Source organism: Perca fluviatilis, chromosome 23, assembly GCF_010015445.1.
Source record: "Perca fluviatilis chromosome 23, GENO_Pfluv_1.0, whole genome shotgun sequence".
Taxonomy (NCBI): Eukaryota; Metazoa; Chordata; class Actinopteri; order Perciformes; family Percidae; genus Perca; species Perca fluviatilis.
Genome location: NC_053134.1, coordinates 7,396,378 through 7,507,456, shown reverse-complemented (window position 1 = coordinate 7,507,456; position 111,079 = coordinate 7,396,378). Strand labels below are relative to the sequence as shown.

Genomic DNA, 111,079 nt, shown 5'->3' with positions numbered 1-111,079 from the left:
AGCTAAGCATCTTTTTGTTTCCTTTGTTAGGAGCAGCATGGATGATTGGCAGAGATAAGGCAAACATGGCCCATTGGATGCTATAGGTGGCTTGAAGAGCTACACCACCTGTCTGTTAAGTCATGAAGTATAACAAGCCTGCAGTCATGTTTTACAGGTAACAATGCTTATTCAGCTTGTTTAGGGGGCAGTCATAATACAAGATGTGTGATTTATTTTTAGATTGATTTATAATATAAATGTTTTGTTTTTCTTCTGAACTTTTAAAATAATGTGTGTGGCAACAGGTGTCATGTTTGTTAAGTTTTAGCATTTTCCCTATTTGTTTGCATGTTGTCTCTTCTGTATCAAGTGATCGTAAGCCTTCTTAGGTTTGTAAAACTTCTTCGGTTATTTAATTATTGCAGGACTTAGTGATAAATCATGTGTTAATCAAACATAATTTAAAAGAACACCATCACTGTCTTGAAAACATAGGCCAAGCTAAAACTACCACTAATCTGCAGAAAAAAACCCAATTGAAGCTCCTAGGAGTACAGAAGACAAATCTCTGTCTGTGCTAATCTCCTCCAACTATCACACCTACCACTAAATTGATCCACAGGTGCCACATGAGGGCAGTGTAGGTTTGGTAATGTTGAGAGAACACCACCAGTTCAGCACACAGAGCAACACATGTAAGACCCAGTTGTTCACAACTTCAGAAAACATTTTCAAGCAGTATTAAACTTCTGAGTGAGCCAAACTTTCTTTTCCAAATAAACATATTACGTACTGTTAGGTGGAATCTTTTATCTAAAGTAATACACTGAATGTGCAGTTTTATCAGATTCTGTTACTAAACTTGTCAGTTTCTGACCCATTTTTCTCCCTACCTTGCCATCTACGTATCACTCTCTGGCATCTGTGCTGTCTGACTGACAAGTGACAAATGCAGGTTGCTTTCTCTCTGTTTTTTCCCGTTTTATAGTGGGTGGCAACCAGCGTCAAGGTGCATTACCGCCACCTACACTGAGGTTGCTGATCTGTTGGTAGCTTTTAAAGGTCCAATGTGTGGGAATTTCTCCCATCTAGTGTTGAGATCATATATCGCAATCAACTCTCTCGCGCCACGAAGTTCAAAGTACGTATTACAGCTACCGTAGACTTCACGCTTTTTTCTGATGACGCCGGTCTCTTGCTCTTTTCAATATCCTTTTTCTTGGCGAAGAAAAAGACTCCTGTTCCTGAAATTTGGATTTTGAATACATGTGGTCCTCCATGTTTCCTTCTTCAAACATGCTGGGGCCGGGAAACGACGATACCCATTAGCAGCATTAGCAGCACCTGTGAGTTTATCATGTGACAGCGAAAAGGCGGAGCAGTATGTCCTGTATGTCCCTTACCGGCTAACGTATTTCAAGATGGCGCATGAATATGGAGCGTCTACCCCCAGTTCATGCAAACGCAAATGTAAAATTTCAAGCCAATAGGAATACTTGGAATTGATGGTGGTGGAAAATATTTAGAAGTTTGTGAATGGGCAACACAGATTTTGAGAATGAACAACTAAAAACGTTACACACTGGACCTTTTAGGAAACCCGGTGACAGAAAAAAAAAGGAAACCCCATGAAAGTTCTTACATCACCTTATTTTAAATGATATTCTCTACAGCTGCGAAGAAAGCATCTTTTAGTTCATGTTTGAATTATGAAGACCGAGAAAAGTGTAAAAATATATACATTGTTGAAGATGTGCTAAGTTAAGCGTCCCCTGATGACCTAAAAGACTGTAGGCCATACCCCTCTGTCTTCCTGTCTACCTCTTCACAATCAACTCACTGTAAAGGCAAAATTACCATAACAATAATGTTAAAATTATGTAAAAACACTTGTTTTTGTTGCTCCAGTTTAAAAACAAAAATGGGTGAACATGATAAAATCAATATGGTATTTCAGGTTATGTTAATAGACATTTAAGAAATCATGTTGGAATTTAACGATATGTTTTTTTAACATCTGGAATCATTGTGAAGGCAGTCTGTCATGCTGGGATATCTTTTATTTATTATGTGTTAAAGTTGTTTAGAGGAAAATGCTCAGTTCCATTCTTGAGTCGACAGTTAAAGCTGCAGTAATCAATATTTTTATATTAACAATGAGTCAAGCGACTATATGTAAATGTAAAAGCAGTCGCTTGTAGTGATAAACCCACAGAGTAGCGCTGAAACGTTTCCTCGAGTATCTCGAATAATTCTATAACTAAACATCCTCGATGCAAACTTCTTTTCCTCGAAGCTTTGTTTAATCAATGTAACGTTGTACCGCTCACTGTGTTTCCGCACGGATGATTATTGCTAGCACACAACGGGCTGACGCTTTTGTGAACACAAGACTGACAGCGCGGATTATAAATGAAGGAAGAGAGCGAAAATAGTGAGGGGCTAAAAAAAAAACTATAGAATGTTTGGGATCATCATCATCAAGCTGCAAAAACCCCCTGAAAACTGTGCAGTGTGTCTATTGTAAAATCGAACTAGCCTACACGATAGCAGGGCATCAATGCTACATCATCTCAGTAGAAAACATCCAGCATGCTACTCTGCAAATAGCAATGTTGTACAAACAAGCTAAAATAAAAGCTGTCGGTTTGTTGTCTAACTGTTTATTAGTTTGGTAAGAATCCTGAAACTCACAGACAAATTCTTGTAAACTTTTCCAGTCCACACTCCGTACTTCGGTCCGTACAGGGACTTGAACCGCGACCCTCCGGTTCTCAACTCAACTCCCTACGGACTGAGCTACTGCCACCCATAATATGGATATGAATTATGTCATCAGACCATGCCGGTGATGTTTGTATTTGTCATTCTTTCTCCTCACTCAGTATTAGCCTTCAGAAAATGTGTCCCCCTGAATAGTATAGTTGAATAGCCCTGATGTAAGCTTTGTACAGTCACATTTACCTGGCCTTAGTGAACAGCTCTTTTGCATATTCAGTGTAAAGAGCCAGAGGCATAAAGGGAATGGCCAACAGAATAAGGGGCTTGGTGGCCCGTGCGACCAGTGCTTAAAAGTATTAGCATCTATCCCTGTTATTGTATGCAATTTAGGCAATCAAAATGTTGCTTTTTCTAAAAAGGAAATCTCTCTTTTGTATTTTTAGTATTGCTGTTTTCTATGAAGAAAAAGTATTTATTATCCGATTACTCAATTAATCGATGGAATAATTGGTAGAATACTCTATTACTAAAATAATCGATAGCTGCAGCTCTACGACAGATAAATTACATATCAACTTTATAAGGTTATATGTCAAAGTTGTGTTGTGTTATATGTAATATACAGCAATCATACATTAAGTTTAATCTAGCCTATAGCCTAATTTAAAAGCACATAAACACACTGTAGCAGCCACTTTGTTTTTGTAGAGACCTCATAATGGGCCACTGTTTGTGTCGTCTGCTTGTCTCCAGCGGTCAGTAATTTGGGGTGTGATGTCACATAATACTCCCAAGGTTCCTCAGTGTCCTCTTCACATTGTACAGTGGATGGAGAGCTCCCCACTGCGTCATTTACTGTCTTAAATGGTGATGGAGACAATTGCTCATTTATCACAAGAAGTGGTGCAGTGTGCGTCTACAATGGCCTTCTCCATAGGGCCTCAGTCTTATTCACACACTGAAGATCCATTCTCACACTAATGATTAGCCAGATGCGAGTCAGTTTTTTTGCCCAATGGGTTAAGAAGACTGCAAGGAATGAGCTCTTCTACATGCTGCAGCTGTCCTCACTTGAATAAAAAATTGTTTTGTCATGATTATGCAACTCCAGCTTTTTTCATAATTATTGTTGTGAAAAAAGTGCAGTTGGATGAGGACAACCAACTTCAGCACAGAGCATTGCTGTGCAGAAGGAGTAGCAGGGGTGCTTAGAGATGATAATCTGTTATAGAGTTGTGAGGTTCCTAATTGTGCTTTCATGAGATGCTGTTGATTAATGGACTAGTTGACAGACATCCTGTGAATGTTGTCCACATATGCACTGTCCACAGGGGTGCTGAAGAATCCACTCCAGCCTTCCAGCAGCATTGTGGAGACTCTTTTCGGAGGGTAAGAGAGCAAGAGAGGAAGGGGAGGGGGGGGGGAGGAAGAAAAGGAGTGGGAGCAGAGAAAAGAGAATTAAACTTTGAGGCAGTGCTGTTGTAAAGGGGAGTGAATGAGAGCGGGGGCCGTGCAGCCAGCCACATGGGCTGTTCTCACTTGTGATAATGGAGGCCTTTCTGTGGTTCTTAACCCCCTTGTCGCATGCTGGGAACAGGCAGCCGTCCGTCCACCGCTCAAAACAGACACGCTCACAAGATGGATAATTGAATTTTACACCCAGGAAAGTCACCCCCTTCCCTTGCTGGGTCTCCTGCTACACGTGGCCCTGACAGGAACTCTCCCAGGATCAACATCTCATCTAGGGAAAGAGTCTGAGTTAGGCCCAGTGGTAGTTTTAGAAGAAAGAGGAAAATGGTGCTATGATGTCAAGGAGACACCTGTTTTTAGTCGGCCGGTCCACCACTTTGGTCCAAACTAAAACATCTTAACTGTGGATGGCTTGCTATGACATCTTGCACAAACATTCATGGTCCCGAGAGGATGAATCCTAATGACTTTGGTGATCCCCTCACTTTTTCTCTTGCTACACCATTAGTTTGTGGTTTTGAGGGAAATGTCTCAACCACGGATGGAGGGGACTGTCATGAAATTTGGTGCCAACACTCCAGTCTCTCTCCGGTTGGTGATCCCCTAACTTTTAATCTAGCCCCACCATCAGCGTCAATTTTTCATTGTCCCTTCGCACTGTGCTTGCAGAACTAATGACATTGTCATCAGCTTCAGCTGTACTTTACTGTACCTGCTAAACATCAGCATGTTATTCATTATGAGCATGTTTTCATCTCTCACATTAGCATTTAGCATCTCTGTACAGTCTCACAGAGCTGCTAGCATGGCTGTAGATTCTTACCTGATGGAAACGCACTGAATTAACAAAAACGTTTGGGACTTCCTCGTGATATTGACTTGCAGCTTCTGTTGCATTTCACTTGGGTTAAAACTTCAGAATCCCCCCTCATGATTTGCTTCTCTTCATTGGCGTCTTCAGCATTGTGAAGGGTGTAGATTTAATAAGAAAAATCAATAAGGGATACAAGCTGATGTGTCCCTGCACTGATAGAGTGTTTCTGAACATTTAAAGCTATAAAAGTTGGGTTTATCAATGGCTCTGATTTGATATACAATAATTTCATGCTGTAAAGGCTTTTATTGGGCATGACAGCTGTTTTATCACCTTTGCATCACATAACAGAGAGGTATAGTGTTGCCTGCAGATGGACACTGTTTTGTAGTGCCGTCTTGTTTCCTACACGTGGTAAAGATGGAGATTAGATTAAGTGTGTTTTAAGGGGGAGAGAGTTGAGGTCCCTAACTGAGGGGGATGACATGTTAAGGTTGTGATGGTTAGAGGATGTATTGTTGATGTGAGGAGAGAGTGATCCAGACCCTCCCTCCTTGCCCTAAGGCTGATCCCGTCGGCAGGGGGACCTGGTTCACCGCCCTCACCAGCTCTCTGACCAAACACAAAAGGCGTTTCCTCCCTGCAGCCGTGGTCACTTTCACCTGTCAGTCAGACTTTCTCTGTGTCACCCACGGTATGTGCAGGGCGGCTCCAGGTGAGCGTTGGCTAACGGCTTCTTTTTTTTCCCATTTAACACAATGTATTTTATTTTTAAACAACATATAGAGTATTAGGTATATTTGTAAACGTGTACCATGTTAAGTGAAAATAAATAATAAAATAATATTTTTTAGACGTGCCCCTTTAGGATGCCCCTTTGCTGCCAGAGCTACTGCTGCCCTAAAAAGAAGAAAAATAAAGACCGACATTTTATTTTAACCTGAATCTGTAACAACAGTTAACTCTGGTCTGCTCTGTGAAGTTACGTTAGGGAGGAAACTAGCTGATGTTAGCCATGTTATTTGCCTCGGTAGCACCCTGAAGTATTTATATCACTATTGTTAGACACTCTCTCTCTAATAGCTGGTTGCAAACGCTTAATTAAAGACAGCGTTACGTTACCTTGAATTTGGCCGGGGCCGTCTGTGCCTTTTAGGTACCCGAAAAATTCCCATATAGCCAACTTGTTTATTTTAGATGGGGAAAAGTTCAGGGGGTTCACCTCCTTCAACCATCATGCACAGACACTGAGGTCGTGATACTCGCAGAGGCATTCCTGACCTGCACTTTCCATCCGTGACGACTAATAAAAAACAGCAAGCAGAAAATGTTAGTGGTTTTGACTCTTTAATACTGTGGTATACCTCTTAACCAGTAACCGGCCGATGCGTGTGAGTGTGGTTTAGTGGTGTTCCAAACTTCAGTCTCAGTCATCAGGTGTATTTCATCTCCTACGTGTTTGCCTTTTAAGCTGTCCTAAGATCTGTGTTTACTCAGCCGTCACTGGCAGAACGTACAGTGGACTGTAGGTGGAGGAACACGGAGACTTAATGAGAACTCTTTGATTGACCGACATTCATGCTGCATACACAATACACAATACCTGACAATACCAGCATGACAGCACCAACACCAAACACTCTGTCACTCTGCAGCAGCTAATCACATTCAAGTTTAACAAGTAATTCCTGTGTGTGGTTTTTGTCAGGTTTTGTCCTGCTGGAGCTGCTACCCCCACGACCCGATACCGGATAAGCGGACGAAGATGGATGGATGGATGGATGGATGGATGGTTTTTGTCAGTGCCACACTTATTTTAACACATGAATTTCACAAAAAACAGTAATCCATTTCCATTACAGAAATTATTGGTCATTGATTGATAGTATATATCAATACTAACTATCTTAATATTTGGAAAATCATGTTCACAATGTTCACTTTTGCCTTAAAGGGTAACTACTGTTTTTTTCAACCTATTTTCCTATGTTATTGTGTCTAAGTGACTGATGAGAACAACAATCTTTGACATTGGTCCAGTATTAAGTGAGATCGCTGCAGTCGGCAGCAGCGAAACAAGCTACAATGTAAGTTAATAGGGCAATTGTCCAGCTTGTATTTACCTTCACAAAAGTGCTCGTTTTGCCACTGACAGGCTCAGATTAATATTCTAAGTGTCTGACAACATTATGGAAAGGATTTCTTCAGAGATAGACCTCTTTGAGACCTTTCTGTTTAACCAGAAACAGCTCCGATGTCGCTAGCGCTAAACCCACCAGACTCCATTTAAAAAAGCAATACTTTTAGCGTGTATAGAGACAACATATTTTCACATGTAAATCGGTAAACTGTGTGTTTATTTCAACCAAAACTAGAGTTGTGATGGTTGAAAAGTGGAAAGACGACCCAAAACGTCTTCATAGCCCACTTCTTTCAAACCCCACACCTCCAGTGTGTAGTTTTCAACTCCCTACTGAGCCATACTCTTTAAATGGCTCACAGACTTCAACAGTATCAACTACTTCCTAATAAATAGTTCCTTTTAAGAAGGCATTTAAATGAGTTCTTGCACTTTACTGTCAGTTTTTATTTGGATTCCAACAATTATATGATACATTTTTTCTTCAACACCAAAAACTTCAACAAGTGGCCTCTGTGGGAGGAAACGTTACCAAAAATTCATGTTGGGAGACTGACTGTAACACTCTCTCAACCAGCAGAGGACGCCATTCGCCCGGCAACCTCCCTCCCATTAGCCCCCCCTTCTCCACCTCCAGTCAACCTCCTCTCTGTCCCCAGCGACGGCCCCTCCCATCAAAGCCATAACATCTCCTAATCCCCCCCACCCCTTGTTGCCCAGGAGACGGCTCAGACGAGCAGGTGATGCATTGACAGGGAGCAGATGGTTCCCTGTGGAGGTAAGCATGGCTGAACAATGCTTCCATATTCATATAAAGTCTCGCTTACTCTCTGTGTCTCCCTCCTTCAACTGCGAGTACACACATAACTTCAAAGTTGAATGATTCATGCTTTCACTGACACACACAGATATTTGTTCAGTCTTGCTGATTGAAACCGACCACATTCTGATGGGTCTGTCAATACAGCGAAGGTTGTGCAGACTGAGAGAGGTGTTAATGTTGTGACAGGTTATTAAATAAATAGAAGCTCCTGCATTCAGAATAAGCTAGTTTACAGTACCTCAGAGGGCAGATAAGTAAAATAAAGACAAACAATATGGGTGCCTTGCCTCGGCCTCCCTGTGCTTGTCTTCTGCAGGTGTTTTGGGGCTTTTTGCCGCAGTAACTCACTCCTCTAAAGAAGCTCCTTCTTTAGCCCCTGTCTCCCCTGGAGATAAAGTACAGACACCCCACTCTCCCTGTCTCTTTCTTTCAGCTAACTCCTGAATAATCCAGCAACAATACAAGGCTCTGAGGCGGTGTGCAGCGATTCGCCGGAGGCCTGACTTGTTTTGGGGGGCAGCGGGGGTGGGGGAATGGCATTATGGAGATCAGCTAATGCATGTAAAACACTGCATCCATTTTTTTTATTGGAACAAGTGGTAAAGAAAAAGTCTGGCACAATAGAGGCTTCGGAGCGCTACGCTTAAACCCACCACACCTGGAGCACACAACATGGGGTGATAGTGGCAGCCCACCTCCCCCTCCTGCCTCACCCATCATCACCAGCACCACAGCACCTATCAATACAAGCTGTAAGGAGTTTAGTTGGGCTTCAGGAGGAGGGGGCTGTCTGTATTCACTGCCTGACTATGATAAAGACGCACAGTGAGGAGCCATTCAAGAGCCCTGTGCCCATAATGGAGTCACTAATAGGTGCCTATTCAGCAAGAAAAGTGTTTTCTGGAGGAGAAAAAAAGTTTTGGGGAAGCAACAATCACTTTGTATGCTGCCTTGTGTATGTACAATTTATTCAGCGCTCCACCCCTCCACCCTTTCCAACTCTTTTTGCTGTCTTTTTTTCTTTCTATAAAGAGCGTCACCACTGAATAGACGACATGCATAGTTTGGAGTCTTCCTTTCATCCTTACTTGAAAATAAATTGAATGGTCTGTTCTCGAGTGTGTCCAGTCCAGCGGCAGGAATACACTCTTTTTCACCTCCCTCTCGCCATAAAACTATTGGCCATATTAACAGGTGGCCAACTTTTACTTAAAGTATCTTTGTGACTGGATTATTTTGATCTTTGTCAGTATTCATCATTAACATTAAAGTATTGATGGTTGACGCTGGTCAGAGTTAATAAGCAAGCCTTACGCTTACCTTAAAACACGGTACTGTACATGGAGGTAAAATTACTGCATGAAAATAAAGTACACAAAGTAAAAAGCAGCTAATCAAAATGTACTCATTGTTAAATTTTCCATGTTACCATTTGTAGTTTAGTTTGTCCACCGCAATAACAATTCAGTTTGTTTTTTAAGCAATATTTGGGTCTGCAAAGTGTGAAATAAGATGAAGCAAACAGTACTTGAGACATGTAAAAAGCAAACTGCGTATTGAGTAAAGTGCACGTATAGAACTCACATTCACCCATATCACTGTAGGATGCTATATTTAATGATCAAAACATCAACAAAAAGTTTAATGGTCTGCTTAACCTAAACTTTTTTGTCACAAAACATGGAAAAGAAGATGATGGAAAAAAAGTCAGTATGTATAGCTCCCAGATTTCCAAAAATCAGTCCCTAAATATTTCACACCTCATGTAAGTTTCCGAATAACATTTACCATCTACACCTTTTGATCAATTGACACTAAAATCATTTAGAAGAATATCTAGCTTGACCAAGGACTTGTCACGTGGAAGTTAAATTGCTGTATCTTCAGACTGTCTGACAGTCATTACATCCGCCAAGGAGGTTTCTGTATGTTTTTGGTTCGGTTTATTGTCCGTTTGTCAGCAGGGTTACGAAAACCACTGGCCTCTGAATCATGGGGCAGATACACAAATAACTTTTCACTTTAATTAACATTGCGAGATAGGGCATTGCCTTGGCGGAGGTCTGGCTCTCCCAGTGTCTAGTTATAAAATGTACTAAAAGCCCATGAATATTTGGTTTCAAATCTTATATTATTCTCTCTATCTTTTTAAATAAGCAACAATCAAGGTTGAAGTCCAGGGGAAAATAAATCTTAATGTATTTTTTATTAAGAGTTGACCTCTCGAAAATGTCATTAATCCGGACTGCGTAGGTGTGGTTTGATCAGATTTGATTGACAGTGCTGGCAACTTAAGCCTTCAACCAGTGATTTTGATCTAAATGATGCTGAATCCTGAATAATGGTAGTAACTGTCCTAACTTTGGCAGAACATTGTGTTTTTTAGGACCTAGTTGCTCACAGTAAGAAGCTGATTAAGAAAATAGGTGTTTGTTGTAAAATAGGGATTTTAATACACAGATGCAAAAATCTGATACTTTGAGTCGGGATGATATAATGAAATGTGATGTACATGATCTTGCTTCCAATAAATAGAAAGATAGATTTAAAATACATTATATCTCCGTCTGCTGTTTAGGCCTGAAAGGTGCCATCTCTTTGCTTCAAGCTAATATTTGCTGCAGCCCCCCCCGTCCCAAAGGCACCAGGGGAGCAGACCTCGTGGGTGTGCTGACTAATCTTGAAATGCTGGAACCATATTGAAAAGAGGGGGAATGAACTGAGAAATACTGGGACCATATTGTGCTGCGTGTCAAAGAGCTTAGCTGACAGATTGATGAGATGAGGAAATAACGGAGCAGACCGGGGGGTGACAGGAGGGAGTCGAGGGGTGGTGGTGGGGGTGGGGGTGATCCCAGCATGGCATGGCAACCAGGGTTTGGAGTCAGAGCAGGACTCCCCGCAGGCTTGCCGGGCAGAGCTGGCGCAGGTCAACGCTCTTTGATTCTGGGTCTCGCAGTCGACAAAGGGCAGCACGCAGTGGGCTGGGCCACTTTCCTTAGAACAGCATGAAAGCCCTTGTAATTGTGTTTTTATGTGTTTTGTGAGAGGCTTTGTCAGCTTTTTTGTGCTGATGTATGTGTTTATTTGTGTGTGTGTGTACGTTTTTTTCGACTATTTTTTAGTCTAATTGAGAGAAAAGATTAAAAAAGAATTAGGTTTTCATCTTTAAAGCACAATACTTTTGTTTAGTGTTAACAGGGACATATACTGTAAATCAATTCAACTGTTTTCCCTCAGCCAGATTGTGTTCAGTTACCAAAAAAGTGGTGCTCAAATGATTTTTTTTAAAGTCTAACAGAGAGATACAGACAATTAAAGCAGGTATAATAAATTACTGCAATTCTAGCATTTTAAAACTGATTGTTTTGGTTTTCCAGTCTGCAACTTTACTGTTTTGATTCACTCTCGCTGCTCTCATAGTGTCATTTTCAGATGCAGTAGGAAGCTGTTTTCAGCGGAAAAAGCTCTAGGCCTAATTACCCATTGTACACTACCTGCTCAGCAACAGACAGACACAGTTAGAGACTAACTGGTCAAAATAGTGGAGAATTTAGCAGCTAAAGAGATATTTCGCTCAGAAGTTGGTAGAGACAAAAACGGAGTTTAAAGAAAGAGAATATTGAACTTGCATTCATCAAGTGGACACACACACACACACACACACACACACATCTCCAAATTAATTCTGATGTTTTTCTGTATCTGCTGTTTGAATAAGCAACTGTCTGCCAACAAGTTTTGTATTTACAGCTTGTTTCTGCTGCCCACCTGGTGACCAGAAAGTAAGACATCCCACGTTTAAATTTCAATCTTATGAGCTTTTATTTATTAAATTTTTATCTCCACAGGGAAAATGCACATTGATCAACATCATTGTAAATGTTCCAGAGTTAGCCAAGTGGCTAATTGTCTTTCAGTAAGATGATAACTGAATTTAAGAGAAAACAGGTGCAGATTACAAGATTAAGAATATAGTAAGTTGAGCAGCCCACATAATAGAAATATATAACACTACCAGTTTGTATTGTATTGATTATTGAATGCAACAAAAACGATTAAAATATCTTTAAAATATACACAAGCTTAAAACAGGGATGTACTGACTAACTTAGCGTTCTCCTCATAGAAAAAAAAACCCCATTCACATCCGTGCCACAAAAAACTACTGCGATGTCCAACCTTACTTCCCCTCACACAATGCATTTTCTGGCTGTGTCTTAGCAACTGGCATTGTGGCATCTGGATTACCCAAAAAGCACTGCAGAACCCCTGTAGGGCCGAACAGAGGGAGACCTCAGAGAGAGCGTGCTTTAGGAAGGGAGATGTAAAGGAGAGGTTGATCTCAGATGGTCCCAAGAAGCTTTAGTACAAGTCACAAGTTGTATTATTATGGTTAGAGTATTTTCATGTTTCTTTTTTATTTGTCAGTTTTAGAAAAAATTAACAAAGCAGATTTGTCTTTTTTCAGCTTCTGCAGGGAACAAATGTCTTTCAAAACTAGAACAAGTTTAAAAGACTTATTGTAGCTGAAGTGGGTTGTGAGGGGTGGCTGCTGGTGTCTCCGCTGTAAGTGTTTGGTCTGGTCACCATGGAAAACACTGACTACACCCAGCTTGTCCACGACCCTTGTTAATATTACACCAAGAGCACATTTACTTTTACTCGGTTTGTCCTGCACTAAAAATCTTGTGATGAAGAGCCTCAAACTTAAGTCACACTCTAGATAATAAGCTTTGATCGGAGATACAGATAGAGGGCTTTTTAGAACATGCACACCCACAGAAGCACATACACACTCCACTGAGCTCTGATTTGTGGAATTGATAGGGTCCATTGTTTCCACAGAGCTTGCCACTATATGCCCTGTAATGTAATTAAGGCCAGGAGATTTATGCTGCTGTATAGCAGCCCAGAACCTGATCCATGTTGTGTCTGGAGTTGGGCTGAAAAGCCCTCTCTCTGTCCAGCTGCTCCTGATTTCTGTTCTGGCCTCTGTCACTGTTTGGGGCTCCAGTGCTGTTCACTTCTTAATTGAAAGCTTTGGTTTATTGTGTGCCTCGTTTGTGTGTTGCATGTAGAGGGAACACACATTTGTAGCAAACTCAGAAGGGAATATTGTCTTATGTGCTTTTTTGCTTGCCAAGGAAACGATATGCATGAGAGAGTTGCACCAGTTTATCAGGATGGTAATTATTAACAGCCATAAGCTATTCAAATAGAGTGCATTTTTTAGCCTCCCACAGAGAGTCATTGCTCAGTTCCTCTATTCTTCAATCAGGCTGCTACAAAGTGTGAAGGTATATTATTTGGACTGTTGTTCTGCCGAAATAGCAGTGTTTTCTTGTTACTTCAGGACTTCAGTGATGAAATGTTAAATATTTTACCAAGACAACGAGTAAACTGAAAGACTAGAGCATGTCTGCTGTCGAGAGAAGAGGAGCTCAAGAGCCACACTGGAAAAACAGACTTTCCAGAAATCAGGATTTCAAGCTTCCCTGGAGGCTTCTGGCTCGGCCCAGGCATCACGTCAGCATGAGCACCTGGCTGCCTGATGGCTCCTGCTCTGCACACCACGCTGACAGGGTGAGTCCATCCATGCCCACCCAGCTTTTCCCCCAAATGAAAGACACGTCAAACGCTGCTGAATGAGCCCCATGTTGAGAACATGAGAGAGAAGATCCATAAGACCCGGAGCATCTGTCCACCTCTCTGACACTAATGAATGTTAAGTAGGTTAGCTGCTGGTGTGCCACTGTCCCACAGGTCATTGTGACCGGTAGTGGCAGCGGGGCTGTGCTTTTGTCAGGGTGCGCCAACCCCCTGTGAGACATCTAAAATGGCTGGACTGCTTACTCCTGCACACAATCCCAGCACCAATAGTTGCCATATTGATCCCCCCTGCTTGCAGATTAAAGCATAAAAGGAGCTCTGTCCTGCCAGCGGGGGTCCCCACTGACTCCCAAAGCTCATTTCAGGGTCACAGAGTCCTTGCAGCCCCCTGACCCGAACCCCAACATGAACACACACAAACACCGGTGTGAGGCAGGATAGAAACCTTTCCAGGGATGAACCCCATTAAACAGGATTGGTCGGATGCTCACATTCACGGCTCATTATAACTGACCCCGGGCATTCTCTCTCTCAATCTGGGTGCTCTCCTCTTCTGTCTCTGCTTCGAACCTGGCCAAAGCCATGCTGAGGTGGTCACGCTCGCCTTTTGTTTGCCATTGATAGCTTGGCCGTTTGTTTGATTGTTTTCTGAACTGGATCTCCTCGTCAGTTGTGTTGCACTGCATTGTCGAGTTCCTGTGGTGTGCTTTTTAAAGTTTTTGTCTCGGATTTAGAAAGTGTGTAGCTCTTTTGTCTCAAAGTAAGTTTTAAGGTTTATCGACAAATCCGGCAGCTGATTTATGTGTTGTGATCTCAAGCGCCGCTACCATTACTACAGTGGCAGAGTTGAACTGAACACAATTACACTGAGAGTGAAAGCAGAGATGTTTGGGTTATCATGGTTGGCAGTCTGTGTAAATGTGGAAGTATAGTATGAAATTGGTTATGGCAGTATTTGGGGGAAACAACTTTAACATAGTGCTTCTGTCTGACCTCCACAGTCTGGATGTGAAAGAGCTGTGTGGAGTAACTAATTAAACTCAGCAGGAATTACTTGTTAGCTTATGATTTCTATCATAAAATGTGAGAAAGTAAAGAAACATGTTATAAGTGAAAACTTAACAGTTCAAGAACTGTCTTGGTTCACTCTAACCGGTATCATAGTGTTAATTTACACTGTGTGAACAGTTAGCCACTAGTCAGCCACTAGCTGATGAACATAGTGGAGCATTCAGCAGCAAAGAGACAGATATTTCCCCCAGGAGTTGGTAGAGACCAAAAATAGAGCTAAAAGAGAGTGAATAAAGACTTAACATTCCCCAAGTGGGCAGACAAAAGATTTATGATGATGTCACTCTGCAACTGCTGGATAAATAAGCAGTTGTTTGCAAACAAGTTCATCATATCAACTTAAAAGGTGACGATGTTGTGGTCTGTTTCTGCTAATCAGTATTGGCTATTGCAGGTTTAAGAAATTTGATGTCATGGGGTAGAGGCTTGTGGATTTTGGTCTACATTTTTTTTCAAAGTTCATAAAAGCACAAAACTAGTAACTTAAAACTGGACTTCACTTTGAAAAGTAAATATTATAACCTTTTTTTAATGGAATTTAGTGACTCTATTTCAACATTTAGGCGCTTTAAAGCAAAATCCTTGACATAAATGACAGTTATACGCAAGTTTACATGTAAGTAATGGCAGCTTGTTTATTTCCGCATACATGTGTGTTAGTGTGTTCTTGGTGCTGACCTCACCAGGATGCAGCTCTGATTTGTGGCCCTCTGTTCAATGCTTACTCCCTTAATTAAACGTTGATTAAATGCCTATTAATGAGCCCTGACTCACAGACAGGGTGTAATCAGGTGAAACAGAATTAATAAACATCTAGTGTAGTGCTCAGGAGAGAAGGAAGGGCTCCCCTGAGAAAGACAGACAGATGGCGCCAGGAATCACCAGAGAGAGCAGAAAGCAGAGTGGGAGAGGGGATAAAGCAAAGACCAGTCACCACTTTGGTGATTAGCTCTAAATTGGTAATTTGATCTAGCCCGTTCCACTTACTCATTATTGATAAGACCGACCATGTTTGATCACATTTCCCCCTGCTGGCTCAGACCTGCACCACAGCACTTCCTGTCTTCTTGAGTCCTGCCAGCCCACGCCGCTTTAGCATTCAATGGATCTGACAGGAAGTACCTTGAGGTGGAGTTTGTGTGGAAAAGGGGGAGATACAAGCAGTAGACACATGCACACTGGAAATCCCATCTGCTAGGAATCTCCCTAATCTCATCATCTTAATTAAACAAGGAAAAGAGGGACAGCGATCACTTTAGACAAACCCTATATGGGATTATGTGTTTGTATTTGTGGTGATGGGTCAAACGATGACATCAAAGGCAGAAAGAGGCCATTGAGTAATGCATTTCAGTTTGACTTAATAAAACACAAGCTTTGGTTGTGGCATAGTTTGACAAATGCATGCTATTTTGATTGCACGTAATTCTATTCTTTATTGTCATCAAATTTGTATATTAATCATACCGTAGTTGTTGAGATTATGTTCCATTTAGTAGCTGTGCTGGAACTTTTGATTGTATAACATGATCGTCATCAGCAGATTATGTTTGCCAGTTGTCATGGAATTGCAGATGTTAATTTTTTTTTTAAAACAATGCAGTAGAGCTGCAGCCATTATTTGACTCATCTACTAACTGATTAGTTGATCAACAGAAAAATAATCACCAACTATTTTGATAATCAATTAATTGTTAAAGTAGTTCATGCAAAATGGCAGAACATGATGTCTTATTTTGTATTTTTTTTTACTATTTTATGCAACGTAGGAAAGCTTTTTTGCACACCTCTTTTGTTGGGCATGTGCGTAGGATGTGACCAAAGGTAGCAGATCAGGAACTTAGAAAGAGTCCCGCACTTTTGCTTGTGTAATGGTCAGTGTGCGGGACTCTTTCTAAGCTCTTTTTACTATTTTATGACATTTTATAAATCAAATCATTAATCGATTAAACCAGAAAATAATCAGTAATCAGTAATGAAAAATAATCAGTTGCAGCCTTACAATGTAGCTTATGTTAGCACAGCTTTAATGTATGGATAAATCCAAAGTGGTTTAGTAAACAGTCTTAATAGTGAAAACATAATACTTTAAATAGAAATAAATAATTAAAAAGAAACATTGATTAAGCATTTTCTTTTACTCACACAAACATGTAAAATTCATAAATTTTCTTATTCATTAGAATTTTGGCCTCTTTCCTTTGCCTATTTTCTGTTTCAGTTCACATTATTGTCACAGGCCGACCCAACCCCCAGCCACTTCATCTTTCACTGTCTCAAAATGTACTTGATTTCACATTCAGTGTATAATTAGTAACAACAAGGTCATTGGGCAGCAAGCACCCATGATTCATTGGGAAATTGGTTGTTGTTCATTATTCGGCTGCAATTAAGGCTTCTATTAAGGATGGAGAGATTGCGAGGTATTTCTGGCATAATGTGCATAATCACATGTGATGTGCTTTGTTAAATACAACAGGTACGGTCTAAAGACAGACATGACGCTGCCCTCTAGCCTCTCAGGGTGCCACTGAATGGGTTTGAGAGTCTGGCACAAGCTGGCAGAGAGCTCCACAACAGTGCACTCCAAAGGAAAGGGAAACACACATGTATACACACATCAAGCTCCATTGTCCTCCTACCCTGCAAACCCCTCCTGCCCCCTGTCACCCACTCTGGTCTGGGGTTACAGCCCATGAATGAATGGTGAGTCCTGGGAGGATCTGCTCTCTTGCTCCCTGGAGTGGACCTACTCTCGAGCTGACTCGGTGCTTCTGCGAGCTGCCAGGAGCTGCAAAGAGAGATGGATGAGCCACACTGCTGCGTGATGTGTCGCCAGTGATTAATGAGTTAACACAGTGCCCCCTGATCCAATGGTCAAACTGATAGACCCTTCACATAAAACCACCATACTGTCATGAGGCAGCTACATGTTAAAGAAAAGAAGAGAGGTGAAAAAGATGAGGAACAGACATATTGTAAACTGAGCAGATGTTGGAGAGTGGTTGCGTGGGAGAGCAGACTCCATCATTGAGTCTTCTGCTATAGTAGCTCAAACCACCGGAAGAGTTTCAAAGCAGCTCAACAAGCAAGACAGAGGGGTTATTAATGCACTGGTGGGGGGTTTAAATGTCTCTGGAGAGCCCTCTCAATGTACCGCTTTATATTTGTTTTGCCAGGCTTCAGTCATTGTTCTCATCCCAGGGGCCCACGGAGCAGGAGATTATACTGAAAGCAGTTCATTTCTGAACTCTTTTGATTAATCAGTCAATCAATCTTAATCTGATCAATGTTTTTTTTGTTTTTTTTATATGTACCTGTGTGCCATCTTTCTGTTATCAATACGTTTTTTATTTATTTGTCTAATTTCTCTCTTCTTTCCTTGCAGAGTCCCATTTATGTGTCTTTTGTCAGCAAAGCCATCTTGTGGGATAGAGGACTCTGCCACTACACTGTGAGTGCCCAAATACTATTAGAACTTATTAGCAAGTAGGCCTTTTTAGTGTTCCAAGCTGGATTCAGCAAATCCTAGTAACTGCACCAACTTATTGTTCACTTATCCTGATGAATGTCACCTTTTCATGTGTAGATGTGCGTTCATCAAGTTGTGAGACTTGATCATTTGCATAAATGACACCTGTTCTTCCCTGTTTGTGAACAAGTTTTATTCTCAAAAATGTTAAAAGAAGTTTAAAAGAAACACTTCAAAATGCAGAGCTTGAAGTTGTGCTGCTGGAAATCAGCAGATTAAAACTTAACAAATTTAACAGTGTCAGTAATGGAGAAAAAATGAGAATATATTACTACTGTTGTCAATAGTCACAGAGCTGTACTGTGACAGAAATAAAGAGGGAATGGTTTGACATGACATTAGAAACCAAGTAGTTCTGCACAACTAAATGGGAGAAATGAATGAGCAAAGGCGGATGTTTTCCTGGACAGCGACCTGCATAAAGACCCTGAGGCTCAAGCCAGAATACTCATGCACGTTAAAAAGTTAGGAAAATAACCCCTTAGTTTACTGGCATGCCATTGTGTACATCATGCTGATATGGTGAACAGAACATTGCTTTTTACATTAGGTTTTATATTATATGACTTTTTTCTTTAGATGATGTCAGTAACAAGTCTAAAGGTTAGTTTTTAAAGCATAATTCACAAGACAAGTGTTTTACTTTACATGACTTGTAAAGATATTCAATTTACAACAGTAAAACAGAAAGAAACCAGCAAAAGTTTGGCTTTTTTTTTCTTTTGATAAATGACACAAACGATTAATACGTTATTACATTTATATTCACTGATGGGATGCTGAAACTTTTAAAGTTCAAATTCTGTAAAGCTTTTCAAAAATTAAACCAAATCCCAATATTCTTGCCTTTCCTCGAACATGTAAAAAGAAACACACACCCCTCTTCTTCTTTCTCTCCTCAACACTCAAAAGTCCCCACCTCTCTCCCCTTTGCTGAAAAGAGTCTGGGAGTGGATGTGTCACAATTAACAGTGGGGTTGCCATGGCAACATCTGAGTTGTGTGGGCTTGCTTCCTGTCTTGGCCTCTGGTTAAACAAACAAGTAAGGTTGGCAGACAAAGACGCTTGCTGGTCCTTACAGCCTCATTTACGTCCTCAACTGCCTTCAGCACTTCTGCATTCAGTAAGTTCATCAGGCCTGGCATCACCCTCTGCCATCCTCCACCTCTCCTGCTGCTATATCTAATAAATTACGAGGGCATTGTGATGGTAAAACGGCTCCCGTCATACAGCGACACAGCGTTTACAGCAAGCGTGTCCCTGTCTAAACAGACGGACAGTCGACAAGAGGCTGTTGACCCAGCAGCCTGCTTTATAAAGGCGTCAAAGCTCCTCTACTGTCACCCGGGACACGAGCTGCAATGGGACAGTCCAGGACAGAATGCACAGGTGCCCAAACAAGGCAACAGAGCGGCAGAGCTCCAATTTAAAACTTAACATATATGTTTTTTGCACAAGGAGTTCAGCCAGGGTTTTACAGCTTCAGTTAAGTCGTGAAAACCCTTGATGATATACAGCCGACATGGCATTAACCAGACTTCCTAACACAGGTTGACAATGCAACACCACCAGTATGGTCCTTTTTAAAAGAGTATTGCACTACGTCTGTAACATTGACAGACTCATGATGGACAGTTTTTTAAAAAGAAAATTCAAAATCGATACAACAGAACCAGAGATACCAGAGATTTTTTATGCATTTCTTCTCAAAACCTAGTGCCTACATTACACACAATGCAATCATGATGATCGACAATTTAGTCTGCGCTTCAGGTGTGTTATTCTAGATCTAGAACAAGCTCACTCGTACTGCCAACCTCAAGCAGAGGTCTGGCAAACTCACTTCTTTCTAACTCCACACCCACAAATTTAAAAGTAAAAAACCTTCAGACCCAGCTGATGCTAACTCAAGTGACATCACTTGCATAGCTGGCTCCCACTGATGCCACAATACGCTTATGCAATATCACATATGCAGTAGTACTCCCCAACACCTGTAAACAGACTTTGATGTGTAAAATCTGTGCAGTTCCCCTTTAAGTAAAATGTCTAAATACTTCTTTCACCACTGTATGTAATGTTGTATTGGAGTCCTGTCATCCTGTGCTGTGTTGTTTCAGGATGTGGAGGTTTCAGGGGAAGAGTTGCCAGGCCCTCTGGGGCTGCGTGGGCCTGCAAAGGGGGGGTCATTGTCTAACCATCGAAAGTAGAAAGTTGCTCTGAATGCTAAGCTGTATCTGAGCCTGGCTTCTGACACGAGCTCATAATCAGATTTACTCCCCTGAATCCGCTGGACTCCACAATGCGCCCCACTGTCGTCGTCCCCCGCTTTGCCTCTTGCCGGCCCCATCGCCAGCATCCCGACCCTTCATCCACCCTCCCTCATCCCCCGCAGCAAAGCTAATTACACCCCACAGAAACACAAATCTCCATGATTTAAAAAGTCACTCTTTTTCAGGGGTTTAACCTTGTTAGGGCCAAAGCCTGGCTTTCTTGTGCATCAGCTCTGTGAAGAATTCTCTGTTCCTGCAGACACTGGGACATAGACACACTTCTGTCTTTGCTCGTAGTCGTCCGCCTGTCAGAGGGTTCACTCGGAGGCAGTGTAATTAAGCGTGTGTGTGTGTGTGTGTGTGTGTGTGTGTGTGTGTGTGTGTTTAGAGGTGAGGGGGGGGTGAAGGAGCACACGCAAGTCTGTCCTCTGTAGGCCATCTGGGACTCTGACTAACTAATAGACTTCCTACATTCATCGAGCAGTGCTACTTGTACATCTCAATCAGGGAGCTGTTGACCACAAACAGGCCCGTAATGACATTAGCCAGTTCTGGCTGTGTGAGGACAGCGTGTGGGTTGACTGACGCCAGGAGGTCAGCCTGTTTCCTGGGGGCCTACATGGGCCCCTAAGGAGCCCACACAAGTGTTATGGGTGTGTACATAAACTACACTATTTCCTACTGTCTGTGATGGATGCTTTCCGTTACAGTAACGTTTGTCCATTTTCCAGTACTGAGCAGTGCTGCAAAGTTACTGTATATTTTCATTTGAATGGTAATGAACTATTTGTACTCGAGTGTCTGTTCATATTAGATTGAAGCTGAAGTGTCAACAAACAATTACAACTTTGAACATTTGATTAATCTTTAGTATTCGGTAGTCATTGTCTTGAGAGAGGTGGAAATAATAATAACTTCAAATTGACTAATAAAGAGTAAAGACAGGAATGCAATAAATTCAGTGGTATTTGAATTTTAAGTTTTTAGTCGTAATTCAATTTCACATTTAGGTACTCAGTTGCTTAAAAGATATGCTGTAGTTATTTTTGGCCAGGTTGGTATTTCTATTACTTTGAGTTTGTAAAGCATGAACGTCAAGAAAATTGGACATCATCACTGTTAAGTTTCTTTGATCATTTAAAGAAGCGCACAGGCTAAATAGAACTAATATGATTGAACGTAATATCACTGTTTTATGATAATTCTGGTTAATTACAACTGGGGTCTTATTTTTATAGTATTGGCCATCATTTCTATCAGGAGCAATATCGCTCAGAGCAAGAGATTCGAGAAGTCCGACAACAGTTTTTTGGAGTTTGCCATGTCATATAGTTGTACAACTTTAAATCTCAAAGATCCAAGTTGTAATAATCTTGACTTATCCTTTATAAAAAGAATGTATTTCTGGTATGAATGCATTTTATGATATAAGATATGACTTGCTATATGGTGTGCAAAATAATCAATTATATTGAATTATCGCGCATGCAGTGCTACTTATTGATCCAGATGTGTAAAGATAAGCAATTTTTAAACATAGAGGCAATTCAAAGTGCTTGACAAAAAGCAAGAAAGGAATTAAAATGGCACAAAGCATGAAAAGGATAAATTAAATTACAATAAAATTAGATTTAAAGAATAAAATAAAACACAAAAAGATACAAACAATAATGGACCAGAAATATGGTTAGAGTGCAGTAACACTGGAATGCAATCACTAATTTTGAGAAATGTGTGAAAATGTCAAGTGTAAACTGCTCTTTAGGGGTGGAGTCTCACGGAAAACTCATCAGTGTGACCATGTGTAATAAGAAACAGGACACACAGCTTTGTATGATTGTGTATGATTGTGTTTGCGTGTGTGGATGAATTATAAGAGCTTTTGCGTGGGTTGTAATGACACAGACGTTAAACATTCGTGCCCGGACCTGTTCTGCAGAAGGTCATGAGTTTGATAACACCAGCTGAGTTTAGCCTCACAAAGGCCTCCTCAGCCTTTTGATGGGCCTGAGTGACAGGTAATGAGGAGGCCGTAGGGGAGGAAGAGGAGCGAGGAGGAGGAAGGGTCCCCATCAGCGGCTCTTGTTCTGCTGTTTTTACCTCACTTCTCCCTCTTTACATCACAAGAATGCAAATCTTTAAAGCCTCCAGATCTGAGAAAAGGGAATCAGGGGATATGGTGCAGGGATTTAAAAGCTGATCCTCCCTGTGTGAGTCACAGACAGTGACCCCACCTTCCTCCCCCCTTTCTCTGTCTGAAGGTCTTCTGGTTCATCGTTGTATTCAGGACAGCTGTATCTGTGCATTTTATGGTTGTTTGTATTGTGTTAAATGGGTGAGGAGCTGAACTTTGTTTTAAGATGAAGCCTAAATCCAATTCAAATAAAGCCCTGCGTCTGTAGGTCTATTTATTACAACTGTTTGCTCTCTAAAGGCCAGAGAGGGACTAAATGAGTGAGTCACTGGCATTGAGGCTATACGCTGGGAAGGCTTTCCCTGTTTGGCGTGCTGCCGGCAGCCATCCGTCCCTCTACATTTCCAATATTGACCGTCCTGTCTGCTTTTATCTCTTGTGTCCCGACCCTGTACTCTAAAGAGTTTTATCACGCTTGATAATAGATACTTTTCTGCTTACTTTCTTTTAAGGAGAAAGGAGGTTGTGGGTGTAAGAATAGAAAACTGGAGTTACTTTGTGTGCTGAGGAAGAGAGGTGTGATCTGTTTTAACAACACAAGGGGGCAGTGGTGGTACCATGCATCATTTGAATTCTTTGTAAACAGCACAGGCTTTCTCATTCAGGCTTTTATTTTGAAGTAGCATGGGACACCAATGTTTTTCAGAGTGAATATGTTTGGTATATTGATTGACATATAGGAGATGTTTTCATAGATCAAAACCTGATCAGAGCAAATCAATTACCACTGAGTGTTAAACGGTTTAATGGGAGACAACAAGAGTGTGCATTGTAAAAACAACACTTAACAGTCATTTAAAGGGAAATATTTATTGAATTGCTTCTTATATTAATCATACTAAAATGCAATGAAATTGCTTGTTTGTTTATTAAAGAGCATTCGATGGGGGAACATATTAGTTTTTTTAATCTGCCAGGTAAAATTAGAGGCAAATTAAATCCAATATGGATTAAAATGTTGTAATTATATTATAATGTATTATAATATAAATATATAATATTATTTCTTTTATTTTATTCCATACATTTAATTTAATTTAAAAGGATTAAGGGCATTTGATATGAAAACTAATTGAAAAAAAGTGTATCTGTCGAACTTCAACAACAGAGTTTCTCTCTTTATCTACTCTCCCAGGCCCATGATCGTCCAAATCATCGTCCCTTATTGTGTCCACGGTTCTTGTCTCACATGAAAGTTCGTCCTGAGGACCTCAGACCTCCTTGTTTCCTGAGCTCCAAGTCCAGGCCACAGCCTCCATCTCAGGGGAAGACACCGAAAACGTACACTCTCACTGCCCCAAAGACACAAACGTCAGAGGGTGAGGCTTATCAACAAAACACCTGGGGCTTTCACACCATCACAGCCTCAACAGGAGGAGGGCACTGGTTCCGTTGACTCCACAGCTCTGCTCATTAACAATTTTTCTCGCCTTTTCTTCCTCTCCTGGAGCAGTGGAGGTAGAGGCCACCAAGCTCGTCGTTAGCTCTTAATCTCTCTGTGGTTGTGTTTGGTTAAGTGCAAATCTCCTCTCTGGCAAGGAAGTGCCCACAGCGCCGCCCTCCTGGTGGTCTTCTGGTGGGAGTGAAAGGCCCGGGGCCGGCAGACCTGCCGCTCCTTTCAGAGCCGGCCTCTGATGTGAAGGCATTTTTCCCAGCACACACCTCAGCTCCACAGCATGGCACTGCTTTCACCATGCTGGGGTGTGTGTGTATAGCGGAGGAGGGGGGCATTTCTCAGCACCGGGGTCTAATACTAATTATTCTACCATATGGTGGTCGGCTCCCTCACAATCGTCCTTAACCTTGCTGCCTGAAGAAACGTGCTGTGCCCTAGGCCGTGGCTTTGCACTCTGACACGTCATTCATATGCACATCAGCACACACACACACACACACACACACACACACACACACACACACACACTGTGTGTAACAGATGGGAATGGCAGGGCATTGTAAGAGGAGGCAGTGCAGAAATGTGCTCTCCAATGCGCTCTCTTTATCCCCCTGTGCTGACTCCTCTCGGTGGCAGACCCCCCCCAGGAAACAAGACCAGATTGTCTGACACCCTCCACCTCCCCATCTCACACACACACACACACACACACACACACACACACACACACACACACACACACACACACACACACACACACATACATACCCTCTCAGTGTTCAACAAAAAAATAAGAGGAGAGAGAAAGGAAGGGGTGTGAAAAGGCAAAGGGGGAAGAATGGAGGAGGCGAAAGGGAAATGGGTGGCGCTGGATGGAGTTCAGAATCTCAGAGATGAAAGGAAATGTTCAGAAGAAGAGGAGTTGGAGAAGGGGAGATAATGAGTGTTGTAGAAAAAGAGAAGTAAGTATAAAACAGTGCGACAAGTGCTTTAGAAATGGGTTGGGCTGTGCATCTGTAGTGCCTAAACAATCAAGTAATAGTTTAATTTATTAAACAAAACCGCTAATTCCAGCATCTCAAATGCAAAACAATCCTTTTAGTTGGTTTTATATCTTTGTGAACTGAATATCATAATATAATATGGGTTTTAACTGCTGCTTGGACAAAACAGGACATTACATATGTCTCCTTGAGCACTGGAGAATTGTGATGGCTATTTTTCAGTATTTTCTGACATTTTATAGACTAAATAATTAATCAATGAACTGGAAATTAATTAAGAGTTTCATCAATAAAGAAATAATGCTGCAGCTCTGAGTGAATATTAGGAATCCAATGATGGCGAGTTTTTCCAGCTCTATTAATCTCAGTGATATTAATTGGAGGTGTGATGGGGCTGATTCATTGGCATATGGTATTTTTACCACCCAACTGGTGCAAAAAGTAGTCCAAATGATCACAACCTTCCCCCAAAATGTTTTACCCTCCAATGCAAATAAAAAAGAACTCAGCCCAATGTCACAGATATTTCTAAAGCACTTCTTGCCAAAAAATATGTTTTAAGACACCTGTAACTGACGTGATATTCTGTATACAAGCTCCCCTGCCCTTAGGTCTGATTACTGTTGTGGATATTGAGTTTGGAAACGGGCAGCTGCTCCAGCCAGGCGATTTCTCGCTGCCTTTGTTAGCAGGCCGACCCGCCCAGCAGGGAAACAAACGTTTCTGAGCAAAGTGGGAACGAGAATGTCACGAGCAGACTTTGGCAGTTTAAAAAAAATTACCTACAGCATGTTGACCATTTAAAAACAGTTTTTGTTTTATAAGGCTCTCGGTCTAACACCAAAGTCAGTTCTTGAACTAAATTCAAACCAATATTTAAAGTCCGTTTCAGAGAAGCACTCAATTAATGAAAAACTAAATATCTTTAAGGTAGTGTTTTGTTTTTGTCTTTCTTTAAGGTTACTTCTATCTCAATCCAGACAGAAGAAGAAATGGTTTGCAGATCGCAGGAAGGCACTCTGCTGCTGTTGTTCCCTGTATTCCACTCCCTGCTGCTCCACCATCATCCACCATTAATCCAACACCTCCCTACCAAAACACCCCTCAGCCTGACTGTGAGAGACAACAAAGCAAGCCGAGCACTGTGCCAGCATCTCTCTCCTACCCTAATCTTGCTCCAGGGGAAAAAGATGAAGGTCAGGAGAGAGAGAGAGTAAAACAACCTGCTGTGGTATCCATCACAAAGTCGGACTGGAAGATGCATCTTGGGCCTGCTGGACCAGAACGCTCACCGCCACCAGACTCCACGATCTCACACGGGTCTCTTTCAGATTTAAGTCGCCCACCGTCCAGTCTGTTCAGCCGCAGCACTGACCTCGCCAGTGGCAGGAGCAGTGTCCTGTCTGGGGGTAAAACTTCTACTGTGACAGTTGAATTAGCATTAGCTGTAGCCTCCTTTGTGTGTACTTTTACAACTAATTATTGTGTTAAATGAAGCTAGCTTCTAATTTTTCTCTGTGGTTTTGCAGCAGAAATGAGGGACTCTGACCCAGAAGGCATCAGTAGTTTCTCGCCGCTCCAGCCTTGTCCAGTGATGAAGTCACCTTTTGCTTCTTACCCTCCAGCTGGATCCAACCCTCGCCAATCATCCACGAATGCTACGATCACCCCTCCACTCTACGAACCGCTATTTGGCCAAACCAAACCCCTCTCACCTCGTCCAAAGTCAATTGTCCTTCCTAAGTCAGATAAACCGTTGAGCAGGCGTGAAAGCACAAAAACAACAGAGAATCTCCACCAAGATGGATCTATAGATCCTGATCTCCACCCATCATTGGACTCTGATCATGGCCTCACTACCCTGGCTTTCCCCTCCGCTACTTGGTCTTCCTGCCCGAGTCCACAGATGACCACTCCTAGCTCAGGGTCAGGACCAAAGCTGACCCCTTCTCCATCAGTGACTCGGCTTGAGTCTCATCGCTGGCCTGTCCTGCCTCCTATCTCACCTGTCAGAGGTGAGAAATGAACTCTGACGGCCACATGTGGCTCGTTCACAGCCTCCTTCCTGCCCGGCGCTATGCTCCTGCTCATTTTTTTAGGGGCCTGATTGTCCTGAACATGGCTGGACATCCAGCCTTAGACAAAGAGACTGGGCCAGACAGAGAATTCAAAGCCTGCTTCCATAGTGAGACGTTGTGATGCTCCTGCCCTTATCAACACATTGTGAAAGCATTGCTGTCAGCCTGTTTTTCCCACCTCCCACCCCATAATAAATAACGCAGAAAGCTATTTTCCCCCCTCTAAATCAGCAATAGAAAGGAGGGCTTTTGATGAAAAGCTGGTACCGTTTGATTCCCTTTTCAAAGGCATGAGGCCCCAACAATAGAAGTCGGGGTGACTACCTTGTGTGCTGTGTATCTCAGCCTCAGCTCCCCCGTGCCTTCGCTATTCTCTTGGGTCTGAGAGGGAGATGTGTAACCGATGGTCATAAATCCACACTGACCACCGCTCGCTGACGGCAGAACACTGAGTAAGGCCGCCACAATAGAATACCTCCGCAGCTTTCCTACAGACGCTAATTTACCGTTCCCAATGGGAATAAAGGACGGGGCCACTGACATCTGACTCCTCCTGGAACTTTATGAAAGAAAGCAAACAATGTGGAAATTGTGTAGGGATTTTCTCTTTTCTATCAGAGACATTACTGTTCTCTGTGTGGTGCTGTACTGCAGGGGGGCCCATGCTGTATCGGAGCACGCTGTTCTCTTCATGGCAGACACAGAGCGAGTCTCACTGGTTCATTTATTTTACTGCAGATGGAGACAATTCAAGCTCACTGCGGCAGCACGTAAAGCTTAAAGGATAATTCTGGTTTATTACAAATTTGTTCTATTTCCATAGTTTTGGCCATCATTTCTAATTGTATGAAATTGTTTTCACCAAAGTAATTTGGGAATGCAGACATTGCTTCAGTGGCGTCCGATTGGGAAAGTAACACAACAACCATTCTACAGGTTGTAAACAAGCCAACAGTTTAGCCAGAGCATCTAAATCACTTTCTTTGGAGGTTAAACCAAAAGTGAGAACACCTGAAGTGTTGGTAGTAATCCTGCATTGCACAGAAATGTGTTCACCACTACAATAAGTACAGGAAGACCAAATTGATCTACAGTTGGTCTATAGGCGCTGACACATCAACGCGATTATCGGCTGTCGGACAGTCTGGCAAGGTCAGTGACTCTAGTCTGTTCGATGTGTTCCGTGCAGTCGTCAGTTGGAGGAGCCGTCGGCCTTCATTTGGGCCAATTTGACTTGTTGAATTCGGAAATGACCCGGAAATGAGTGGGATGAGCGTGACGAACGACTCTCAAAATCTGACGAAAATCTTTTAAACTGACCTTTGTCGATCTGAAATGAAGACAGATTCAGCAACTGCATGTTTTCAGTAAAATATGAGATTGTATTCCGAACGAGCCGCCATTATGGTCGGTTTTGAAATTCGGGAGAAGCCAGACCCACGTGACGCGTTCGTCCAATCAGCTGCCGGTTTTCATTTTTTGGGCGACAATACAGATTAGTGTCGCCTGCTGTTATGGAGACGTATTATGTCTCGCACACGCGCAGAACGTACGCTCAAGTCGCCGTCGCTTTGGTGTGTTCCGAGGCACTTTTGACCAACTCGGGGAGGCAGTCAGTCCGGCTGCCTTTTCTGCCGACAGTCGGCCGTCAGGTTGGTGTGTCAGAGCCTTTACAACTGTGATGCTCAGCTTGCCTCCAGTTTCTCTTCCAAATAAGTTTGGCTAACTGAGGGGTTAATTTAAGGCCAAGTTCAGACACACAACAGCATTGCAAACTAAATCAGAGGTCATTTTTGCACAGAATGAGTACTGTGGATTTTGTCCCCGATCACTTACACGTTGAAGTCATAAAATGATAAGATTTCTTTGCTGCCACCTTTTAAAAGAAAAGGAAACAATTGCCAGAATTTCGAAAATAGAGCCCTCCTCCTGCAGCTGTCCACTTTCTGACCTTAGAAGGCTTAACTATTAGTAATATTTTCTTTCCATCTCTGAAATGCTTCGCCGATATTCATTGTTTTATTGCATTTATTGTCAGACTCTTTTAGAGTCTATTTTTTTAGAAGTCCGTCTTCCTTTTTTGGGTTGCTCTGCAGTGTGGAGTTGTTGCCAGTGCTGGAATAGCAACTTTTTCAAGGATTTTCCACCATTGAATCAGGCTCTCGGATCACTTGTATTACAATATACTGAAAGGGTATTATGGAATTTTTGCCCAATGACGCCAAACCAAAAATAAATCTGCAGAAACAATCTTTCAAGAAGTTTTGATATTTGTGTTAAAAGAAGTAAAATGAGTCGTAGTAGTAGACTCATCTACTACTACTGAGGCTGTTTCTGCAGCAGCAAATCAGGTAATATTTTAACAGTGTGGTATACATATTGCATATGGCTGATGGGAGTCTCCTCATCTCACTCAGTCCTTTTTTCCCCCCAGCATGTTTTTTTCAGATCCCCTACAATCCATAGTGTGACCCCGGGCTGACCTGTTTTGAGCAACATCTCCACAGTGTAACTGTCCTTGACAATGAAACGGGGTAATGTCCTGGCCTGGCCTGGCCTCTCCACTCGGGGCCTTTTAGCCTGGCACTGTGACCAGGAAAAGAGGGCCACAGGCACACAGAGAAGGCCTTGTCTGCCTCTCATATCAAACTCACTGACCTCCCACAGTCACCTTTAACCTCCCCGAAAAACTCACCCTGACTCAGTACAGCCCCTCGTCTGCTGAGAATGACAGCTGAGTTGACAGCAGCAATATGCTTTGAAGTGTCAAGTCAAGTCCCTCCATTGTCTCTGTGAGTAGGGCGCCGAGCCGCTCAAGTGCACAATAGTGCAGTGGTGTGTGCGTGTCGTTGTTCACATTCTTGACAGTGTGAGGGTTGCTTCATGTGTACATTTAAACTTGTCCATGTGGGCAGACACGAAGGAGCTGAGTTTGCCTTTTCCTTTAAGAGCCTCTGTATATATTATCCTTTTGTCCAGGCCAAGCTGTTCTGCATTTCTAATGTGAGAAAAGCCTTGACAAGCCTCTTTCAGAACGATGACAAAAAACACCTCCCGGTACAACAGTTTCTCTCGCTAATCCTCTGATTTCTAAACCTAGGCAGAGACTGAAACTGTTTTTGTTTTGATGGTTTGAGAGGAGATAAGTAATTAGTGATTAGCTTGACAGTTTTTACCATTCATTTGAGTGAGGTCTTTGGTAATTAGAGCTTTTTTTGCCCTGTGTTTATTGAAGGAGAGATGAGACTACTTTTGCCCAGAGGTCTGACTGTAACACTGTGCTCAGACCTTAAAGTGATGGTTCGGAGTAATTTCACCCTAGGGTCTTTTGCACCATGACCTCGAGCCAAACACCCCCCCAGAAGCTTTTTTCACCTGGGTCGAACATTGGGAGAGTTAGCGTAGCGTTATCAGCTGAATAGCTTAGCGCAGGGGCTAATGGATCCAGTGATGTATCTCGTAAATGACCCCACTAATAATGCCCGAAATGATACCAAACTTCCACACTAGTACAAATAGGTTATGTACTCATAAAATGATGGATTGGAAAGTTTGTAAGTACACCAGAAGTTTATGAACACTTGCCTGCTCTCTTCTGCTCTCTTCTTGCTGCAACAAAAATATTTATTAATTTAATGATTAAATAAGGTAATGTCTCCAAACTTACCTCAGTTATAACTTGTCTCCTGCTAGTTATACTACAGCACTTACTTAAAAAAAAAAAGTTAAATAATAATAATAAATATTTTTGTTGCATCTCTTTTCGGTGTTGTAATTTGTAGACGGCCCTAAGCACTCGGCTTACTGCAGGTAGCAGCAGCAACAGAGAGCAGAAGAGAGAAGGCAAGTGTTCATAAACTTCTGGTGTACTTACTTACATGTACCATCACTTTAATACCTCGCTAGAGGGGCTTCACTCATGGAGGTCCTGGGCTTGTGTTGGGAGCTGTCCACTTGTGAGAGTGTAAAACCTGGAAGGGACAGCCTTTAACTAAACCCACAACAACATCCAGCCGAGATTTATAGTCTGATAGCTGCACCAGAAAAATGTCCTACAGGAGCTTTCGCTGTTGCTGCTTTTAGCTGTTGGCTGGTATTGTTTACTAATTTACACTTTATCAGTTATCAATCCCACAAACTTAATACATTGATAAATTGCAATTTTATGCATTATTTAAAAAATATATATAGTGATGAAATTATGAGATTATTGTGTTTTTGCTTTAAGCGTACTGCAAAAGAAATTATTCCATTAGCAAGTCGAATTTTATGTAATCCATAGAATCTGCTAGTATCGCACACAGAAATCTGCCAATGGGATAAGCAAAACAATTATTGTTGCATGTAGTTTTCTCTATATAGTCTTTCATTTTGGGAAAACATTTTTCGCTTTCCGCCTACTAAGATGGGAGGATTGATACCACTGATATCTGAGAGTGATATCAATCTTCTGATCTTCTCTCAACTTTCAGGAAGAAAGCCAAGTGCATTTCCCCAAACTATTCTTTTAAAACATGTTTGGAATGTTACTAAAATATAATGTTCATCCTTGTTTATTGTCAGATCTAGATTAAAAATAGATTGAATATTTTGCTAACTTAAAAAAAAAAGAAAAAAAAAGATCACTTACCTTGAAACAAGTAAATCAGTTTATCTTGGGTAAGAAAATAAAAGATTGAATCATTCTAAATGAAGATAATATGACTTTCCTGAATTGCCCCTGTTGCAGTATGCTCATTTAGTTCTCCCGGTGGTTTTATTATTATTCATACACCTCTTTGCTTTTTCCTATTATTTCCTAATGAAACAATACAATGTGCCCACATGTATCATTAAAGTTACATCTAATCCTCATTATCGTTGTGTTTATCATCATAATACAATACACCCACTCTGTGCTGTCTGCAGGACGCTGTGGCTCAGCAGCATCACGCTACTCAGAGCTCAGCTGCAGTCGTTCTCATGTGTTTGATGAACTGGAGGCCATCGCTCCTCGGTCCGTGTCTTGTACGTCTCTGGACCAGCCATCAGACTCATCCGGTCGCCCTTCACCTAACACAGGTACACACACAAATGCGCACAATTTGTCCAGTACTTTGGTTTATAACCAAATACCTGAAAAACGAATGACTCATCAGCTCCACCTGGGCTTTGTTAGTAGTGTAGTTGATTCCTGATTAAGTATCAAGCTTCAAGTTTAGTTTATTCATAGAGCACATTTAGTGTGTTCTACAGTGATAATAAAAGACATGGTAAAGACTATGCGGTGGGGGGAAAAACGTTTTTTATGATCAATTCTTTTCGGAGTCACATTTTAAAGGACCGCCTTGATGTGAGAATGGCTGTGATTGGTGTGTGTCTGATAGGAATGATAATTCAATCAGCGGGCGTATGACTTCCGTGTCTGCATGAACGCTAAGCTTAATTTATGTACTTCTTTACAAATGAAATAAATGTCAGACTGACTGACATGTGCATTCTTTTCAGAAAATAATTAGGTTTTAGAAATGTCTCATGACATATTGTCTCTGGAAGTGTATCATTCAACTTTTGTTTAAGAAGGAAAAGAAAATCGCAATACTCTCAAAACTTCTGGAATCGCAATAAATGAAAAAAGCAACACAAATGGAATCGGTACCCATGTATTGGGAAAGAATCGAATCGGGACAAAAGCATATCGTCCCAGCCCTAGTAAAGAGGTAAGTGACAAACATAGATACAGTCAGAACAAGTCAGCTAAATAAACAAACAGGAGGGCAAAATTCAAGTGGAAACAAGGTAGATTTTGAGTTGAGTTTTAAATGAGCATAGGGAAAGGGCTGATTTAAGAGAGAGTGGGAGATTGTTCCTGAGTTTAAGGACTGTGACCGCAAAGGCGGGATCCCCTCTATGCTTGTAGTTTGATTTTATGATGACTAGGAGGTCAGTTCAGAAGAATGGAGGACTCTACTGTAGCGGTGGAGTGGGGGCTGAGGAGGTTGTATATGTAGCGGGGAGCCAGGCCACTGGGAGTTTTTAACTTTAATTAGCAAATGTTAGCATTCTAACTAGCGATCAACCGATACTGGTTTTTCATGGCTGATACGGATTATTAGTATTTAATGAAACCGATGCATTTACAGTGAAAATGGAAATCTTTAAGTGAAAATTAAGAACTTGGGACTTGTTTAGATGCTTTAAGCAATTATTTAATAAATTAGAAACGTTCAACATAATACACAATAAAAGATAGTGTTGTGGGCGCGACATTAAGTGAGACTGAGTGGTGAGTTAAAGCGAAGCACAAGGACAGACACAGCTATGGCTGAGCCAAAGTAGTGCACTTTTTAATTAATTAACTTTATCGGTTATCAGGCAAATAAAACGCTGAAACAGATAATCTGCAGACTGCCAAAAAACGGGCCGATAATTGGTCTATCCCTAATTCTAACACGCTACACTATGATGCTGTTCATGGTAAACATTATACCTGCCAAACATCAACATGTTGGCATTGTCATTGAGAGCATGCTCATATTATAGCATTTAGCTCAAAGCATCTCACAGAGCTGCTAGCGTGACTGTAGACTCTTGTTTTCCATAATTTTATCAAGTGTTTTGTCTGTAAAATTTTGAAAATGAATCCATTTGAAAGAGCCCAAGAGGTAACATCTTAAAATTACTTGTTTTGTCGGCCACACAGTCCCAAAGTGAAAGGTATTACGTACATTTACAATGATATAAACCATAGAAAACCAGCAAATTAATTCATTCATTGATCAGGAATTCTTGCCTGATGAATGACTTACACGATTAATTGATTATCAAACCTGATTTTCAGACTGATTTTCATTATTAGATTAACATTATTAATGTGCTATTAATTTTGTTTAAATACATATTACATATTTGAGCACTGTACTTAATGTTTTTTTATGTTGTTTCCATCTTTTTGTGGCTCCCAGTAATGTCTTAATTAGACATGCTGTCCTTCCTCCGTGACTTCTACCTTATTACAGACGGTGATGGGCTTATCTGAGCGCTCAATGTGTCAGGTCTTTGTGTCAGCCCATGTTGGCCAACAAAAGCAGAGAAAATGTGTGTGTGCATGCCTGTGATAGATACCCTGTGTGTGTGTGTGTGTGTGTGTGTGTGTGTGTGTGTGTGTGTGTGTGTGTGTGTGTGTGTGTGTGTGTGTGTGTGTGTGTGCGTGCGCGTGTCTGTCCTGGAGGTGGTTCAGTGAGCTGCTGAGAGAGACATTAGCCAATGAAGACTTCCTCCACCTCCCTCATAGCCCGCTAATCCCCGACAAGGTGTTTAACCTGCTTGCTTGACCCCAAACCTTCATCTGACCCTGAAGACCTTTGCCCCGAGGATATGGAAGGATCAGGTCGACCGCTGCCATAGCAACCACAGCGTGATAAAATCAACTCGGGGCTGAAGCCGAAAGCTCTGCCAAATGTGAGCTAATGCTCCAGACTGATTTTTATCAGACTGTCAAGAAGCACAATTTACATTTGTATAGAATGTGACTGATTTAAAGCTCCACTGAGCAGGATTTTTAATGAAAGATACAGATATGTTATCAGGCTCAATCACAAAGTGGCAGAACTAAGAAGAATATTTTATCTTGTATGTTGGGGACCCAGGCCCTGTTTTCGCTTGCAAAAGGTGAAAGTATAAGCGGCTGAAGGGCACAAAGAGCAATAATAAATAACAGAGACATACTAAAAAAGACATACAGATACATAGGCAAGACATTTATGCATGCAAGAAGCTTCCATTTGTCTCTCAGCAAATTTGTTTAATTGCTCAGTTGAGCAAACAGATCTAAGGAAAATATATCCAAACATACATTTATTGTCTAAAAAAGGAGACCTAAGTGACTGAAAGAGATCCCAGGTCATATAGGCCCCATCCAAAATGACCCAAAATGTGAGAGAATACTGGCAGCAACATGATGCTTCACCAGTTATGATCGAGACAAGCAGCAGTGGATTATATTCTACCGTGCACATCTCAGTTGATGACCCTCGTGATCAGAGTTGAAAGTGAGTGTACTCAGACCGCTCTGTTGTGGAAAGTTTTGGGCAGAAGAGCCAGTTTGACACAAATGCTGAGTCGCTGAAATGTTCAGCATTCAAAGATGTGAAATATTTGCATTTGACTTTTGATATTTTGGTTATAAGGACATGAGACTTGACTTGAATTGCACAGCTCTGGTGCACATGAGCATCCTGTTAAAAGTTTACTGTATAAATTCCGGTTATTTAACTCAGAAGTTTTAAAATAGTTGCCTTTCTCTCAAACTTCATCTTGCCAAAGTATAAAGCATTTGAATTAGAAGTGTGTGTTCCGTTCTTCTGACTCTAAGTGGGTGGTAACCAGTGTGTCCAACACCTTAATCACAAGATTAATCATTTATCTGCCACTGTGTTTGCTGAGTGTCTTTCAATCTTGTAGCTACTTTTGGCTAATGATGGACTAATACCCAGCCTAACTGAAAGTGTGTCCCACCACATTATGTTACACCCAGAGTTATCCCAGGGATTTCCTCTCAACGACTCGTTAATTTATTAGCAACAGTTCCTTTTTTCTACCCCGAGGGGTTACTTTACCTAGCGTCAGCACACCTACAGACACGTGTGACTTCCTAACTGAAAACACTTTACAGGAGTTTGTGTGTGGGAGGGAGAGTGGACACGTTGCGTAACAATTTAGACAATCGGAAAACCTTTTGTCTGTGGAAGCTTTTATAATGTAAAGGGATTTCCGACAGCTTTTTGAGATGTTGCTGGGAAAGACTTTGTGTGTTGTGTGTGTGTGTGTGTGTGTGTGTGTGTGTGTGTGGCGGGGTACCTGCAGCAATGTGTGTTGTGTGAAATCCCCTCGGAGTGGAATGGCAGCTCCACACTCAGCCAGCGTGGGATTTGCAGGGGCACCGAGCCACACTGTCACTGATATGCTTTTAATTGGGTGTGACGATGAGAACTTTGGAGCCTGAGGGGGGTGTTCTGGGGTGGGGGGGTCGGGGTTGTGTGGAGAGTAAGCAGTGTAATTTACAAGAATTTCATGATCCAGTTCAACAAGTCGTTCCAGCTAATTGTGGGTTATTATTTTCAAAAGGTCAACAGTTGTACATTTTACAGGATGTTCTAATCTTATATTTTGACAATTGTTTTAAGTACTTTATTTTCATTCACCTTTTTAACCATGCTTGTAGCATGGCTCTAGGATGGCAATGTCTGTTTGTCATTTGGTCGGTCGGTCCACTTCGAACTGAAATATCTCAACAACTTTTAGATGGATTGCCATGATATTTGGTACACACATTCATGCTCTCCTTTGGATGTTTTACAATAACTTTGGTGAGCTGAGAAGGGTGGCTGGGCTCACCCTTATAGATAGGGTAAAGGAGCGGGTTCAGACATCTGGACCGAGATCGAAGAAGAGAGAAGATGCCAGTTGAGGTGATTCAGGCATGTGATCAGATGGGAGGTATCCCAGGCACATCCAACTGGTAGGGGTAGACCTAAAGTTTATATATCTTATATGGCTTGGGAACGCATAGGGATCCCCCAGGAGGAGCTGGAAAACATTGCTCGGGAGAGGGATGTCTAGACTACCTTGCCTAGCCTGCTGCCATGGCGACGCGACCCCGGATAAGAAGCAGAAATTGCATGGATGGAGTCTATGTCTAAATGCAAGATGCAATAACTGTGTCTGCTTATTGTTAGCAGCTGCATTGCAGACCCATCAGTGGTCTGTTTAAATTTCCAAATGATTCCTCTACATAAAAGCAAACCCGTCTGACAGAAGTTACATAGTTATTTGTTACGTGCTGGAGCGCCGCAGGATATTTTTCTAGTATTTCAGACTTTGTTTTCTCCCCCTGCAGAGCTGTCTCCTGGCCTGGCAGCGCTGACAGTGGGCTGTGACTCCGGGAATCTGGGCTCCCTGTCCCGGGTCCAGCTGCTCCTCCTGGACCGACCGGAGCCCGAGATCCTGCTGAGTCCCTTCAGTCAGGAGGAGGAGCTCTCACCGGTGCAGGACTGGTCCGTTCTCAGGATGCAGTATGATCAAGGATTGACTTCAGCAGGTATAGCGCTTCATGAAAAAGATGCAGATTTATATAATGATGTATAAATGAAAGCCCATTTTTTTCTGAAACATGATAAAGGATTAAATGTAGCATTAAATGCACCCTAATGAAATTTCACATTTAACAACTATTATGATAAAACCAAACTTCTCCATGAAGAACCAATATCCATTTTCTCAGTAAGACAAAGTGTTTGCTAAATAAATAAAATGAGAAGAAGTGACATTGACATTTGAGGGAAAACAACATGCACACAGTTTAAGGTCCAGGATTAAACATAAGCCAGCAAAACATACAAATACATTTGATGCAGGCAGCTTGTTACTGCAAATAGCCAAAAGAGGAAGTTCACACTTTGTGTCAGCATTAAGTTTCCTTTCTAGTTACTGAAACTTCTTTTTTCAGTCAAAAAGTATCCAAACCATCTGTGGTTTATTTGTGATTGTGTGTTTGAGTGAGACAAGTGTTTTTATAAAGCCAATTGTGACAAGCAAGTAATCTCAGTTAACTGTGTGTAAACCTCCTGCTCTGATAAATCTTTCTGACAGTTTGAATAAGATCGTCTGATAAGCAAAAAACCGTCACTTTAACAGTGAGCAGGCAGACAGGTGTGTGTGTGTGTGTGTGTGTGTGCGCGTGCGTGCGTGCATGTGCTTGCGTGCGTGTGCTTGTATGCGTGTGTGGTGAAAACATGCGTGACCAGACAGCGTGGGGAAAACATAACACTGTAGGTGTGTTTTCTCGGTCCGCGGGCGGCCTTGAGAGTAAGCGATGCCTTTATGGCGGCAAGCAGCTTTTCTTTTAACGAGCTGTGATACCGCCTCTCATCTGCTCCCAGGCATGCCGCTGCGAGCTCTTAACTGCTTTTCTCCGAAGGTGTGGCAGCTCAGAGGCAAGGTTTATAGGGATATCAGTATGTGCCATATTAATAAAGATCAAACTGCTGGAGTGGATCATTAACCGGGAAAGTCCGACTAAGATACCTGGAGACACTTAGAACCAAGCACAGCATGCATAACAACAGATAAGAAACTGAGACGACTGTGTGCACAAAACCCATTCAGTCTAGTGCCTGTTGTTTATAGTCTGATAACACATCGGAAAGTGAGATAAACACTGTAGACGTTTAAAGGTTCAACCAATAGAACAGTATGCAGATAGTTTTGAGTTTATTTGTCCAGGTTTTTGGATATCTCTCTGAGATTTCTCTCTCTATCCCAATACAATACACCCCAATGTCCCCACAATTCTGTCATCAGAAAGCTGTGGAGGAAGAGGGGTTCAGATGCTGTTCGACCATCTGACAAATTGAGGTATACTGACACTTTTAATCTCAGTGGATATTGGCTCAGTCACTTAATTTAAAACCAGTGTAAAAGTCAAATCCAGGAATAGAGTTCTGTTTTGGTGCTATCTCACAGTCCAGAGTTAATCTTTCTTCAACTCTGACCTGCACATGTTTTCTGGTTGGCCAATAAAAAACAGTGATACACTGTGTTTTGAAATGGAGAAACCCTTATTTTTATGTGTTTGTCAGATGGCCGAACAGCGCCACACCTTTTCAACATCGGACCAACAATTGTAATTGTTGGCCAGGTGTGTTCGGGTGATAAAGTTAGGAGAATTTGACCATTTTATCTCAAGCTCCTTTATTAATTATTCTTCACACAGCTACTTCTGTCACTTTTTTATTAGTCCATATCCACGATTTTCCACTTCCGGGATTGCTCCGGTGCCGCAGGAAATTCCACCGGATGCATGTCTTTTCGGCCGATGTCCGTTTCCTTCTGCTTTCTTTGTGTTGGAATTTAAAACTCGGTTGATTTCTGAGGACTATGGTTAACTGCTCCTGAGATCTCTGCAGGGTAAATCCAGGCAGCTAGCTAGACTATCTGTCAAATCTAAGTTTTCTCACCATGTTCCACCAAAACAAGTTCCTGCTATTTTGCAGCGGCACCGTGGCTCCGTGTGGAGCTTAACGCTGCCCATGACGATTGTGATTGGTTTAAAAAAATACCAATAAACCAGATCACGTTTTTCTTCCATCCTGGAATGCTGTGTGGACTAGCCAGACCCTCCTCCGCAGCGCTGTGGAGCTAGGTCTGGCAATGCAAGACTACTTTTTTATGTACTACAAACAAATGCAACACCATGAATGCCTTTGAGATAGAATTGCCTGAAACCGATGCATCATTTTGTATGATTCAACTGTGCACCTTTTTGTATGATTCATTGTGTCTTTCCCATCTCTAATTTGTTTTAAGAAAACCCCAGACTATGTGGCCGTCCCTTTACTCTGGATAGTACACAGACCTCACTGTGAACAGTTTTAATTGGCACCGCTTCCTACTGAAGAAATAGTCTTCGGAAAAAATTTGATATTTATTTTTTATATATGAGCAACACCATTGAAATTCCATTGAGTTCCATTGTACTGGCATGGCTGCATCAGAGGCAAATGTCTCAAGATCTGAACAATTAAAACTAAATGTATCTCCATAGCTAGATTTCATCAGAGTTAGGTTTTTGTAACGTAGATGAACCGACTCTTAACCAGCAAAAGAGACAAATAATAATCACGGTGCCTTTGTTTTGGGTATTCATGCTTCTGTGCCACCAATGTTTACAACAAGACAAAATCTGTCTGAGTTTGCTGGAAGCTTGTCTTTCCTCTCTCTGTGTCTCCAGAACAATGTTTGCACCTGGCACGCTTCTGTAGACAGGTGCTCCTCCAGGGTTTTGTTGCTCTACATTATTTGCTCAGAGGTTAAGAGCCATAATTGGAACTAATACACTACATTACTCATATCTGTGCACACACAAGTACAAAAGAGGACTGCATGTAAGTGTGCGCCGGAGGCTAACACTTATGTACACACACACATGCACGTACACACACGCCTGCAAATACACAATTGCTTTCTCTCCCTTTAGCTTGACGCTGTGTCTTGTGTGGTTTTGTCAGGTGTTTTGAGGCCCCTCACAGCTGGCAGCATCTCCGAAAGGTGTGACTCTGCAGGGAAAGTACAGGAAAACAAATCGGTGAGTGACGCTGCCTCTTGTGAAACCGCTTTTCACTTTCTACCCCCCTCCTCCGTTCATCTATCAGATTTCCTCCAAAAGCAGTGAGCAAACACTAGACCTTCCGAGAATCAGCTCCTATCAGACAATAACCCCAAACCTGGTTCACACAGTCACCCTCACACACAAAGACCCCCTTTTACAAACTTGAACTCGGATTCATTTATAACTGTCATTCCAGTAAGACGAGCCAAATTGTTGATAATTGAGACACAATATAACGGAGGGCACGCGGCGTGCAGCAGGTGTGTGGTTAATCAGTCACGGGCTGCAGGAGGGGGGAGGCCTGACAGTACAGGAGCAGGCAGGCTTTTACACCAGCTCATTGCTCTGTCGCAGGGGGGTACGGTCGGCTAAAGGGCCGACACGGTGGGATTCTTTTAGAGGATGCACCACCACTAGGATCAGACAGGGGTAAGGGGTCAGGGGGGGTAAATAGGGCTTGTGCATGCTGGGCTGCAGTGGAATGGACGCAGGTGCTCCACGTGATCTACGATTAATCTCCCCTTTATGAGGAATGACAGAGGGCCCCTGAAAAGCATGAATGAGACTCATAAGCCCCCTGCAATTATGCTGAACCACAATGATGAGCTGGAGTGCTCAGAGCACGATTCATACGAACATTAGCATAATGCACCTCACTAAACCAAGTATCCAGACACTGGATTATTTCAGAGGAAGATAAACTGATAAAGCAGTGGTATGTTTGATGTTGGGAAGAGGGAGAGATGCTGGTTCTGGGTTAGAGTTAGGAATATTTTTTATTTTCTTTTAGTGATACCCCCCAATTTTAAAGGGAATAGTTAGACATGTTATGCTTATTCTTTCTTGCAAATTAAAAGATTGATACCTGTCCAAATTCCTGAGAGGAAGTAAATATAAAAATGTATTGGCTTTGCAACTAATAACAGGCCAAGTTTGGTTATCATGTATTCTGTTTCCTTGCAGGATCAGTCTGAAGGAGGTTCTGGGTCACCATCTTCCTGGATCATAGACCTGAGTCCATCATGCAACATGTTCAGATCCACCAATTCTCCTTGCGAGTCCAATCACGGTACGGCATCCCTTAAATCTACCCAGAAAATAATTATTTCTCCCGATCTGTGTGTGCTGCTATGACATATCACATCTCTGTTTAAACTGTGCTCCCTTTTAAGAGCCTATAACAACAATAGTTAATCAATACAAGAGCCTTCACCATTAGTGTCTGATCCGGTAAAAGCCCACTCAGTCCCTGTCAGCTCTGCTTTATGATGAGCCATTGTCTCCTCACTGTCAGCACTGTGTTTGGCGTTCCCTTGCCTCCGGTACACTTAAGCCCGCTAATCCTTACCAGGGCCAGCTGGCTCGCAGTATCACCTTCACCTGTGTGGCCGGCTTGTGTACATTCATGAGGGATGGTTCTGAGGCAGTGCTTACTCTACAGACCACAAACACTGGAAAACTGGCAGCCAAAGACAAAAAGGTCTGCCGAGGTATTGTCATCACATGGAACTGCAGAGCCGCCCTTGAACTTGCCGGCTCTTTTTCCTCCCATCTTCATCTTCATCTGTTTTATTCTCGCTGGTGACTCACTCGTACCAGTATCAGTCATTGTTCCATAGCACTAATGGTCCATGGTATGCTGTATTCCTAGAGGATGTAACAAATGCATCCATCATATCAGAGATTGATATGTCTGAGGGCCAAGCTGCAGCTAACCGTTTAGACCAAAAACGCCTCCATGTCTGTTCCATTTTTGACTTAACCCCATCGGTTGGGTTGACATATCCATGATATAAACATATGTATACATACATAAAGCCAACACAACAGTATCATAACAGACCACACATACCTTCATTCTCTACAGAGATCTCAGCAGTATCTATGCCGTCCACACCTTCCACCTGTTCGGCAACGAGTGTTTGCTGCACCACCTCTTCAATAGTAGATAATGTGTCTATTTCTGGTGGACCTGAACCGGTTCTCCTTGATTGTGCCCGGTTGTATGCTACCTTCTCTTTTGTTCTGCGCTTTATGCCTTGCCACCATTTTTTTTTCCCTCCTCCACTTCTCTCCGTGTAGATGATAACGAGTTGATTTTATCAACTGTGGATGTTCTGCACTGTAATATGTTCACGTTTGTTGTTACTTCATGCACTAATAGGTCAATTTCATCATCACTAAATTAAGCTTGCGCTTTCTTTTTCCCATAGGAAGATCCATGATAGATACATGCGGGCCCATTCTTTGCTCTTTTAGAGGCGCGCTAATTATTCTAGAGGGCGGAGTATGCGCTGATTGCCTGATGGGTGTCAGATTTGATAAATACTACGCAAAATGAGGATGCATAGCATAGCTATTACCGAACTTGCATAAACAGACACAGCGTAAACTGCGCTAGTGTTAGTAAATCTACCTCTAAGTGTTTGTGGTGTTTTTGATGAAATACATCCAGGAGAAGAGGAGGGTGGAACTATACATCAGGCTGTGTTGTGACAATCCATTTATCGAAACATTTTGACATCAGTTTTCACAAAACTTGCAGGAATAATAATCGTTTTGGGATTATCCTGATTTAAGGTGTCATTGGGGTGCTGCATCTGTCAATTTTTGTAGATTTAAAAAACTGACAATCCAACAAGCATGCCCACTTTATGCAGCAATTGACTAGGTGTGTGTAGATGTAAGAAAGTAGGCAGGATTTGAAACTTTCCCCTCAAGCTCTCTTTTTTCTTTCTTCACACAGAACCTTCCGACAGTTTTTATGTGTACGACCGAGTGCACCACTTTATTTCCTTTAAAGAGAGACTCTCCGAAGGTGTGTGTTCAGTTATCTACATTTGTATGGTTTATCACGTCTCGCCCCTCTCTACGACAGCAGGCTTTTCTCCCCACAGCTATAAACACCTTTACCTGTTTGGAAGATACTTCGCACATAGAACCCATTAGAGATTAGAGGTCAAACCTTTGAACTCAAACATAGCATTTAAGACGTAGCATTTAAGTACAATTATGTAAACAATTTGATGGAATGGTAAATGGACTGCATTTATATAGAGCTTTTCTAGCAATTTACACATTACATTCACACACATTCATACACTGGTGGCCGAGGCTACCATACAAGCTGCCAACTGCTCATCAGATAAACATTCACACACATTCACAATTTGGGGTTCAGTATATTGCCCAAGGACAGTTCAATATGTAGACTGCAGGAAACCATCGACCTTCTGACAGCTCTACCTCCTGAGCCACCGCAGCCCCCATTAAGCATCTTCCTGCTGATAAGCATAAGGAGTGATTGAAACATTGCATCACAGGAAATTAGTTTCCAGGGCTGCTGAAAGGTGAGCTCCTACAATGTTTTTTTCCCTTGAGGTTCTGGAATAGCTTTATAAAGTCTGAGAAAATAACCCCTAATCATGTCATTAGGGTTATCTCGGCTTTGGCTTGGAAACTAATAGTTTTTAAACTGCCTCAGTTTTAAACCGGGGGTGTGAAGTTTAAAAGACTTTTATCAGGCAGAGGACATGCTTTTGAGTTGCATTATGGGAATTGCTGGACCCTCCATTTTTTTTGTGAAAGCCATAGTAGGGACTAACTGTGGATTTCCACCAGATGCGTAACGGCTCTGAAACTGTGGCGGAGTCATTAGGTTTCCATTAAAGTCAATGTGTGTATTTCCACTGACTGCAGAACGTCTGCGTTCCGACTGCGTCCCAGCTCCGCAGCCCCTCCGCAGCAGATATGCAGAGCTTCTAATTTTGCCGGACGCCGGAAAGCTCCGCAGGAATTCAGCACACGGCAGATAGTGCGGGACAGGAAGTCGAGCACAGAAGCAAAATAAAACATCCGGTTAATTTTCAAAATAAAATACACCCTGCTCACGGCGGATCATTTTTCCCTGCACTACACCTTGAAAACACAGCTCAGAGTCCTTTCCCCTCTACTCCTCTGGATGGAAACTAACTGGTGGTGGTTTTGTGGTTCTATTCTACCTGAATTTGCGAACTTGTGGGTCCTCGTGACTACAGCTGTCAGTCATGGCCGCAGCCGTGCCGCATCAAATCCGGACCTGGTGGGTACTGACGGACGGCGGAGCACGCAGGAGACACGCAGCGGAGCCGGTCCGCAGCCGTTGTGCATCTGGTGGAAATGAGGAGTCAGAATCAGGATATCTCTGCCCACCTGCTCCATGATACCAAGTCCCTAATCTTAATTGAGGTGTAAAAGTACTCTTTTAGCGAAAAGGCAAAGTCAATGGTGAATGAACGACGATTCAGACTAGAGTCATAGTGAGAGAAACAAAGTGTCTCCCCTCTGCTTTCTGACCACGGTGGGAAATCTTAAGCAGGAAAAGTTAACCCTCTCCTTGATTTCATGTTGTTTATGGAGAAGGAGAACCAGGTAATGAGTTGGGGGAAATGCAATGCTACCAAGCCACGGCCGAGCGGCGTGCGTCGCTGCGACGTGTAGTTATGTTTTTCGAGAGGTGCACGTCAGGCTACGGCCTAGGGTCCGGCGTATGTTTGTGTCTTCACGTACCTATGTGCGTAGCAACAGCGTAGATTTTACACAGAAGTATAAATCAGCCTTTAGTTGGTCTAGGGCCTTGGAACATATTGACATTTATATAGACACTTGTTGACTCTACTGTGCAATATGTTACTTGATTTCTTGTGCAACCAGGAATAAGTTTTATATGATTTAAAAAATGATTGATTTATCAACTTGTTAAATGTATACAATGTACATTCATTGTCATACAGTGTCTAGAATTCCCTTCGGCTTTAAAATGCAGCTTTTCTTTAGCTCCTTACACATTTTACGACAAGGCTTTCCCTGTTTAACTACCCTATTACAATTAGGCAAACTCAACTTGTGAAAAAAGATGTCACCTTTTGATGTGTGCTTTGACCTTTTGGAGGCCAAAGGCATGGTCACACTCTGGGGGAGAAGGAAAGGGAGGAGGGTCATCAGCAGGGCGTGGAGGGGTCACGCCTCAGGTCAGGCAGTCTCTAAAAGATGCCCAGTGTGTGGCATGTCTTTGTGTGGATAGGTGAGATCTGGTTACCCTGGAGTCCGAGTAATGGAGGGAATGACCCTATTATGACTCACTGTATATGAGACAGTTGAGAAAATGGGCTTGAGGCACCATTTGCATCTGGATTAGTTGATCAGTTCACATGACCAAATGCTGATTAACACTTAAGTTTAGGGAAGTAAGGTTGAAAATATATAGTATTTGTTGAATTGTTTGTGAATTCAGTGAATCATTTAAGTTATTTATCAAGCAAAAATGCCAAAGATTTTTCTTTTTTTACATTTAAATGATAGAAAATGTAAAGCTGCTTTAATCAAAATTTGTATATCACCAATCAGAAGATTAATATGTATTATGTATGTAATGTTAAAGGGGTTGCTTGTAGTGCTTATCAGTTCCCCACAGCCCTCTTTTTAGTGTCTTTCTGCTTACAGTTTTGGTTTTATGGCCAGCAGTTGAACTTTTAACTTTTAAGTCTCTCTTAAAAACCTTGCTTCTAGCAACAGACAGCTGTTTTTAGCTTCAGATAGACCCACTGTATGACATACCTGTCCAGCACCAGACAACAGACACAGGTAACAACTAGTTGGTGATCTTAGTGGGAAAAGTTGCTATAAAGCTAAGTATATTTTTCTCAGCTTGATAAGACATTATGCAATTTAAAGTGTAAATAGTGCACCGTGTAATGAGTGTATAAAATAATGTGGAATGACCCTTCAACTAATAATAATTATATTAATAATCTTTTTAAAAACAATTTTTCTTCTTCCCATTCAGTAGCCATGAATTGCCCACCTGTCTTTGGATCAATCAACAATGGTTAAGCAATTCTGAGATTAAAGTGAAGACAGAAATCAGCTGGGATAAGATGCTCCTGCTCCCCAGTGAGGCTCATGTTAAGACCTTTGTCCATTTCTGCTCATCAGGAATTCATAGGTAGAATAATCCCTCCCCTCATAATTGTTTCATGACTGTTTCCCCGCTGCCCCGGTCACTCTGCGTTCACTCCAGTGTTTAACATTCAGCTGCTACTAAAGATGTTAGCATCCAAATGAATGTAGCGATGTGCGGGGCCACAAAGAGCACTAATCTGAACTGACCCTGGAGAATTGTTCCAGAAAGCTGAGGAAGCTACGGGACAGATTAGCCTCCAGAAAGACAGAGATGGCGCAAGCAGAGATTAGTCGTGTACTAAGCAAGGATCGTTTCCCCCCAGAGGACCACACACTGACAGTGTAGCCATGTCACCATTGTCTCTAAGCCACCGCCACTGTGGACTCATTGGCTATTGTCTTCGAAATCCTCCAGCGTTTCCCCAAAAACCTGGTCTCAAGCCCTTTGATTGGCACTTGTCAGGGCTGATAGAGAGGGTGACGTGTTGGGAAAGGCTTCGATAAAGGAGCCCTGAAAGGAAAATCCCCTCCCCATGAATAATAAATTGCCAAGGATTTTCTTTTTTACTCCACCGTGCTTCTATTCTGCCATTATTTCAGCAGATAGAGGAGTGAAGGCTCTGGGTGGCATCAGTGAATAGCCTTGGCACACTGATTGTCTCGCTGATGCTCATCCCTTTTTCAAACATGCAAAGAAAGAGATACAAGTCCAACCTTCTTGCCTCTGCCTGGTGCGCTGGATGGTAAAGGCCCGGCAGTGTGTGTGTTGGAGAGAGTCGAACGGAGGGTGGGCGGTGTGTTTGTAATGTGTGTGTGTGTGTGTGTGTGTGTGTGTGTGTTTATTGTCTTCAGTGGCCTTTTCGAGATCAGCAAGGGGATTTGACTCGGCCACTCACAGCCAAATCCAGCTATCTGCTATGTTCAGATGCTGTGGTTGGTATGGTAACCTGCTCTGTGTGTTTTAGATGGGCTCTTGTTTCCAGCTTGAACTGACCAGTAATGACTGCTGTGCATTCATGGATTAGGCCATGTTGGAGGTTAGGATAGGAGGGTTTTAAAAGGATGAAACCAAATCCTGAATAATTTTAGATAAGATTTCACCCTGCTTTAAAGATTGTACATTACAGAAACTGTCAGGAATTATGGATTTTAACCAATGTTGAAATATTTAGTGACTATTTAGTGACCGATTGTATCAAGAAATACTTAATAATTAATAGGGTAATTTTATAAAGGAAAAACTCCAAACATTTTATTTAACAACCTCCAAAATGTAAGGATTTGTTCTGTCTAAAATCCCTGCAAATTGAATCTATTGATTTTGATTCTTTTGATCAGACAAAACAAGCAATTTGTAGATTTCACCTTTGTATGTGGCCTTCGAGCGTTCCACACGCTACAAAAAATAAAACGCTATAATAAAATGAAGAAGACATCTTTACTAATATAGGAAACCCGAACAAATACATAAAGTTGCGCAAAAAGAGGAAGTTACAAAATGTTTTCCGAGTACACCAAAAACTGCTTAACATGCTATAGTTGCATATATCTTGAATAAAAATAAGAAAACTCCTGCACACTGTCATGCTTACTGATGGAATAGTTTCAGTATGTTTGACCTTCCTCATGATTTACATGTGTTGTGTTTTCTTAAGTTTCTGTGCATCAAACTCCCAGGGCCACGGTCCATTGGTCTGTGATGATTTTATACTTGTATATTGTATAGAACAATTCTTTGATTAGTTATTAAAAAGTAATTTTAAAAAAATCACAGGTTTCCTTTTAATGTTATTTATGATGCATTTGAAGAAAAGGTTTTTGAAAACTATTATCTTCACATCACATTCATCGTCAAGTCACTGTAGACAACCCAGACATTTGCTTTATGTTGCATATGAGAAAAAATACAATAAATTATTAATTCTGCGCTCTAAAGATGAATAGATTTCTCATCCTGTCGTCTGTTGTGGTGACATTGAGGCTTCAGGAGGACATGGAGGCTGATGGGAGCGTGTGATTGTGTGCAGTGTGGTGGAAGATGGCCTGTCAAATGAGACATGGCTCCATCAATCTGGGCTGCTGACCTCTGTACGCTCACTGACGGGATGAATGAATCCGCGCCACCATGTTTGGAAGGCTTGATGAATCTGCTGCCTGTCAGCTACTCGACTGGTCAAGCTCTCTCCTCCTAATGAATGGAACCATCTCCAAATGTATCACATTTGAATTATTGCTCATTCACTAACACAAGTAACACTCACGTAAAAAGTCACTGCAAAAAGTAGCGGGAAGAAAAGATTCCGAAACTTTAATGGTAAGTATAGCCAAAGACAATCTGAGCCCTCCTTATGCCCAAGTCTGCATTGATGGTGCTCTTTGTCTCTGCGCTGCTACAACAAGTGTATTCTGTGCACTTTATATTCAGAGATAATGGGACTGTTAATTGGCTGGTCAGTGACAAAATGGACGGCTGTTTAAGTTTCGGGGAGAGTGTCTGTTCCTTAGTGAGACTCTGAAAGGGAGGTGTGACTGTGGCATTTAGGAGAACAATGTGATGAGAATTAATGTTCATTAAAGGACCTGAAATGGGTTTTAGTGCCTTTTTACGAAATAGCTCCTTCCACGTAGACGACCATGTGTTTTTTTCTTGTTCAGGACTGTGGTTATTACAGTGTTTATACCAAACCAAAAAAGTTAACCCCTGTATTAAGTGATAAACACATTTCACTCGGAGAAAAAAAATCTATTTTGTATTATATCTCTCTGGTCCAGGTTCCAACACAGATAAAGGAGCCCCCACAGAGGAGGAGGGCATTTATCCGGAATGGAAGGAAGTCGAGTCCTCAGCTGGAGGGAGGAGGCCCAGGAGTCTTGACCAAAAACTTGAAGAGAAGGAGAGAAGGATGGAGGAGAGGAAAACAAAGGTGCTGAACATACTTTCCAAACTGCAGGATGCCACACCTCGTCAGCCAAAAAGCAACAAAGGGCACTCCAACTTTGAGGACTGTGAGTTTATTATTATATTATTATTCTATGCCTTTAAACAAAACTGGCCATTTTCAAACCAGACCTTATTTTGCTGTCATTTTCCATTTTACACCTTTACTAATGTTATCGATTGCCTCGTTGTAGAGCTGTAGTTTGGATGGTTTAAATTCTCACCTCTGCCCTTATCTGTGCAGTCAACAAGATTTAACAACAACAAATGAAAAATGTACAGATCTTTGGCAGACTAAACCCATTAGTAAACCTATTAACCTAACCCTATCTTACACTCCTAAACCCAGATCTTGCTGCGCTGCAGATGACAGAAACAATTAGCCAATAAAACCAAGCTAATTATATGAAAGTCTCCACATGAGGTTGCAGTACTTAAGACTTTCTACTGTACTTCCAGTGTTGAGTCCTGGCAGGTGGAGTAACACCAAATATCTTTCTTGACCTCCACTGTACATGCCACACATAGGCCCTCATTTATCAACCTAACGTAGAAACCAGCGCAGATATGAGCGCAGAAATCATCTTACGACAGGCTTCACGTGTGATTCATGAAAAGTTCGTATCACACCAGTCAGAGCGTAAGAATGGTCGTACATTGATAAATGCAGCGGCTGGAAATTATCGTAATTTAAATATCACACCCCAATATATTCTCGGTTTTGAGGCCTCGCCCCTACAATTTACGACCTGGCGAGACGTAATCCGCCTGAGAAGCGGCACTTTTCAGAGGTGGAGATTGAAACCCTGATATCTCAGGTTCATTTGCACTAACGTGTGTACTATTTGGCAGCCTGAAAACTGGTATTAAAGGCTGTAGAAAGAATGCGGACTGGAAAGAGATCACTGATGCGGTCAACAGTGTTGCTGTAGTAAATCGGACTCCAGCTGAAGTTTAGCCTATTTAATTTATACATCCTTGACACATTTTCTATAGCCTTAATAGTAATATACAGGCTTCTATTGCAATCTCTTAGGCCTACATATAGGTGTAGCCTACTTATATTTAAATAAACACACGGTAGCGGAGTTTATGCAGTGTCTTTTATTTTACTCGTGTTTTTTTTTCATGAGTCAGAACGAGGCAACAGCTGAGGGAGAGTGCGTGTCCTCCGCCCCCCGTGCTGGACCACCACCTCGACCCTGTCTCCTGACAGCAGAGGGGCTGGAAAAACAAGCCGAAATAACTCGTTCAATGGCAGAAATAAATCGTTCACTTGAAAGAGAAACAAAAACCTGAAGAATAAATAAAAATGTTGTGCATCGTCATGTTTCCTGTATTGAATATCATTGCCAAACATAACACTATAGGCTACCTTTTAAAAGCGAGGAATAATATCCTGTCTCCTTCGTATAGCCCCCAGTTGGGGCTGTGCTGGACACTGCTCTCTGGGCATCGGGTCATCTGGCTCCATCACTACATTTATGGCACCGTGTTTTCCTGCGCGATGTTGTGCAGAACCCCACAGGCTAAAACAATGTTGCAGACCGGCGCATAGAGGTCTTCTAAAAGAGCCAGATCTGCCATTGCTGATAAGTGATCAACTGATGACTTCTCCTTCTCCTGTTAAAGGAATATTTCACTGCTGGAAAGCTGAATATATCTTTAAATTGGGTCACTTATGTAGTAGAAATGTGAAAAAAAAATTGAAATTGGTGCCTTCTAGGCCGAGAAAAGCCAGAAAATGTGTTTTGGTCTTATATGGATGAAAAACACCAAATCCCAGAATGCACCTGCTTCGTTGCTTTGAGTCCACTCCCAAGCAGCTCACCGCTTGACAGACCCGGACAGACCGACAGAGGCATTCAACTCAACTCAAGCGCGGTTTTATTGTCATTTCAACCATATACCGAAACAACGTTTCATCGTGACTCAAGTGGTGTTACACATTTAACATATATAAAAACGACATTATATAAAAACGACATACGAAACAGGCTACATTTAGTACACACACTTTATAGGCTCCGTAAAGTTCAGCTAACGCATACTAGCATTAGCGCTTGGTGGGCTTTAAACACCGAGCATAAACACAGCCGTGAATTAGTGTGTAATGTAGAATGGTCGGCATTTAACAGTCACAAACTCCACCAGCAGTTAGCAGTTAAATGGATACAAATCACCACATTTCTGCACCACTCGGTGTTAACACAGCCCACCTCTTTTACCTGGCGACAGAGCATCTCTAGCTCGGAGGGCTAGCAGGCCTGGTAGCTGGACAGTCCGGTACACTATTCAGGCATGTTTCCACACAAAAACACAACAGTCTCTGAACTCACGTTGGGAGTGTCGTTGAAGTTGGATGTAGTCCAGTTTGTGGTCTAAATGAGCGGACACTTGCAAGCAGGATCCGTAAAGTTCAGCTAACGTATACTAGCATTGGTGTAGCTAAACACAGAGTATAAACACAGGCGTGAATTAGCGTGGAATGTCGAATGGTCGGCATTTAACAGTCACAAGCTCCACCAGCAGTTAGCAGTAGCTAGTTGGATTTTATTTCTACACCAGTCCGTTTAACACAGCCCACCTCCACGGGCGAGGCAGCCTGGTAGCTGGATAGTCCCGGTTCCGGTACACTGTTGTTCAGGCATGTTTCCACAAAACAAAACACAGCAGTCACTGAACTCACGTTGGGAGTTTCGTTGAAGGAGGATGTAGTCCAGCTTGTTGTTTAATGAGCAGACACTCGCAAGCAGGATGGATGGGACAGGTGGACAGCTAGCGTTAGCTTTCCACTTAGCCGATGAGGATGTCCCCTAGCCGCCAGCGGCATTGGTGACGACACGCTGGTCTCCGTGCGCGAAGCTCACGTAGTGTGCCCGAGTATTGCGTCTGTAATAACGTTTCCTCCATATTCTCCGATCTGTACCGATGTATCCCGGTGGTACACACGTCCGGTAGTTTGAATGCAGATAATTGTTGTAAATGTTTTCTGCTGAAAACCGAGAGCCTGTTTAGCGAAGATTCAAGATGGCTGACAGTCGTTTTCATTCTGAATATACCTCGCGAACTTCGGCAGTCCAACCCCCGTGGGCGTGTTGAAAACATACGGAAGTAGATCCTACTACTGGCTGTAGTCCTTTGCCTCTGGCCCAAAAATCTTCCAATGACGCAAAAATCGTCATTTTACGTCATCGGAAGATTTTTTCCAGGCCCCAAATGCAGAAATCTCTCGTCTCAGGGGGACATGAGGGAGGGAGGCACGGTCATTCAGAAATACTATCGGGTTTCTACTGATACAAAGCTGAATGCTAAATCGGTGAAGTATCCCTTTAAACTGATTATATGCTGCACCACAAGTCCACACTGACTCCAAAACTTGCGTACAGAAGTTCAGACCAGACGTGAGATTTTTTCGCAGCCTACGCTCACGTTCAAATTGATAAATGCCGAGCTTTGCGTAGGAATCGGCGTATGCCCGTACTACGCCTGTTTTAGGTTGTACTCACGTTTCATAAATGAGGGCCAATGTCCCTATCTAATTAAAGATCCTATCTATTGGCTCATCAAGACTCCACTGGAGGCTCTGCACAAGTCAAACAAGGTGCTTTGTAATGAAGCAGCTGAGGAGATTTTTGTGTTATACTTTACTGTTTAAAATCGAGGGTTTTCCATCTCAATAAGGCTGAATCTATCTCTGCCTGCCATCACAATAGACCATTTGGGGGGGGAAACAAACACCCAACACATTTACCAACACTCCTCTCGACTATAAAAAATTCCCCTTAATTACTGCACTTGATTTTTTTTAGAATTGGCTTTTTTGAAAACAGGAGTTTAGCCAGGAGTTCTCCAGTTTCCCTCAAGTGCCTAATTTCTGGCATCCAAGCCTTTGTGAGAGTGCTGGGGCCGGCGTGTCCGACAATAAGCTTCCACACCTAAGGTCAAGGCTGAGAGGCCAGCCCCTCGGCAGAGGTCAGTCAGGTCAGAGTTCTCCCGTGAGTGCTGGCACCCTGAATGGGACTGATTGGACAGGTTTGTTCAGACAGTAATCAAGCAGAATGAAGAACCCTGCAGCTGGCCTCACTATTCTGTAGCAAGGTTATTACTAATGGGAAGCTTTTGTTTTGTTACAGGAGTTGGTGTGTGTGTGTGTGTGTGTGTGTTTAAAGGACATGTGATGAAGTTCCTCATAACAATAGAAGTAAAGTGATGTGTCCGTGTGTGTCTGCGGTATTCTTTAGTGCATGCTGACTGCCTGTGTTTATGGCTGTGGTGTGTTTAAAATGTGTGTCCAGGTTCAATCTGTCATTTTTTTCGCCCGAATATTCACCAGGGTCCTGTTTCGTCATGTGTGTCCTGGCACATACTGTACACACAAGTGTGGTTTGTGTGCACACAAAATTGTTGTGTGTGTGTGTGTGTGTTGACTACCTCTTGTCCAGACACTTCTAACAGTGGCCCCTCATTAGGCTCTGAAAGGGCCTAACTGGTCATAATTGTCTCTTTTCGGTACAATGCTGACCACTTGCCAAAGTAGAGAACCCACACCCACCTATAACTTGCTGTACTCTGCCACCATCCATCCATTTTACTCTGTGACCCTCCAGGCTGTCATCAGTCAGCAGTCGCTGCCAATGTGTGTTTGAAGTTAACAGAGACTATGTAAATAAGAGCAGATGTAATTATGTACTCAATGCAAGGTGAGTCGTGTTAAACCTGCTCCCACTGTAGCTTTATAATTAGCTTGGATTAGGGTGGCACCTAAATCATGGTTGCAGCTGTCGCCGTGGTCCTGCTGCGTGCCCTGCTACGTCCTGCTACGCCCTGCTATGCTCTGCTGTGCCCTGCTACACCCTGTAACGCCCTCCTATGCCATGAACTACTATTTCTAGTCACTGTTCCATTATCTTTATTGTGACTATTATTGCCACTGTTCATCACACCCCCAACCGGCACCGTCAGACACCGCCTACCAAAAGCCTGGGTCTGTCCGAGATTTCTCCCATAAAGGAAGTTTTTCTCACCACCGAGGTTTCTTCCTAAATGGGAGTAAAGTTAAAAGTAAAGTGTCTTGAGATAACTCTTGTTATGATTTGATACTATAAATAAAATTGAATTGATTGAATTGAATTATAATGCTAACAATGAGTTTGCACACAGAATACAGTATACATTTTTTTATTAAACTTCTCTAGTGGCATATTATTAGATTTGTAAGTTTTTGTAATTTAAAAGCTATAAGATAATATGATTACGTTGGCAAATATCCAGCTGTCCATCTCTCTTAAGACTTCTTAAATGTGTATGCCCTTATACTACATGTTACACACCTCTCCCAGTGTTGGAAATTTAAATTCAGAAGAGGCTGGTGCTGTTTTGTACTCTCTGCTTTCGACAAACTCATCTACTCCAGTGTTTCATATTTGTTCATTTATTGTAGCAACAGTGGCTTATGTGAGATCTGCACTTTCTTCTGCTGCTAGTTGCTTGGTGACGATATTGGACAAAAGGCTTTCATAAATCAAGTATAGTGGCCTAAAGACTGGGTGATAATTCAGTATTATTGCTTATGGTCCCTCTATAGCTATAGTAATACATCCTCGTATCTAGATATTGTGTCTCACAGTTGTCATGGCTAAATATAAAAAATCAGTCACAGCATTCAGATGTCTGAAATAAAAGGATATGCAATTTTTTAATCATACAGTTTGGTTCTAGGAAAACATTGAAAACACATTTGGGGTAAACATGAGCTTAACCAAACTGCCAAACAGCAGCAAGAAGTTAGCGTTGAACTGTTCTTAAGAACATAAACGCCCTTTCATCTGAGGTTTAAAAGTGTGCTTGGGATAAAAAGCTGGGTCAACAAATTTCCAATGACATGGGACAAAAGTTTACAATATATTCACACTTGCTTTATAAATGCCAGACACTGTCTGATACAGTTTATAGCGCATCCAAGATGCCACTTTTGCACTTTACCCCAAAATTGAATCAGAATCTAAGCCAATATTCTAAAACCCTTACTGGAGCCAGACCCTAGAATGATTATTTTTGGATGTTCTGAGTCATCTAATAAACTGACTGCTTCTCAACAACACTTTGTCTCAAATGGATTAATAGTGACAAAAAGATTCTGTGTAAATTCTGGAAAAAAAGCTGAAGTTCCTCCAGTGAAACTGTGGATTTCAGAATTAACAGACACATTGCACCTAGAACTTATTAGGTTTATCTTGAATGATAAACTGGAAAAAATTTTAAACATATGGTCACCTTTTATTTTGTACCTAGATTAACTAACTTAAAGTGATGGTTCGGAGTAATTTCACCCTAGGCTGCTTTTCACCTTGACCTCGAGCCAAACAACCCCCCCCATAAGCTTTTTTTCCCCTTGTTATAATGTTGGTTGAGTTAGCATTATCAGCTGGTTAGCTTAGTGCAGGCGCTAATGGATCCACGTTTGTATCTCTTAAATTTCCCAAATAATAATGCCCGGAATGATATAAAACTTCTACAGTACTACAAATACTTTCTGTACTTATAAAACCAGGCATTAAAAAGTTTGTAACTACACCAGAAGTATATTTAAATAACACTTGCCTGATGGATACTCCTCTCGGCTGCTATCGCGCAAGATCACGCACAGAGCACAACATCTATTGCTTTTAAACCGCAGCCGGGATATATACAACTGTGTGGCATCTTGTCCTATCGCCTCACGCTGCAGTAGCTGCTTCTGCTGTTCACTCGCTTCTTGATTCTTCTTTACCAGTAGTCTCTTCCGGCAATAGACGTAGTGCTCTGTGCGTGATCTCGCGGGATCTCGCGCGATAGCAGCCGAGAGGAGTATCCATCAGGCAAGTGTTACAGAAACTATTTGTACTACTGTAGAAGTTTGGTATCATTCTGGGCATTATTAGTGGGATAATTTACGAGATACAAACGTGGATCCATTAGCACCTGCACTAAGCTAACCAGCTGATAACGCTAACTCGACCAACGTTATAACGAGGGAAAAAGGCTTATGGGGGGTTGTTTGGCTCGAGGTCAAGGTGCAAAGCAGCCTAGGGTGAAATTACTCCGAACCATCACTTTAACACAACTTAACGGGTAGTTAGAGGGGAGTTATATATATCTTTTTTCTTACTCTTTCTCTTTTTTTTTCTTTTTCTTTTTCTTTTTCCCATTTCTCTTTCTCTTCTTTTCCCTTTTTAATCTGTACTTTGCTTGTAAAATATTTGAAAGAATTGGAGCAGTTCCATATTGCATATAAATATCAAGACTTATGCACAAATGCTTTCAATAAAAACATTTAAAATGAGATGTTATCTTTGAACTGGTGAAAATAGTGGAGCATTCAGCAGCAGAGCCAGATATTTCCTTGGTAGAGAACAAAAACAGAGCTAAAAGAGAGGGAATATTAGACTTGCATTTATTAGGATACGACTTTTAATGAATGATGTTTCTCCGTAAATGCTGAATGTGTAAATAAGCAACTGTTTGCTAACAAGTTCAACATATCATCTTAAAAGGTGATGATGCTGCATGAAGGTGTTGTATTCACAGCTTGTTTCTGCTTCCCCCAAGAGGCCAGAAACTCAGTTATTGCAGGTTTAATATAGAAATATCGAGATAATGTTGTAATAATTGTTGAGATATTCATTTTTGTTGGTGATTGCTTTTTAATGTGAAAAAAACAATACCTTACTGAGCAATAGGGACAGGTTGAATTATAATAAAGAAACACATGTATTGAAATTACTAAAATTTGCCAATTTATAATTATGTGGTGGACAACAGGCTGAACAGACTGTACGTGCATGGAGAGCAGGGTGACATTGATGTCAAGTAGCTGTGGTCTCCTTTGTGTTGCCACAGAGCAGCATCTTGCGCCTGTTAACCAGCGACTGAGTGCGGTGTGAGGGACTCTGTGGCCTGTGGTCTCTAATGAATGTCAATGTTGATATACACCTGACGCCAGCCTCGCTTTGACCCCACCCACCCTCACCACTAGCCTATATTACAGTCACCTACCTGTGGGCGGAGTGAATGAGCAATAAAAGAAAAATACGGTCGACCGAATGAACAGGAAAGACCAGTCGCTTAAAAAAAAGAGCTGAAGGGAGGTTATGGGCATTAGTGTGTGTGTGTGTGTGTGTGTGTGTGTGTGTGTGTGTGTGCGCGCGTGCGTGCGTGTGTGCGCGCGCACGTACAGGGGGGATGTCTTCAGTGCATGTTCAGTGCAGTACTGTGCCTTTATGTAACCCCTGTTTGCTCAGCCTTTGGTCTGGAATACCTCTATGTATTTACCATCAACCCGGAACGAATGGGTAAACAAACAGCTCGCCTATTGATGAGCGGCAGTGTGGAATATGCACGCTGTATTCACAAGAGAGAGAAAAAAGGACTGGGTATAGGGAGAGAGAGCAAAGTAAATCTGTCAAAGAGTCTATTATACGTTGTCCAAACAGAGAGTGGCCTCCACAATGGCCTTATTAATGGCACAATGTCAAGGAGTGGCAGGGCAATAATAGCAGATGATTTGGCTTTGTGAGGTTATCTCTAGAGATCTGGTATTGCAATACAACAGATGATTTGGACTCTCTGTGGCATATAGTGGTAGGAGCTGATTGGGTGTAGGTGTGTATGTGTGGGTGCTTGTGCAGTAAGTTGTGGTTTGTGGTGAGGCCGATGGCGTGCAGCCAGAGACAGGAGTGTGGCCGCTACGTGTGTCTTTGTTTGTTTTCCTATCAGAGCTATAACCCCCCTTCAACACAAACACACACAAACACTCCTCAGTCTTTTTGGAGAAAGTGAGGGGGAGGAGTCATGCATTCAACAACAGCGTCTGCAGGAAAATGCTGCCAAATACTGTCACCCTCTTTAACATTGTAGTACCCACTCAAGAGACATCAGCAAAATCTGCCAAATTCTGCTCTGAAAAGACTATTTTATACAAACCCGTAACGCACTCTGAATATTTATTTACCAGTCCTCAGTATTGGTAAAACTGTAGGTCTTTATACAGGGTTCCCACGGATCCTTAAAAAGTCTTAGGGCCCTATCTTGCACCCAGCGCAATTGCCTTTGTACACCGACGCATGTATCATTCCTATTTTGCACCCAACGCACAGCGGACCTTTCCCTCCACAGACGCACGTCGGTAAATTAGGGAATGTATTTGCACTCCCGGGGCCGGTTCAGCGAAAAGAGGAGGCGTGTTCAGGTGCAAACGTTCCCTGGTGCTATTTTGCAGTTTCAGAAAACAATTCCGCCACAGACCAGGAAAAACATGGTCTAAAGTCAGTGGCGCTAGTCTAAAGTCAGTGGTGTGTTATTCAGATGCTATTTTAGGGGTGCATGCTTGGCCATAATGTAGCGTGTGCACAACGCGCATACACCTTGCTTCTCTCATCTACACGGACGCAGCAGTTCCCATTTTTGCAAACCATACATAATTGCAAGGAAAAATATCACTGAAAATGCACTTCAGGTGTTTGGATAGATCAGCAGGCATTTTACAGTACAGTCCTCAAAAAGTCGCAGCATTCTTTGTGGCTTGTTGTGTTTTACACAACATTTCCATGAATCATGGATATGTTGATGACATAAATGAGGAAATATTAGAGGACTTAAGGAGACGTGATGTTGAACTACGGCGGGAATGGACACTTGAGGGTCCGGGAGTGGCAATGTGTGATGTGCTCCTGGTGGAGCGGGTGGACGGAGATAGAGTGGGTGGAGGAGGAAGGGGCACAACAGGAGCAGGTGGTGCGTTCGGAGGCCCACGCTCCATGGCTGCAGCAATCCTCTCCAGACTTGAGGAGATGCGCCCGAGAGGCCGCAGCAACATCGTCACCCGGCCAAGACGGGCATTTATTACTTTGCCGCATCCTGAACAGCTCCCGCTGGCGTGCGCCAGGCAAATCCGCCGTCATAATAGCAATCCGCCATGGAACAAGCGCGCCTGCTCTTAAAGGGAATGTGAGATGACACTCTGATTGGATATTTTCATGTTACGCCCAAACCACACCTAGCTACTTCAGACCAACCCATTTTAGATTTGCGTTGGGCGCAAGACTCATTTATCCCACCGTTATAATAGCAACAGCGCCCAAGATCCGCCCACAAAGCTACTTGCGTTCTGCGTTTCCTACTTGCGTTTCAGATCGTTAAAATAGGGCCCTTTGGTTACCTTGCCTTCGTAGCCATTTGTAGTCTATTAGAGATAAGGCCTTGCGGCATTTTCAGGAGTTAGCTAGCTAGTGACGGTGATGCATGTTTTACCTTATTTTATATAGCAGTGTGTGCTATGTTCAGGATGGGACGGTGCAAGTTTAATGAAAAATGGTTTGATGAGAATAGGTTTCGGGGGTGGTTGAAGTTGGCAGGAAACAACAAGGTGCAATTTATGTCATAAGATGTAACTTTCGGGACCATGGGAGTGAAACCACTTAAATAACAAATTAGCTTGCTAAAACAAGCGGTACACAGCGGTGGCTAGTGGGGCTTTTATTATACAATTATACAATGTTTAATGTTACCAACAAAATAAAAGTTAGCTTTGTAGAGATCGTGGGATTTCCCAAACCGAATAAATAGCGCACATATTTACACAAAACTGCTTTTTTTTTCCATTGACGAATTTAGCTCTGTACATCACATGTAGAAGCTATTTTTAACATAGTGCCCTATCAGCGGCACAGCTGATGTGATCCAAACATTTCCAGTAACCATTAATTCAGAGCATGAGTCGTTTAAAACAGATCACTTTATATAAATATGTTGAAGAGTTTCGGTGTGTTCCACTGTGGTTCCTGATTTATATTCATGAGTACAAATGTTTCAAATATTGTTTTTGATTCAATTCTGTGATATTGACATGGAAATGGCGGAGTAATATTTTAAGTGATGAGCCTGGTGTGCTGTCATCATGGATGTATTGGCTGTCATGCTGAATTGAGCATGTTCTACATGTCTAGTTGACTAATCAGATTGCCTTTTCGAATGGACTTATATCATTTTTGTTTTTGAGGATGCACAAAGACTATAAGGACATTGTTAAGCTATTAAGTTAATTAACAATCGTATTAATGACTCACTAAATTCTCTTTCCTATCAGATATTTTTTTCCAATATTTTTAGGTCTTAAACTATATTTGTGGTGGTCTTAAAAAGGTCTTATTAAATTTGACTTCAAAAATGGTGCAAGAACCCTGTTATAGTAATTTACATCATTTTTAGAAAGCTGTGACCGTTAAAAGGTATGTTTTGTCATCTTTCATTTAAAGGGGCTGTACTCGATGTTCAGAAAATATCCCACTATCACACTCCCTCTGTGTGTTATAAGCTTCTCTGTTCTTTGTTCTTTGTTTTGATAGCTGGTCCGGTCGCACTCGCGTGTTCGTGCATGTGAGTGCCTTGTGGTCTGTGAGAGCTGTGTGGAGGCAATCCCAGACCACGTTTTTCTTAATATGGAGTACAGCCCCTTTAAGTTTAGGCAACTAAAACTACTTTGTTAAGATCAGGGAGAGATCACGGTCATGGTAAGTGTGGTCTCTCGTTTTGCAGCAGCATAACAACGTCAAACTACTTCCGTCTTTGCTTCTGAAAGAGGACAGTCTGTTGTTTGCACGACCACAAGAGGCTACTTGTCTGGAAAATGTAAAAATTGGGTTATTGTAATTGCTTGAACAGTCCTTGTCGGTAAGTCTCGCTCTTTTATGTACCTGTATTACCTGCAATTTTTTCAAGGTACATTATGTAACTTTTCCACACTAAAATGTCTAAAAAACAACTAGACCTATTTTATACATTTTGTTGAGTTTTACATTATCCTAAACGTTTCCAAAAATTTTCAAACGAGCAATGGTTTAATCAGCTTAACAGTCCATTAGATTTGGTCGCCTATCAATGCCGTCATATCTTCTTTGCGCATGCGTCAGCGTTGTGGTTATCTGCCAGAAGCTGCCATTAATTGTCTTTTTAGCATTTTTAAGCCACACTTAAGATACACTTTTTAGCTGCAGCTCAGCCGTCAAGCCAAGCAGTGTCAGAGAAACAGATTTTTATTCAGTGTTTTTACTGGTTTAAATCACAGGGTCCATTTTTTTTGGAGAGGAGACCTCTGCCGATAATTCGGCTCCTGGTAAAAACCTTCTGAACAATGAACACTGAAAGAATTGTAACCAGGAGAAGCTGACTGCAATGACGGCAATGGTGCTCAAGACAACTCCCATGATCCCACAAAATGTTTCGATATCACCAAACTCCGCCTTTTGTTCTTGTGTTGATTGAGAGACCCCTAGCAACAGAAAATTACATATTGTATGTTTAATGTCAAGTGAAAACCGATATCTAAGCAACATTACACTTTGGCCAAAACATTTTGACATTCATTGCTCTCTATGTAATAAATAAGAAGAAATTTTGCTTAGTATTCCTTCATATACATTGACATTATAGATATCAAAATCCGTACATACTCAGTTTACTTATCCTTTAATCTTAATCCTTTAATCTTTATAGGCCCAGTTAAGTCTGTATGACATACATGTCTACAATATCACAGCATCAAACCCATGCAAGGATAGACAGAAAATAAACTTTACTGCTTGATGAATTGATGGTTAGAGAGCATTACAGATGTGCATACTTTTAAAGACTACAAAGCACATTTAATCTACTCTGTGTGCACATGCGGGTCGTCTGATTGCTTCATCAGTCTGAGAGCCTGCTCAGTCACTTGGACTGCACCTCTTGCTGGTCCTCACTGCTTTTCCTGTAACACTTTTATCAGATAAGATTTTGATCTTTACCTTTGATGTGAAGCCTGTTCAAAACGCCCAACAATACCTCATTCTATACTATTGTGAAATGATACACTTGGCCTGGTTTACAGGTCTGCTTTGGCGCTCAAGACCTCTCACCTCCTTATCTTATAGCACCACACTTCATATTTTATGCCTTTGTCTCATGGCGTTGAGACAGTGTATTTACAGCATCATCACATGTTCAAGGACTTAAACCCAAAACATCCCATAAACCCATTTCTCATGGACTTTCTGCAGTTACAGATCGGTTGAGACTCTGTTTATCTCTGTGTGTGTAAATGCTATTTGCTCTAAATTCATGCTCTTAATCACATATTTTAGGGCTGTATATGTGGGGCATGTTGCACTCTGACATTCTCCTATTAAAAAGGGGGTCACCTCCTCTCCACTGCTGAATGTGACCTTTGTTAAAGGAATTATGGGACACTTTATATAGTGTGATGATGAACAGAAACAAAAGTCTGGGATTAAGCGGGAGAGAGAGCAACAAACAAGTGAACTCGTTAAAAACACAATAGACCCCTCTGTGTGTGTGTGTGTGTGTGTGTGTGTGTGTGTGTGTGTGTGTGTGTGTGTGTGTGTGTGTGTGTGCGTGTGTGTGTGTGTAGTGCTGGGTATTATTTTAAAGGTGCAATATGTAATATATTTACTGTATTAAATTCAAAAATGACCACAATATGCCATCAAATATTAAGGAAACATATGCTAATGCCAGTATTTTCTCCTTTGAAATATTCGTTCCGTGATAGAATGTCTTTGTTTGTGTGTTGGTATCAACTGCCAATTTTGACAGCTTGGCCGGGTTGCCAGACATACCTGTAAAAATGCAAACCCATGCACGCTACAGCTATAGTACAGACATGGCAGCAGCAAACAAACAAACAGGATCAACGGAGATAGATTCTACCCGACCTAAAAAACCTCAGTGTTACTACAGTTGCATGACCAGAGACGTATCAAACCCCGGGTAAATATTGGAGATGTATTTGAAAGATGGAGACAGCTTAGAGCCCAAAAGGACGCAGAGTTGGCTTACGTTAATTTTCTCCTGAACAGGTAAGCATTAAGCTTCAGGCTAATTTATCACAGCTACTAGGGGCTGGCATTTTAAGTCATTTCAACATTTGAATTATATAGAGTACTCAAGTTGGTTACTCGCAAAAACAATTGAGACACAGACAGTGAAGTAATCCCGACTAGTCCTGGATAACGGTGACATGCTAACACGCGATAACTGCTAACGTTACCGGAGAACCAGGCAAGCGGGCCACGGCTGTTTACAATCACTTTGACAGACCTATGAGCTAAGATTGACTTCCTCATAATGGTAACATGCAATTTAACTTTGGTACCGTGTAGCCTGTTCAGTGGGCATAGCGACCAACGTTGAGTCATTTTAAGCCCAAAAAGTGTGTCTGTCAGTAGAGAAGGCTGTGAGTTTGCCGTGTGTTTAGCGATTGTTGCCATAATTTTAAGCCGAGAAAGTGTGTCTGTCAGTCTGGTGGAGAGGACGGCAAGGTTGTGGTGTTTTTAGCGGTTCTTGCCATAATTTTAACCAGAGAAAGTGTGTTTGTCAGTCAAGAAGAGAGGACAGCGAGGTATTGGTGTTTCAGCGGTTGTTGCAGTAATTTTAAGCCAAGAGGTGTGTCTGTCAGTCAGTTGGGTACAGAGCTTCGTGTGAGCATGGCCTTTTATGACTGTCAACATAGCCAGCATCTAATATTAGCTACTCCGCTGCGCTGTGGTGTAATGTCTGGCAATGTGAGACTAGCGTTCAGTAATGTTGTTGGATGCTGAGTTCTCAACCTGGCAACCTCTGTGAACTTCGAGTCAGGGGAGGAGGGCCCGGGGGAGAAGACTCTCCAGTATTTTGAATTTGGACTGTAGTAACTCTTTTAAAAGCTAGCTGTCAGTATTAAATATTGCACCTTTAAGAGATATATTGACACTTATCTCTGCATTCCTCCTAGAAAGTAGTTGAGGCTGCAATTTGTTCAGCTATATCTTGCGGCTTGCCTAGGGCGACATTTAAAGTGAGCTAACGTGAGCTTAACACAACTGTACTCTACCATTTGTTATCACCACCACAGAAGGCCCACCTCTCAATTAATCTGATTGGACAATGGGAAAAGGAATGCTTAATGACATCAGGAGCTTTTCAGCTCTGAGTGGTTTCAAGTTAAAGGACAATTCCGGCGCAAAATGAACCTAGGGGTTAATAACACGTGTACCAAGTCGACCGTTCTCTGGGATATGTTTTGATGGTAATCGAATGTGTCTCTGGCTTGAAACAAGTTAGCGCGAACCGCTGATTAGCTTAACACTAGGCTTTCAGGGCACTGGTAGAGTAAAAATAAATCGCTATTTTTTACCACTAACAAGGCTCAAAATAGCACCACACTTCCACTGTAGCATAATGAGGGTCCCTACATGTAAACCAAAGCATCGAGAACTTTGTAAGTGTACAAGTGTATTAAAAACCAGTCGAACCACGAATGGGCCTGCTGGAGCTATGTTACTGGTTGCATGGCGTTCATGGTTCGACTGGTCATGACTGTTTTCCCAAGATGGCGTCTGCTTGTATACCCAAAGGTAATGTCTTTATAAACTATCTTTTTAATAAACTGTCTGACACATTCGATTACCATCAAAACAGATCCCAGAGAACTGTTGAGTCGGTACACAGGTCTTATTAACCCCTAGGTTCATTTTGCGCCGGAATTTTCCTTTAAGGCACTCAGGGCATTCCTGAAAAACACGAGGCACATAGAGTGGAAAAATGAAAGTCGTGGAATCTAAACTACAATAGTTTTGCAGTTACTGTGCATAATATTCCATTTTTCATAACAAGATAAAACTTTCTAGCAGTTGCTAGAAGACACAACAGCGTCGCTAGGAAACGTGACGTTAACATCCATAATGTGCTACTGACTGGAGCTCCTTTTAGTTCTGTATAGCCTATGAATGTTACTACAACATGATTTTTTTCTCCCTTTTCAATAAACACATTCATTTAATTTAAAACATTTAACAGTTTGGAGGACTCATCGTGCTATTAAGATTGTATTTCATTTAGAAAGAGGAAGCTAGCGAGCTAGGCTAACTAATTTTAGCTTCCACTCTGAAAGTGGAGGCTAGTGGCATACATAACATTAGCACTGATTTCCACTAGATGTTATTTTTCTTTCATGTTATTTGATTTCAACACATTTCCCCAAGAGAACACTGATTTAACTAATGTCACTGCAGAAAAAAAGCCAAACTTCCTATATTTAATGTTGTATCAAACTAAATAGCAAAATTATTATTCAGATAAGTAAACAAAAACATTTGATGCCACCTTTCAATACCTGACAGTCTTTGATACTCAGTGCTACAGACACATTTCAGGTATTACCAAAAAAAGGGAACATAAATCATACACAGATGAGTACTAATAGTTGTCAGACGTGCAGTCAGCAGTGTTTTTCATCTGTCAGCTGCAGACATTGAAAATGACATCCAAGTGTGTGTTAAATGAGTTGTGACCCGCGGCTGTTTGCAGCCTGCGGACCGGTGCACGAGCAGTGACTCTGCAAGAGAAAAGGAACAAAACAGAAAAACAAACGGCAGTGAAAGAGTGAACCTCCCTGCTCATCATCATCATGGCCCCATTCTTCCTCTCTCAATTGCAACTGAATCGCCTCGGTCTCGTTACAGATTATGGCCTCCACAGAGTGACTCTCCCCTTTCTCTCGCCTTTCTCCACATAGTGCCTCTCTTGATTAACATTTTCTGCTAGGCTTCACACCAAAGGCACAACCTGTGCGCTTTAAAGGCAGGGTGAAAAAAAAGCCATCAAGCGCTCGAGTGGAATCAGATAAGGCTATCAGGCAGGAGGCTTTACTGCCTCGGCTTTGTCCTGCTCCTCCACCCGCCCTTGCTTCCTCCCTCAATCTCTCACTCCACTGCACCTTTTGTCCGGCTGATTCCCTGACGGAGTGCTCCCCTCTGCCAGGGACCCCCAACCTCATCCAGCACCACTGCAGTGTGTGTGTGTGTGTGTGTGTGTGTGTGTGTGTGTGTGTGTGTGTGTGTGTGTGTGTGTGTGTGGTTGTTTGTTTAACTATATTCGTGGGGTCCAAAAACCGGGAGTCCAGTATACTTGTGGGGTCCCGACAGCTTTGTGGGGCCAAAATGCTGGACCCACAAGTTTAAAGGGCTATTTGAGGGTTAAGACTTGGTTTTAGGATTGGGGATAGAATAAGGTTATGGTTAGGGTAAGGGTTAAGGTTAGGCATTTAGTTGTGATGGTTAAGGTTAGGGTAAGGGGCTAGGGAATGCATTATGTCAATGACGGGTCCCCACAAAGAAAGTGCCACAAACGTGTGTGTGTGTGTGTGTGTGTGTGTGTGTGTGTGTGTGTGTGTGTGTGTGTGTGTGTGTGTGTGTGTGTGTGTGTGTGTGTGTGTGTGTGTGTGTGTGTGTGTGTGTGTGTGTGTGTGTGTGTGTGTGTGTGTGTGTGTGTGTGTGCACGCATGCGCGACAAGAACAGGCAAGGCTGTGGTCGGGGCTGATGTTGAGATTGAACTTCCTTTAACTCTGCTTCATTCAGCATGTACTCTGCACTTCAGACAAAATTACTATCACAGTGTATATCATAGTATATAGTATAAAATGTATGTTAGTTTTATAATATCATATATATCATATTTTCCTAAAACAATAATTTCACCTTTTTTTGTGATTGCTTCTCAGTACAATTGCTGCTTTTTGATTAGGTTAGCTTAATTTCTAAGTTTTTTTTTTTTTTTTTTTTACAATTTCAACCAGGACATTTTACAGTTAAAAAATAAAGTACTTTCTGGTGGACAAACTACAGATTGGTAACACTGTTGCAAAACATATCTTTGTGCTTCAATTTATTGTCATTTAACGGCTGACATACAGTATATACCAATACCAATTATATCTGTAGCTAAAGGCCACCAATTTATCGGTTCGGTCGTATAGCTTTTACTAATCACTACTACTACATGTACTACTACTCATTATTAGGTACACCTGTACAGTTTAATGCAATCCAATACAATTGTATGACCATAACCTCTGTCTTAATGAAACTCATACTGTTCTGTTTTTGGTGACATTATGAATTCAATCATGTTTATTACTGAGGTTGTAGTTAAAGGGGATGTTGTACTGGACTACATTATATCGAGAGGTGTTTATAATTGTTTGTCCTTCCTATTTATATACACCTCCATGACTGTGTCAATAAAAACTGAACATTATACGCTTCATACAAGTAAACTTTATGGCAGAACGGTTGTATTGAGTTGCATTAAACTGTACATAATAAAGTGGACACTGAGTGTATATTTATTAACGCAAAGTATCTAGTAAGTAGAGCAGTAAAATAAGTAAAACGTTGAATATATGAATGCATGAAATGTAGTGGAGTGGATGTACAATATGCTCAAAATGGAAACGAGTACAAGTATCTTAAAAGTGAATTTGAATATAGTATGTGAGTACTATACTCCACCTGTGGAAAAAATATGGACTAATGAGATAATACATCTATAACTTCCCCACACACACCTGACTTGTTCTGGATGGTCAGTAGAGAGTATAATATTAAACCACCATGGGTCCTTTAAAAAGAAAAAGAAAGTATGTGTATATATATATATATACATACACACACACACACACACACACATGTTATCTGTGTTGCTAGACTCACTGAAGTTACCACTGCTAAGTCTCCTCCAGATGGTCAGTGAACCTCAGCCTGCCTCGTAAAAGAGAGAAGTCGGATCCATTCACGCTCTCACATAAGCTGCCATTTTACTTTAGCAAATTGACCAGTGCACTGATCCAGCCACTGTGTGAATGTGTGTTGGTGTCTTTTGAAGAGAGAGGACTTGAAATCTGGTCCCATGCAGGCTGAGCGGTGCCTGCATGTGTGACTCCAGATCCACCTCATCCTGCAGCCCCTTCTCTTCACAGATATTTGCAAACAGATGCACGAAGCCGGCCCGTAGGATTTTGATCAATCAAGCTTTAACAAGTCAAGTTGACTCGATGCGAATGTAACATTTTGCATGTGAAAGGATGAGACCAGAGAAGGCCTGGTTTCGATTAGTCCTAAGCTGATAAATGGCAGATTCAAACAGCCCCCCTGCTATTGCGGAGAAACCCCAGAGGTCCAGGGGTTTAAGTCCAGACTGATATCAACTCTTTTGCTCCTGTTTCTTCTCCAAACCAATGAATAGATTCATTATTCATTAGACTCATTCTCATCTCCTAAATTGAAGTGGCAGCAGCTTAAAAGCCTTCATTTTCTACCCCCCTTTTTTCAAGTCACTCTCCCTCCCAAATTTGCCTACTGAAATATTCATGGGTGTGGTTAGCCTTAGTTTGTTCCCCCTCATGTAATCAATGTTTTTGTATTGGAAACTTTAAGCTTCATCATTACAGTTGGGTTAAAGAAATAAGGTGCTGTTTTATCAACAAAATAATCACTAAAAGGCTTTGTTCAGACTTGGTGTCTTTTATTAAGATGCCAGCGTCTGTTTTACATTATAATCCTATGGAGTAAACCGTGTTTTCAAAACAGTTGTGAATTAACAGAGCAAAACACAAAGATCTTCAGAGTTTTTTCACCTAAAACAAGGAAAAACTGCAAATTCTAACATTTGAGAAGCCAGATACAGAGAATATTTGGCATTTTTGCTTGAAAGAAATGACTTAATTGATTGTCAAAATAGTTGCAGATAAATTTTCTGTCGATATTCACTCACAGTAAAAACCTTTTTTTCCTGATAAAGCAGAATATTGTGGTTTATTTCATGCTCTTGGCTGCTGTGTCTCTCTAGCATCTATTCATTCCAATTTCTGTCTTTAATAAAGACTCAGCAGCCAAGTGGCACTTGGTTGCACTCCCCCGCCCTCCCCCCCCACCCCGATCATGGCCGACTGGATGCCCTGTGAACCACTCGCCCCCTGTATTGTCCACCCTCCATGACCCTAGTGTGGCCAGAGGAGAGAAATATTGCTCCAATCCATTCTGCACACACACAGAGAAGCCTGATTCTGTTACTCTAGCTGGAAAGCACTATTATGTATGCTATAAAATGTAATATACAAATGAACAGTCCAGCTAAGCATTCTACAGGCTCTAAAGGTTGGTCTTTGTCTTCCTCTCTTCTCTTTGCAGTCGACTTTTTGGCAAAGTTTTGCATTTTCAGTCAGGAGAAGCTGGCTGAGTACAAAAGAGCTTTTGAAACAGTAAGTAAAAAAGGCATTTGAACCCGTTTTATATTCTGAATATTCTCTTTCGCTCACTGTAACATGTTGCGCTCTTTATCAAGAATTAGGTGATTTTTCCCTAACAATAACAATGAAGGTGACAGGGCTTCAACTAACAATATTTTTTATTATTTTCTCAATTATTACATTCATTGTTTGGTCTACAAAGTGTCAGAAAATAGTAAATATAATGTCCATCAGTTTCCCAGAACTCCAGTTGACATATTTAAATTACTTGAATTACAGTTCAAACACAAAGTTATTCAATTTACTATGATATAATACTCAGAAAATTTGCAAATATTAAAATTTAAGAAGCTGAAACTGGATTTTTTGGCATTTTTGCTTTTAGAAATAAGGTGCTGTTTTATCAAAAAATAATCAGTAAAAGGCTTTGTTCAGACTTGGTGTCTTTTATTAAGATGCCAGCGTCTGTTTTACATTATAATCCTATGGAGTAAACCGTGTTTTCAAAAAGTTGTGAATTAACAGAGCAAAACACAAAGATCTTCAGGTTTTTTTCACCTAAAACAAGAAAAAGCTGCAAATTCTAACATTTGAGAAGCCAGATACAGAGAATATTCGGCATTTTTGCTTGAAAGAAATGACTTAATCGATTGTCAAAATAGTTGCAGATAAGTTTTCTGTCGATATTCACTCACAGTAAAAACCTTTTTCAATTTACTATGATATAATGCTCAGAAAATTAGCAAATATTAAAATATTTTGGAAATGGATTTTTTGGCATTTTTGCTTTTAAAAATAATTTAAAAAAAGTTGCAGATGAATGAGAAATCGATTAATCATTTCGTCTAGATCAGTGGTTGTGAACCTGCAGGGGTCCCAAGATATATCCAAGAGGGGGGGGATTTCCACTTGTGTTTCCCTGTGCTTATTAATGCATCTCAAGGTCTTTGGATCTTGAATTCAGAATTTTTTTGCCTCTGAGACCCTTGAAAATCCTTCAAATGAGCCACTGATCCAGCTGATGATGAGAATGATGATGATTTAATTGCAGGAGGACGATGATGGTGACGGCTACATCTCCTGCCTTCAGGTTCTACTTGCTCTTAAAAACATCATCCCTCCAGAGCTGCTGTCTGACGAAGAAGAGATCTACGTGTACAGGGTCAGCTTTTACTGTATCTGTACACATGCAAATAACCACCCATTCACACACACACACACACACACACACACACACACACACTGCATTTAACTGACACAAAACAGCCCAATCAGAGCCTCTACCCCATGCAATCGTCATAAAATTATTCCAAATCTTTTTTATCAAAGCCACTATTACAATAATGAAAAATGATCTCTACCAACTCTTTTAGATATTGTTACATTAAACGTTATGTCTTCACTTATATAAAAAGATGTAAGCTTTTGCAAGTCATTCATCACCAAGCTATGATTGAATAATACTTTCAAAGGACAACTACTCAATAACAAGACTGAGAGTTTGCAGCCATGTCAGCAGCTTCACTTAGACACTGCAGTACTTTGAGCTAAATGCTAACATCAGCATGCTAACATGTTCACATTGACAATGCTAACACATTGCTGATGTTTATCAGGTGTTTAAAATGTTCACCATTTTAGTTTAGTGTGTTAGCATGCTAACATTTGCTAATTAGCTTATTAGTTCTGCAGGTATTTGGTCATAGTCAAAGTATTGGACAAATTAAAATGTTGACCTGATGGTGGAGCTAGAAGGAAAATCAGAGGATCACCAAAGTACAGTTAATCATGAATGTGTGTATCAAATATCATTGCAATGCATCGAGACATTTCACTCAAAACCACAAATATTAACCCCAAGGAAAAAGTCGTGCATGGATCACGAAAGTCAGTAGGATTCATCCTCTGGGGATTATGAATGTTTAGACACAGTTTCATGGCAATCCATCCAATAGTTGTTCAGATATTTCAGTCGGACCCAAAGTTCTGGTTTTATGGCTGGTTTTTTTTTTAGATCCTGGAGATGGTGGACTTCAGAGTGACAGATGGGCTTGTGGATCTGAGGCTCTTTGCTGTGATTGCTAGTCTGGCACAGAAAATAGCCACCATGGAGTAAGTGACCTTCAGCAGACACCACACTTTGAACTCCTCAATGAAGCCAGAAGAGGAGTCCCTGACCTTCCATAAATAGGAATAAGAGTGTGTACGCAAATTAGTTCCAGTGATTTTGTCGTCGTGTGTGGGTCTTCCTTTGATCCTCTTCTCCCTGTGTCTTCAAACATTTCATATGACTTTAGAAGTCAAAGTTCTGAGTTTGGATGTGATAACCGCATATACTATATATACGCATAGAACTAAAATAATGAATCAATTAGTCAAAAATGCTAATCATTCTCTGGTTTTAGCTTCTCAAATGTGGGAATTGGTAGATTTGTTTAGATTGATTTCACTTTAGATTGAATTTATTTGTTTTATTGGACTGTTGGTCAAATAAAAGAAGACAGTTAAGGGTGTTAATGTGGGCAGTGGGAGATTATAAACAGGCATTTTTCACAATGCTTTGACATTTTTTTGACCAAATGATTAATCAAGAAAACAATCTGCAAATTAATCGATAATAAAAGTTAGATATTGGACCCTGTGCAGACAGAAAACATCACTCTGATTGGCCTCGTCCTTAGCGTCCTTGTCTCTACATTAGGCCCCATACGCCGAAGATTCCCACACACATTGCTTTTTTCTTGCCCTGGGCTGTATAGCTTCCTACAGACAGGAGTGTGTGGAGCCAAGCCTACTCTGGAGGTCTCCGAGGGTCAAGGCCTGCTCCCAAAGCCCTCACCCCGGAGTGAGAGCTCCCTCTTAGCGAGGACAGGGTCAGGGTCATGGGTCCTCTGATTTACGGCCAGCCCTTTGTGTTGTGTATTAGAGGAGGCCTGTAGACTGCCTGCCCCACTGGCACAGAGAGACCAGGGTGTCTCCTCTGTATGGCGGCAATTAAAGTAATGATAATGAATGAGCATATTAAACCTCTTTTCACAGAACTCCTTTTTGCAATTTAAATAATAAGAAGAGAGAAGATCAGCGTTCATAATGCCAGCTGCTAAACAAGGAGAAAACAATATCATCCTTCTGTCATCTCATCCCAACTGAACTAAATTGATCCTCTTACCTGTTTCAGTTAATCCTGTTGTCTCTAATCCTATTTTAGAAATGAGCTGCAACAGTAGTTACACAATCAGCCTTCTGATCATGTAAGGCTTTGAAATCTGAGGAGGTGTTTCCTGCCTTTTTATATAGATTTATTTTTCTTCTTCCAATTTTTACATCTGACTAATTGCACCCTTCCCCCGAACCCTCCTCTTTTCTTTTCAACTTTAACTGTCCGTCCCTCTCATGTCTCTAATCTCTCCGGCTCTCTTGTTGCCTACCTCTCGCCCTCTGTGCCGTGCTGTTTTGGCTCTTGACTCAGCCCATCTGTCCCTGTGTAGCATTGTGCTCCCAAACAAGTCCACCTCACACAGCGCCACATTCCCTCAGGGCAAGTCACATGATCTGCCAAGAAGCACATTGCCATACAGGATTCCCAAAACAGCATCAGTGGAGCCGTCGCAATCATTGTTATTGTCTCTTTCATCCCTTGTCCCTCGTGTTGGATTTGTGAGCATGCATGCACTGACAGTTACTGTAAGTGTCCTCGCTCCGGGAAATTCACTGGATTAAATGAGTCAGGGAGCGAAGGATCGCTAAAGTTGGTGAATACATGACCTCGACTAGCTCCCCGCCACATGAACTTGTCTGACAAAACAGGAGTCCCTCCTCCTCCAGAGAGTTCCCTCTTACCCAGTGAGCACAGCGTCACTGCAGCCCGCTCAAAAATACCCCAAAACAACTCTCAATTCTGTCAAATCAAACTAGGTCAGAATATGTTTGCATCCCTTCACCCCCCGCTGGACTGTATACCGGCTCCCCAGTGAGGAGGCCGCCAAGATTTTGGGCATTACGTAAGCGAGACGTCTTCTATGTTGGCCACAGCAGGGTGCAGAAAATGGGTTAGGCAGCTATTATCTTCTTCGCAGTCCATCACCAGTCCCCTAGCCCCTCGTTTACGCTAGCCATTATCACGCCAGTGTCCTTAGCGCACCAGCATTTGGACTCTTTTACTGCAAACCAAGTGCAATTAATGATCATTAGCTGCCCTGTCTCGCTTCATCCCCATCAAGCCCCTGCCTGCACCATGGTTAGAGGACAAGGGCCAATCACAGCACAGGGAGCACTCAGGCGTGCATTGCACTCGGTGGCCTAGTGCTTGGCCATTATTCGCTCTAGCAGGCCATTGAGCGCACGGCGAGGAGGGGCTCATTAACACCGGGCGCTCGTTAGAGATGGGACGACCGTCGCTGTGCCACACGCTGGACAGGAGATGTCTGTCCCAACACAATCGGTCGTCTCTCCCTCTCATTATCCAAGTGGACCTAGATTTTGTTGTCTGCGAGTGGTCAAATAGCACCAGAGTGTGCCCTGGTTGCTTATTCCCCTCCCTAAACCTCAACACAAAACCCCGCTCACCCTGCTCTAGCTCCCCCCCCCCACACCCACTGTCCCCAAAACCAGAGCAGTTTTATCCGTTACTGTGGCGGGATGTCCACGTGTGCCCAAGTATTGTTTGGCAGCCAGGCCACTGTGAGCAACCACAATGGGCTCAGAACACTTTACCATCACATCTCTGCAAACACAACATCGCACAGAAATGACCCGCCAAAAATCACCCGCCGCCGGGAACACATTGTCCTGAAATTGTCTGCAGTGGCAACCAAAGTATTTACCAACATGATGAATGAAGTTATTTTTATCATGATTCACAACAAACGTAGGCTTGTTAAAGGTGCACTCTGTGGCTCTGGAGGAGCTTTCCTGTGTCGGGCTTGGAGCCACCAAATTTTTTAACCAAAAACCTGGGTTACAAACTAAGGGTGTGGGCATTTACCAGACAGGAAGGGTGTAATGAAATTCGCTATTGCGTTGCATTGTGGGTGTTATAAGTGTATGATCTAGCTTGACCCATACAAGGCACTAAGAGTCGAGATATGCCAAGCTCTGCTGCCCCATTCTTGATTTAATCTCTCTTTTCCCCCGACTTTATGCATATGTAATACTAAATCAATGGAGTACTTCTTTTGAAAAATATGCTCACATGTTCTTTTGCAGAAGAAATGTGCACCAAATAATAATTTTACTTTTTTCTTCCAGTGAGTTTATGCGATCACTAATCACCAACATGGACTTCCGCTCGTTAGAAGTGAGGCTCTTCAAAGCAAAGGTAATTAAATGGTTTGGATTGCAATTCAAATTCTCCCAAACTTCTGCTGGCAAAGAACTCCCCACCACATGTTTATACTCTTGAATTTGGTTTCACAATGTGCACTTTACATCCATGCAGCATCAGATTAACTCTCACATTAGTCACATTCATGCCACAAACACCGTCTCCGCCTCTCTTTCATGGCTCCGCGGGTATAATTATAATGAAATAAATACTGGTAAACACTTTGAAGAGCAATTCCAAAGCATGCTTTGTAAAGCTAGCTTTTTTTTAATGAAAGACACTCAGTCCTCATGCATAGAAATGAGGGAAGCAAGCCAGAGGGAGAAAGAGAGGGGTGCTTTCCCCTTTTCATAGATTAGCAAGGCCTTAATCTCATTAAAGTGCCCAGCAGTGAACATGCCGTCCACTCCGCCCAGCCCTGTAATCAGCCTGAGACACACGGCTCATCTCAGATGGACCGGGACTAGCCTACCAGCTGGCCGCTCACAAGCAGGCCCAGCCCTCATTCATACAAGGAAGTACTGAGCAACTGAAAGGCAGGAGGAACATGAGAATGGGCTAATTGCCAGAAGGATTATTCCCCCCCCCCCCCCCCCCAACAATTATCACCTTGACTGCATTAACTGTGCAAACAGGTGCACTCACACAAGACTAGAAACAGGTCGAGGTAATCTGAGGCTCCCCTGAGAATCACACACAATACAACACACACTCACACATGAGCATACACCCACACGCTGTCTACTCTGCTTAGAGTGAGTCCAAAGCCAGTTTACCTTGTTTTTAATCGTATTTATGTCAAATACTATTATTGTATAGCAACTGTTCCTGTTCCTCATGGAGGAGCAGCGAGGAGATGCTGGAGCTCAACGGGGCTTCATCAGTGCAGAGCAGCTTCTGTTGGAGCTGAAGGCTGGGGGAATCCATCTGGAGCAGGAGGCGGCCATTAGACTGGAGCTGCAGCACATTCCCCCCCTGGACCTGCTGGACTTCCTGGCCTACCTGCCCCTCTTCATACTCATTCACAAGTCGGTCATCTCCAACCCTCTCGATGACTCCAGCCACCTTTGACCTCAGTCACTGCACCGTCTGCCCTGCGTGGCTCAGGTATCAGCATTACTGCCACTGTTATCTAGGCACTGTAGTCTTGTGTGAAAAGATGACACACAAGAAACAGAGACGCTTAAATTTAAGGGAGTGAATTAGGCACTGTAGTCATTTTTCATCCTACAAGGAAAGTTATCAACTCTTTATGATATTTAAGGCCCGGTCACACCAGAATTTAAAGTAGTGAAATTTCGCGGAATGTTTTAATTCATTCCAATAGGATCGCCATGATCAGCGCTACCTTCCCATCATATCATTTAAACCGTAATTACGTGCAGCAGAGCAGAAAACCAATCACATCAGATTCTCCTAGTTGGAGATTTGGGGATTGCAAAAATGGCTGCAAATGCACCACTGGCAGTATAATAAAATTAAAGGCAGAATGAGTAGGATTTGTCGGTTAAGCACAACATTCAAAGTTGGCCCCTTCTCCTGGCTGAACGAAAGCCAACCCCAGATTCACTTTTGTTTTGGAACAAGGTTTGTCCACTTTGCGTTTTGCCTCTCGCTATATTTGCGTTTTTGGCGCTGTGTCCATCATTTTCGTCTCTTACTCTTGGATGCATGCTTACGATCTGGCCCCTGGTCACTACTTTTTTATAGAGGTTGATGCCCAGAAATGTCCCGAATACAGCAAAATAAGATGAAAAGAGAAAATTCAGAGGGCAAGGTATCTGTACATAGTACATACATAGCTTTTTAGGGAAAATTCTACTCATTATGGCTTTAAACACAAATACAATCGACTCAGCTATAAAAGGAGTTTGTATTGGGTTTCACTCTCACTTGTGTAACGCAACCAAAGAAACTCATTAAGGCTGTTTATCTAGTATCTACAAGTCTAGCAACGGGGCTAAATGCCTTGGAATAATGTGTAAACACTCCCAAGTTGTAATAAAAGATGATTTTTTTCATTCTGCCGACATCGCGTAAATGCAGCATGAATCTGCGCAACTCACCAAAGTAATAATCTCAAAGATTTTTATTTATATGAAAGTCTGTTCAGCCACTATTTGCCGCCGAATGAGGTAACACAATAGTGACAGAGCCTATGGCCTACTGATGAAAGCTGTTGTATTTGCAATATTACAAACTGGGTGTCTGTGGAGACATTCCTGGGAAAAATCACTAGTGGCGCACATTTAGTGAAGCGTTGTCCATCACCCAGCCGTAGTTGGTCCACCAGAGAGGGTTACTGCTTATCGCCACAGGTGCTGCCAAATAAAATATGTTTTATTATAAATTAAACTACCCAACAATATATCGACCTACAAGCTGCAGCTGAAATAATTAGACCATTAAACGCTTAGTTGATTGATAGAACTGTTTGGATCGTTTCCAGTTTCTAAAATATGAGGATTCTTCTGCATTGAGTACTTTTACTTTTAATACTTTAAGTACATTTTCATGATGACACTTACATATTTGTACTTAAGTAACATTTACAATGCAGGACTTTTACATGTGACAGAGTATTTTTGCAGTTTGGTATTAGTAATTTTAATAAAGGACTGGATCTGAATACTTCTTCCACCACTTTCACGTCTAAATAAAAGAGATGGCCATGGGCAGCACCATAACCCCCAAATAATTGTTATTATTATATTATTTGTGTCTCTTTAAACTACAGTGTGTATTGAATGCTTGACATAAAGCCTTCCTTCACACACTGATTTATGATGTAAACAGAGAGGACATTCTGTGCTCTTGCTAGATTTACTTTTACAATTTCACTTCACTTTCACTTATAACTTCTTCAGAATCCTTGATATTTTCATCATTAATTGGATAATGACAGATACGTTTAGAAATCGCTGCAAGAAAAGCCACATTAAATGGGCCTGTTAGCTACAAGACATTTCATAGAGCTGGGAAAGTGCTGTCTATGGTCCTGAAATGTTCTGCAGCAGTGGATGGTGATCATTTTTCACTGCAGTTTGACAAAGCTTTAAAATGCACCACAGCATTAGCTAAAACCACCCAAACTCATTCTACAAACTCGCCCGGATGCGCTGCTTCAGGGGCGGGGCTCATGTAAATCTTCTGATGCAACAACTGCTTATTGTTCTGGACTAAAAAAAAACATTTGAGCCGCTCAGACTGTTGTCCTCTTCTATCCAACTTAATCAACACTGATGAATGATATTCAATGAGATATTCAACTAATATAGTTTGAGCCATTGTTTTGCCTCAGCTTTGCCAATTAGATATGGCCATGCTCTCCTGCGGTTCATACATGCTTGACAGACTGCCACAGAAGAGAACATAATGGAATCTGACAGGCAGCAAACTGGGATTGTTAGATCAGGGAAGTCCTGTATGCAGCATATGTCATCATGGAAAAACCCTCCAACAAACAAGACTGTGATTCTACAACCCTAATGTGAAACCTTTTTCTTTTAAAAATATTCTTCACACATTCAACTCTGCCATTTATAAGAACACTTTGATCTTACGTTGATGTCAAATAAAAATTATTATCAGTGTTTGTCTTCAGTTTCCTCCACTACTTTTGCCTTTTCTTCCCTTCTTTTTTTTTTACTGTGACCTTTAGTTATTACAATCTGTCGCTAACAGGTGAAGAACAAATGTAGGATGGGTAGGATAGGATGAATTTGTACCTGTAATTCCTGTTGATAACTTTCCTGATGGTTTTATTACTCTTTTAAAACGACTGTAGCAATTCTGAGAGGTTTTAAGTCTCTAAGACATGATCCAAATAGCTTAGTTTGGGTTCTTGAGAACACACTTTTTGTTTATTTTAACAGTTTACATACTGTTATTGCTAAATTGTTGCATGATCAGCATTGTACTACATTTTGGTCATGACCTCTGCAACAGTACAGGGGAAATATTTGCCCCAAGTGGCTGTTTGCAGGTATAGTAGGTTCGTCTTTGGCTTGGAACATTGTACTATTTCTAATGACCTAATATTACAAAAAAATTAAGCAGAGATCACAGTTACAGTTTTGTCAGCTCCAAGAAAGATGTTCAGGTGTTTTGCACATTGATTGTTCAAAGTGTGTCTGCTACGTCAGAATCTCCTACACAATTGGAGTAAAAATGTTTGTATTGTATCAGATATGCATTAAAGCTGCAGTGGGTAGAAAGCAAAAAAAAATAGAATTTGAAGTAGAGTGAGACCTCTTCCTGCAGCTCTCTCTCTCTTTGTTGCACAGGCAAATGCGCAGAGCAGCCAATAGGAACGCTCTCTCTCTCTGAAATGACCTGTGATTGACCAAAGTCTCCATGACAGCTAGACTATCCAAAGCCTTAACACAGAGTCAAGAGGAGATGCTGAAGTCTAGTTTTCTCTCAGACCAATTGAATTACAATGTGCAGAAAGATTAGTATGGAATTTTTACCCCACGGTGCCAAAAATAAAGTGCTTCCGCCAGCTTAGACTTTAGTCAAACACTCAATTTACATTTTGTTGGGTGGTTTGTTAATTATATAATAGTATGTTTTTAACCGTGTATTTCACTGACTGTATTGTCTTTTATTAGACATGATTAGGTAAATCATCATCATTTAGTTTTTATCCAAATAAAGTTGAAAAATTAAGATGTTGATGTGACTCACAGCTTTGCAGGGTGTCATGTTAGAAGCCTAAGTTTGTTTTACATATAAGTTTGAGGTATAATCAGACATGAGAAGAGTTCAAGTAAAATTCACATTTTATTGTGTTTGTAAGTTTGTCAGAATTGAATATAGGTTCAATTTACTGCTGTTTACATATATTCCTGATATAAAAAAAAAACATTGCATCAGGAACATAACATGTAGTTGTTGTCTAGTAGTTTGTGAATGAAAAGGCATGTCAATTAATTTGGGAATGAGAGCAGGACCGGATTGTACGGGTTGGCTGTTCTTTACTTTAACTCCCAAAGAGTTTTTGGACAGTTTGAACAATAGCAGACATTGATTGATGAGCCTTTTGGAAACCAGACTTACTTTAAGAAAATAAACTGCTGTCTGTTTACTTATGTCTCAAACAGATGATTTTTGTTGCTGTATTTTATGACAGGAGACAACCGTGATGCAAGTAAAAGCCTAAATTAAATAGTAATTTTTACATATTTGCAAGTTTTTACAACACCAACCAGTTTTTTTCTTGTTCATTTTTCAAGTGACCCTCTCCCCCCCCACTCATGACCCCCTGTCGGCCCATGAAACCTCCTTTGAGAGCAACTGATGCAGCGCACGCGCATCTTTTTGCAGTAAGTTTCTCTTTGTGGATCAAATATTTCATTATTAAAATAAAACTGAGAGTCAAACATGTTGATTTCTTAATTTGATACGATTTGAGTTTATTATCAAAAAAGCTTTATAAAAAACAAGACATGCCAAAGTATCTTCAGATAGACACACACAAACCCAGACGGTCCTTTTCCCCTCCTTCCCAGGTGGTGATTGTTGTATGTTCAGCGGCATGCTGCTGTCAGGAGGCACACGCCATCAGCCAATTCAGCTCTGTGTCTCCACTCGACCACCACACAAACCCCATTCACTCATTAAAGCAGACACGCGTCCGGCTGCAGCCTCCGCCCTACCTGTCAAACTTAGTTTTGCAGAAACACAAGCTCTACCTTAAAATCGTTTGGTGATCGCAAAAGTGTGATCATCCCCCTGACCGCCCTCCATGTGTTAATTTAAAAGACACTGGCAAAGAAATGTTCTCGTTGTTTAATTTTTCCTCAAAGTTTCACTCGATGTGGGAGGTTTAGATGAAAAATACTTCCACCCGAAAGCTACAACTTTGGTGCTTTCTCTAAGTTTCAGCCCGTTTGTGTACACGAACATTATAGATGGTGATTCCACTTAAATACATTTTTTTTTTATGCGAGGAGCTAACGCACGGTTTAAAGCTGCACCAGCCTCTCTTCATGGCATAGTCCAAACTATGAGGACAAAGCGTTTTAAATTAACAGAAGAAATTAGTTTTATGGAAATGGTGTTTGGTAACTTTAAGATACATTTCTTAGGAGAAACCACATTTCATCAGTACCCGTATCTTACGGGTTTATAGGATTTCATATCAGTGCATTCTGAAATAAACAGCAATGGCTTAAATTTTACTCTTGTGACACCAGATTTGGCTACTTTTTGCGCTTGCGCAAAATGGATCAATTCTGTTGTAGATAGTGTCCAATTTTAAAAAACAGAATGCGCAGACTTGGACATGAGGGACGTGACTAAAGGCTTGAAGGAGCCTTGTAAATTTCAACAGACCGTGATATATATATATATATATGTATATATATATATATATATATATATATATATATATATATATATGTATATATATGTATATATATATATATATATATATATATATATATGTATATATACCATGCGTAAAATGTGCGTAAAAGTTATTTGTAATGTTTTTGTCCCTCTACAGTGCAGTATGTATCTAGCTCATCACTTTATTTGGCTTTCCCCTCCAAATAGCTACTAACCACATGTTGAAAGCTGTAACCAAAAGTGCCCTCCCTCCAATAAATACACCCCAAAAAATAAGACAGAGAAAATAATTCAGTACCAAATCATTTTATTCTTGGACTAGTGTAGAAAATATGGTTATAAGACTTCTTTTTTCAACATCTGTAATATAGAGCTGGCAGTATAAAGAGACAATGCATGGCCATTGCGCTCTGTTTGGACAATAGCTGCATACGTTTTGATCATTGTGAATTTCATGACATAATGCAATAACATGGTTTTGCTATTAAATAAGACACGTTGGTGCTAGAATAAAACGTCGGAGTGTCAAACTCCTGGAAACCTCATGAACAGAAGAGCCAGAGAATAATAGACTACACGTCTACATAGGCAGGAGGTATAGAAGCAACTTCGCAATATATAGACAAAATATATACAAAAGGATGTGTACAAAACATCTATAAATCTCTTACATACAAAAATATCTTAATATATTTCAAAAAAGCGTTTGATATAGAATTTTATAGTATAAATCCTCGACTTGGAAGCATTTTCTGAATTAAAACGTCTGAGAGGTTTACCAAAGGGTTGGTGTTCTGTGATTGGATTTAGCATAGTTGAAGAGCAACGTATTAAATAATGTTTTTAATGTGCTGCTGAAGAGCATGAATTCAGTTTAGGGTTTTTTTTGTTTTGTTTATCATGGGCAAACGCAAAGAAGCTTGGATTCCCACGCTGTCAGGAGACCCGTCTTCCTTTAATCCTTTGGCGCTGATCTCCGGCCGGATTTTGCCCAAATTTTTGGGACGTTAAGGCCGTGGCTGTCTTTCTGTCAGTCTCGGAGGACCGGGCGTTTTAAGGACAGTGCGTCTTGTTCTTGAGGACACCCAGCCGCCTCCGGGACCATCCCAGGCACGCGTACTCCAACAGGAAAGTGAGTTGATCCATATTTCTGTGAGAAGAGGACAAACAAGAAATGTTATAAGCCACTGTTCAGGGTGTTTATCGCGAAAGTTCATCTGTGATAGTGTTTCCTATTAACTCCGATATCATTGAGTCTATTCTTACCTTCTATGGATTGCTCAGAACCAGTTGGTGAAGTCTAGCAGTTCCTGCTCCTCTGGACTGAGAGGATCGTAGGAGCCCTCGTCGGAGGAGTACGAGGACACCGGTGAACCCGCCATGGAGTTCATGTCAGCGGAGTATCCCTGCGACATGGTAGGCGACAGGACGCCGGACTGAAACGCCGCGCTCACGGCGTCATGCTCGTCCAGTAGCTGCTGCAGGGCGCGGATGTACTCCACGGCCGAGCGCAGCGTCTCCACTTTGCTCATCTTCTTGTTGGCGGCGCCGTTGGGGACGTGCTCCCGCAGAGTGGCGAAGCCGTTGTTGACCAGCTTCACCCGGTTGCGCTCCCTTTCGTTTCTCCGCGCCACTGCGTGCGGCTGCTGCGGCGGAAGACTGTAGCCGAAACCCGCGAAATTCAGTCTCCGCTTGCACCGGAGCAGCTCGGGAGAGGAAGACCGCTGCCTCTTGGGCTGCTTGGACACCGACTTCCCGCTGCCCTGACTGCTGCCGCTGGGGCTCAGCTGGATGCTCTGCGCCGCCGCGGCGGAAAAGAAACAAGCGGGCGGCATGAGATGCTGCTGGCTGACGCTAATTTCCATCTTGGCTGTGAAGTCCATTCCTGGCAGTAAAAAAAAAACCCAAACTTATAAAGAATCACAAAGTCTCGAGGCGGTGCGTCCCGCTCGTGCCGTTCACGTGGTGTGACTGTTTGACGCGCACTTGTTTCAATGGGTGGCACTCCGCTGGGCTGCTGCCTCGCGCGCTCTTTAAAGCTGCTCTGAGTGCTCGAGGAAAGACGCCACTGCTTTTCAATACGCTTGGATGGGGGGATTGGCCACGCCCTCCGGTCGCGTGGATTCACCTTGGGCACTCCTGCCCCTGCCCCCGGTGCCGGTGCATTGCGCGCGCCGGACGCGTGCCACTTGAAGCACTAAACAAACAGTCAGTGGTGAGTTTTTCTTTCTATCTATCTATCACGGGTGTCAGCAGAGCGGAGAGGAAAGTTTTCAACACAGAGTCCCGTTCAGGACAAGAAGTTCACAACAGAGTCAGCAGCCTACATTATAGCTGCAGCACTTTAGTGTTTTGTTCCAACCTAGCAACCTAGTTTGGGTTGATTCTTAATCACCGAATAAGAACCTGTTCTTTCTCTCATTATTTTGGAAATCATCATGAAAAACGCTCTCATTGGGCCATTTATGGATCTTTTAAGGAATCGATTGTAACTTTCAGCTCAATATACCAATTTGTTTTGAAAAGTCATGTCTCAAATGGACTTTTTGTAAAGTTACGATAAGTGTGAGGACTTCCCTTTGTGTTTCACTAAACTGACGCAATTGAAAGTCATTTCAACAGGTGACATCAAAACAGTCAGTGTATTTTCAAATGTAGTCTAGAAAATAATTGTTCAAAGTGTTTCAGAGTTTGTGTTTGGAAATATAGATCATTAAATGAACCTTCCGTTTCTCCGGAGTAATAGAGCTTTAAAATGAAGATATATGCTGGGAAGCAAGAAAATAAAAAAAAAACATTCATATTTCAGAATAAGAAGTAATTTATGTTATTCCTTTGCCGTTTGATTTTTCTTGGCAGCTCTGGACCTAACTGTGGTGCTGAAAGACAGCTCACCTCGCTGCGAACCATCCGGATTGATGCTGGAGTTTGTCTGAGAGCTCTGCATGTAAATCAGTTGGTCGCTGGCGTTTCAACTCCAACACAGTCTAGTTGTATTGTTAACGTTACAGACGCGTCTGAATGCCGCTCATTTGAGGGACTATTGTGCATCAGAGGCCGAATTTTCCACTTTGATTAGAGCAGATCATCAGCCTCGCACAGGCGGAACGGAGGGGCGCCAATCTGCGGAGGGGCCCTAAGAAGCTGTTTGGAGGAGGCTTTGTGTAGGATTTGATACACCCGATATGGTTACAGTAGCGTGGACGCGGTGTGTTCGGCCGATTATTGTCGCTTTGAAAAGCGCAGAATGATAAAACACGTCTTTCAGCGAGGAACAAAAAGACCGAACTGTATTGCCGCTCTGTTTTTTCTGTGTTTGCGCGTGCATGTGCAGCGCGTGTGTGTGCAGTTAAACGGAGTAAAATCAGATTGTTTTCAGTTTGTTCGCTTGAAGTTATCTGTCCGTGTTTGTAAGATTTTCCACGTGTGTGTACAATGATTTCCTGCGTGCTGTGTTTGCGCGTGAACATGGTGCGTGTTAATGCAATAACAGAGAGAGAGAGAGAGAAACCACACAGGATTGTTTTTCAGTTTGTGCGTAATCTTTTACTTTTTGCGCATTAAGGTTTTCTTTATCAGTGCTCAAGTGTCTTTTCATTGTTACTTGCAGTTGCAGTAGTAGATGAACTGCTGTACTGCTACTCATCCACACATACACTCAATTATGCATAATTTTGTGTGTTTGTGTGTGTGTGTGTGTGTGTGTGCGTGCGCAAAAAGAACCTCTGTCCACCCCCCTCCCCTCCTCTTGTCTCTTTATTTCTGTGTGCGTGCGCCTGTGCATGCGCGTTCCAAAGAGGGGATTGTAATAAATTGTCCAATTTTTCTGCGTTGGCAGTGGCATTCAAAATCAAGCTTGCATTGCGGAACCACCCACTACCCCACCACCAATACTTTCTTTTCTTTCCCTCCCCTCTTATTCTCTCGCCCTTTTTTTGGCCCAGCAAGAGAGTTTAGAAAAGAAGCGTGGGTTCTATTCAGCCTCCCCCTGCACCCCTTCACCATCGCCCGGCTTTCTGAAACCTATCCATGCCCTGTCAGTGTGCTTCCAGAGTCCAATTAGCGCTTTGTGAGGACTCTCTCTCTCTCTCTTTCTCTCTCTCTCTCTCTCTGTCTCTGCTGGTCTTCCAGTGGCTGGGAGGGCGCTCCTTTTTCTTGAGGGGCTTTCCAGTCATAGCTGAGTGTAATAATTAATATGACATCTGGGCGCCCGGGTTCTCCTTTAACCACTTTCTGTATGTTTCTCCTTTCTTTAGGGAGTTCTCTGTGTGGAGACAATAAAACAAAAACTCGTAAGCACCCGTATCATCCATACCATCTTTGAGTGTGATGTGAGGGATCATCTTTCAATTGGTTTGTCATTAAAAACTGTTTTTCTGACAGCGTTTTGTTTTCTTTCGGCAGGTGCACCATTAGTAATGGATATATGTTTAAAGACTATGTTTGCCATGTTTTTAAAGCAATTAGGCTACTATTTTTATCAACAACAAAATACGTGTGTACATAAACTTACTTTCTTGTAGCAGAGATACATTTTTGTAAATGAATACTTTAACTGGGTTTAATAAATCTAGTACATTTTGTATCATTTTGTATATATACAATATTAATATATAAAACATTAGATGTTCTAAAATGCACAAACTTGCACAAACGTCTACAAACTTGAGTATATGAACATTTCAGCACACATGGACTGAGATGCTTAGTGAGAGATGTATTATAGGTCTACCCTCTAAAAGTTACAGTGAGCTTTTTGTGACCAACTTTTCACACCTTAAGGGCACAAACATACTGTATGTTAATAGCCTACAACAAGAAGAAAACATAATAAAGTGAAAAGAAATAAATGGAGGACAAGAGAGGGGGAAAACAAAACATACTATCCACCCACCGGTTACAATGAGCTTATGGCATTTTTAAAATAACTATTTCTATAATGGACTTCTGCCTCCTCTGTGATGTTTGTGTAAACATATCCATCTTGAACGTGTTGTTTTCTGCCTGACATGAAAAGTTGTAATTGAACGTCGCCCTCTAGAGGACAACAGTGGCACTTAACACTGGGAGACAAATAAAACTACAATACCAAACAATATTAGTAGAAATATGCAAGGAGTTAAGTGGTGAAACAATTCAAACTGAAATATTCAGCAGTTCAGTCAATTATCTTGTAGAATATACATCTATTAAGCGTCTTGAAGGCCTGGATTGGAGTACTGAATGTTTTTATTGTAAGCCTATGCTTTTGCAATTTTAAATGAAGATTTTCTGTTATAGAATTTTGTTAAATAGGAAATTTTGCTAAGAAAATAAAAATAAAAAAACGCAAACACAACATCTTTCTACAGCAGTAAAAAAACGGAACCCAAATGTTTTAATGAAAATGATTGCCAATACTTTTCAAAATAAATCTGTATGAGGACAGCTGTTGTTTGATCACTATAAAATCAACAGAAAGAGCTATTTGTATTGTATCATTATTTATTGCAAAATAGTCAGTTTGCAAAAATCGATAAAGGCCATTCTTAAAACGGAATAAACCAACACCAGTTTCACTGATTTTTCTCTTGAGGGTACAATAAAAAAAAATATGATTTAGGAAAAAGAAAAAAAAGAAAAGAGAAGTCTTATCGAAACACAAGTGTGATTGTTATTCCCTGGACTGCTCAAAAGAAATATTCGATGAATATGATTTAGGAAAATAAATCAAAACGGAGAAATCTGTTGAAGACAAGATCCGAACTTTTTTCCCACTGGATATTTGATTTAAAAAAAAAAAGTTTGGTGCACTTATACAAGACCACCGCTAGTTGTCGCTATTTCAGCCCCTATTAAGATAAAACGACGGTGCCAATCTAATTTAATCAAATCACAGTTGTTAAATAGTTTTTTTATTCATCATTCCAAAGATCTATAACTTAAACGTCTCTGGTCATTCAGGCACTTTGATAAATAAATGAAAACGTGTCATAACCATTGACATATGTCATAACGCATTTGACCTCAATTAGGCTATATTAGAAGAACCGCGAAATAGACAGTTTGTCTCTACTGAGCTGCCATACTTTCTAAGGTCACGTGCTTTTGTTTACTATGAAGCATCTATGACTAGGAAAGAGCTGGCAGCTATTGCCAACTACACAGCTATTAAGCCATAAAATCATATATACAAGGCTTTAAAGCCATTAAACGAAGAGGTATTTTAAAAAGCAGTTAGGTAAGAAGAATGCGATGTTATATCACGCTCTTTAGGAGAGACTAACGGTAATGTTAAAACCTATGAGCTAGCGTTAACGTTAACTGAGCTAACGTTAGCTATCATATCACGAACTGTCTTTGCTCTAACTAATTCTAACAACAGCTGTCCAAATGTTTAGGGACACTTAGCGGTTTCAAAATATAGCTCATAATAGTTACCGGTATGCGGTCCTTGAACTACGTTCAGCGTGTTAGCTTGGATTTTACAGGAACTCTGTTTCCTCATGCTATCTGTCTGGGAGATGCAGACAACGACTCCGTAAGTAGCTAACGTTAATTTCACATAACTTATTTTTAAAATTTAGGCTCATGAATTATAGTGTCCAACGTTACATCCAGAGCGGCAATAAGTTTGTTCACTTGTGGATATCGAGCAACGTAAACAACGGACCAGGAAAAAAAGATGCAGTTTGAGTACAGATGTGAAATGCTCAAAATATGCATGTAATTTGGTGCTAGACTTTTGAATGCACTCTCCATACAAGGTAGACTGGTTGCCTTTTTATTTGCTCTTGTCTAATGTACTGTATTTGTAAAGTTGCTCTGCAAAAATCTCAGAGGCAGTCTTGTTTTAAAGTTTACTTTCTGTGTGTCCTTGATTTGAAATAAAGAAAGGATAAGTACTTGTAGGTATCCTATCTGGACAGAAATTAGGTCACAAAACAAAAGTCTTGTGTGCAATATTTTCAAATACAGTATGTAAACCAAAACATATTATATTAATAACTATTCATATAGCAACTTTTAAAATACCCTTATAAAGTGCTTCACAAGAAAGGAGAACAATCAAATACAAAATAGCAGTCAGCAAATAAAGACACAAACAAAACAGCTAAAAGTGAAGATAAAATAATGGAATAGTATACAGAAAGAACAGTTAAAATAAGTAACATAAAAATAATTAAAGAATGCAACTTGCCAACACACCTGAGACAACATTGGGATGTGTATACACTGCTCTGTGGCTTCTCCCATATTTCTTTTGCATTTTTTAGGAACCAGAAGATAAATTAGTCAAAAAAGAGCATGTCAAAGCAAAATATCAAGACATTCACCTTAAGATTCAGATTATTCTTCACAGTGTTTGGATAGTGCTGGTTCCATATTATAGCAAAGAAAATGTGCGGTCTGTCTCCATTCACTGTAGTTGAACGAGCTGGTTGTGGGGGACACCAGCGGAAAGCTTCTTGTGTACAAGAATGACGACTCCAAACCTTGGATCACAAGAACCTGTGTGGGCATGGTCAGTACATAAACCAGGAAACCGAGGGAAATACTTATTATATCATAGAGTAAATTTATTTCTCTTACTCATATAATGTGTCTTGGTTTGGCAGCTGACCTGTGTTGCAGTTGGAGATGTCCTCAACAAAGGAAAGGTTAGTTATAAAATGATAAATAATCGGCAGCAGCCTATAATGAATATCTTGGTGCTGATGTTCCCAACATTGTGTTTTTTTCCCCCTGTTTGACAGAACTTTGTGGTAGCTGTCGGGGCAGAGGGCTGGTTTCACCTCTTTGACCTGACAGCTGCCACTGCAAGTAAATCTGATTCATCCAGTCAGCATGAATTCATGTCGCCTGATGACCAGAAGCCCCTCTTCACCCAACATATTCCTGCAAACACTAAAGTCATCATCATTAGTGATATCGGTAAATTTAATTTCTTATATGTTGTATTTGTATCCTATCCTACCTTTTTGAATTTGACTACAGCGTGTGCATGCCTGTACTGTAGATGGTGATGGCCGCAGTGAGCTGGTGGTGGGCTACACAGACCGAGTGGTGCGAGCTTTCCGTTGGGAGGAGCCGTCTGACAGTTCAGAGCTGGGATCTGGACAACTGGTTCTGCTGAAGAAATGGCTTCTGGAGGGTCAGGTACACTTCAATTAAGCTCCATAAACCAAGAATTATCATCTCAACATACAGTATGTTAACTGAAACTGTGAGGTGCATGTCTTAATCAAGTTTGGGTTTATACGGTTTATACACATTTAGTTTACATGGTAGAGTCAGGGCAATTAAAGCTATAGTGCGTAGTTTCTGTCTCCCCCATGAGACAGAAACGTCCACATGATACAAGCCTTCCGTGATTGCGCACCACCCTCACCCCACCTCCACGCATTTGCTTGTAACCAAGGAGGACACAGAGGATTAAAAAAAGCATCATGGACTCTTCAGAAGAGGTAATTATCTTCACTCAATTTTGTCTCCACGCAAAAGTAGCCGGACGACACCAGTTTCTGAACATAGCCATACTGAGAATTACAAAGAGCGTTTTGTGGAGCTCATAGTCTTAATTAGCTTTGTAGCAACTACTTTGGCAACGGCTTGAATGTAATCCTTAATATAAAAAGGTTACGCACTAAAGTTTTAATGGACAAACGTCTTTCATGTAACTAACTGGATAACAGAGCTGAGTGATATAACAACTATATATGTGCAACAGTAAGAACTAAAGTTATCCTGTACAGTGAAATGAAAGCTTATTATCACACAAAGTGAAAGCCCAGTGTTTAATGTCTGTGGTGCAGGTGGACAGTTTGTCAGTGAACCCGGGTCCAGAGGGTTTACCAGAGCTGATGGTGTCTCAGCCAGGCTGCGGCTACGCTATCCTGCTGTGTTCCTGGACACAACAGGACTCCAACAGCTCTGGGGAAGACGCCCCCGCAACCCCCGGGAGGTAGACACTGCTGCAACAAAAGTTATAGAGTTGTAGAAGTAAAAAGCTTTAATTAGAGAATTCAACTTGCTTTGATTTCTTTGCTCACAGTGAGGGACCTTCCAGAGATGTAGTTCTCCATCTGACCACTGGGCGGATACACAACAAGAATGTTTCCACTCATCTTATCGGCAGCATCAGTAAAGGTACCAAACCGAAAATTGGGCCAGTTGGTCAATTTGTCTTTACTATACACAACACTTAATAGATAACCCATGTGTTATATTCCGTGAAAAATAGTGTAACCATTTCGAAAAGATTTTGATTAATACATTTTGATCTCTGTTTTTCATCAGGCTCAAAAGAGGAATCTTCTAAATGTGGGCTGTTCGCTCTCTGTACGTTAGATGGTAAGTCATGAATTTGACACATTTGAAATCTTTTATCGGCAAGAAGATGAGTGTATTATGTTGAGGGTGCTCTGACATCAACCTGTCTGGTTCGGTTCTCTCTGGTGTTTAGTTTGGGTCTGTTTGGGCTGATATAAAAGCTGTCACAGTAGATGTGATTTTAACATGAATTCAAAAAGAAATCCACAATTAAAAGATATTGAAGTAATATATAGCCTATTGATACAGCATCACTGTGTAACTATTGTAATAGGAGCACATGGAATCTCTCTGATCAGTCACAAAGTGAAAAGGAGTTAAACCCAGAGGTATGTTGGGCTTGTGTCCTCCTCTGTGTACTTTAGCAGTTCCTCAATAAAAAAGATAGTAAAACAAGTAAACCATGTAGTAACTATCTCCATCATATTACAATACAAATACCAATTTTTTTCTGGTGAGCTTTTTGTGACACCAGAGAAGAAAAATAAACCCATAAGATAAATAAACACATAATGCACTGTAATGTGCTGCATAAATTGCTGTCTGTCTCACGACTTTCTGTCCCCCCAGTCCCAATCAATGAGTTACTCAGTCTGTATTACTTCATGTTTTCTCAACACACACACACACACACACACACACACACACACACACAGCGGTTCTTTTAAAGAGATTGACGCACACACCAACGCGCAAGTATAAACTTCAGGCCACTTACCTAGGCTACGGCGAAAGCTCTGTGCGGAGCTTCCGCAGAACCATAAATCACGCTTTAGTCCAAACCTAATGTGAAAGCACCCTTATCTACATATTTGCTTAGCAAGGTAAAATACAAATTAGTACGAGCCATATTATGTCTTGTGATCCACTTGCTGTATTTTGGAGCCGGTAGTGATACTATATGTGGTAAACCATTTGTCATATATTGGTGGCTGTTAGTCGATGCAGAGGATCCTCCTGGCAGCAGCACATAACTGGCAACCAGCTCTCAGAGCAGCTGGAGAGTCCATCAATATTTAAACGAGAGGATTTAGTGGGATAATCAGCACTTAATTTTTTATACTCACAACCTCCCTCTTGGTGACAGCTTGATGAGCCAAGATAGAGAAAAGAAATTGCAATACCATTAGAGGTTATTAGCTTAGAAACAATTACTGTCTGTATTTCAACATCATCGGCCATTAAAAGCAAACTTCTCAGAATCAGTGTTTGTCAGAAAGCACCTTTTGTCCAATATGTCTTGAGATTTGTTGATGTATTCTTAATTTTTTAATAGCAGTAGCATATAATAACAGTCAGAACTGTACTTTAATGTTATACTTACATCTCTTTGCCTTTAAATGTTACAGGTACCCTGAAATTGATGGACAGCTCAGAACAGCTCCTGTGGTCCGTCCAGGTGGATCATCAGCTGTTTGCGCTGCAGAAGCTCGACGTTACTGTGAGTTTGTGTGTATTTTTGTATTAGATAAAAGCTTAATATCGTCATGTTGGAGAAGTTTGGCCATTTTGCTTTATAAATTACTTTAAAAAGTAATTTAACAGCAGCTGGAAGTCAGTTTTTGCTGACCTCCACTGGATTATCTTCTCACCTTGCTGCAGTGATGTACGTATACGTGTACTCCAGGACGCTGTTACATAACTATGGGGTGCACACCTGACCACACCCAGAAGCTTTAAACTTTCAACCTCGAGAGGGCAGTTAAACACACACCGGTGTTAAGTTACTCTTTACGATTCATCAAATAAAAGTAGCAATCACTTAATCGCCTAGTAATTTTAGAACTATATTAAAGGGATAGTTTAGATCTTTTGAAATGGGGTTGCGTGTACTTATCCATAGTCAGTGTATTAGCTACAGTAGATGGCGGTTGGCACGCCCCCAGTTTGGAGAAGCAGGCATGAAGCAGGTCCCGACACAGAATCTAAGCAATGCACTGCTGTGGACGTGGGCACCCAGCAAAACGTGTTTTTGCCACCTGAAAAAATGTCTGTACATTTAGAATTCTTTCACCACTTAACATTGCCGTCAAACAGTTCATCACAATGGGGAACTAAAGTCATTATATATATATATATATATATATATATATATATATATATATACACATACATATATACATACATACATACATACATACATACATACATACACAGACGTGCTCAAATTTGTTGGTACCCTTACAGCTCATTGAAATAATGCTTCATTCCTCTGGAAAAGTGATGAAACTGAAAGCTATTTTATCATGTATACTTGCATGCCTTGTCATAGAATAAATCAAAGAAGCTGTGAAAAGAGATGAATTATTGCTTATTCTACAAAGATATTCTAAAATGGCCTGGACACATTTGTTGGTACCCCTTAGAAAAGATAATAAATAACTGGATTATAATGATATTTCAAACTAATTAGTTTCTTGAATTAGAATCGCACAGGTCTCCAATCTTGTAATCAGTCATTCAGCCTATTTAAATGGAGAAAAGTAGTCACTGTGCTGTATGGTATCATTGTGTGCACCACACTGAACATGGACCAGAGAAAGCAAAGGAGAGAGTTGTCTGAGGAGATCAGAAAGAAAATAATAGATAGTGTTTTTAAAGGGTTAGTTTGGATTCACTAAAGGCAGGTTCCACTTGTTTTGATAATCATGGCGAGGATGTGTCTGTTTGCTTCCAGGGAGACGGCAGAGAGGAGGTGGTAGCGTGCGCCTGGGATGGTCAAACCTACATCATTGACCACAATCGGACAGTAGTGCGGTTCCAGTTCGATGAGAATGTCAACGCCTTCTGTGCGGGTGAGGGACCTCATACTTGACTCTATGATCTTATACATCAGGTCCGATTTTCCCCTGTGTGCTCGCCTGTTGGATGGTGTGAGTAAATACGTGGCTAGAATTTCAAAACCTCTCATGACACCACTAGGTGGCAACGTTGAGCTTTGTGTTCACCCAGTCTTTGCTTCTTCCTTCTACTTTCTTTTCTCTGTCTGTCCTTTTCAAATCTTTCTGCAGTGTTTGAACAAGCCACAGTTTATTTGAGGCAGCTTATATGACGTGCAATAATAAGTGGATTAGAGAAAGAGACTTTGTTTGTTCTGCCTGATTTTGTCGTGGGATTGTTTCTTCTGTACACCTACCGAGTGTTTGGGAGAATACTCAATCCCTCCTGTCCACTCTACTTTCTGCCTGCTCTGTGAGATCATTAAGGCATATGATATTGGTTTCTCGGTTTGTGTGGAAGCTGGCTCTGCCACAGAGACACATATTAGTAGCCAGGCAGCAGAGGGTTGCTAATGTGTTCATTGGAATTCACATAACAGACTATATCACAGCACAGCCCCCCACATATTGAGTAAAAAACATCCCTTATAAATGAAGGTTAAGTGTGTTTTTTGTGTGTGGTTGCAGGTCAGTACACATGTAAGGAGGGCAAGAACAGCCCCTGTCTGGTGTACGTGAGCTTCAATCAGAAAATCTACATCTACTGGAAGGTGCAGCTGGAGCGCATGGAGTCCACGAACATGCTACGGGTCCTGGAGGAGAAACCAGAGTTTACGAGTCACCTGAAGGCGCTGGGAGTCGGTGAGTACACCAACAACTCGGAGCCAGTAATTCAGTTCAGAATAGAGCATCCTTCATCATATTCAAAGTGATATCTCTTCTGTCTGTTGCTGTAATTGGACGAGAGACCAACTGTGACTATTTGTAGTCAACGTATTTGCCACCCAGTTCGAAGACTCAGACTCTGACCTGAATACTAATTATGAAGGAAAAATAAAAATTATCCCCACATGACTGATTTTTACTGCTAACAAGATCCTGCTCGCTGGTCTCATGCAGGAACAACTCATACTGTACAAACAAAATTAGTTCTTACAGGGGCAAGTATGCATGATACATTCACCAATCTTCTCGAAATTAGAATTTTTTTTTCTCAGGTACAAACTTTTGTGTTCTTTTTAGATGTCATATTTTATAAGCATATTTTGGTGGGGTAACTAGTTTTCCACTCAGGATGAATTATTATATCTTCTTCTGGCACCATCATCGGGTCAAAATGTGTCCAATACTTAGGTTTATGACCAAATACCTGAAAAAAATGACATTTCCATCAGCCTCAGCTGTACTTTGTGTTTAGTGCTAATTAACAAATGTTAGCATGCTGTTACAAATGGCTAAGGCTAACCTAGCCGATAACATTAATCCCCCTGTCTACTCTCCCTGCGTGTTGCGTTTAACGTGAGAATGAGACTAAACTTGCCTGGATGAGCGTATGTCTTTCCTACTTCTAGAGGGGTTTGTGCTGTGTTAAACTGACTCACCCAGCCGTTTTTGCGTTCTGAAGCCGGGCCTGCTAACTCTGGTGTCCCCCTCGTCGAGACGACCTCCGCCCTGAGTCGGCGTTCCTGCGTCCCTCGTTGACTTCTCCGCGAGCCTGCTCCTTGGTGTGTTGTAGTATAGGTTTTAAAAGGTGCATTTACAAAAAGTTGTTTCTTTCAGTGTGTCTCTTCAGCGTGTGCCACCTGTCGCATCAGTCCACCAATGCTCTTCACCTCTGCTTCCTCAAAACCATCTTCTGAATGAATCTCTCTCACACACTCTGATAACCCAGTCGATTATAAGAGTCACACAAACGCGCCCTGTCATGTCACATGTCAGCACTGTCCCTATCGGCTATCTACTCAAAAGACACTAAACTAAGATGGCGAACATTATATCTGCTAAACATTAGCATGTAAACATGGTCAAGTACAGCCTCACAGAGCCGCTAGCATGGCTGTAGACCTGTTCAAGCCATTTCTTCTTTATACTCACATTGTAAGCAGCTATATTCAAATTTTAGAATTGCTTCACTACTTGAACGCTAATGACTCTACTAAATATGTTGCATTTTCACCAGCTGATTTCAAACAGCAGGGACTTGAACCTCGGCAGTGTTAAGTTCTTATTTTTTCTGAGACATTTTTGTGAATGAATCTTGCCCATAAACCAGCAGAACCAGATAGCCTTATAATGTAGAGGCTATTTTTTGCATGTCTATTCATTCTGTTTAAACCTGGTATTTCTACACAGTTGCCGATAAAGATTAGGCTACAATAATAGTATTAGTATTATACTATTTGTAGAATAAGATTTCAGTGGTGGCTGCGTAGGATTGTTTTTGATTTGTGTACATTTCCAATAACTCCAGAGCGTTTTTTCTGTCGTAGCATAATTTAGCTATAAGCCTAACGGCGCTGTTATTATTTCATTATTATTCCATGCCTTTATTGGACTCATTTAATCCGATTAATCACTTCATTTAAATTGAAGATTTTGTTTGAGGATTTTTTTTTTTAGGGGTGATAAAATATTGGAGAGATATCCCAAGCTTCATTTGAAAACCTCAATAGAAGCTTTAAATGTTCATTACAGCCCTACCAATGATCACACCTCACAAACATGTACCTCCTCATAACGGGAGGCGTTCATCAAGCTGAAACAAGCCATTTATGATTTGTGCAGTTAAGAGAGTTTGGTAAATCTGACTCCTACAAAAAAGGCGTTGACAAAAAACAAACTTTTGTTGCAAGAGGCCCCTTGTCTGGCTTCTCCTTAACAAATAAACCCATCTACACAGGAAGAGGTCATGAAGGAAATTCATTTAGAAAGCCTTAAATCCAATGTTTTCATTTCTACGTCCAAGTGTATATAAAACCGCAGCCTGTCAGTCAACTGTGCTGAAAAGACTGAAGTATTTTTAGAGAGGCTGTAATCCCCTAGCACACAGAGCACAGAAACCAAAGAAGCTGCTTTCTGACTCGTTTCTTTATCTTTTCACCCTCCTCTATCTGGAAAATTGCGTCTCTGCTGTCCAGCTTCTTTCCAAACACAATCCTCCCGACAAACACAAATGTTTAACTAAGTCAATAAGTTGGTTAATCATTGTGAATGTGCACAATGGTTATTTATTTCCTGTTAATTTCCTTGTTTTAGAACATTAATCTGCCCTTGTGCATTTTCAGTCTCCATGCATGTCATATATAAAATGTTTTTTGAGGGGATCAATCTGATTAAAATACATAATAGTCTTTTTGGTCTGCATGGATGACTAGCTAGTCAACCGCTTTATGTCAGAAAAGCACTGTTAAATGAGTGGAAACCTATTTAGTGAGGAACAAAATTATGATAAAAACACTAACCTGTGATTAGCAGGACTTGCTGGAGCATTATATGGTTGCAGATGGAAATGCAGGTTCCATTCCAGCTGATTTTTCTGAAGCCTGGTGGAGGTGTTAGCGTAGCTTCCTGCTGCCTCTGTTAATAATTCAACCTCTGGGGCATGTTGTGTTTCTTTTGACTAGGATTTTGCAGGTCTGTTACCTAACCCAGTGTGAAAAATGTCTGATGTAGCAGCCTTAGGGAAAAGGAAATAAAGAGGAGGAGAGATTGCATTAAAACTGCAGACAAATAAAAGTGTAAAATTGTGTCTGATATGTAGTGTGGGGGAGGCAATATTTGGCTTTGCATATTAACTGTTTTTGTCCACATGAGCGCATGCATCTATCGGAAATAGCTTGAAGTGCATTTTATTTCATGTGCATTTTTACTAAAACATATAGCCATTAAATATGAAATATACACACAGTATGGCAAACACTAAGAGTAAAAAAAGAAAGGAAATCTCTGTACTGTACAGTAGGTGTTAGCGGCCTCGCCCTGACCTAGAAATGTCAGTAGCAGCTCTCAGGCTCTTCCCTGCTGCTCATTCACCTTAATACCCGCCCTTTAACCAAAGGGTGATGATGAAGAGTCTGTCAGTTCTCCATCACACCGTGGGATGGTTTCTGAATATAGACAGTTCCTCCTACATTCAATCATCAGCTAGTTTTCAACTAGTTTCGATGTAGCTTGACTTCCTACCCAAGAAGAAGTTTTAACTGGTAAGAAAGTCCTCATAAGACACACTGAGTGTCTCGTGCTGATGGTCATTGCCACATTTGTGTTTTCCCTCCACAGATACTGAGGACCCGGCAGCAGTGAGAGCGCTGGTGGCAAATGTTCTCTACAAGGATTCACAGACTTAGCACACACATCAACACACTGCTGTCTCTCTTCCTCCCCCCTGACTGTAAATACTCTGTTAATAAACACTGATTGTCTGTCTTCTGTGCTGCTGCTCTTGTTGTTTGTGTTCCCCGCAGACAGACGTGTCAGGTTCAGGTTTCTGATGCTGTAATTTCAGATGTACACACTGCCTCTGTCATTGGTATTCTACTCACCCAGGTTGTTTATCGGTTTTAAGCCCCCAACGTCCCCTTCCAGGCAGCGCTGCATGGAAGGCACTAGGATTAGGCAATGGTTATGGTTAGGGTTAAGTCAACGTTCGCAGCGCTGCCTGGAAGGAGACGTTGGGGGCTTAAAACACCATCGAGCACCCAGGTTGCCGAGAGAGGATGAAAGCATGCGGCCCAATGCAGTGGAAATAACATACTGTTTAACGTCCTGTTTTCGCCGCTGAGAGTGTGTGCATTTGTGAGTGGGGAGGATCAGCTGTTGCATTATGCTGCTGTCAGTTAGCGCTCACATGCCGTCGAAAACAGATCAAAAATATAAGTGACTGCATTTTTCCTTTTCATCTCGTGTAGTCTGTTAGGATTTTCTTTCATCTGGTGTATCATCTCAAAGATATTAAGCTCTTCAGACGTTGCGTGATACACGATTTACATGGCAGTAAGACGGCGGTGTTGTTTGTCAGTGCCTTCAGAGCATGACAATTGGAGGTATTGGGGGAATCACCCACTGTTCCCGATGGGAGGATCCTATAATCACCTATGTACACTGCATCTCTTTTTCTCATGCAATATAAATTAGTGTGTGTTTGTGTAAAGGGTAAATGCAGGCTCAGGTGTCCTTGTAGGCCACAGCCTCATATCTCTCCTGTGTTTCTGCCCTTTAGAGGACGTGCCAGGGGAAGGCTTTACCTACAGGACCTCGTCCCTGCTCTCAAATGCTCCACAGATCAAGTTGTTAGGGCATGTTTTTGCCTTTTTTTTTGGGCCAGACTTACATGTAAAAGTGAAATCCTAATTACAATTTAACCGTTAAGATGTAGCTATTGTGGGTGCATTTTAAGTTGTTGAAAATTAGAAATCAAGAGAGCAGATAAGTTGAAAACAATACAATAATGCAGCCTCAACATGCTGTTCAAAATAAGGCGCAGCTTCAGTCATTACTCCAAACATCACAATATCTTGTGCATGACGAGGGGGGATGTACTTTGTGCTATTTGAATGTCTAATCTTCTAGTAATGTCACATTTTTCTTATATTTGTTACCTACCTGTGTGGTATCTGGCCCTATAAGTTTAAAATCTGTATAAAGCTCAAATATGCTGAGAAATCAGGAGCACTGTATTAGTGATGTAAGTTTAATGATTTTCCTCTCAGCAGAACACCTGCCCAGGGACTATGGACAGAAAATATTGCTAAAAATCCTGTACATTACATCTCTCCTTTTTTTTAGGTTAATATTAGTTCTTTGTGCATTGTCCCTGTTCAAGACATTTAACATAACACAAATTAGCTGGCCATTTCAACTGGAAGGAACTGAGGCGGGTTGAAGGAAAGGGATTGCACCAAATGTTAACTCCCTGCAGAAACATGACAGACGGATCCTGTATGATCTGTTACTCTCCTCGCCTCATTTTTGATTGGTCTCTTTTTAATAGGGAAAAACTTTTTCACCAAATCAGTGTACGTCCTGAAACAAGCAAGTATTTTGTAGGTTATATTATGATTTTTTTAAGGTAATGATACGTTTGCCTCATAAATGATTGTGTGCTTATGTCAAGTATAATCATTTACATTAGTCGATAACATGACCTTGTATCACAAAGTCAACACATCCACCATTCAGCTGCAGTTTGTCCTTATAAGTGGAGAACATTCCTGCACAGTAAGCTCAGACTGATTTGTGTTTATGACCATTAATGGTCAAGCAGGACCAGGCCGATATGTTGTGTTGTTCTTATGGATCCTATTTGTTATACGTGGTTTGTTAGGGCTGTTAGTTTAAATTAACCGTCCGTCTCTTGGTTCCCTAGAGAAAATGTCAGCCTGTTCAGTATGCATAGTTGTTCCCCCCCCCCCTCGGTTTCCAGTGATGAATCCTGTGTGACTGTGACTTTTGCTCCCCAAGCAGACAGGCTGGACATAAAACACGTCTCTGACATGTGACCCTGGGACGTGACGTGACAACACAGGAGGTAACAGCCTTGTCAGGATCTAACTGACCTTGTGTGTATGGATTTAACTGCAACTATTTTAGCTACATCATTTCTTTGGCCGAAGCCAAACTGCCCTTTTTTTAGCAGCGTTATTGCAATCTGGAAGTCGGCCCATTATGGATGTTGCCTCTGGAAAGTTAGTTATGTTTTTGTAGGCTATTAAATTTTCTATGAAGTAAAAAGGTTATCATGGTACCAGAGCAATATTTAAAGTAGAAAAATGGCATACAGACCAGATTACTTTGGTTCCTCATCGGGTCATGAGTTTTTGGGACCATTTTGATGACTCATGAAGTAGAGGTTAAACTCTAGATTTCCAAAATAACAGTATTATGAGAACAAAGAGAGGTTATCTGGATATAAAGATTTAACTCTTTGTCACCAGAAGGAACAGACTTTACTTCTTTTTTGTATATTCAGGTTCAATAATCCTTTTTATAATCTTTTCTTATTTCCCTTGTTTATTTTCATTTTACTCATTTCTCTGTTTAATCTTAAATTAGTATTATTTCATGAACTATTTTAAGTACTTGATTTAAGTTTTTCTTTTCTTTTTTTGTTTTTATTCTTAAATTTCTTTTTACATATAGTTTTTACATTTACTGTTTTTTCATATTTTTATTTTTTAATTAAGTATTCAAATTATTGTATTTCTATTTTTAGTTTTTATTTTAAATACATAATTTTACTTATTTTTTTAAACATTTTCTGCAGTTTTTTGTTTGATTGTTGTTGGTTTTCAAACAGTGCTTAATTCGTTCTAGTTAAGTGCACCTGACACTGCTTAAGAGATTATCCTGTGACAATCAAAATCTTTCTGCTTGTTACTCTTTTCCATCGCAAAAGAATTACGATGCAGCAATTGTAAAAAGACTGCGTGTGAATTGAAGTAGAATAGAAAGCCTTTATTGTCATTGTGCAGAATACAACAAAATGAACCTTCAGTTGGAGTTGCAGATTTTGCCGACCCTAATGGCTCAAGTAAACAACATTAGACTGCTTTTTGAGACTAAACAACTTTTTGAGGTTTTAATCTGAAATAATCCTGTTAAACCATATCAATTAGTCATCAGCCATGCTAGCGCTTCTGTGAGACTGTACAGTGGTGCTTTGAGCTCAATGCTAATGTCAGCATGCTAACATGCTCACAATGCCAATGCTTACATGGTCATGTTTAGCTAATGATAATGTTTCCAATGTTCACCATCTTAGTTTAGCGTGTTAGCATGCTAACATTCGCTGATAGGCACTAAACACAAAGTACAGCTGAGGCTGGTGGTTGAGACATTTTTTTCAGAACCACTAATGTCAACCTCATGGTGGCGCTATAGGCAACACGGGATCACCTAACTCGGTAGGATTCATCATCTAGAGACAATGAATATGTATACACATTTTCATGCCGATCCATTTAACAGTTGTTAAATATATTTGTCTGTTTCAGTCTGAACCGAAGCAATGGACCGATCGATAGACCAATCGACCGACCGATTGCCTTCCCCAGAGGCGTGCTGCTAATAGTTAAGGTATGAGTTTTTTTATGGAGGCCACAAAAGGTTGAGGCTTCAACATGTACCATGGCTTTAATATCTATAAAAGACCACTGCCATGAGACATGTTGCTGAGTAATAAACCCATCACGAGGACCCTGTCTATAGAAACTGACAACACGCAACCACACTTCCTTGAGGCGGCTCTCTACATGCTGCACTATGAATGGATACTGCAGCCTTTGCTTGGTATCAGATACATATTACTGTAGATACTGTACATGTTGCGTTATTTAAAATTCAATATTAAGGAACCGTTTTGCAGCATTTACACATCACCTAAGCGTAAGGACTAACATGATTTCAATTATAACAAAGCCAAGACAAGTTTAGGCTTTATAACAAAAACCTTTAATGAATAGAGAGGGTATTATAATAATTTAAATTTGCGAGTCTTGAAAGCTTAATCTGCTAAAAACCAAATGTCGCTTCTCAAAATAAAAATGAAACTCTCCTCTGTGATCTGAATATAAACTGACAGCCCACCCCTTCCTAAAGCACACATTGCATCCTCCCACCCTCCCGCAACCTCCAGTGTCGGGGAACAGCCAGGCAGGCGCTCAGACAATCTGTCGTCATGGTGCTTGTGCTGATCCTGCTTCGCTGTCACTGTTCCTGCAAACTCCTACACAGTTTGTTTGGTTGCTGTAACATTAGGTGGTTTCCTATGTTTGTTCATACTCAAATAGGTAAAAGTAAAAGGTGTTTTTATTCTCCTGTAACATATCAAACGTTATCATCGTTTAACATTATTACATTTTAAGTATCAGGCTGCAACCACATCTGAATTAATCCACTGATTAATTGACCAACAGAAGATTATTCGCCATTATTTTGATAAAAGATTTATTTTTTAAGTCACTATCTAAACGACAGCATAGGTCGATTTTGCAAGCAGCATTTACATTTGCTGTTATAGGCGACCTCTCATGGCCGTAGTAGCCTAATTATCGTGAGAGCAAACGAGGAAGTGAGATGACAAAGTAAAGGAGGGCCAAAATCTGCATAAGCAGGCAGGTTGGGGTGGCGAATGATTTAATCCAACACAGGAATCTCACTTAGGGTGGAACAAAATGTCAACGGTCAACTTTTTTAAATCAACCAACTTTTACAGACCTAATTCCGTGACCTAGGTACGTATGTGACGTTGTTGCTATAACCACCAATATCAAGCATTTTCATTTAATACCCAGAATTCGGAGACAGAAATATCTCCAGCACATTGTCTTCAGATCTTTTGCACTTGTTATATGTACATTTACATATATGTATCATTTTTATCTAGAATTTGTATCCTTTATCTTTTCTTTCCAAAGTCTTTGAGCACAATCTCATGAGCATGCCACATTACATTTCACTACACATATTACCTACAGTCCTTGAATTTTTTGGTAAAGGATGGTCCCGTATGTCTAAAGCTTAATGAGTAGAGGAAGCACTGAAGCTCCCTAACTTTGCATTTCACTTCATAAAAAAAAAAAACAGCTTTTATCATGGCTGCCACTGTAACAACTTAGTCATGATCCTCGTCAATCAAGACTTTTTGACCTGTTGTCTCGTTTGATGCACCCGTATACCTGACCATGCTGAACATTTCAGGTAAATAAATGCAGCTATTATGTTTGATTGTGCAATCCAAGTTGAACCAGGCTGCGTGATTCATTCACTCACAAAGACGCTTTCCATTTAAACATCTGAAAACATTTTCAATACAATGCTGATGACTCACAAATGGCAGGGATGACTGTGTTTGCTTAGATTCATGGAGATAATTATTCGCAGGCTTTGAAAGACCATGAATCAGGGTTTTTAGTTAAAGCTCGTTTTTAGAGCTTTTATAACTCTGTAGGAGGTGGGAGACATGCCAAGAACACCTGAGAGTCTGTAGCTTGTTTATATTTGCGCGTCTTGTATGCAAATATAATTTTGAGGTAGGCTTATACTTGAGTATTTCCATTTTAGAAACTTTATACTTCTACTCCACTACATTTCAGAGGGAAATATTCGTTGTTGTTTTTTACTCCACTACATTTACATGACAGCTAGAGTATCTAGTTAACTCGGAGGTTACGTTTCGTTTTGGCTTGTTTGTTTGTTAGCATTGGCCAAGTGAAGTGGATCTGAATCACGTGGAGGATACACAAATTAGTATATTTTAAACCAAAAAAGATAATTAAATACAATGCATTGTTTGAGATTAAAACAGGGGTTCCCAACCTTTTTGTCCTCTTATAAAAAAAAAGGGGGATTTCCAGATGGTTTCATTTCACAAAGTCGGTGCGGTCACAGAAGGCTTGTATCAAATGGATAGTTTGGATCTTTTCCAAACTATCCATTTAAGATTAGTGGACCCTTGTGGTTATGGCATTATATTGTGCGGCGTAACTCTTTATTTGTCCTCATCCTTTGTGCCAGTTTACATCCCCCTCTTCAGCCTTTGCCCAGGGCCAATGTTTGGTCCTGGTGGCAGCGTGGAAGCTGGGTGTGGTAATATGGATCTGATCCTGACTGACAGACAGCTGGATCCCCAGCATCCAAAGTGGGGGGAGGGCTTGACATGAGCTCCATCACGTTCCATCAACAGCTCCGAGCCGCTGAGAGCACTGACACCACTGATTAAAAGCATCCAATTTTGTCTGCGTCAGGCTTAATTCTGCAGCGTTTCATTATCCTATCATGCTCAATAGGGGATAGCTGCAGGATGACAGCACAACAGGCAGCGGTAATAGCCAGTGGTTTTATCTCAGCAGATGCAGGGAGGATTTCAATCTGACTGGCTGCTTTTATTATAGAGAGTAGCCTGCAAGTGGTTTTCATAGCCTATGTTTTATGGATGCAGTTAAAAATTGTAACCAGTTTTTTGATCGGTGGAACAGCAAGCCTCAAATGCGACTGGCTAATACTTCTTTTTAACTCTGTCTCACTTTGAGATAAAGTATGAAATGTAGTCCATGCAAAGAAAAATAGAAAAGGGATGTTTTAATTAATCCCACATCATTTTCAGCATGTGGGATTTATTTCATAGTGCTTTTTTTTAGATGCAGTACAGAATAAATTATGGCACAGGATTTATTTTATACAGCAAGAAAAGTAAGAATATCTCTCCCACAGAAAGGAGGGTATGCACTTATGGTACTTACTTTGTACTGTAGTGGTTTCCAACAAACTTTACCTGTGCAACACTTCAGGACGTGACAGAATATACCTCTACAACTAATGTCTGTATCCCCCCGTCTGCAACTGTACTTTGAAATTAGTGTTAACATACATTAGAATGTGTTAGCATGTTATGCTGCTAAATGCTTAAAAAACATGCACATGTCAGCTGCTGGCTTACATGCTTGTTTGCTTTTTCAGGCACTTCCATATTATTCGGTGCCAAGTCGGATGTATTGTAGCTTTCAGTAAAATCCCAGTCGTAATTCTGCCTTGGATGAGAATGGTATTTGCAGTACAGAAAAGTGTGCAGTAATTACAGTAACTCTGACATGACATGAATGTTGCATTCATCTTTTTTTACCCCTATTCTCTACAGCCTAAAATGATAAGTGTTTCTCTTTTTGCATGCTAATTTCAGTGTGATTCTTTCTGGACAAGAGCTTAAATGTTTTGTCTTGTTTCCAACCCTCTCTGGAGGATCTCCCACTCACTGGCACTGTGTTACATAACAGCCGCCTCACCATAGAGGGTCTAATCAATATTCCCCTCACAACAGCCCGACTTCACTCTCTGGGGTTAAGGCTTGTGGGTCATTCCCACTGAGTTAATTGAGCCTTCGGGGTTGCCTTCACCAGATGGAGGGAGGAGATGGGAGGACAAAAAGAGATAGAAAGCTATTTCTGGTGAGAGGCAAAGTAAATAAACAGGCTCTGATGAGGGTCTGGATGGAGGAGTTGGCTGCGCTTATATCAAAGGTCTGGGACAAAGGAAAAGTCTTTCCGCCCACACCAGCTTTCCAAAGACTCCAATCGTGAAGTAGAGAGAAAAGCCAAAACGTAAACTGCAAATTAGAGTTTCGTATGGAGGCTTAAAATCTCACTTATAGCCGGCATACTGTAGTTCTAAAGATCAATGTTGGGTGGTCAGATTAAAATATCTCAACAACTATTGCATAGATTGTTGTGAAATATTGTACAACCTCAGTATGAATTGTAATAAATTTTGTGATCCTCTAACTTTTCTTTTAATGCCATCATCAAGTCAAAAGTTTCATGGTATTGTTTTTTTCACAAGGGTTTGTTGAAGAAAAATGTAGAATACCACCAAGCTGACTCCTTTAAATGCACAACATTAAATAATAGCTAAAGATGGTACTTGACTGAATTGTTGGAAGCAGATACTACAGTAACTATAACGATTGTGATTAGACTATTTCTACTCTTACACCTGACCTTGCTTAACTATAATTATCCATGAATACAATAACATGGGTGGTTAAGCACACATAGAGTGTACTTTAAGTCTAGCTCAGATAATTTATTCCTCGTGAGCCATAGCCTGGGGAGATCCCCTTGTTGCTGTGTGTGTGATTTTATTCCTCTGTGTAGATATTTAAATTACTCATGCTGCTGCAGATCAGTGTGCCCCCTCTACTGCAATCTCCAGTCATCATCTGCCCTCTGAAAGAGAAGAGCTTCTGCATGCATACTGTATGGGAGGCTGAGGCAGGCTGATTTATGCAACATCTCTACTGCACAGACACAACACGTCCCATTCTTCTTTTCATGACTGGCGCTGTCTTAAGTGATCAGTTTGTGGTTTTAAGACAGCATCTGCTATGTATATGTCTAAAGACACCAACACAAAGAGAAGTGTCTTATAGAGAATATAGTACTTTCATAGCAGAAGTGTTACCTGCTGCAGTGTTAACAGGATGTGGTGTGCAAAGTGACTCAAAACAAGAGAGGGGGCGTAATGAGGGGGATCTTCTCTAACAAGGTTTGTTGTAATTTCATGTTCCTGTAATGTTCTTTCCCCGTGTTCCCTGCTTTGCTTACTGGTGCCAGGAGCTGTCACACTGAGCCTAACGGGAAAAAATAGCATCGTCTGACAGCTCTGACAAGATTAATGTAGTTTGTAAGGAAACAGCTGTGTCAAACCAGAAATGAAATACCAATTTAATGCAGATGTGTCCCTGAACAAAAAAATAACTGTTGAGTGGTGACTCATTTTGTGACATTTCTATCTGTACACCTGTAGGTTTACTCATTAGTTTTGCTGTCTAATATTGTTTTTCTTGTGCTTGTCACAATGGCATCTGTAATATAATAATACAGCACAGGGGAAGACTTGTATGACTAAATTTGTACCAACCCATGGTATTTTTGTTTGATAAATGAGTTAGACAATTATTCAGTTATCAATTACATTTTCTGCCGATTCATCAGTTTAGCACCAGCTAAACACCAACACCACCATCATATTTAAACACCAACTTAAATATTCAATTATGAGGCCTGTGCATGGAAAGGACTTCAGGTCTGGGTTAAGTTAAAAAACACCGTTAACACATCAATCTGGTCAGCATTCAGAGACAGAGACAATGATCTTGATTTGCAATTTGCTTATAAATACCTAAGCCTTGGACTTGTCCTAGGACTTAAAACTGGACTTGAGACTCTGACAGACTTTTTCTATCTGTGTCATGGAAGAAGGGCAATACAGCGAGATGGGAGCCTTCAATGGCCAAAGGGGTCAACTTTCGAACCCCTCTGGTGCTGTGGGAACATCTGCTATGTGATTTGACATGACAGAGTCCTTTATATAGCAGGATGTACCAGTGAAGGGCACATACAGTACAGGGGTGTTTTGTGAGTACAGACCATGGGAATCAATGTGAGGTCCAATAAAAACTAGTGTGTCTTCTAGTGGAGCCCTCCCACAACCTCTGCTGGTTCAAATTTGAGAGATTTTAAACAGCTGCACTTTCACATAATGTTGCTCTGCATTTCCAAATAGGCATGTCACTCCTCCGCGCTGTGTCAGTTAATATTAAGATTATGAATACAAACAGAGCTAGCCAGAATACATGATTTTATTAGGCAGAGAAAATACTGTTCAGAAGAAGAGAAACACCAAAAATAAATTTCTGTCATACATCAATTCCTCTCTCATACAGCGTACAAAGGTTACTAGTACATCAAAAGAGAAACAAACATTGCCAATCTACGTGTGGATGACCTCCGCGGAGGATGGATACTGTAGCACAGTCAAAAATGCAAGGTACAGCTCAGGTGTTATTAAAACACCGCATGATCTGAGGCAGTTCTTGATTCTCCACACTATGAACACACTGAGAGACAAGAGAGGCAGGTGGCACTGTAGTGGGGAGTTTGTTTTCTTGTGACAAACATGAGGCGTCAGGGTGAATAACATTAGCCTTCTGAATGAAGAGGACGATGAGCTTAAAGAGGGGCCTTGGCACAGAGCGCAGCATCAGCCGAGTGATGAGAATCTCCTGAAAGAGGCAGAGGGAAGGCAGCTGGGGTCGGCTTTGGGCAGCTTGTTCTGACCGGAGCTCGGTGGACCGGTTTGGGGAAGATATTCCACTTTTTCCCGTGTGAAACACAAGCCATAAACAAGGCATGAAAAACCCTGCTTCGACTCACTCACACACACACACACACACACACACACACACACACACACACACACACACACACACACACACACAGCCCCTTCAGCCACAATCAGACTAGTACACAAACATGCACACTTATACAAAGGCAGAACTTTACAAAGTCATGCAGATGGAATGTTTTGGATATTTCTGTAGCTGAGTCAAATATGTTTTGCTGGGGAACTATCTGTAATTTAGTCTAGGCTGTCACGACAGACTGGAAGTGTGCTCCTGGAAAACGTTACCACATCCGTCTTTTGATGGGGAAAGAAAGAGCAAAGGGGGCTTTACAAATCTAAATATAAGTACATGAGAAAAGGTGGTGTTTTCCTCAGATCTTTTGAAATTCTAGATGAGAACCCATCCTTGTCTCTTATATATGGAAGCTCATTTCTGCCCAATGTGACGAAAAAAAGACCCATAAATCATTATAATAAGAAACTTCTCAAAATAAACAGTCATTACTTTGAGAAAGTTCTCATTCTTTTGAGATATCTCATTATTTTAAGATACTAACTTATTATTTTGAGATTCTAACTTATTATGTTGAGAGACTAACTCATTATAATGACTTACAGGATCTTTTATTTCATCACATTGATGGAAATGGGCTTCCATACTTAAAGAGGTAGCTTTTTCCAAATCTGATCCCACAAGACTTCAAAAATTCTTCTTAAAATTTCCTTTTAGCATGCTGAAAAGGGGATCCTGAGTACCGACACTTTTTAGACGGGTCATATTTATTTTTAAAGGACTAGTTTGACAGTTTGGAAATATGCTCATTCACATTCTTGATGAGAATACGATGAGTAGATCTATACCTGTCTCATGTCTGTACCGTAAATATGAAGCTCCAGCCAGCAGCCGGTTAGCTTATCATAGCATAAAGACTGGAAACGGGAAAACAGAGCCATGCTAGCTGTTTCCCTCTGTTTCCAGTCTTTATGCTAAGCTAAGCTAACAGGTTGCTGGCTGTAGCTTCATATTTACCCTACAGATATGAGCGAGGTATCTTCTCATTTAACCTGGTAAGAAAATGTGTCCCAAAATATAAAACAATTCCTTTCACCCTCTAAACTGAAATGATTTACAGTTAACACTTTTTTCATTTACTTGATGATTTAAAGTAATTATTGTACAGCCAAATCACAAAATATTCCACTAAAGTTCACTTTAAATGATTATAATGCTTTCCCTTTTTCGAGAGCATTAGTGTACCCACGTAGCTCAGCAGAGTAATTGCACAATGTACAATACACAATACATACGTAATCATAAAAAATGATTAGACTCTCAGAGATCGGATCGGCTCATAACTGGCTTTCACCCACTCTGTAAACTAGACTAATTTAATATAAGAGATAATCATAGTGAATGTTTTAATTCTACAAACACAATGATGTAAACTCAAGAACGACGGTGGTGAATGGTCATCCATGTTCTGGCAGTGTGTGAAAGACACTGATCGTACTCGTCCAGACACAAACGGCATCGCGCCACGTTGCTGCAACCGGTCGAGATTCGAGGAAGTGGTCGCCGCCGTCGAGTCGGGCTCACAGGTTCTCGTTGGTGTCGTGTTGGCACTGGCTGTCGGTTGAAGCGTTCAGGAAGGGCAGCTCCTCGCCGCAGCCCTGCAGCTTCAGGACCCGGCTGCTCAGGTCAAGGGAGCACTGTGAGAGGACCGGGGTGCAAAATTAACTTTTTTTTGTCCACCAGCCAAATGACTAGTGAATGTTTAAATTTTACCAGCCACTCAATAGTTTAACAATGCTTTTTGGGCTGGTGAGTGAAGGAAGTCTACCAGCATTTGGCTGGTGGCTGGTGCTAATTTTGAGCCCTGGAGAGGACACATAGTAGTGAAACATAGTATGGTACATCAGTGGTTCCCAACATGGACTCCCAAGGGTAAAAGAAAGGGGTTTCTTTTTTAGGCTTTTCATATTTTGCTTTTCTTGTGAAATACAAGATAGTTCTACTCCCTTAGGTCTGAAGTAGATAGTGCTTTGTTAAAGGACACTCAGGCTAAAAGAAGTTATATGTAAATGTCCTTCAGTCTAATAGCGTTTGTCCACTGCCTGGTACGGCTTGACTCAACTCAACTTGCTCTTTTTTAGTTTTCCATTAAAAGAAAAGTTGTGGATAGTACCTGGTGCTTTTTCTTTTAGTACCACCTTGGTCGAGGTTCCAAGCCAGCTTAGCCGATACTAAAACGTAGCGACAATAGCGACTGCAATTTTTGTATTCACTTGACCCAGATTTTGAAAAATGGCATTCCGTTAAACGACGCTGTACAAAACGCCGTACAATTGACTTCACTTGTATTTTCTGACCATAATCCAAAACCCCAAATATTCAGTTTAATAACCGTTAAAACAAAAAAGCAGCAAATCTTCACATTTGAGAAGCTGGAATTTGAGAATTTAGTATCTCTGATGATAATTTATGCCAGTAATTATAATTCATTACTTTTTTGTTCATGGAATTTCGTAGCGAAAGCTTAGCACTGGGGTGAGCTTGGAGGGAAATGTGCATCTTACATTACAAAGTCCTTCAGGGCTTATTTACAAAATTAAGAAAGAAACAAGCTCATGTTCCCTTTAATACCATGACGTAGCACTTTAATTACATTTTTAGGAGGATATTAACCGGATGCAGAATTTATTTAATACTGAAATAACAGAGATCACTACCTTCAGATTGCCAGTGAGTCTTTTCATGGGGTTTAAATCGCATTTTCAAATGTGTGAATTCCAAAATTCCACATCACAATATGTCCTCAATTTGGTCTTATCTGGGTTTTACCTGCACAGTGGGGATCTAGCAGATAACACCATGTAGCATTTCCCCTTAGATAACACCACATACAGTACATCTGTTTTTAAGAATTTGTGCCTCCATCTTTCCCCCTGAAATGGTAATTCTGTTATTCTTCCCTGAATGTTTCAGGCTGCTGCTTTAAAAACATGCCAAAAAAGGCTCACGATAAGGCACACAAAATATCAAATGAAGACCTTACTTTAAGTTCCAACAGAGTCTGAAGACCCAGGCACAGTTCAAACGCCTCATCCTCTGAAAGTGGAAAAGGAAAGATAAGAGGAAAGAAAAAGACTGCTTTATGATTCCCATTCATGAACACCCTCATCTGAACATGCATACATTAGCCTGAATCCAGGTTAAAGCGTCAACACAACTAAATTATTAATTCCTGTGTTAATGAGTGCTGATAAGCATATATACTTTTTAGGATGGGTGTGAGTTGTGTAGCATCAAGATTTTTGGAGTACAGTGAGGATTTAATGTCCATGAAAGAGTCAGGCTTAGGGATTGAATTAAAGGCATTATTCACTGGTGCAGAGGAATTAAGGAGAAGGTCCAGACAAGAACTGTAACATAAATAATGGTGTGTATGCGGTCTTGTT

The 111,079-nt window shown here is 41.2% G+C and overlaps 4 protein-coding genes across 9 annotated transcripts in view; 2 read left to right on the top strand and 2 right to left on the bottom strand.

The window, feature by feature from the left end:
• The first annotated feature begins 13,149 nt into the window (after window positions 1-13,149).
• Window positions 13,150-85,292, top strand: LOC120553151 (mediator of DNA damage checkpoint protein 1). 4 transcript variants are annotated; one of them, XR_005638120.1, is made up of 17 exons: window positions 13,150-13,536; window positions 18,023-18,088; window positions 23,769-23,952; window positions 25,993-26,442; window positions 26,566-27,048; window positions 32,020-32,172; window positions 36,989-37,189; window positions 40,158-40,234; window positions 41,222-41,327; window positions 48,971-49,204; window positions 69,177-69,247; window positions 70,287-70,397; window positions 71,250-71,347; window positions 74,483-74,552; window positions 75,378-75,665; window positions 79,796-79,885; window positions 80,072-80,857. XR_005638120.1 is itself a non-coding variant. In XM_039791250.1 (16 exons), exons 1-15 carry the CDS (start codon window positions 13,369-13,371, stop codon window positions 75,627-75,629), a joined length of 2,727 nt encoding a protein of 908 aa, XP_039647184.1. In that variant the 5' UTR covers window positions 13,150-13,368; the 3' UTR covers window positions 75,630-75,665; window positions 85,169-85,292. The 4 variants fall into 4 exon arrangements, 1 of the variants encoding a protein (XP_039647184.1); XR_005638119.1 differs by having other exon boundaries at window positions 26,563-27,048; XR_005638121.1 differs by having other exon boundaries at window positions 13,154-13,250; window positions 26,563-27,048.
• ascl1a (achaete-scute family bHLH transcription factor 1a) lies at window positions 81,203-83,839 on the bottom strand. The gene is made up of 3 exons (XM_039791252.1): window positions 83,808-83,839; window positions 82,179-82,797; window positions 81,203-82,062 (listed from the first exon to the last, which is right to left on the bottom strand). Exon 2 carries the CDS (start codon window positions 82,793-82,795, stop codon window positions 82,193-82,195), a length of 603 nt encoding a protein of 200 aa, XP_039647186.1. The 5' UTR covers window positions 82,796-82,797; window positions 83,808-83,839; the 3' UTR covers window positions 81,203-82,062; window positions 82,179-82,192.
• Window positions 85,293-86,979: 1,687 nt separating the features above from the next.
• On the top strand, window positions 86,980-97,374 carry itfg2 (integrin alpha FG-GAP repeat containing 2). 3 transcript variants are annotated; one of them, XM_039791248.1, is made up of 12 exons: window positions 86,980-87,132; window positions 88,321-88,416; window positions 88,511-88,552; window positions 88,649-88,826; window positions 88,912-89,051; window positions 89,708-89,856; window positions 89,947-90,041; window positions 90,192-90,245; window positions 91,574-91,665; window positions 92,902-93,019; window positions 93,632-93,805; window positions 97,223-97,374. In XM_039791248.1, the coding sequence occupies exons 2-12, from the start codon at window positions 88,414-88,416 to the stop codon at window positions 97,288-97,290; spliced, it is 1,113 nt and encodes a 370-aa protein (XP_039647182.1). In that variant the 5' UTR covers window positions 86,980-87,132; window positions 88,321-88,413; the 3' UTR covers window positions 97,291-97,374. The 3 variants fall into 3 exon arrangements, with proteins under 3 accessions (XP_039647182.1, XP_039647181.1, XP_039647180.1); XM_039791247.1 differs by having other exon boundaries at window positions 86,980-87,179; XM_039791246.1 differs by having other exon boundaries at window positions 86,980-87,432.
• Window positions 97,375-107,057: 9,683 nt separating this feature from the next.
• nrip2 (nuclear receptor interacting protein 2) overlaps window positions 107,058-111,079 on the bottom strand; it is a 29,958-nt gene continuing 25,936 nt past the window's right edge. The window contains exons 5-6 of the mRNA XM_039792100.1: window positions 110,677-110,729; window positions 107,058-109,330 (exon numbers count right to left, since the gene is read on the bottom strand). Coding sequence (XP_039648034.1) covers window positions 109,214-109,330; window positions 110,677-110,729 — 170 coding nt within the window. The 3' untranslated portion in view covers window positions 107,058-109,213. The remainder of the gene's footprint in view (window positions 109,331-110,676; window positions 110,730-111,079) is intronic.

What these genes read in the sequence shown, in the direction of transcription:
- itfg2 (XM_039791246.1), top strand. Translation starts at nt 87,337, where the DNA reads ATGCGGTCCTTGAACTACGTTCAGCGTGTTAGCTTGGATTTTACAGGA. An exon ending in AATGGCTTCTGGAGGGTCAG is followed by an intron (nt 89,052 to 89,707) that starts GTACACTTCAAT and finishes TCTGTGGTGCAG; the next exon opens with GTGGACAGTTTGTCAGTGAA. An exon ending in TGCAGAAGCTCGACGTTACT is followed by an intron (nt 91,666 to 92,901) that starts GTGAGTTTGTGT and finishes GTTTGCTTCCAG; the next exon opens with GGAGACGGCAGAGAGGAGGT.
- LOC120553151 (XM_039791250.1), top strand. Translation starts at nt 13,369, where the DNA reads ATGTCTGCTGTCGAGAGAAGAGGAGCTCAAGAGCCACACTGGAAAAAC. An exon ending in ACAAAAGAGCTTTTGAAACA is followed by an intron (nt 69,248 to 70,286) that starts GTAAGTAAAAAA and finishes ATTTAATTGCAG; the next exon opens with GAGGACGATGATGGTGACGG. An exon ending in TGAGGCTCTTCAAAGCAAAG is followed by an intron (nt 74,553 to 75,377) that starts GTAATTAAATGG and finishes ATTATTGTATAG; the next exon opens with CAACTGTTCCTGTTCCTCAT.
- ascl1a (XM_039791252.1), bottom strand. Translation starts at nt 82,795, where the DNA reads ATGGACTTCACAGCCAAGATGGAAATTAGCGTCAGCCAGCAGCATCTC.